At 40.6% G+C, this 127,020-nt stretch overlaps 2 protein-coding genes across 2 annotated transcripts; one reads left to right on the top strand and one right to left on the bottom strand.

The window, feature by feature from the left end:
* Window positions 1–8,792: 8,792 nt before the first annotated feature.
* On the top strand, window positions 8,793–21,398 carry DDIAS (DNA damage induced apoptosis suppressor). The gene is made up of 4 exons (XM_065883052.1): window positions 8,793–8,905; window positions 15,869–16,030; window positions 17,555–17,672; window positions 18,798–21,398. The coding sequence occupies exons 1-4, from the start codon at window positions 8,793–8,795 to the stop codon at window positions 21,396–21,398; spliced, it is 2,994 nt and encodes a 997-aa protein (XP_065739124.1).
* Window positions 21,399–48,220: 26,822 nt separating this feature from the next.
* On the bottom strand, window positions 48,221–124,525 carry RAB30 (RAB30, member RAS oncogene family). The gene is made up of 5 exons (XM_065882539.1): window positions 124,343–124,525; window positions 64,013–64,113; window positions 60,592–60,675; window positions 54,146–54,329; window positions 48,221–49,364 (listed from the first exon to the last, which is right to left on the bottom strand). Exons 2-5 carry the CDS (start codon window positions 64,103–64,105, stop codon window positions 49,114–49,116), a joined length of 612 nt encoding a protein of 203 aa, XP_065738611.1. The 5' UTR covers window positions 64,106–64,113; window positions 124,343–124,525; the 3' UTR covers window positions 48,221–49,113.
* Between the last annotated feature and the right edge of the window lie 2,495 nt (window positions 124,526–127,020).

The following is a 127,020-nucleotide window of genomic DNA, read 5'->3' as shown; positions in this document are numbered from 1 at the left end:
TCTAATTCCATTGCCACAGCCTTGTCCTCCACAAAGTCCATATAATAGTAATAATATCGATAATAGTATAGCCAACTAAAAATTGGTACTTGCCATCAGCCTCTACAAGGATTAAGTCACTAGCCACTGCAGCCTTGACCTTCAACACACCCTAAAAGGAGTTCAGAGTGATCAGGAATGAGGCACTCTGTGCTCTGGGAAAAACTGGCAGGACAGGCCTTTCAGATATAGTTTCAGGAGGTTTTATGAGCCCAAATTCTTGCATCTTCTCATATCTAGAAAAGCACTAAGATCATCAATGGTGACATCTGCTCCTTGTGACTAGCAGCTAACCTCTGCCAAAATGTGTGCTTGACTGTGCATACCCCCTTTCACTAAAATCATATGTAACACTGACCTTCCCCCCTACCTCTTTGGAGCAGCTCCGCAGAGCTATCTGAGATGCTGTCTCTCGGGCTCTAGTCCTCATTTTGTCCCCAATAAAAGTTAACTCACAACTCTCACTGTGTGCTTTTTCTTTTTTTCCCAGTGGGCAATTTATTGATGGTTCACTACAGCACTAGGCTTAGTGGCACACCATCTCATCTAACTCAACCATCCCACCTATTTTGTGGGTCCTGTATGATTGTTATTCCCATTTATAGCTGAGGAAACTGAGGCTCGAGAGGTGCCGGGACTTGCACTAGGTCACTCAGGAGGCGGTGGAGCACTGGCTTCGCAGACCGCTGGGTGTGGCTCCTTTGCACCCCACCTCCATGATATCAGCCTAACCACCTCCTATGGTACTCTGTCGGTGGGTCACCCCAAACCTCCGTGTAGCCCACACAGGCCATCCCTCACCGACAACGGAGGTCGCCCGGGAATCCCACTAGATCGCGGGCCCTTCTTCCACGTTACGCCTCCTTTCTTCTTCCCGCAACCCGCAACCGCTTCAAGCCCCGCCTTCCCCTCCCCCCCCCCCCCCCGGCAGTGCCATCCCCAGCCGGCAGAGGCCCCTTTTGTCTTCGCGGGTTCCCCAGCACCCACGTCCGCTTCTCCTTCCAGTCAGCCCGCTGAACCCCGGTCCAAGGGGCGCTCCCGCCCACCCCCACCCCTTCCTGGGGTCCCTACGCCCAGCTGGCTCAACACTACCCGAAAACCAACTTTACAGAGTGTACTACTGCTCCCCCAGTCGGTAAAGAACCTTCGTCAAACCCTGTCTGACAAAAACGGTCGTCCGCAAAGGCTCACAGGCTGTTGTACTAAATCTCCACCATCGGCGGCTCCTTCTTCTGATTGGCTGTGAGGAAGGACGGCCAAAGCGTCACTTCCGGCGGAAGGAAGCGCGGGAGATTCGATTGGAGGGCGCTCGTTTACCGCTGAGTCTTGCGGGTCTGCGTCACTGTGCTTCGCCCGGGCAAGGATCCCCGTCCTGTGCTTCAGGTGAGGAGCTGGGAGAGGAGGTTCTCGGGGAGCAAGGGCTGGAGACTCCTAACGAGACCCTTAACGTCGTTCTGAGTGGGACTCAGGGCATTCTATGTTGTTTTTTCAGGAGTCAGTCTCTTCTAGAAAAGAGCGGTTATGAGCGTAAAAGAGTAAGAAGGTCAATTATTTTAATTTGAGACAGTGCTGTTGCAGTCACTCAGCTAGCTTTTGTATGTGCCATCAGGTGGACACGGGTGAGCGTCTGGAACCGGACATACAGGGAGGAAAAGGTGCTACTTGCGACTTTTGAGGTGCTCGGAGATAAGTAGGCAGCTGGCTTTTCCAAACTGCTTTGACGACCCAGAGGGAAAGTGCTTAACTGAGCAGTGTGCTAAACCACAAACTTGAAAGTTTACTTTTGTTTTTTAAATTTTATTCAAGTATAGTTGATTTACAATGTTGTGTTGATTTCTTCTGTACAGCACAGTGACTCAGTTATACGCATATATTCTTTTTCATATTCTTTTCCATTATGGATTATCACAAGGTATTGAATATCGTTCCCTGTGCTGTACAGTAGGACCTTGTTGTTTATCCATTCTGTATATAATAGTTTGCCTCTGCTAATCCCAAACTCGCAATCCTTTTCTCCCCTATTCCCCCTCCCCCTTGAGAAACTTGAAAGTTTTCTAGGTGCCTTTCTTATCTCTCACATCCAGCCAGTCATATTAGCCTCTTGAATATCTCAGATCCATACACTTCTCGCCACTTTTACTGTCATTACTTTGGTTCAGCATGACTACTACATAACTATGCCAGTAGCCTCCCAGCTGGTTCTCCTTTCAATCTTGTTAACATTTCAATCCAGACACCACCTTGGAGGCTGATAAAGCACAAATCTGATCTGGGCATGCCCCATTAAAAACCTTTCCTTCAGCCCCTCCTATTTGCCCTCAGGTTTAAGTCTAAACTTAACATGGTTCACAGGGTCCTTGTTGTCTTTCTGAGTTCCTCAAATGCACCATTATCCCTCACCTCCAGACCTCTTCTAAATCCCATCACCAACACAGCTAATTCTTACTCATTCCTTAGGTCTCAGTTTATGAAGCATTCTAAGTTAAGAAGCCTTTCCTAACCCTGCAAGATTGGGTCACAAAGCACCCAGTAGTTAGTTACTCATTCTACACATAGTTTTTAAATGCCTCCCTTCTCGTTCCAAGAACTGCTAGGTACTAGGATTACAATTCCTGTTCTTTATTTTTATTTTATTTTATTTTAATTTATTTATTTTTGGTTGCATTGGGTCTTCGTTGCTGCGCGCAGGCTTTCTCCAGTTGTGGGGAGTGGGGGCTACTCTTCGTTGCAGTGCACGGGCTTATTGCGGTGGCTTCTCTTGTTGTGGAGCACAGGCTCTAGGTGCGCGGGCTCAGTAGTTGTGGCGCACGGGCTTAGTTGCTCTGAAGCATGTGGAATCTTCCCGGACCAGGGATCAAACCCATGTCCCCTTCATTGGCAGGCGGATTATTAACCACTATGCCACCAGGGAAGTCCAAGATTCCTGTTCTAATGGAACTTAAACCTTTTATGGGTGGACTTAAGAAGAGTAAAGCGGAATTTGTTTGATTTAGGTTGGTCTGAGAAGGCCTCTCTGAGGAGCTGACAGTTAAATTGAGGCCTAAAAGACAGCCATGCAACAGAAGAAAGGAAGAACATTCCAGAGTGAATAGGTTATGCCAAGACCTTAAAGCAGGAAAGAGCTTGGCATCTTAGTGTTCAAGAACCTAAAAAAAGACCAGTGTGGCTGGATCATGTTCAGAAAGAACAGTTTTATGAGATGAATCCGGAGAAATGGTCAGGGACCAGATCACACAGTTAGGATTCTAATACAGCAGCATAAGCAGGAGATGATGGTGGTTTGGATTAAGCTGGTGGTAGAATATATTAGGGGAAGAGTGAATGACGGTTCTTATTTATTTATTTATTTTTGCTGCGTTGGTTCTTCGTTGCTTCGCGTGGGCTTTCTCTAGTTGCGGCGAGCAGGGGCTACTCTTCGTTGCGGTGCGCGGGCTTCTCATTGCAGTGGCTTCTCTTGTTGAGGAGCATGGACCCAAGAACATGCGGGCCTCAGTAGTTGTGGCACGTGGGCTCAGCAGTTGCGGCACACGGGCTCTAGAGTGCAGGCTCAGTAGTTGTGGTGCACGGGCTTAGTTGCTCCGCAGCATGTGGGATCTTCCTGGGCCAGGGCTCGAACCCATGTCCCCTGCATTGGCAGGCGGATTCCTAACCACTGTGCCACCAGGGAAGTCCCAGAATGATGGTTTTTAGATGCGGAAATAGACTCAAGGGTATCAAAAAAGACTGATGAATGTGATGTGGGACTTGAGGGAAAGAAAGGAATGAAAGATGACTTGACTTCTGGGTATCTGGCTTGAATTACTAGTTGGAGAGTACTGCCATTTACTGAGATGGAGAAGATTACTATTAAAGAGGTTTGAAAGGAAACTAAGAATTCAGATTTTTTTTTTTTTAGCCTATTAAGCCCTGAGATGACTATGAGATATCCAAATACATTTGGCTGTCAGATAAGCAGTTGAGATATGGAAGTCTGGAACTTACACATAATTGTGTACCTTTGTGTCACTTCGTTGGTAGTTCTACATTGTCTGTCTTAGCCAATAGATTATAAATTCTTTGAACACAGAGCCTGTTTTTTCTATCTTTAACCCTGTTCCCTTCCCCATCCCTAGAATGGTACTTTACCTATCATAAATGCAGTGGACAAACTGTGCATTATACTCACTAAGATTTTCCTGGCTAATGTTTTTAAAATATTTTTCACCAGTATTTCTCCAAATAAAAGAGGTTTTGTCTGTTTTTTGCTTATTTAATTTTCTTATCTCCTGCCTGCCTCTCCCCTTTCCAGATTTTTCATGTTAACGTCAGAAAATCATTTCTCAGGGACTTGTTATGACTGCCTTTAGAAAATTAGACAAAGTATGTACCCTTCGAGGAGACCATTAGTTAGTTTTAATAAAGCAACTCAGAATACCCGCCCTTTCCATAGCTGAGGACTCTGTCCTGTAAAATGTGAAACGGGAAATCTGAGAGCAACAAAGTGACAAAGATTTTCTTGCAAAGCAAGAACAATTTGGGAAGGAATGAAGAAAGGGAGAAGAGTTAGTCATATCTCCTTTTCTGTATGCCATTAGAAGTGGGGAGTAGTTTTTTAAAGGAGTGATTTCATCCTTTGGTCACAGTCTTGAAACAAATACAAATAGTTTGTGTGAAGCTTGAGCAAACAATGTAATGGACTAGAAAGACTGGTGAGCTACTCATCAGAAGGCATGAATTCCAGACCTGATGCTACCTGCTTCTTGACCTTTAATTAGTTATTTAATTTCTCTGAGTGGATCAGATAACCGTATAAGAGAGAGAACTAAAGCATTCAGAAGAATTTATGAGCCCAACCAGGCTATAAACTTCATTAAAATAGAATCCACGTCTTAAACTTCTCTTCACCACCCTCCCCATAGGCTAATTCACATTAAATACTTAATTAAATTTTTTCTCCATGATCTAACACTTAAGAAGAATTATTCTAGATTCTCTGGTCTAGCCCAATTATTTTGGATTTTCTAATCTAGTCCAAAGGAGGAAAAAACTGTATCAGTGTGTGTGCATATATGAGCGTGATTTTTTATAGGCTATTAAGGTACCTTCTAAAAACTTGGTAATGAGGGAATTAAGCTGAAAAGCCTTAATAGTAGTTTTCACGTGTAGGCAACATAAGCCTTATTTGGAAACTTGTGACACGTGCAAATTCTCAGGCCCTCATTCCAGACTTAATGAAATCAGACTCTGACATTGGGGCCCATAAATCTGTGGTTTATCAGTCCCTCCAGGTCATTTTGATGCACACTAAAGTTTGAGAACCCAAAGCATCTCTAGTGTGAAAAGCGTGCATCACCTGTGTTAGCATGATTCCATTAAATATTTGCTTCACCTAATGCCCCTTCTTCAAGTAACTTTGTTTATAATTTAGCTTAATATGTTTTTTTTTTAACATCTAGTTTTATCCAAAAGAAGATATGGGCTTAAGATGAGTTCCTTCCTTGTGACAGTAATTTTTTGTGATAAATTAGTAAAGCATCTTGAATTATAGTTCATCTCCCATGGCTAGAAACAGAGAAAGCAAGTAGTCCAGAGTGTTCCATGTTAAATTAAAAATGCACTATAATATGTCCACCTGGACCCAGCATATTTTCATAAGCATAAGTCTATCAGAGTCTTCAGTCCTGGACATTGACTTGAGCAATCTCTGGCCGTCAAAACAAAAGCCAACTGAGGTCCTAATTAATTCCCTAACATTTATACTTTTCTCCCTCTCTCTCCATCTCATTCTCCTGTTTCTACTTCTATATGTGAGAGATTAAGAGGACCCAAGGTTTTTATTATATTTATTGATTTTTCTAATTTAAAAAGTAATACATTTATAAAATATTTTAATAAGAAATATTTAGAAAATATTTAAAATGGAAATAAAAATCACCTTTAATCTGACAACTCTGAGAGAAAGTACTTTTTAAAAGAAGGTTATCTGTGTGCCTATCTATTCTCTTTCTCCCCATCCCTGCCAAGCTAAGACTAGATCAGTCCCCTTGTTGTATTTTCTCATGGTATTCTGTACTTTTTCTTTATAGAATTTTCCACTATTTCAGTTTTTTGGTGTGATTATTGGTCACTATAAGTCTAGTGACCAGGTAGGGACCTTGTATATTTTGTCCATCTCTTATTCCCATCACCTGGTATTTATCAGCTGCACTATAAATGATTGATAAATAAGCAAATATATTGGACTTATTAAATTGGAATATGGTTTGTTGACTGTGATGGAACTGAAAGCAATGTAATGCAATATCACCATCCTTCCCAATAAAATCAAGAAGAAAGATAAATTGCAATAGATACCACATATGGAATTGTTCCTAAGTCTGTGATCATGTTTTCCTAACTTTAGTATTCGCTCATTCCTGATGCTTCATTCAGTTATCCATCGAACATTAATTCAACATACTTTAAGTCAGGCAGTAGAGAGAGAGGCAAAACAAACTAGATGACAAGAATCATAAGGAAATACTATGAAAATAACAAAAGGAATAACTAATAGTGACTGTCTAAAAGGATCTTATTGCATTTTTTTCACCAGCCAATGAATGGAAAGTCTTTTTGCCATTTGCTGGAATTTACCAAGTGAAACGCAAATAGTAAAAATACTTCAATGACCTTTTTCATTTCAGTTCTCAAATTTATTTATTTCTCCACTAGAGGGCAATAAACTCTTAAATAATGACAATTTAACCTTCCTTCCTTTAAAAATAACAGCAGTTAGTGCTTGCACAATTAATTTAGAAATTAATTCGCAAATATTTCTGCTTATATATGTTCTTCATTTATTGGTGACATGATAGACCAGGTCTCCATGAAACTTTAAGATTAATGGGGGTAGAACCAACAGAAACAAGTAAGCATGTATCATCTGATATATAATTTTCATGATTGCATATATCATGAGCACGATTAGTACCATGAAGGAGTAAAATGGGTGATATCATAGAAACCAAGAGGAAAGAAGTATTTACCTGAGATGAAATGGGGCTCTCTAAGGGGTAACATTAAAGATTGAAGGATGAGAATGAGCCAGCTGTTTGAAGTACTGAGGGAAGAGCATTTTAGACAAAGAGAAAGGTAAGCACAGAAGCCTAAGAAAGATTATTTGGTGTGTTTGAGGAGCAGAAAGAAGGCTAGCATGGCTTGAAGTGCAGTGATTAAGGGGGTGAGTGGTACAAGATGAGGTCAAGGAGGTGGGGCTAGATGAGCTAGGGCCTGACAGGCATTGTGAGGAACTGAGGCTTCATTCTAAACTGCAAGATTTTAATCAGGTAAAAGACGACATTTTCAGGAGGTAGTTTTGCCCTGTTTTATCTCTCCTAGCTCATAGGCAGGTGTACCACCTTGTTACACCCTACCCCAAACTGGATTTTAGAGGAAGTGTAGAGGGAGGATGCTGTTGCTGACATACATTCCATCATTTGTTGCATTGGCAAGAAGGAAGTTGAGGTAAGTAGCACTAAAAACAGCAGTGTTCTCTGGCCTTTTCTTTCTGCCTTTTCCTTGTATCCTGTATCACCTCCTCTACCTTGTCCTTAGAGATTGCCATGTAGCCTAACGTGACAGCCAAATCTAGGAAGACATACCTGCTTTTGGTAGAACCTTATTAGTCATGTATACCTAAGGGTTCAAAAACAAGGATAACAACAAGAATTAAGCAGAGTTAGATTTTTTTTTCTATGCCCACTTTAATAACATAGATCGGTGATTTATGTAAATCCATTTATCTATAATCTTTGTACATTTCCTTAGGTGGCAAGATTTTATTTTCACAGGAATATTTTGATTGGTCGACAGGATTAGTAACATTTTAAGATACCCATTCCATAATCACATTTCTAAATTTGTGATCATCCCCAGGAGGAGCTATACCTAAAAGATTCTTTTATGATTTTGAAACTGATGACTTACACTTTGTCAAAATTTGCTGATGCCAGTCTCAGAAACAGTTTCACCCATTTGCAGAAATTGAAAGTTTTTGCCATGTGTTTACAAATTTATTGGTATAGCTTTATCTTGAACATGTACAGAGATTTTTATTTCAGAGCATTTATATTATGCTATAAATAAGCTAATCAATTTTAAAAATGTTGATAAACCAACATTTGAGTTTTTAAAAGGAAAGTATAAAAGAGGCAAACTGCTATTTTATTGTTTTACTTCTCTGACGTGTTTTATACAAGGCTCATAAAGCACTTTGAACTCTCATTTGACCATGCAACATTTTAATTTTTCTATCTGTACACTCTAAATTGTCTTTTTTTTCCTCTTCAAGCTGTGTAGAAATGTACATACTGAAATCTAATGAAGTGATTTTTTTTCCAGCTGAAAAGAACTACTTTCCACCAATTTCGTTTCTTTTAAACATTCCTGTAAGTTCCTTTAAGTTCTTTTCTATTAATAGTGGAAACAAGTTCTATATAGCTCTTCTTATAAAGATGTTGAAAGAAATTAAATGATACCTTTCTTGAATTACTGGGGTGGAGCATTTATTCAAAAACAGAATATTTGCTTGAACTACTCTGTTTTAAATCTTATTTTCTTAATTAAACAAAAAAAAATTAGTTTTCCAATACACTAACATTTACTACAAAAAAAACATCTATTGACTTTGCAGTGAAGTTTAAGTGATTTTCCTAAGAAATGAATTACACACATGCAATTAAAGATTTGCCATTCATCCCATGGTTATTTTGTTTTGCAGACCACAGTGAGGACACATGAATAGAAGAAGAAAATTTCTTCTTGCCTCAGTTCTTGCTCTCCAGAATTCTAGTTTTATATATCCTTCATGTCAAAAGTGCTTCTCTCGGATACTCCTGGTCTCCAAAAGGTAAAAATAAAGCCTGAAAGTGTGAGAAAGAAAATGCAAGTGTACACTGTAGATTTCCTATGGCTCAAAGGCAAGTAAGGATTAAATTTGTATCAGGACTTAAGATTCTCTTGGATTGGTTCTTCTGTAAATCCTGGAATAGAATTGGCTGGTAATCCTCTATTACTAGAGGGATGTTTCAGATTATCTCCAAGTCTTTACTAAGTACCTGCTTCAGAGAAGAAAACTAATTTCTCAGAGAGGAAGTCACGAGCCTGATGCAAAAACTTAGTACACTTCTGGGATATCCCTGGAAATAGTGTAGGGGTTTTTTGTTTGTTCATTGTTTGCTTATTTTTGTATAATCTCCAGATTATTTTTTAATAAATGAATAAACTCCCTGAGAACAGGGACTTTGTTATTGTAATCTCTGTATCCTTCAGCACCTGTGCTTGGCACATAATACTTTATTATGGTGCCCAGATTCAGGCCAACTAGACCTGAGAGCCTGGGATTCTTCTCTGATCTTTATAGAGTACAGGTGAGAGGTTAGGGTTGGAGTTCCTTAAGAATACATTCTCTCTTCCTAGGGGTGAGAATAAGAATATCTAGTAAGTACCTAGTAGTATGTAAGTAGAGTAGTAGACCAGCAATATGCTTAACTAGTCTTTTTGTCTAGTTGGCATTGTATGGGGAGGAATTGACAGTTCCAACCCACACCTGGACTCTAAGTCATCCTTCCAGTAGTTTTCACTATTTCTTTATTAAGCTATTCTTTCAAGTACTCATTTGTAAACTGAGAGAAAGAACCTATTTGTGTTATTCATCATTAAATCCTCAGCATTCAGCCTATGGTTTAGTTCATAGAAAATACACAATAAATGTTAAATGAATGAATAAATAACAATGTGATAGTGTCTAGGTTGTCTTCGATCTAGACTTAGCTTCACTCATTTTCAGGTTCCTACCTATCTTCTGAAAAAACTAAAACCCAGGGACTGTTTTCCTTTAGGACCTATTCTTAGAAGCAGTGTGGTAAAATGGAACGATTTCAAGCTTCGGAAAACACAACAGCGTTGTAGATAGGCTCTGACGCTTGATAGTTGTATGATCTTGGGCAAGTATACTTTACCTATTGCATTATATCCTGGTGATTAAAAAGCACAGTTCTCTGGAGCCAGACTGCTTGGGTTCAACTCTCAACCCTGCCACTTAAAGCTGTGTAGCCTTGGGCAAGTCACTTAAATTATCTGGATCTCAAAATGGGGAAACTAATAATATCTGCTTCATAGGATTGTTGTGAATTAATAAATGCTTCAAACATTGTGTGATACATAATTAGTAATATATAAATGTGAAACATTTTTAAAACTGAGTTTTTTTCCCCCAAGTCATTTCTTTTAAAGATAATCTATAACAACCATTTAGGTTGAACAATACTGCCATTTTTACCTCTTTAGACTGGTAATAACAATAGATAACATTAATGAATGTTTACTATATGCTACACATGGTACTAGGAGCTTTGTAAGCATTATATCTTTTAATACAACAGCGCTGTGAGGCGATGCTACTGTTAATGCCACCTTTCAAAGGAGAAAACTAAAGCTTAGAAAAGTAAAATAACTTGCCCCAAATCACAAAGCCAGATAGTTAGTGGCAGAAACATATTCAAGCCTAAACAGTCTGACTGCTATCTAGATCCATAATTACTATATTACCTCTAAATTGGCAGTGAAATTTGTATCCAGAATGATACCTCCACCTCTCTTTCCCAGAGTTTAAGATGCCCCCAGAAAACTGAGCTCTAATTGGACCATTTAGTCACATAAAATCCACAGCACTTTGTCCTTGCCTGTGGAAATGTAGTCCACAAAAATAGCCTCTCCTCTACAGATATTACATTAACAGTGCTACACAAAGTCTATTCCCATAATTTCCAGTGCTTATCTTTTCTACTGTTATCTCTGCTTTCCTTTTTTCTTACCTGGAGTCAGTTGTAAGCCAGCACAGGAAACAGAAATTCCTCACTGCTGCAGCACAGCAAGTTTATGACAGAGGAATTCCACACTGTAGCCTTTGCAGAAGATTTTAGAGACAGTGAAGAGCAAAAAGACTGCTCCCTAAAGGTTTTTCATTGAACCCCAAATCCTTAGAGACAACCACCATAATACGTTTTGTGTTTATGGGATTAACTTTTTTCTCTTGTTAACCTCCAAGATTAGAGCAGTGGTGGTTTTCAAATTACTGTTCTGCAGAGCCTTAGGGTTCTATGCTTCTAGAAGGAGATAGGATTAGAGAAGTAATAGTGGATTGTGCTGACTATTAGGTAGGGCTTTAGGGCCCCACTTTAGTTTCAACAACAGCTCCATTCTCAGCCTTGAATTAGGGTTCCAAATTAGATTTCTTTTCAAAAAAGATTCCATGACATAGATAAAGATACAGATAAAGAAATAAAAATGGGGCTTCCCTGGTGGCGCAGTGGTTGAGAGTCCGCCTGCCGATGCAGGGGACATGGGTTCGTGCCCCGGTCTGGGAAGATCCCATATGCCGCAGAGCGGCTGGGCCCGTGAGCCATGGCCGCTGAGCCTGCGCGTCCGGAGCCTGTGCTCCGCAAGGGGAGAGGCTGCAACAGTGAGAGGCCCGCGTACCGCCAAAAAAAAAAAAAAAAAAGAAATAAAAATGTAAAAACTATATGTACAGTTGACCCTTGAACAACACGGGGCGCCAACCCTCTACACAGTATAACTTATAGTTGGCCCTCCATATGTGCAGTTCCTCCATTTATGCAGGTCCTCCATACCTGTGGTTCCTCCATATGCACAGTTCCACATCCAAGAATTCAACCAACCACAGAATATATAGTACTATATAGTATTTACTCTTGAAAAGATCCATGTATAAGTGAACCTGTTACAGTTCAGACCTGTGTTGTTCAAGGGTCAGCTGTATAAAAGTTATATCATATTCATATATATGTGAATATGTATATATACATATGTACACATTTGTATATGTGAATATGGTAATCTCATATGAAGGAATAAACATACATATATATGTATATATATATATATATGATTTTATATATGTATGGGGGAGGTGTATGTACTCCCAAAAATTATGAGCAAGAAAGGGGACTCATTTGTCCATGTAAGCAATCCGGCCAGCCCAAACATGTAAGTTGCCCTTCTGATTCACTTAATGGGACCCATTATCCCTTTGGTCTAGAAATCTGTCTCTGCACTAAGAGCTTTCTTTTCCTATGTTATTTTTAAATATTTTTCATTACCTTTACCTGTGAAATATGTAAAATATTGTGTGTTATGGTTATGTGTGCAGTTTTCTGGGAGAGAAGAGAGTCCATTGCTTTCATCAGATTTTCAAAGGGTTACTAATCTCATCAATTTTTCTACTTTTCTCATCAATTTTTCTACTTTTTTCTAAATATAAGTACACTAACCTAGAAAAATAAATGAATGAAAGAATGTTTTAACTGGTATCAAACAAAAAAGGTAGCAAATACAAGTATTATTTTAGATAGATCCTTTCAGAGGCTTCTTGGGGTCAAAACTTTTCATAATAATTCTAAGGCATAATTTGCCTTTTCACTCTCATTCTCGTAAAAGTGCATAGTGAAATTTTCCAGAGGCTCCATGACATGTGATATCACAGCAGAGTGAGCAGAGAAGGAGGTATGAGAATCCAGCTGTCTATTAAGACAGACATTAAACAGGTTTGCAAAATATAAAGCAATGCCACTCTCTTCTCACTGATTTATTTTGGAACACATAGTTATTTTTTGTAAAAATATGTTCTTTTTGTTTATGCAATGGATCTATTTTTTAAGGTATTAATAAATATTTTTTAGGATTCTCACTTGCATTTAACTTCTCATTTTCAATTGGAAATATAGATAGATATTACCCACATAAGCAAAAGCTCTTTGGTATTCTCAATAATTTTTAGGAGTATAAAGGGTCCCTGAGACCAAATATGTTTGAAAACTGCTATTCCATAACAAATGACATTTTGGAAATAGGGGTGCCTCTAGAAGTTAAATCAGAGGACTGTGATTTCAATGTGTTGTCTCTACCCTTGCTTCTCAAAATGTGGTCTGAGGAATGGCTGCATCAGCATCACCTGGGAGCTTGTTAGAAATGCAGAATCTTGGGCCTTGTTCCAGACTTAGTGAATCAGGATCTTCATTTTAAGAAGATCCCTAGGTGATTGGTATGCATACTGAAGTTTGAAAAGCTGTGATCTGTATTACTCCATACTAACATTTATTTCAATTCAGACTTATTCCCAAAAGGATTAAAGGAAACTACATAAATATCTTCATTTTATATATAACATAAAAGTATAAATAATTTAGTGTATATATGCATTAATGCTAATAATGCATTAATACTAGTCTTTCTTAGGCTATCATTGATACTCTGTATTTGTAAGATAGTTCATTATTAACCATACTGTTCTTATAGTTATACAAGAAAAAACTCCAGGCAAGGAATCCAAAGCCTTGGATTTGGTCATAAAAATCACTAACTTTGTCACATTGGGCAAAAATTCACCCAATTTCCCAGTTTGTGAATGGGAGTAAATGCCTTGTTTATGTATCAGAAGGAAATAATGTATGTTGAAAACATTTGTAAACTGTAAAACACTGATGCACATTAATTGTAAGATTTGCTAAGAATTTTACATTAGATCTGAATGCGTTATTAGTACATAATTTTTAAAGAAGTTCTAATATATATTTAAAACACTTAATTCATTTCACTAGAGCTTGGTACTAATGAGGTTTTATGCCCCGGTAAGTCGATTACCTTCACTTCCTTCTATGGCCAGACTACAACACAAACTCCAGCCAATTTGGTTAAGATTATATGAATGGATTGGCACAGAGCCATCATCAGTGTGGAAAAACAAATTAATAATTAGCACAGATGTAATGATGATGAATCAGTAACTTCTTTTTTTAATTTATTTATTGTTTTTATTTTTTTGGCTGCGTTGGGTCTTAATTGCTGCGCACGGGCTTTCTCTAGTTGCAGCAAGCAGGGGCTACACGGGCTTCTCATTGTGGTGGTTTCTCTTGTTGTGGAGCACAGACTCTAGGCGCGCAGGCTTCAGTAGTTGTGGCATGCGGGCTCAGTGGTTGTGGTTTGCAGGCTCTAGAGCACAGGCTCAGCAGTCGTGGCGCACGGGCTTAGTTGCTCTGTGGCATGTGGGATCTTCCCGGACCAGGGCTCGAACCCGTGTCCCCTGCATTGGCAGGCGGATTCTTAACCACTGCACCACCAGGGGAGCCCCAGTAACTTCTTATATGAAGGATCAACCTTTGTTCAAAAGAGTCACCTTGTGAGCCATGGAATTCAGGCTCCCCCTAGTGGCTGTCTGGCAGCAATCAAATTTATACAACTGTCTCTAACATTTTCTATTCACATTTTTAAGCCAGATCATTAGCGACATGAAGAAAAAACAGTTCTAGGATTAACCATTACCATAAGATGTTTTAAGGGGTCAATTTGTTAAATTAAGAATGTGAAAAATGGATAGCAGAGTTCTAAGATATTGCAAACAACTAGAAAAGAGGGGAAGCATAAGGAGAAGTGACGGTAACCATCACAATACTTAATATAATTATGAGGGAGAAGCAGACTAAACACATTAATTTGACAAGATCTGTACTAGATTCTTTTTTTACTTTCTTTTCTTATACTTTGTCTCATTTTATCCTTCTTCAACCCTGGATTTCACAGATGAGGAAATCTAAATTTAAGGGATTTAGTATTTATCCCAAGACCAGACTGCTAGTACATAACAGTAGTGTTATACTTGACACACAGCAGTTTTGTTTTGTTTTTTTATAAATTTATTTATTTATTTTTATTTTTGGCTGTGTTGGGTCTTCATTGCTGTGCGTGGGCTTTTCTCTAGTTGTGGCGAGCGGGGGCTACTCTTCATTGCAGTACACGGGCTTCTCATTGCGGTGGCTTCTCTTGTTGCAGAGCACAGCCTCTAGGCCTGCAGGCTTCAGTAGCTGTGGCTCGCAGGCTCTAGAGCACAGGCTCAGTAGTTGTGGCACACGAGCTTAGTTGCTCCACGGTAAAGGGATCTTCCCAGACCAGGTGTCGAACCCGTGTCCCCTGCATTGGCAGGCGGATTCTTAACCACCGTGCCACCAGGGAAGCCCATACACAGTAATTTTTGATGAGAAAGGCTTTGGCAAAAAAAAAAAAAAACAGTGTTTGATAGAATTCAAACTTGAAAAAAAGAAAATCAACTAATGTCTAAACATGACCTAGGCCATCTTCACTATTAAACATGAACCCCCCCCCCAAAAAAAGAATGCCTTTAGCCATAATTGCATAATTGCCTTACAAACAAGTTAAACAAGATGTTTTGTACCTAGTTTTTGTAATCTAATAAATTCTTAGCATATTTCAATGAACTAAATTAAAGAAAGTAAAGTTATTCTTATAATAGTGAGAAAAATATGACTAGGTACTTTGTGTATAAATATTTATTAAATGTTTTGAGATTATTCATTGTCCTTTTAACAGAAGATAGACTCAGGTCTTCTGTTGGTGTGGTGCTCACTTCATTATATCTAGTTTGCCCCCACTCCCAACCTCAGACTATAATATGCCTCATTTGTTAATGATGATTTAGCTACCCAGTAACAACCAACCAGCCACCCTCCCTCCCCACACCCCTCTCTCTCCCCATACACGCACACACAGTTTTCCTTCAATTTCTATCAATTTGGTGCTACTTAATTTAAATCAGTAAAGTAACTGTTATGAATAGAGAAAATTCAAAAGAGGTTGATCTGAAATCGTTTAAGAAGGATGTAACTTGTACATTTTGTACATAAAATATTATTTTTAATCTTTACTTTTCCAGATTTGTTTTACGTCATATTAAAAAAAAGTAAGTGAACGTCTCTATGCTTTTTTTCCTCCACTTTTCCAGGTCTAATTGTCCAAAATGTGGCTCTACTGGTGAAGCTGAAAATGCCAGTTACAGATATAAGCTTGCCTTAAAAGTTGCAGAATCAAACAAATTATTTGGTATTACTGTATTTGGAAGCTGCTTAGATGCATTTTTTGGTCTTACAGCCACTGGTTTGCACAGGTAAGAATATTTAAAGCATTCTTTTTCCTAGCTAGTACTTCAGTACATCAGTAGAATTTGAAGACATGTGGGGGTTTTTTGTTTTTTTTGTTTTATTTATTTTTGGCTGTGCGGGGTCTTTGTTGCTGCTCGTGGACTTTCTCTAGTTGTGGTGAGCGGGGGCTACTCTTCGTGGCAGCATGCAGGCTTCTCACTGTGGTGGCTTCTCTCTTGTTACGGAGCACAGGCTCTAGGCACACGGGATTCAGTAGTTGTGGCGCGCGGGCTTCAGTAGTTGTGGCTCGCGGGCTCTAGAGCGCAGGCTCAATAGTTGTGGCGCACGGGCTTAGTTGCTCCGCGGTAGAGGGATCTTCCCGGACCAGGTCTCGAACCCGTGTCCCCTGCATTGGCAGGCGGATTCTTAACCACTGCACCACCAGGGAAGCCCCCGAAGATATGTGTTTTTAAGGTAATATGCATTTAGTAAAAACAGATGATCGCTTGACCTTACATCATCAGTTCATTTAAAAGATAATCAAGTGAGAAATAGAAAGATGTTTATTTACTGAATACCTATTGTGATGATGTTAAACCATGCTCCAACCAAACTGTAATTAGACTATTAAATTACAAAACTCTAATGCAAGTTAGAGAAATATATAATAAGAAAGTAGGGCTTCCCTGGTGGCACAGTGGTTGGGAGTCCGCCTGCCGATGCGGGGGGTGCGGGTTCGTGCCCCGGTCTGGGAGGATCCCACATGCCGTGGAGCGGCTGGGCCTGTGGGCCATGGCCGCTGGGCCTGTGCGTCCGGAGCCTGTGCTCCGTGACGGGAGAGGCCACAGTGGTGAGAGGCCCGCGTACCGCAAAAAAGAAAAAAGAAAAAAAGAAAGTAAAATTGTTTCAAACTGAAGGATTTTTCAGATCAAGTGGCTAAGGTCTCTTGAGGTGGAAGAAGCTATTTGAAGGAATATTTGCATATCAGAAATTGAATTTTGTCATTTATTTCATTTACATTGCAAGTTCATCTGCATAGTTTGACCTGTTAAGATGTTCTGAGAATGTAAGGATATATGTAAGCAACTGAAGCTTTTTCTCCCCTTCAATCTTCTGCCCTCCCCGCCTAATACTTAACAGAGGAAATCTCTGTTCATCTCCTTATAGTTGAGAGCAAAGTGATTTGAAGAAAGGGAGGGCCAAGTGACCACAGCCAGGATTGCCAGCGACAAGGAAAGACTTCCCCCTCTGCTTTGAGGAGAAGGGTTAAAGATCCCAGCACTACTCCCACTGACACTTTTAGAATAATTGCTGGGCCTGATTACTAGGCAGGCATCTACTTTATTCACACTTGATCAGTTGTTTTTGTCTTTCTAGGCTATAAGAACCTAGAGGGAACAAAATGCGTAGCTCTTAAAGTCACTTTTTTTTCCCCCTATATGTAACTCAAAAGTTTCATGCTGTATTTTCAAACTAATTGTGTCTTCTTTGTGCAGAGTTAAAATTTCAAAGCTTATCTCTTCCCATTTTTTATTTTCTTTCCAATCAAGGTACATTCAAGATCGTAATGAAATTCCAGAAACACTGGACAGTGCTGCAACTCAGACCCTATTAACTAAAGCAGTTGAAACTTGCTTTGTTGGACAAAGCTTTATTTTTGGAGTGACGGTAATTGAGACTAGCTTTCTTTTTATTATTATGCTAACATTTCCATTGTAATGAAATGATTTTAATTTTCTAAATAGTTTTTAGGAGTCGTAAGTGTGAGAGCCTGTGGAAGCACTTTAAGCTTTGTAAAAATAGGCTATAGGTGATCTGTTAAAATACCATGTATGACAACTTCCTCTTTCAAAAGTTAGAAGAGCCCAATTCAAATGCATTCGGAACTTTAAAAATCTAAATTTATTATAAATTCACAAGTGTTAGATATTTTGTTTTGATATTTGGTATTTACTGTACCCTCTAAATTCAGTTCAGGTTCTGTAGTAAAACTTTCGTCAACTCTAGCTTTTTAATCTTATCTATAAAAGGAGAAAGAGGGAACTAGCCTTGAAGGCAAAGTAACTGAGTGTTGATCACTGTAAGAACAGGTTAGGAAGGATCATCTTAAATAATTATAAAAGTGACTATAGAAAAAGTCCAGAGAATGTGCTGACTGAAGGAGTAATCGTTTTCTGTCTCTTGTATGCTAAAGGGAACAAATCAGTATTTTGCCTACACTGCAGTCAGGGTTTTAAAAAGCAGAATATAGCACTTCACAGCTGAACAGTGAGAAAACCCAAAGGGAAGATGAAACCAGGAGCTACAGAGATTTTCTTTCTTAAAATCTCAGATGGCTCTTTTTCTTCTTCTTTTTTTTTTAAAGTGAGAACATTCCTTTAAACACTGGAAGCTTATGGAAGCTAATGAGAAATATAATAGTAGTTACCATTTATTGAGCAACTACTATTTGCTAAGCACTATAGTTTTTTGTGTGTTATTGCTAATACAGTAATCCTGCATTTTTATCCTTATTTTATAAATGAGAAAACTAAGACTCCTAATAACTTGTCCGAAGTCCCAACACTAGGAAATTTTAGAACCAAAATTTAAAGACAAGTCTCTTTACTCCAAGGTTTACTTCCCCATAATTTCAATTCCTCTAGCGTTAAACCCTATAACACTAGAGGAATTGAAATTACAGGGGTGGGGGTTATAGTTGCATCTGTTTTTAACCTTTTAAATCCCTGTTTCACATTTGAGTCAAAGGAAGAAAATATTATTCTGATTTAAATTCATTTACTTCTTTCACAGAATTTTGAAAGCCAACATCGACAAGGTTCAGGTTCCAGTAACCTCTTAGAGCAGTGTTCAGACCACAAGAGAGAAGTTAAAGCGCTAGTAGCTTGCCAGATTGTTCTACCAGACCCAGGTGTCGTAGGCTTCACTGTCATTGACTATTTCCATCGGCTTTTGCAGCTTTCTGATATCAGGAAACTTCACTGTGGCTCCCAGGCACCTAATAGCCACCTACTTGCTTTAGAAAATTCAAATAGCGATGTCAGCAGCATATGTGGCCCTGACAGCAGTTCTTGTTGTTTTGAGTCCCATGGCAGCGATGATTTTTCAGGATTCTGGCAGCTGTCACTTGAACTCACTTCCGTTGTTTCACAACTAACAGATGATGATGATCTTTCAGCTTCAGAACAAAGCGAGGCCATTGATACTCTTCACCAGAACAGAATGTGCATCTCCTCTACAGAGGCCACTGGTTCCAATAGCTGCCGTGATACCATTCAGGGTTTATGGAGCCCTGTTTCTTATATGGATCAAAAGAGTGCAGCACAAAAGCTGGGTGAAGAGCTTGGCTTACAAGCTAATCAGCCAAGTGCGGTTCATAGCAATCATCATGAAATTGGAGTTCCTGGTTCTAATTTATTCCCTTTGAAAGTGCAAGAGCCCCTTGAGCCAAGTAATACAAAATCCTTCCACAGTGCAGTGGAAGTTAAAAATATATATTCCCAGCGTGAGCTAACATGTCACCAGTATCATGATGTAGATACCCCCGCTAGCTTTCAGGAGAGATCTATGTGTTGTCTACCTTCATCACTCAGACTTGAAGAGATAGCTGGGGGTTCTCAGGACTGTGACCCTGAGATCTGGGCTGACCTTCCACTCTCTGAAAGCCTAAACAAATTTCTGGCAGCTATCGAAAGTGAGATTGCTATAACCCAGACAGATGGCAGTAGCAGGAAATGTCATCTAGATAATGACGTCAGTAAATTACATGCAGACCACAGCAGGTTATCCGTGACTCCACAGAGAACTACTAGATCCTTGCATGCACCACCTATAGGCTTAAGATCACCACAAGCAACAGTCAAAGCAAACTCCAGCAAAAATAACTTCCTTTCCAACTGTGAAGCAAATCCAAGTCCTAGCGTTCATAAAGAGTCACAACCAGAGAACACAGCAGAGACTATCTCAAGTAGTAGTGAAAGAGGCATTTCTGAAAATCTTCTACCAAATGTTTATCTCTCAGTTCTGTTTCCATCTTCAAAAGGCTCAGGCACAACAGTTACTCTTAAGTCTACCAGAATTCCACCACCACATGAGGCTGAAATTTCACTTAAGCACGATACTTCAGAGACTGACCATTCTTGTCTCAATAGCAAATATTTTAATGGATGTGGAGAAAAATCACTATCCAAAATGAGTGAAAAGTTGACAACTTTGAGTTCTAGGAGGTATAATGATGTTTCCAACCTTCACAACTTAGAAAATAAACAATACTGTAGGCGGCCAAAGAACCAGGGTGACAGTTCGACAATTTGCAGGAAACTCACATATCCTTTAGAAGCTCTTTGCAGTATGCCAAATAGAAGTACGAATGCATTGAAAGAAATGTCTTATGAGCACACTGGTAATAACCTAACAGCAAACTGTTCTGCTGGTCATGAAGGTGGCTACAATGCTTCTGCTGATCTCTTTGATGATAGTCCTAAAGAAATGGACATGGCAACAGAAGTGACCAAAAAGTCACAGGATATTTTGTTACAGTGGGGAAAGTCTTTGGCAGAAAGTCATCATACAGAATCTGATTTTTCACTGAGATCATTCTCTGAAAACTCCAGCCAGTCTTCACAAAAATTATCCTTGCAAAACACATCTGCCTCTCTGTATCTAAAAACATGTCCCTCTCCACCTCATTTTCAGTCAGATTCAGAATATGATTTTGAAGATAGCCAAGACTTTGTTCCATGTTCACAGTCAACTCCAGTTATAGGATTCCACCAAACTAGAATTCATGGAATGACAGGAGCTTTCAAAAAATTGCCTGCCTTTTATTTGGACCTTGATGCTAACTATAAAAAGACAAGGATTTCCACTGTAAATGATGCACAGCAAACCACCCCAAGCTGTCCAAAAAATATAAAGACAACCAGCCAGAAATCCAGAAGCCCTACTATATCTAGTATTATACAACCAGAGATCTCCAACAACTGTCCTGTTACTAAGTACCTTGAAACTGATGTTGATGAATGGGTCCCTCCTACCACACAAAAAGTATTTCCTTCAGAAATGCTTGGATTCCAGGCCATGGGTCTAAGGAAATGCCCAGCTGCTTATAATTCTCCTGATCAAAAAGAGTTACCAAGAAAAAAACTGAAATATGTCAAACAAAGAACTGATAAATGCTTAATTAAGAAAAAGTTAAATTTGAAGAATATGCTTACAGCAGCAGAACAGAAATCTCCTGACTATAACAGTACAGGGTTAGGCTGGATTTTCAAGGAGTCGGTTTTGGGACTTGCTTCCCATTCAGAAGTCAAATGTTGCCTTCCATTTTCAGAAGGTTGGTCACCTTCAGTGCCTGAAACTAAAAGTGCTTGGTCTCCTGAATTGTTCTCATAAAATGTCACCTGAACCCAATTTCTGAGCTTTTAAAGGTAAGTCTGTTTGGAAACTCTTGCATCCAGTGTCATGGAAAACATTCTTACCATTTTGAACACTTGAAGAGAAGCAAATAGAAAAGAGGTGCTGTTGTGCCTTTTTATATGGGGGGAAGCCATTGTTCTTCCCAGTGATTTATCCAGAGTACTCTGATTTCAGATAATTTGGCACTTTATCTTATAGATTGTACTTATGTAATATTGTCAGTTTTGCTTATTGAAAGTATTTGTTAAAATCACACATACATTCAGAAATAAAGCCTTTGCAAACCAAAACTTAAAGTCTTTCTTAATTGTTCAGCTTAGATCAGAAAATGTCTACCATGTATTAAGCCAACTACTGTTCTGAGTTTGTGATACAAAGCTACAACGCCACTGATCTTAAAAGATTTTAGTCTACTGGGTAAGACAGAAATACAACGGACAATTTCAATACAATGCAGTAAATGCGATGATAGAAGTTTTTAACGGATATTAAATTTATGTTGCTCTGGGAGCATGGCAGAGAATCAGTTAACCCAGCAGCATCTATGGGCTGGGGATAAGAAGAAAGGTCAATAAAAACTTACAGTTTAGAGGTAAATGTGTAACTGTCACTATTTTATCCAGTAATTATTTGTTGAATGCTTACTACATGCCAGGCACTATGCTAGGTGCTGGGAATTCAAAAATGAAAGTCAAGCTCTTACCTCAGAAACTCATGGTCTAGAAGAGTAAACAGGTCTCTGATAGGGAGATAAGCTCGAAGGGCTAATAAGGAGCAAAAATGAAGAATAGTTTCTAGACATTCACGTCCTTAGCAGCACCGCAGCTGCACCCTGTAAAATCTTTGTGCGTCTCTGGTCAGCTCCCTTTGCCATTCCCCACAGCAACTATTCCAAATCTTCACCATTCTTCGTGCCACCGACCTACCTACTCTTGCCTCATACTTCATGGAGATCACCTGTATTCCCTTACCTTCCCACACCCATACTTACCCACTTGTCTCTATCGACTCACCCACAACTCTTCTTCCTCTAACCTCAGAAATAATGCACACCTCCTATTTAGTGCTCATCTTTCTTTTTGGGCTGTTGATCCATTATACCCATCTTTATCGTCTTGCTCTACTGGCTCTCTCCCCTTCCCCCACTTTTAATTTTGAAAACTTGCAAAAAAAAATGTTGAAAGAATGACACAATGATACAGCATCTATACATACGACCTAGATTCAATCATTTAACATTTTGCCTTTTGTGTATGGGTGTATTTTTTCCATTGTATCTATAGATATATATAGTTGTTTCTGCTGAACCTTTTTTTTTTTTAATTAGCTTATTTATTTTTGGCTGCATTCGGTCTTCATTGCTGTACACGAGCTTTCTCTAGTTGCGGCGAGCGGGGGCTTCTCTCCATTGCAGTGCACGGGCTTCTCATTGTGGTGGCTTCTCTTTTTGCGGAGCACAGGCTCTAGGCATGTGGGCTTCAGTAGTTGTGGCACACGGGCTCAGTAGTTGTGGCTCACGGGCTCTAGAGCTCAGGCTCAGTAGTTGTGGCATGTGGCTTAGTTGCTCCGTGGCATGTGGGATCTTCCCGGACCAGGGCTCGAACCTGTTACCCCTGCATTGGCAGGAAGATTCTTAACCACTGCGCCACCAGGGAAGTCCCTTTGCTGAACCTTTTTTTTTTTTTTTTTTTTTTTGCTGAACCTTTTTAAGGTAAGCTGCAGATATGACATTTTACCTTGAAATACTTCAACATGAGTTTTCTTAAGGTAAGGACTTTCTTCTACATAATTATTGATACAATATCATTATCACACTAAAAACTATAACAGTAGTTCTACAACATTGTCTAATGTTTAGCCCATATTTAAGGTTTTCTACTTGTCCCTAAGTTGTAATTGTTGTCAATGTTGTTTAACCAGGATTTCATTAAAGTGACTCCATGGTGTTTGGTTATGTCTCCTGTGTCTTTTTCTAGAAGTTCACCTCTTTTTTTGTACAACATTGGGTTTATGAAAATATCAGACCATTGTTTTGTAGAATGTCCCACATACAGATTTTTGTATTTCCTTCTTTGTAGTATCACTACCTTGTCTCTCTGTCTCCAGTATTTCCTGTAAATAAGGTCTAAAGACTTGATTAGGTTTAGGGTTTGGGCAGAAATATTTCATGGATTTATGTTGTGCACTTCATATTGTATCAACGGAGACACAGTATCAAGTTATCCCACTATTAATGATGCTAAGTGAGATCGCTTGCTTAAGATGTTGCCCACCAGATCTCTCTAGTCTACAGGTACTTTTTTTCTTTTTTTTCCTTTTTTTAAGAGTAAAGAGTTAGTGTTATAGTTGCCTACCAGTGGTGTTAATGAGTTTCCATTTCCTGCTCTCTATCACTATGTACTCAAGAATTTTTACTTACTCAGTGATGTACAGTCGGTTTCACTCATTCTTTTTGATACTCCATGTAATACTTGCTCCCTCACTTCTAGCTACTGTTGTTTATAGCCAGTCTCCATCAAAAAATAGTCACTGTCAGCTTTCACATCACTCACTATTCAACCTGCTGCAATCTATTCTCTCCCCCACCTCCAGTGGCTATGGTGTTGGTAGTTTTCTAACCCTCAAATCCAATGGATTTGTCATTCCTTATTTTATTTGATCTTTTTGCATTCTATATACAGGTAACATTTTCATGGTTTCTGGTTTCTCCTAGTCTCTGATCAGGTATGCCTGCAGGGCAATTTTTTTTTTTTTTTTTTTTTTTGCTGGGCCCTATATAAACAATTTGATTTTAAGATGTATTACAAAATTCATGGTCCCATGTAAGGTAGAGTTCATCAATGAAGATTTAGAATAATGGATAAGAAAAAGATGTGCATTTATTGACCAGTCAGTGCATGTGAAGATTCTTTATAGTATACAGGCAGCACCCCTTTCTCAGGCCAAGGATATAGTCTTTTCATGTTCTTTATTGTCAAATGTGCCATTCCTGGCTAATTTCATATCTCTCCCACTGTGATTAAAGAGTAGTAATGTAAAAAAAAAAAAAAAACAGTAGTAATGTAGTTACTATTGTATTGAACTATGTAGATCTTACCTCTACAGCTCCCTAATGTCATTTATTTAATGCTGGTTACATCTTTACTCATAATGCTGCATCCATTGTGCCACTGTGAGTACTGGCTTCCAGTAACTCTCTCAAATGTTGTTACTCTGCTTCACTGATGATTACCAAAAATGCAGATCTTACACAGAGTATGCAGGAAAATGTGAATAATAATTCATTTTCTGGTTATATTTAGCATTTGGACTTTTCTAGCATAAACGTAGAGCACATATTCTAACTGTGTCTTCTCTTGAACTTTTTAGGCTGTAATTACTGCATTCCCAAACTGTGATCTCTTAGCCACACCCAGGAAGAATAGTCAAGAGGCCCACGGATGGAGCAAGAAGAATAGTTTCATTTGTGCAAGGAATGCCCATTCCTCCCATCAGCATGGCTTAAGCCCATACCTAGAGAGCACAAGGTCGCTGTCAATTGGAAATGAGAGGACATTGATTGGAAGAGCCAGTTGGCATAGCAGAGCAGCAGTCTTAAAAGGCCTCAGATTAGATGGGCCTGTCCTGACACACAGTGAAGAACCTGCAGAGAGGGTAAGGGGACCTCCCTGGTGCCAGTGGTGGGAGGTGGACAGAATTTAAGAACAATGTCACCATCCTCACAAACTTGGTAGTCTACAGACCAAAGACAGTCCCATAGTTGGATCACAGACCAGTGGGAGCCAATGCACAGACCCACACATACAACTCAATCTCAAGGGTCAATAGTTTGGTAACCCAAAACCCTGAATTCATTCTGTGTCCAATATGAGAAGTCACCTAAAAGCACCATTCTGGCAGCTCAGTTTCATACTATTGTGTGAAGGAAATATTGCTTCGGCCAGTAGAAATGGTCCACTCTTCAGACCCAGGGAAATTCCATAGGCATAAGACCCAGAGCTCCTTAGAGCATTTGTTCCGCATGAAGAGTGGGTGAGTGGGTTAGAGGGTCAGAGAGTACCTCAGATGGGAGAAATGGCACGTGTCCCAGCACCAAAGTGGGACTTGAAAATCTCAAGAGAGGCATTCTGGCGACCAAGTCTACGTGGGGACCAGATCCAGGCTCAGGGTGCCTTCCTTAGTCCCAGGACCTGGAGGTGAATTTAAAAAATCTTGAGGAAGACACTCCAAAGCATCAGTCTCCCTGAAGCGTGGGGCTGGGCAGGGTCCTTTCTTACTCAGCTCTTAGAGGTACTGTCTGATCATCCCGTCTTATTATCCTTGACTGCTTCATTTGCCTGCCTTTTAAAAGATGGTGCCTCTTAGTGTTCTGTTATTGGCCCTTCTGTTGAAAACCCGAATGAACTTTTTGGCCAACGCAATACAGGTACTCTTTGGTTGAATTTATCCACTCATCTGTAGTTACCACCCATAAGCTGTTTAATTCAAAGTCTGTCTTTTATCTAGACTCTCCTGAGACCAAACTTTTATGTTAGTGTTTTATTATTCAGCTCAAAATGTTTTATAATTTCCATGTGGGTTCTTTGACCCCTGAATTTTTTACAAATGTATTTCTTCATTTCTAAACAGAAAGGATTCTTTCCCTAGCTATCTCTTTATGAATGATTTCTACCTGAATTACACTGTGGTCAGAAAAATTATTCTATATTATTTCAGTCCTTTGAAATTTGTTGAGACATTTTCTGGCCCAATCTATAGCCAGATTGTAAATGTTCTAGGTGTGCTTGAAAAGAACATATATTCTGCAGTTACCGGGCACAGAATTTTACATGTGTATATTAAATATATTAATCATGTTCAAATTATCTATATCTGTACCGACTTTTCCCTTGTTTTATTAATTATTAAAAGAGGGATTTTTAAATCTCCCTCTATGATTATGAATATGTATATTTCTCCTTTTAGTTCTGTCAATTTTTATTTCATTTTGAGGCTATGTTATTAGACATAAATTCAATCTTGTGTCTTCCTGATGGACATGGGGAAAGTCCCGTTTCATTGCTATTAATGCTTTTTGTCCTAAAATCTAATTGTTATTACTGTACTACATTAGTTTTGTCTTGGTTAGTGGATTTTGTTTTTCATTTCTCTTTTATTTGTTTGTTTATTTATTATTTATTGGCTGCATTGGGTCTTAGTTGTGCACAGGCTTTTCTCTAGTTGTGGCAAGCAGGGCTACTCTTCATTGTGGTGTGCGGGCTTCTCACTGCAGTGGCTTCTCTTGTTGCGGAGCATGGCCTCTAGGGCGTGCAGGTTTCAGTAGTTGTAGCTCGTGGGCTCTAGAGAGCAGGCTCAGTAGTTGTGGCCCACAGGCTTAGTTGCTCCGTGGCATGTGGGATCTTCCTGGACAAGGGATCGAACCCATGTCCCCTGCATTGGCAGGCAGATTCTTAACCACTGTGCTACCAGGGAAGTCCCTCATTTCTCTTTTAAATCTTGTATCTTTACATCTTAGAAATGTTTCCTATAAACCTCATATAGTTTGGTTTTGTTTTATTGTCCAGTTTGACAATCTTTGTCCTCTAGCTGGAATATTTCATCCATTAACAATTAATGTAATAATTTAAATATATTTGAGTTTATCATATTTCATGCTTCCTATTTATCCTGTCTATTCAATGTTTTGTGACTTCTCCTTTCTTTTTCTTATAATCCTTTCCCAAAGACCTTAAATCTTTTTAATCCATTTACTATTTCTTTTAATTATGTTTGTTATAAGTCTTAATTCTATATTTTTAACTCCACAAGGTATAGTTTCTATAGTCAGTTTTTTATATTTGTTTTTTTGTTTTTGTTTTAGATTTACCCACATATTTACCATTCTCTTTGCTCTTCAATTTATGTTTTATCCTAGATCTTATATCACTTTCCTTTGGTCTGAAATAAACCCTTCAGAATTTTTTTTTTTAACTTTTATCTATGTAGTTTTTTCTTTTAATACAGAGTTGTTTTTTGAGTTTTGAGTGTCCCAGTTTTGGCAGTTTACTATTTATTTATTTATTTGGTTGCACCAGGTCTTTAGTTGGGGCAGGCGGGCTCCTTAGTTGTGTGCGGTATGCGTGGGATCACCAGCAATCAAACCCAGGCCCCCTGCATCAGGAGCATAGAGTCTTAATGACTGTGCCACCAGGGAAGTCCCCAGAATTATTTCTTCTGTTGAGATTTTCTTGATGGAAAACTCAGGTTTTTTGAATTTGCATATTTATTTTTTTGTTTGAAGATGTCTTTATTTTCATTCTCAATCTTTTTTTTTTTTGGCCACTCCATACAGCTTGCAGGATCTTAGTTCCCCAACCAGGGACTGAACCTAGGACACAGCAGTGAAAGCACCAAGTCCTCACCACTGGATCACCAGGGAATTCCCAATTTTTCACTCTCAATCTTGAAAGATATTTTCTCTGAGTGTAGAATTCTAGGGTAGGAGTTATTCTCTTTCCACTCACAATGCCATTCAACTGTCCCTGGCTCTCATTGCTGTTGAGAAATCAGCTAACTGCCTTTTTTTTTTTTTTTTAAGTAATCTGATATTTTTCTTTCTGGATATTTTTATTCTGCCTTTAGTGTTCCTCAGTTCTGTTAATGATGTGTTGAGATATGGATTTCTTTTTTTAATTCTTCTTGAGATTCATTAAGTTTACTGAATCTGTGCATTAGTGCCTTTCAACAGTTCTAAAGATTTCTCAGCCATAATCTTAAAATATTGCCTCTACTCCATTCACTCTCATTTGAGAATTCCAATTAAACGTGTTAATGCATTCTCACTCTATCTTTCATTTCTCTTAACCTTTCCTTGATTGTTTTCCTCTTTATATCTGTTTGTGCTGCATTCTATACAATTTCTTCTGACCTCTTCATCTGTGTCTAATATACTTTTCTACTTACCCATTGAGTTTTTCTTTCAAAAATTATTTATTTTCTGAAAGCTGGATTTTTTTTTTTTTTCAAATTTGCTAGATCACATTTTAAAGTCTTTTTCCTCTAGACATTTTCAGGTTTGTCTGTTACTACTTTAGACACAGTAAGCATAGTTGTTTTATATTCTGTGTTTGACAGTTTCAGTAACTAAAGTCTTGATAGGTCCCTATTGTCATATTTTTTTTCTGCTGGTCCTCACTCATAGTGCCATGGTTCCTTGAGGCCTAGTTTAGCTGGAGCTACTTGTTTTCTTTGGAAAATTATTTATCAGAATTCTGAGGCCTAAGAAAATGTTTTCTGGGGAAGGATTTCCATTTGCTTCTGCCAAGTGCCTGGAATCACTACTAGTATAAAACAACTTAAACTAAATTCATATTTAAGGGCTTTTTATTTTTTTAATTTACTTTATGAAGTATAATTGATTTATAATGTGTTAATTTCTACTGTGAGAGTTTTTTAGATCCGCCAAATGAGCTGAATTTGGGTTGCTAAATCATACAGGGGTCAGATTATGACTATAACTTCTTAGGGACTGTTTCCTTCCTCCACTGCTGAGAGTTTATATCTGATTCCCCCTACACTAAAGACCTTCTGAGGTCCTGCCTTAATGGGCAATTCCTAATCCTATTAGATTCCTTACCATGAGCAAGTTATCTTCTGTCCCCCATACCTCACACAACAATGAAAACTGAGTTAAGATTGTCCCCTAAGCATTTTGTCCATCTTTTATGGCTGAATTATTTGTGACTATATTACAGTATTTGACCTGCCATGAATTATCGTTTAATAATAAATGTCCCAGGATTTTTACTCCTTTTAGATGATAAAAAAAAACTACTCTCAAAGTTGCAGCTACCTTATTAGACTGTTAAACAGTTATTAAATTTCTAAATATTGGATCTCATCAGTTCTTAGCATTTTAGACCTGGAGGGGACCTTAGAAAACATCTGAGTCAGTGGTTCTCATCCATAGGCTTCTCATTTAAATCACTTGGGACCTTTTAAAACCATATTGATGCCTAGATCTCATCCCAGACCACATTTATCAGAATTTGTGAGGGTAAATCTCACATATCAGTAGTTTTTTTTAACTCTCCAGGTGATTCTAATGTGAATCCAGGGTTAAAAAGCACTGGTCTAAACCTCATAGATGAGGAAACTGAGACCCAAAGATGCTAAAAGTCTTCACAAAATTCACATTTACATAAGGTAGATGTTAGAACGTGAAGTACCCTAACTCTTACTCCAGGACTCTATTGCCCCATTCTGCCTCCTGTATTATTGAATACTAAATAAAGATTGGCAACAACATTTCTTTTAACTCAAGAATTCATACAACAAACATCATGTGTTTTCTGGGTACTTGGCACTAATGATAGGATTATTAAATAGAAAAACACTCTGGAAACTTAAGGTTAGAGAAAAGCTGATGGAAAACTAGAAGGATTATCTAGTTAGCATTTGTTCTTTAAAGTCACTGCCTAGTCTGGATCTTCTACCTAAGGTGCAACGAAATGTTTTGGTTATAATTTAATACCAGGGGCAAAAGAACCTGTCTTCCCATTAAAACTGATATGTTTAATTATTTTCTAATAATGAGAACTGCATCCTTGACTGTTTTTCCTTTTTCTTGTAAAGAATTCCAAACCAAACATGATGCTCAGTTATAGCCACTGTACTGGGTCTTATGGTTTGCTCCCTCCTTTTAAGTGATCTGAATTTTATTTCCATTTTTATTAACATTATGGCATAAGTGCCCTTTATTATAAAAATGCCTTTATTAGTTTTGAAAGGAAGTGGTGAAGTAAATTTTTATATTTAAATTTAAAAACCAACCTCAATTCATTAATAGATTGTTACCATTTAATGAGTAAAGTATATGTAAACTGCTGTTTTTTACTTCCCTAGAGTGTTTACCAAGGGAAACATAAAATATAGACTCCTAAATTTATCTAAGAGAGAAATTTTAGATATACAGTTTTCTCAATCAGCATTATTCATTTTATAGATTTCTTTGATAATTATCAGTTGTGAAAGTCATACCTATACCTATTAGATGACTGATTATGTATGCATACGTACCAGAATCTAATGTGGTACCACGGCCAGCCAGACTTTTCTTTTAGCTGCTGGTCTTTAAAGAGTCGATAACCATTTCTTGATAGCCATAACTTATGTGGCAGACCTTTGTTAGGTTCTATCATTCATTAAAAGTATTCAGCAAATTGTTTGTTGCGTTCCAGAATGTACCTGGCACTGTGCTAGGTTTAAGATAACTGCTATCAAGAAGCTCACACTCTAATACATGATGTCACATACATTATATCATTTAGCTTTCATTCAATCTTGTAAAATATTGTTATCCCCATAGCCTCTACTATCTTATCTGTAAAATAGAAATAATACCTCTTAAAGCTACTGTGAGAGTTAAATAAGACAATAAGTGTGGAACATGTTCCTGCCATCAAATTCAGTGTTCTTTCTACACCACCACACCTTCCAATACCAGAATTTTCTGTTTGCTTTCACCTACCCCTTTATTCTTCAGACACCATTTTGAATTAGCATCTGCTCTATGGTTGTAATACCTTTAACCAATTCCAATTCCTCACCTCCACCATGGCTTCTTCCCATCTTTCTTCCTCTATTAAAATCCAATCCTTTTCTGACCCCTTGCTTCCCCCTTGCAACTCAAAGTATTTTTGGAAATGATCCCTTATCACTGATTCATTGTTGATGGCAATGTAATTGGTATGAATTCTGTGTAAGATAATTTGGCATTATCTATGAAAATTATAAAAGCATTTCCACTTGTAGGAAGTTATCCCACAATTATATTCATATATAAAGAAGTATTAAAGAAAGATATTCCATATTGCATTGTTTTTAATAGCAAAATAGTGAAACAAATAATCATCAACATTTATAAATGGTTTTATATGTGTAGAATATTACGGGAAGGATACAAAAGAAACCAGTGAAAATTTTTTTAAAAAGTGAAAATCAGAGTATATGGCATTATATGTATACACGTACACATATATACACATATAGACATATATATGTATATATCTTTCATGAGTATAATGATACTTTAAACACTAGGTGCCTTCAAATGATGATAGAGAGCCAGTTCATTGTCTTGAAAACTTATGAAAACAAAGGGAAAGAATTAAACATTTATCTTAATTTTCTTATATAAACTGTACCATTGGATAATCAAATAGCTGTAGGGAAATTCTCCTTATAAAGACTCCAACTAATACATTTCATAAATGATAGAAATGGAATATCACCATTTTGCAATCCCCAATGAATAATGGATGCGCTCATTGAGTATCAATGGCTGCTAATATTCCAAAAAGAGACAAGGAGCACCTGTCTATTTACTAGATGACTTGTTGCCTGATTCATGAATCATTCAATGAAGTCAATTAGATCTTCAAAAAAACCAAAAAGACAAGATATTATATGCTTCCAGATGAAAGAATATATCACTTCCTTTAATCTTGCCAAAAGTATTGAACCTGAGTCTAATCTCGCCTCTGTATCTAGCTGTCAATCTGCAAAATACACAACTGACAAAAGAACATGCAGACCTACACCAATAAAAATGAAATCAGCAAAATCCAGACCAGGAAACTGCATATCAGACAATGCATGTTCTTCAACAGATGATTTTAAGGAAAAGAAAAAGATGGTGGAGGAGCCTGTAAATCATTTAAAAGACGCATGAAATTTTTTTTAATGGGCAAGACTAAACTCCAGTGCCTTGAGATGCACACTTGTGTATGTCAATTCCTTGATCACTATGAAGTCAAGATAGTTTCTTTGAGAAGGAGTGGAGATTCAGGAATGGTTGGCAAAGTTCTATTTCTTGACTCAAATACAGGTGTGTTTACCTTATAATAGTTTACTAAATGATACACTTGTTTTCCTGCATTTATGTTTTAGTTTATATTTTTTAATGTTTTAAAAATAATTGAATGCAAGTAGGTGCATTGTAACGAGGGAAACAAAAGGCACAGACAGGTGGAGCATCTCTCTTTGGGCCAGTCCTCATAGTTATTTTACATACTTTGTCATTTACAGAAGTCAGGTAACTCACTCAAGGCCAAGGCCACATCACTAAGTGGCAGAGCCAAAGCTCTGATTTTTCCAGTGCACTGCACCACCTCTCAGGCCTTAGGGGGAATGCTGCAAGAGCCCTCACCTCTTAGGCCAGGCATTTCTCTGTGAGACAACTTCTGCCTTCTTGTTGACCAGTGGCTGCAGCCACTTGAATAATTTAAGGTTGAAGGCAGGTGAAGTGTTCTGCACTGTTTTTATCTGATCCATCACTTGCACTTTCAGCCTAAATTAATTTGTGATGTGATAAGAGAAAATTATCTCCATGGGAGAGAAATGAACTCACCTATAAAAATATTGCCTTTTCCCTAATAGGATTCAATCTGTTTCCTGCAGTTCCCTTTAGGTGCCAAGCTGAAGTGTATGACCGCTTGGCCTATCTCCCTTCATCACAATTCCTTCACCGGCTGAAGAGTTTTCTGCTAACTAGAGCTACCAGCTCTGCCAAGAGCCAAGTGTTTGTCCATCCCTTGCCTGCCTTGGGTGGGAAATGATAACTCATGACATTGCAAAACCCAGGGCTGACCAGCGGCTTTCTCATTTTGTATACAGCAAATACAGGGGCTCAGGGCCTGGGTTGATAGACACAATAGCACCTGTAATTAGATCCAGATGCTGTATACACTGGCCATTGACTATGACTCCAATAATTACAAAGTCAACCAACCAAAATAGATGTTATCAAAGACGGCTAAAACAGAGACCTAAAAATCAGCAGGAGCTGGAGAAGCATTTTCCCACTCTTTGAAGATCTAAGCTTAAGATACATGTGTTTGGTAAAACAGGCATTTTTTCAGCAGGCCTTAACCAGATTACTTGTCTCAGGGCTTGCAGCTTGGCTGGTATCAGATAAAGGGATTCATTGAAAGCATAAGCTTAAGGGACATGATTAAGTTAACTGGAGTCAATAAATGCCATTGACAGTATGTTACAACTCTCCTAGATCTTGGGGTATTTCTTATGTAACAAAGGGGAAGTGGATATAGTAACTCTCATATTGAACCTGTAACTAAGCAGCCAATCAGCCCAATTAACTAATACAATCTGCTGTAGATTGAATGTTTGTGTCCCCCCCATCCCCAAAATTCCTATGTTGAAACCTAATCCCCAAAGTGATGATGTTTGGAGGTAGGGTCTTTGGGAGGTGATTAGGTCATGAGGGAAAAGCCCTTATTAAAGAGGTCACAGAGAGCTCCCTCACCCCTTGTACCATGTGAGAACACAGTGAAAAGATGGCCATCTATGAACCAGGAAACACCCTCACCAGATACCAAATCTGCAGGCACCTTGATCTTGGACTTCCCAGCTTCCAGAACTGTGAGAAGTAAATTTCTGATGTTTATAAGCCATCCAATCTATGGAATTTTGGTATAGCAGCCTGAAGAGACTAAGACACCATCTCTCAATGGCCTGCTAGATGACTAATTTTTATTTCATATATGTAGTGTTATTTATTATGTGCCTATTATATGCCAGACACAATGGCACTTTACTTGTATTATTTCATTTAATCCTCAGAGTAGCACTAGTACTCTGAGCACTAGTATTAGCTCAATTTTAAAGAAGAGAAAATTGAGGCACAGAGATAAAATAACTTGTTCAAGGCCACAACCAGTATATGGTAGAGCTAGGGTTCAAACATAGGTCTTTTGTCCATGCTCTTCCCACAAATACTAAGGCAAAGATTGCTAATAGCCTACCCTAATATCCATTCTCTGCTTCTTCCTTTGTAATAAAACCCCTATTTTATTCAGGAGAGAAATATGCCCTATTGAAAGACTGTATTTCCCCGCCTCCCTGGCAGGTCAAGTTCTGGCCAGAAAGATATAAATGGAAACGTTGCGTGGAACTTCCAAGAAGTTTCCTTAGAATGAAGGGATCAAGCCCTTCTTCCTCCTTCCTTTCTCTTTCTTCCTTCCTGCTGTGGAGACTGGGACATGATGGCTAGGCCTCTAGCAGCTATCTTGGACAGGAAGGTGATCTTGAAAATAGAGGCCAGAATGAGAGAGAGCCCAAGTCACTGATAACACCATGAAACCCCAGTACTACCCATTCCAGGCTTCCAACCTCTAGACTTCTTTCACATGAGAAAAAGAAACCCTGCCTTGTTTTCTCGGGTTTATTATTATATGTAACCAAATATGCCACATATATCTGTATTTCACCCACATTTTGCCTTGCACAATTATCTAAAGCTAAATAATTCTGCTCTCGATGCCCACTAATTAGTAAAATAGCTGTCTGTGGCTCCAGGTTGTTTAACTCTTTATTAAAAAGGCCCAAAGAGAAAAGAACTACCATTTGTATGCCTTCTATGTGTTAGGTACCCATATATATTATTTAACATTCTCACTGTCTCATTCCATGATCATTCCCATCAGTGCTAATGTATCCTGCTTTAAAAACAAAACTTTTTTTTTTTTTTCTTTTTTTTTTTTTGCGGTACGCGGGCCTCTCACTGTTGTGGCCTCTCCCGTTGCAGAGCACAGGCTCCGGACGCGCAGGCTCAGTGGCCATGGCTCACGGGCCCAGCCGCTTCGCGGCATGTGGAATCTTCCTGGACCGGGGCACGAACCCGTGTCCCCTGCATCGGCAGATGGACTCTCAACCACTGTGCCACCAGGGAAGCCCCCAAAACTCTTTTTTGACTTCATAATCCTCTCAACACCCCTTATCAGCAAAAACTCCTTAAAAGATTTATATTATAGCCACTGTTCATCTCTCTTCTGATTCTCCTGAACCCAAGCAAGGCATTTTCTCATCCCCGTCACCCTGATAAAATAACTCTTTCAGCATCATCCATGACCTTCACCCTTGCTAACTCCATGGTCATCTCTTAGTCCTTGCCTCTCAATATATTAGCAGCATTTGACACAGGTGATTGCATCCTCCTTGAAATACTTTCTTCACTAGGCTTTCAGAATACCACTCTGTTTTCTTCCTGTTTCACTGGTCATGTATTCTGTCCCTTGCTGGTTCTTTCTTATCCCTGACTAAGTGTTGGGAGTGCTCCAGGGTTCAGTCCTCAGTCCTCTTTTCCATTTACATTCACTTCTTTGGTGACATCAAACAGTTTTATGACTTTCAGTACCATCATTGTGGTATCAGCTCCCAAATTTCTGCCTCCAGCCTGATCTTCCCAAATTTCAGAAACATACATGTAGCTGCCAACTCAATATCTCTATTTGGATATCGAATAGACATCTCAAACTGGACAGGTCCTAAACCAAACTCCTGGTTCACCCTGCCAGCCATAACTACTCCAACAGTGTTTTCCTTATAAATGTCAGTAAAACACTACCAATTGCTCAAGCCAAAAACTTCAGTGTCATCCTTGGCTCCTCTTTCTCTACATCTAAACCATGAGCAATGGGAATTCCCTGGTGGTCCAGCAGTTAGGACTCAGTGTTTTCACTGCCAAGGGCCCGGGTTCAATCCCTGGTCAGGGAACTAAGATCCCACAAACTGCTGTGCAGGGCAACCAAAAAAATAAAACAAATAAACCATTAGCAAGACCTGTGGGCTCTATCTTTAAAATATATACAGAATCCATGTTTGAGGGCATTAAAAATTATTTAAAACTTTTTAGATATGATTATAATATTGTTGTCTTTTAAATTCTTTTAGTGATACATTCTGAAGTATTTTTAGATGAAATTACATGATATGTGGGCCTTGCTGCAAAACTACAGAATGGAGAAAATGGGAATATAGAAGAAACAAGATTGATCATGAGTTGGTAATTGTTGAAGGTGAGTGATGTGTACATGGAGGTTCATTATATCAATACTAGTCTACTATGTTTTACCTATGTTTGACATTTTCTATAATAAAAAGTTAAATAGTTCTCATCACACACAAAAAATTGTTTCTGTGTGTGGTGATGGATGTTAACTAGCATTATTGTAGCAATCATTTTGCAATATATACATATGTCAAATCATTATGTTGCACACCTGAAACTAATACAATGTTATATGTCAATTATAGCTCAATTTTTAAAAAATATGAGTAGCTCTATTTTTTAGTATTTTATTTTTAATTTTTTTAAAAAATTTATTTTTTTTAATTTATTTTATTTTTGGCTGTGTTGGGTCTTCAGTGCTGCGCACGGGCGTTGCAGTGAGCGGGGGATGCTCTTCGTTGAGTGCACGGGGCTTCTCGTTGCAGTGGCTTCTCTTGTTGCGGAGCACGGGCTCTAGGCGTACAGGCTTCAGCAGTTGTGGCATGTGGACTCGGTAGTTGTGGCTTGCAGGCTCTAGAGCACAGGCTCAGTAGTTGTGGTGCACTGGCTTAGTTGCTTCGCAGCATGTGGGATCTTCCCGGACCAGGGCTCGAACCCATGTCCCCTGCATTGGCAGGTGGATTCTTAACCACTGTGCCACCAGGGAAGCCCCAGCTCAATTTTAAAAAATTTTAAAAATTTAAAAAGGTAAATAAAATAGAGCCAGAATAGGAGCACTTCCCACAATCTCCACACCTACTCCCATGTCCCAAGTCACTTACTTTCACCTGGATTATAGCCGTGTCTCCTTAAATAGTCTCCCTGGTACTGTCTTTGCCTGTTTATAATCTACCCTCAACAGGGCATCAGGGTGATCTTGTTAAAATGTAAGTAAAGTCACTCCTCTACTCAAAACCCTCCAAAGGCTCCAGCTCACTCTAAGTCTAAAAACCAAAGTCTTTGCAGTGGACTCCAAGGTGCAATGATCCATGCCACCACTCCCATCAAACCTTTGCCCCTCACTTTTTCATTTTGTTTTAGCCTTGTTGGCATGCCTTTGCCTTGAGGCCTTTGTACATTCTGTTCCCTCTGCCTAGAACACTTTTCACCAAAATGCATACACCATTCACTCTGTCACTTCTTTCAGGTCTACTATTAAATGACATATTATCAATGAGGGCCTCCCTTAACCACCTTATATGACATATCAATACTCTACCATCACTGCTTCTCTCCTTGCCCAGGTTCATATTTTCTACCCCTCCCATGCTAAATCAATTCCATGAAATTAAGTTGTGTTTGTTTTGTTTTTTTGAACTTTGTTGACTGCTATAGTTTCTGTGACTAGAACACTACTTGGGACACACTAGGTGCTTGATAAATAAATGAATACCAGTGTTGAGACCCTCATTTTATAATGAGGAAACGGAGGTAAGAAGAGGTTAAATAACTTGCCTAGAATGCTTTCCATGTTCAAAGCAGGGTCTTAATCTTTGTCTTCTATACCAGTGCGCTTTTTTTTTTTTTGGCCACACAGCATTCAGGGTCTTAGTTCCCTGACCAGGGATCGAACCCGTGCCCCCCGCAGTGGAAGCACAGAGTCTTAACCACTGGACCACCAGGGAAGTCCCTACCTGTGCACTTTCTACTCCAAAAGTGCTGAAAGTATTTCACAAGTTTACAATCAGGATTAAATGTAAATATGAACATCAGTAAACTTTATAGAATTTTAGGCCACATGCAAGTTGTTAGTTCTTGTGGTTTCATCTTTAAGATCAAAGTCAGAAAGACTAGCCCGTTTCCTCAAGCTTATTTTTATCTAGATGTGAAAATACAACTATTCTCTGGGAAGCCTGAATAAATTCCAAGTATTAAAATTTAGATAGTCTGTCTTATGTTACTAATATGTGGTTTCCTGCAAGTAATGGAAATAAGATATTTTGATTCTTGAAATCTTCAGAGGTGAGCACCTGGCCAAAAGCACAGCCACATGATTGTGGTTTAAAAATAGCTCCAGGTTTCATCTCTCAGCTGCAGATGTGTTTGGGAGTATATAGATAGCATATAGCAGGTATATTCTGCCAGTCAGAAGATGTGAAATAATTGAGTAAATTAATGACAGTGATCCTCAAGTTTTTTCAAAACACTGATTTCCAATTTGCCAAAGAATTATGTATCTGAATCATTACATTGCCCAAATGAGAAACACAGTGACCTAAACATTTAGATATGTGGGGAATAAACCACATTTATAATTTTCTTCCAGTGATCTGTACTGATTTGTATGTGAGTAAGCATTTAAAAATTCTATTTGAGTTTGCAATTTGTTCCATTTAACTAATGGAAAAAACCAATGCACAAGTTGAAATAAACTTGTCAAAATTCCCTTAATGGCAAAAAACCCCCCCACAACAACAGAATGAAAACACTTAAGAGTCAAAGTTTCTCCTCCAACTGGTGGTATTTGCCTCCCAGTCTTTGCTGCTTACGACTAACTAGGTCATATTAGAATCATATGAAATTGCCAATATCTGACTGATTTTGACCTAAAAAACACAATTTCACATGGTTCAAATTAATATTAATAACAGAACACTTAAAAGCACAGGATATATAAATTCAGAAGAGAAATTCCTGCAAATACATCTTTTTAATAAACGTGTTAAAAGAGCAAAATTGAGTCTCATGCCAACTGCTGAGAAGCTATCATTGGACAAAAACAAAATTATAGTAAGTGATTTTGCAAAGCCCAATATTTATGAATGTTAAAATGTTAATGTCAAATAAGGTTACAGATTGCCTATGCTCAGTTAACTGAAGAACACCATGCCAGGGAGCCCAAAGTCATAGTGCGATTCCTTTTTATCCTGTTAACTCTACCATGCTCCATGACCCACTGTACTCAGTCTTAATCCAGGACATTTGTCTCTCAAATGCATATCGCAAGGCAGAGTGAGAGGCAAGAGATGAAGTGGGGATGAGTTTCAAGAAAAGGTGCAAATCCGTGACTCCTGCAGTGGAGGTGAGAGACATCTAAAAGCAGATTCCTGCACCTACCCTATAGTATATGGTCAATAAATGGTGAATGAATGAATGGGTGAATGAGTGCCTTATTAGTAATGCATAAGTAGTCTCATTCCTAATTATGAAGGATAATATTTTAAATGATATCTCTAGAAAAAATAGAACCATATAATGTGCTTTAGCTGGAAGGTATCTTAAAGATATCTAATCTAGTGCCCATATTTTACAGTTGGGAAAATTAAGGCTTGAAATTAAATGATTACCCCGAAGTCACACAGCTTCTCAGTATCAGCTGGGACTAGAATTTGACTCATGCTTCTCAGTGTAATACTCCTTCCAATATATGATAGGATAAAACATTTTTCTCACCATTAGAAATAATTAGCGTATAATTTTCACATCCTGAATATAGCAGAGGAATCTTATTTACTGTTATAATTGGAGGAGGCCTTACTCAATGTAGCCCCATATTTTATAGGGAAGAAATCCATGGTGCAAAATGTTAAACAATTTGTCTAAGGTTAGCCAGTTAAGAGAATTGACATTCAAACTCAAGCCTCCAGATCCCCAAATCCAGAGCACATTTCATGCTGAAGGACATTAGTGTACTTAAAGCTTGTATGCTTTTTACATAGTTTGATGGCATATGATTGTCCAAATGTGGGCAACAGGAAATGTTTATTTATTTACAAGTACATGGGAAAGCAATTTCTATTCACATTTTTAAAAAATTCTGTTACAAATAAAAAGTTGTTAATACATTCATCCTTTGCACACAAAATACATTCTTTTTACTTTTACTCTCAGTATGAATTATTTCTTAATAACAACCGAAGCTACAATGGACAGTCAAGTGGTTTGGCAATTTGACAATGTTTTTTCAAGAAGGAAAACCCAAACTTTAAAAGACAGTCGATATATGTAAAGGAAATTGTATATTAAAAGTGCTCCTAGGGCTTCCCTGGTGGCGCAGTGGTTGAGAGTCCACCTGCCGATGCAGGGGACACGGGTTCGTGCCCCGGTCCGGGAAGATCCCACATGCCACGGAGCGGCTGGGCCCGTGAGCCATGGCCGCTGAGCTTGCGCGTCCAGAGCCTGTGCTCCGCAACGGGAGAGGCCACGGCAGTGAGAGGCCCGCGTACCGCAAAAAAAAAAAAAAAGTGCTCCTTCATTGAATCCTAGAAGATTGAGTACTGCTCTCCAGCATGATTTATAGCCGCCCTTTCAAAAAATGTGGAGGACTTGGAAATTCTCTATGTGGTAACAATTCAATTTCTACAAGACTGAAGCAGTCTTCATGAAATTGACTATCTAAATGATAGGCTCATAGCAAAATTCTTATAGCCATATTAGGGTGTTAGCCATTATTCAAGAATCTCCTAATTGACCAGTTGATCTAAGATTATAAGTTGCATTCTCTAAGTAGGATTTTAAGAGGCCTTGCTTAAATGAACCCAAGTGACTTTGATTTGCTAGACTAATTAAAAGATGTGAAAACATATGCCCACACAGAAAACGTGTACACAGATATTTATAGCAGCATTATTTATAATAGCCAAAAAGTGAAAATAACCCAAATGTCCATCAACTGATGAATGGACAGGTAACATCTGGTACATATATACATACAATGGAATATTATTTAGCCAATATTATTTAGCCATAAAAAGAATGTATTGATTCATGCTATAACATGAAACATGGTATAACATGAAACTTGAAAACATTATGCAAAGTGAAAGAAGCCAGACACAAAAGAGCACATATTATATGATTCTTTTTATATGAAATGTCCAGGATAGGCAAATCTATAATGAGAAAATAGATTAGTGGTTGCTAGATGATGGTGGGGAAGCAGGAGAGTGATTGCCAATGGGTACAGAATTTCATTGGGAGATGATGAAAATGTTCTGGAGTTAGATAATGGTGATGGTTGCACAACTTTGTAAAAATACTAAAAAAAACACTGAATTGTACACTTTAAAGGGGTGAATTGAATCGTGTATGAATTATATCTTAATTTTAAAAAGAGAAATGCAACTTCATTTTAAAATATTTTGCTCAGATTCCTGCTCCCTCATCCCCCTTTTTAATGTTGAGTGAAGTTTTCACACAATCACCTTTCTATACAATGTTTGCAGCTAATTGCACTCAGGTCATCATCAGCTTATATTTCTAACAGGCATTTTATTAAAAAAATACATGAACACATAAGACATGATACAGCATCCTGTTAATATCTGCATATTAACATTTAAAATCAAGTATTTTGGTTGTGTTGAAATAGATTTTATATTCAGATGTATTCAGATATTACTGAGAGCCTATGCTTGAAACCAACAACCAATTAAGAGTTGAGTTCATATGATTCCATGATGAACATGTTTGTGAAAGCTATGTTTACATTTTGATCGAAAGAGATAGGAAAAGGGAAATCAGGGATTCTCTAAGTCTTCATAAAACAGCTTCTCTAAATATTTTAACTAGCTGCTGAGAAGACCTCCAGAATTATATATTTTGTATTTTATTTCATCCCTATACTAAAAGTCATGCATTAAAATGTATGCAACAATATATATGGGCACACTTTTTCCCTTTAGATGATCTAAAAAAAACTCAACCCTTTATTATCTGAAATTTTTTTTATCTGAAATTTTAAGCAAAGGTTTTTGTGGGTTTTTTTTGCTGAAAATAGCAATTTTACTCACACACTTACATTTATGTAAGTGTATTTAAGTAGCTCCCTTACATATCAACAAAGAAGCCCCAACCTTCTGGTATGTCTAGAGGACACTTCAGTGAGCAGAAATTACGAGTCAGCATTCCAGTCATTTGAAATTTTCTACAACAGGAACATGAAAGCCCCAACATACCTTAAAGGGATAAAAGGGTTCACACACAAAAGATTTTTTTAATAAATCAATTGACATTCATTGTCAGGGAGCCTACAAGAAAGTTCTACTAACATTCTGCAACTGAACAAGAGAATATATATTCTTAATGATTACTTTCCAGAAAGCAGTATGTTTAGCAGCTGTTTTTCAGAGGGCTTATCAAGTTTTGCTGTTGTTATTTAATCCAGGCATAGCTGTGTAACCTTAAACAAAAGCTCTGTACCATTCAACCAACTAGCGACAAATTATCCTAGCAGACCAGATTCGTATCTTTTGATATTCTGTGCAGGAATTTTTGCTTTATTAGGCATTTGGTATTCCAATTTTTATTTCAGAACTTAGTGCACATGTAGAAAGGGAAAGAAACCCTGCTAAATTTAGGTGTTGGTAATTACGTCCATCAAATAATGTCATGTATGAAATTACATCCTAAAAGCAGTTGACAAAACTGGGATTCATGACTCCATTTTTACCAAGAGGAGAAAACAAGAGCCACATAACCAGAATAATTCTTCAGAAGCATACTTGGTTATCAATTATATGTTAACTAAAGAAGAAAATACATGGATAACTGAAGAGTTAATCAACAGTAAGATTGTGATCTAAATCTGATATCAATAAGAAGCTAAGAATTTATAAATACCTATCCTGACATTCCCCAAGGGAATAATAATTATCACCTTAATGAGCTTTTTTCTGTCAATTAAAAAAAAATTGAGGCAGAAGGGCTATAATAAATGGCAAACATGGCCCTTTAAAAAAACAGGATCAACGCATTTATCTTCTAATGGAGAATGGGATCAAGAAGAGAGAGGTTCAAATTGCACTGTGAGGTATCTCGGTAATAAGGTTAAGTTTCCTGATAATGAGTTTACGACCCTGGAATTGCCCACTGGGTAGAGAGAGAGAATACCTTTCTTGAAGTAGGTAAAGAAGTAGAGTCTCTTGGGTAACAGTTATGCCCTAAGGCAGAAGAATGGACCAAATGAGTGATTTTCTTTTAAGGCCCTTTCAGAAATGGAGTTTTTTTTTTTTTAAGTCAGGAGGATTCCTTGTTTTGTTCTAAGGATCTATAGTTGTATCAGACCATCCAAAGTCTGCTCTTAATCAAGGAGAAAACTAATATTTGAGTGTTTACTGTTTACCAAGCATTTTCAATTTATCTAATTTTTACAATAATTCTGACAGGTATTATTACTATTAGTCTATCTTGTGGAGGAGGAAACTGCAAGAGATTGTGCTTTGCATAATGTTTTAGCTGATTCATGGGAATATTAGGACCCCTCACACCTAGCCTAGTGTTCCCCCCTTCTAAATACCTCCCTACATCACTCCCTGGAATGTCAAAGTCACAACCCGCCAAGGGAACTAGAACACAATACCTCTGAAAATTCTGCTTTAACTCAGTGGGAAAGTAAAATTTTGACTCTTGCATGTCACAAAGTCAGTTAAAGAAGAGGGTAGCTTTTGTGCTCTGACTTCTTATCCAAAGGAGTCAAAGAAATTCTTACCCAAACTGAAGTGTTTCTTACCATACTGATGCAAGACCAATGACTTTTTTAGAAAGACCAATGAAGAGCCATCTACCAGCCTTCCAAGGATGCAAGTTACCTTGCAGCTTGAGGAATCACTTGAGTAATGGGCTTTATTAGCAAACGTTGCTTATAGTTATCTCTGATTTTCAAATCAAAGACCTATATTTTGTTACTTTCTACATAGAGCAATTTGGCCTCCATTCTTTTAAAATTATTTTCAGATCATGCTTTTTCAAGAGAATCAAACCGACTAACCAAATGTCATTTGAGACTTTTCCAAAATAGATTTGGGGGCCTGCTTTTTGCCAGTGACCATCAGCCCATCTGTGACAGAAGCTGCAAAACTTTACGTTGGTAATTTATGGGATTTTAACTGAAGATTCCGCTCTGCTAAAGAGGCCTATCCTGAAATCCTGAAGAAATACCAACTACTCACTAACACTGAGCTTGGCCTATGTTTGGCAAGTGACAAATACATAATTTCCGTGATTTCATGTAGATTTCAACTTCTACTAAAACAATACCTTTTTAATCTTTAACTCAAGAATCAGTTTGTGATTTCAACAGGACATCAATGAATGGACTTGGAAAGCAATCCCAGCCTAGGGCATAACAGCAAGCCAGTCTCAACCTAATGACATGTAACCACCCTCCTTCCTGGAGAGTAGGATGCACTTTGGGCAGAAGCGCAAAGCCTTAAAAAAAAAAAAAAAAAAAGCTGTGGGTCAACAGATATTTAACTGAACATGTTACGAGAAGCGAAGTACTACAACATAGAATTTTAATAGGTCATCTGGGCCACCCCAACAAATGCTGGGATCTTCTCCACATCATCTTTGCCAAGTTCTTATCTAGCCTTTGCTTGACAGAGGCAGCCCTTTCCATGGTGAACCAACTTTTTGAGAAAGTTCTCCCTGACGCGAAGTTCAAATCTGTGGCCCTATGACCTCTATTCAGTGGGCCTTGTTCCACCCCTTTGAACAACAGAGTCTTGCTCTAATGTACTGTGTTCCTCTCTCTTTCCCAAGCTATATTTCCCTAAATCCTTCAAATATTCTTCAGATGTCTTACATTTTAAACTCCTTCACCATCTTTGTTATGCCTCAATTTGTTTTTAAACTATGGCTCCCCAAAATGATTGCAATGTTCCTATGGGTTTAGGAAAGGAGATGAAGTATCATCTCCCTTGCTCTAACATTATTAATGAGCTGTTGGAAGGAATGATAATTTCTTAATTCAGTATGCTTTCTCCCCAGTGTGAGAATGTAAGGGAAGCCAGTTTTCCCTCCAAACACAAGTAGGCTCATGTCACAGATATGAAATCCAAAAAGAAGAAAAACAAAAAAACACATCCCTCTCTTATCCCCAAATTAGTGTTCAGCCACACACTGCTTACATGGAGTACATTTTGTCAGAAGGATGAGATAACACATGTTTTTTCACTGCTTTTCATTTTCAAGTTAAGTCTCAAGAGAATTATAGTTGCACTGAAACACATCTGTCAGGGCCATGGTTGAGGAGAATAACCAGTTGAAGTTAAAAAAAAAAACTCTAGAAAAAAAGGGTAAACCCTAGAAGAGCTCTTCTAGAGGCTAATAGGGCAGTAGTCCCTAAAGTACTTATGATTATGAAATACAGAGTTCTGCAGGATTAAGAAATAGAAAATGTCTATCTTGAAAGCTATTGGTTTGATACATGGGGCAAAAAATTAAATAGTTTTTTCCTTATTATAATATGATCTCATTCATGTAGCTTAGTTTATTATAAAAAAAAGAAGTTTCCATTTTAGTCAGAGGACCAATTCAAAATCACTTGCAACTGGTATTTTTTCAGAAAGATTCATTAACTGAAACTTGATGCTGGATCTGGAAGAATTATGGGATAGCTTAAAGGGCAAATGAGGCAAATCATGATCTAACACTGGACATCACCAGTGTCCTCCAAAGGCATAAATTCATAAACAGAAGAAGAAAGAAGAATCCAGCCTTTGGTTAAATTCTGCCTCCCCTCTCCAGCAAGTCTAAATTGTTTACAGGAAATAGCCCTAATCCAAGTGTCTTATTTTGGCCAGTGGTTTTTACCTTTCTTACCAAACTCTAACTCAGAAATTGACACATTGTCAAATCAATCCATTTCACTTTCATTTTTAGTTATTTTCTTTCCTCTTTACTCAGGTAGAGGTGCTAACATGAAATGACTAAAAAAAAACAGAAGGAAAAAATGGCCAGGAAAAACTAATGGCCTACTCTAAGTAATCCACAGAAAGGATAACTGGCCCCATATAATCAAATTTAAATGTTAATATAATTCAATAGATCTAACACAAGCACATAAAGGACTAAAAAGCCTTGCATAGGTAAAGGACAAAGCATAAAATCCTTTGAGGATACAGTCTAGACAAAGCCATAATATCATTAATATAAGCAAACTACATGATTTCACAGATTCCCCAAATCTGACTATATGACATGAATACAATGTGTTGTAAATTGAAGAAAAGTTCGCCATATATTTAGTAACATTATTTAAAAAAAGAAAAAGATCACACCAAAATGGAGGCAGACATGGACTCTGGTAGTCTTATGAGTCAGATCAAGGCATACTGAATTATGAGAAAGCAACCCTCTTTTTCATCCACCATCAAATGAGAATTCATTTTTATTTAAGAAGGTTCATCTTAGCAAATATTGCCAAGACAATAAGGACTAGTAGGCAAACCAGTAAGTTTAGGTCCTGTCCTGTGTTAAGATGGCCACATTTAATTAGTGTCCTTTCTCAAGTTCTGTTTGATAAATTTCTGTTTAACTGAAAAAGCTCCTCTTGGCACTAAGTCGTTTATTCAACTAATATTTATTGAGCACCTACAATATTGTCAGGGCTTGTTCTCAAACTTGAGATACATCAGTGAACAGGTGTCCATAAGGCCTAATCTAGAATTCATACAACTAAGAGAAAAAAAGAAACAAAGCCCTACATTCTCATGTGTCCCTGCTGATGTGCCATAGATGGGTGACTGTAAGTACAGAAAGGCTGGGAAGGGTAACAGGGAAGAAAGGGACCAAGAGCAGAGCTTTCTAATACCCTTCTGAGTTTGGCCAAGAGTAGATGAAGGAGACTGAGCCCTAGGAAATAATCTCAGAATGCAAGAGTGGCCCTACAACCTATTTTACAACTAAATTTGTCCAATCTAACAATGTTCTATTCTCTGAGTTCATAAAGCAACTTTATTTTCAACACACTTGCTGCTGTGAGACAAAGTTGAGTCATGATATGCTGGGGACTTTGGATTTTTGCCCTAAATGACAGACAGTAAACCTAAACTTAGGGACATTTCCTCAACATTTAAAAAGAGTTCTTCTGCCCACTTTGATGAACTTTTCTGAACACCTTTACTTGCTGGCTTGGTGGGGAAAATGGGGAGGGAAAGGCAACCATGATAAATTATTTTGTTTGGTGTTTATTAAAATGATTTTTCTTTCCTATAGAGATAGGTTCTAAAATAAAAGCATTTCAAACTTCTGGGTTCTCTTTCTCTTACCCATAAGATCAGGACAAGCATGGTGAGGCCAACCGTAAGTATCAGTCCCTTAAACAATATGTACAGTCCCCATGTGCAGATACGTCGCTCTGAAACCTACTAAAGAAATGCTAGAAAGGCTTCACCAATATTGCGTCTCCACATGACTCATTGCTTTAAAACTCAGTAGCTTTCACACATCAATATATCAGGACCAAGACTGCCACCATCTACAGCAACAGTGGAATTATGTATCATATCCTTATCCCATTACTCATCCCTCAATTATACTAAGCAGCAAGCTACAGAAACATCTGACAGCATCAACAGCAAATACGTTTAATTATTTTCCCAATTTGCATTTATATCAGTGAACAAATTGGAAGGTATCAAAGTATGGCACTGAAGAAACAGTAACACATATTCAGCAGCATGGCTTCCATTTTGAGTTCTGTTTTTAAATTGGCTAAGTAAAGGCATATATACCTCCATTTGAATTGGAGATTTGCAGTAACACATGTATATAAGGAAGGGAGGGAAGGAGGGGGATAAGGAGGAGAGGAGGTAAAAAGGGAAGACCAGGAAAGAAAGAGAAGAAAAGAAAAAGAAACAGGAAAGAATGAATGGTCATGAGTCAGAGAGTAATATTACTACAAGGAGATGACAAATGACTACTCAATCTGCTTCTAGAAGCAGAAGTTTTCTAAGGTTATCATTGCAGATACAAAAATTGTGAGACTTTTCATCTGTTGCTATTCTCACTTACCGTACTAAAAACTTCTACAAAATCCTAAGCCTTGGTCTGTCCAAGATGGATAGTACCAGGAAGTAAAAGATGTGACCTGCTATCAAGGACTGTGCTCTGCTTGGAACTCTGCACAGCAGTCCATTAATCCACAGTATTTTGGTCAGACCGGGTCTGTTTTCTCACACTACTCATAATGTTTTAGAGCTAATCTTTTATATTAGGGTATCTACCATTCTCTCTCTTTTTTTTTTTCCATTTTTCAAACTTTTTCATTTACTTAAAGGGCAGGAAAGTTGGGAGAATTGAAGAAGAAAGTGGTAGAGATTTAGAGGGGAATAGGAAAGGAAAAGTATTCTCTTTCCCAACAAATCTACCCTAGAAAAGGTGATAATGAGACTTTGAGAAAGACAGCTGATTAATGGACTTCCCTTTTTCCTTTTTTTTTGTTTTGTTTTGTTTTTATTTCTATGAAATGTATTTAAGGACATCAATGTACTAAAATGTTTGGTCTGTGAAAGAGTGGAATCATTAGCACCAAAAGGAGTCATGGAGCTTGTATACATTAATAAAACAATGATTGCTACTGTTGTCACGGGTAAAGGTTTCATTTCATTTTTACATCCCAAAGTTCTTGAAAGTGCCCATGGAAAAGAGAAATAACACTTTTCAAAATCTCCATGGAGCTATCAACACGCACCAGAGACAGGACTTGGCGTTCCCAGTTTTGGTTTACCTGGTAGACAAGAAAACCAGGGCCCCCAGAAGCCCTAAAGAGCAGCCCCCACATGCACCCACTGACGTGCAGGAGGGATCCCTACAGTACGTCTCCCCCTGGACTGTGTTCAGGAATGCGTTTTACTTGCTTTTTAAAAAAAAACAAAAGCAACATGCTCTGCAGATCATGGAGCGCCTAGTGCAATTTTCTCCTTGATCCGACTCCAGACTGCAAAAGGGTGAAACCATTATATGTTCTGCTAATGCTGGCCTGTGGACGAGGCCCTTGGCCTGCCATGCTTTGTAAGCTCAGGAGCCCACAGGAGTCAGAAGGTCCTAGAGCGGGACCCATAGTCATCGCCAGATCTCCCCAGCAATTGGTGGCCCATCAGGGCAACTGCTGATTCCTCTTGCTTCTCCTTGCCTCAGCCTTTAGTTGAAATTACAACAAGTCAAATAGCTGATACTTTTCCCTTCTCCAGGTAAGGGTGAGGATACATTGTTCACAAGTGTGTTCTGCCTGGCTTCACTGATGAGGCGGCACGCCAAGTCAAGGAAGAGTTTCTCCACGTTATCGGATTCCTTGGCTGAGGTCTCCAGATAATACATGTCCTGAGCTTCTGAGAATTCTTCAGCTCTCTGCTGGGAGACCTCTCTCCTTTCAGCCAGATCAATCTTGTTGCCTAAAATCGTGGTAAAATCAAAGAAGGAATCGTCATTTGACTTTTTTGCAAGTTTGGAAACATCAAAATTCAACTCCGTATCTGAAGTCAAACCAGAGAGATGGGCAAGTAAAGCAAAACAAATGTGACTGTGATTCCTGGATTGTTTATTTTAAAATACCAGTGCCATTTGTAATGGCAAAGAACTGGAAACAACCCAAAAGCCCATCAGTTGGGCACTGGCTGAATAAACTATGTCACATCCATAGTTATTTGGAGCTACTTAGCACCATAAAAAGCAATGAGGAATATCTCTGTAGGCTGCCATGGAATGAGACATTAGGATATATTGTTAAGCAAATAAAGCAAAGTTGAAAGAAGTGTATATAATATACAATTCTCTAAGAAAAATGGATGAAAAAATACACTTTATTCTTATTTTTTTAATGGGAGACTAAAAATTTTAATTTTAAAGATAATGGTTACCTATGAAAGGAACAAGCTTGAGGGATGAAAACCAGCCCTTTCTAAATATACTTCACTTTATAGATTTGACTTCAGAATCTTAGCAATGTTTTATACGATTACACAATTAATATGAAATTAAATTTAAAAAGCAATTCCTAAAGTTGAAAGCAAAATTAAACAAATGAACCTGTTTGTCATGAAGTGGCATAACCACACAAAGAGGAGCTATTTCAGGTGAGTTGAAGATAATTTAACCAGTAATTTAACCATGTATCCCCAGTGGCACATACCCTAAGGACAAAAAGAATTGAAGGAAAAAATCTTGAACTGTCCAGTAATTGTCTTGTCGGTGGTAGTGTTGGCATCATTTATCTGGGGCTACTATACATGTTTTAAGGGATAAAGCAAATGAGTAATTATGCCAGTGGCATTAGGACAGGGATTTTTAGCATGGGAGAAAGGAAATACGGATATAAGATTAATGAGGTTAAGTAAAATTTCTGTAGTCCTGAATTACAAATGGAAGTATCAGTGTGAATAATTCATGGTGTTATTTTATCTTTAAAAAATTTTCAACTTCTGTTTTGGAAATCTGACAAAGGTGATATGCCAACTGTGTTACTTCCCAACATTGCTCATGGTAAAAGTGACCCTTGATTGATAAATTCCATCTGGCCTGGGAATTCTATGTATGAATTATAAATACCTAATGGAAAGCCTTAACTTTAGGCTTCCCTGAGTGTGATGATTCTTCATCTGAAGAGACCCTGAAAGTTAGGCCTGTCGGGTTGTTACAAGAGAGATGGGCTCCTATGGGGCATTGAGGCTTCTAGCCAGGGCAGATCCTGCACTTGCCTGAAGTGAGCCTTTTCCCTTCACATCTGAACTGTCCCGGGAGGTCCTGGACAGCTCTGTGGACTGCTATGAAGGCTGCTTCCACTGAAGAGGAATGCTTGATGCTGGCTTACTACTAAGCTGTGTTTCCTGTCCTGTATCCTTCTAAGTGACTGTGATACCATGTGGTCTATGGTAGTCTTGTCAGTCAAAACGTTTCACAGAGCCTAATGAGACAACCCCCTGTGGATGCCACAGAATTCACCACATATGCACACACACACCAGCTCTATCCACTGAAAAGCCTAAAAGCCATCACCTAGTAAAGATGATTCCTATCACCTTGGTTGTAGCCTCTAAATACAACTTCCCATTGAAAAGAAACAGTGCTTCCTGAAGAAATGCCTAATTCCAGGTCTGGGGCAGGAAATGCACTGGATGTGCCTCGAGCACTTGTCATCCCAGATATAAAGAAAATTATCAAAGATTCCTGGGTCATGTCAAAAGGACTCAGGAGCCCACTTGAAGAAGCTCCCACTGTCAAAAGTTGGAACAACTGAAGCATCAATAATAATAATTGCAAGAGGCTAGAATACATCAAATATATTTAAATCTATAGCAATATTCAAAATATAAACAAACTTCAACAGTTGCCTTTGGAAGACTAGGGAACCAACTCATTACTTTGGAAAGTAATAAATGGAAAAGAATGAATCAAGCATTTTTCTTGACTGTCCTATGAGAACAGTATCTTGGAATACCAACTGTAAAGTATATCTGTTAAAATGAAAAACAAAACCTAAATCTGACCAGGCTCTAGATTTACCTACAAATCTGCCACAAATTTAGGTGATAGAGGAACATATCAAATGATACCACCAGGGTGAAATAACAAAATTCAGACTTGAAAACTCCAAGTTTTCAAATGCTTTAACAAAGCATTGGACAAACAAATGCTTTAACAAATAAATTCCCAGGGAGCAAAAATGGAGGGATAAGCTATAGCTAAAAGGAGAATCAAAAGACATAAAAATTAATTACAACATACAGACCTTATTTGGATCTTGATTTGAATAAATTTCTGATGGATGAGTCAATCAAGGACTCATTAATATTTTTTAGGTGTGAAAATGGCATTGTGGTTAGGTTCTCTTTTTTAAAAAATTTTATATCTTTTATAGAGATACACACTGAAATAATATAAATTGAATTAGTATGACATCTGGGATTTGCTTCAAAATAATCTGAAGGGGAAGGCAGATAGAAGAGATGGGGAAAAGATAAAATAAGATGGGCTATGAGTTGTTAATTGTCAAATCTGAGAAATGAGTATATGGGTGTTCATTATACTGTTTTCTCTATTTTGCTTATATTTAAAATTTTCCATAATAAAAAAATTTTTTAAAGCCAGTGCTGGAGCCGCATAGCACAGGGAGATCACCCCTCTTTGTGACCACCTAGAGGGGTGGGATAGGGAGGGCGGGAGGGAGACACAAGAGTGAGGAGATATGGGGATATATGTATATGTATAGCTGATTCACTTTGTTATAAAGCAGAAACTAACACACCATTGTAAACAAATTGTACTCCAATAAAGATGTTAAAAAAAAAAAAAAAAAAAAAGGCCAGTGCTGGGACTTTCCTGGTGGTCCGGTGGTTAAGAATCTGCCTTCCAATGCAGGGGAAGCAGGTTCAATCCCTGGTTGGGGAACTAAGATCCCACATGCCACGGGGCAACTAAGCCCTTGTGTTGCAACTACTGAGCCCATGTACCATAACTACAGAGCCCACGTGCTCTGGAGCCCACACACAACTAGAGAGAAGCCCACGCACCGAAACGAAAGATCCTGCGTGCTAAGATCTGATGCAGCCATAAATAAATAAATAAACTTTTTTTTAAATAAAAAATAAATAAAAAGGTAGTGCCGGGCGTCCCTGGTGGCGCAGTGCTTGAGAGTCCGCCTGCCGATGCAGTGGACACGGATTCGTGCCCCGGTCCGGGAAGATCCCACATGCCGTGGAGCGGCTGGGCCCGTGAGCCATGGCCGCTGAGCCTGCGCGTCTGGAGCCTGTGCTCCGCAACAGGACAGGCCACAGCAGTGAGAAGCCCGTGTACCGTGGAAAAAAAAAAAAAAAAAAGGTAGTGCCTCTTTCATACTGAGCTGACTGATCATGTCCCCTCATATATTCATTTAACTTCCTTTATATAGAATCCCAAGTAGTAATGCTTTGACTCATGTTCTCAAGAACTTTATGTCCAAAGTGGAGGTCTTTCAAGCTCTTCACAGCAAAGGTTCTTCAGTGTGTAGGAGGGTTTTCAGGACCGAGCATGGAGCATTAGCTCATAGAGAGGCAGATACTTAACCCAGCAGCCTGAAGGAAAAGTCCAGCAATCTGTTACAAGGCAGCACGTTACAGCTGGATAAACACAGGCTTTGAAGTCAGTCTTACATGCTGAGTGACCTTGGGGAAAGAACTTCACCTGTCTGAGCCTTGCTTTCCTCATCTGTAAATTTGGGATCATGATACATAATATTCCTAATATGATTCCTGGCACATATACACTAGCTATAATGCTTTCTATAAAGTGTTTAACTTACTGTTAACCATGGTTTTTAACTTAATGTTTCTGAGGTTCTCTATTGGATTTCCAAAATTCAGGTCTTTCTAGAATATACAACAATGTTCCTTCTTAGGAAGAAAACTTTGTTTTTTTTTGGCCACACAGCACAGCATGCAGGATCTTAGTTCCCTGACCAGGGATCAAAACTGTGCCCCCTGCAGTAGAAGCTCGGAGTCCCAACCACTGGACTGACAGGGAATTCTCGGGAAGAAAACATTTTAACAACCAAATATTATTAACATTTTTCCATCACCAGTAGAGGATTTTTCACAATCTAATCTGTTTCGCTGCAATTTCATTTTTAATGGGTGCATTTGTCACCACAAAAAAAAACATGGGTTATTTTCTGCTTTCCCCCCATACTAAATAGAGGTTCTACCCTCCTACAAGAGGAAACAAACTGCAGAATTTCCCTTATTCTTTCTGAAAATTAGAATTTTTCAAATCAGTATAAATGTAAGAAGGGAAAAAATTAACCAAAGTCCATTTTTTAGGCAAAAAATAATTGCTTCAATAATGAATTCCTTATCAACGTAGTATATTTTACTTCTAGACCAGCAGTTTCCACGGCCTAGATTTTTTTGTATTGTTTAGCAGCCCACATAACTTTCATGGCAATCCACCTTCTTCCCTAGAGCCTGCACTGATAGGAAAATCAATCAGCAACATTTTCTACTTTACTTTTCTAAACCATCACCATGGGATAGGATCTATTTCATTTTCTCTTCAATTTCATTCAGAAGAACTGAATGTTGACCACATGAATTATACAGCTGTAGACTATACTCTTGGAAGGTACCAAGGCATGTGGCCTTATGTGATTCTAAATTCTCTGATGCTCACAAATCAATGTCCCTCCTCATTAGTCCTTACTTACCCACTAGCACAGTGATGACCTTGTTGCTAGCATATTGTTCTATCTCCCGCAGCCACTCAGGAAGGCAACGGAAGGATTCCTCACAGGTTATGTCATAGGTGAGGATCAAGGCATTGGCGCTTCGGTAATAACTCTGGGTGATGGACCGAAATCTCTCCTGACCTGCTGTGTCCCAGATCTGGAGCTGTAAAGGCATAAGAGAAGGATCAGGTTGATGAAGCAAAAAAGAAAGACAGCACTGCCTTGCTTTAGTTTAGAAACAGAAGCACCTTCACCCAAATAATTTCATGGTTATTTTTTGCCCTAAGAAAAAGGCACCTACAATTTTTTTAAAGATTTGTTGGGTGAGCCTGGTTAAAGATAGGGATTCACTTTCATTTTTGTTTTTTTCTTTGTTAAATTATTTTGAGTTTCCCCTTTATTCTTTTTTTTTTAAAGGCATTTAGATTATTTTTGTATAACTTCATTTAAAAGGTAAAATTAGGGTATTTATAATCTACTTAATTTTTATTATAAGCCTATTTCCCATAAGCATTGCTTTTTTTATCTGTAGACTCTTCATTGCTCATATCTTTAATTTTCCATTTTGTTTATTTTCTAAATCAGAAAGTATATCCCTATGTCTTATTAAAGCTTTGCATTCATATAATTCATATATTTCAAACGTTCTCCTTTTGGTCATAAGCAATCCCTTCTATTCTTTATAAAAAAATCTTAAAAAAGACAACCAAACTATTGAGCACTTACTTGCCAAGCTCTATTCTAAACACTTACATAGAATAACTCACTTAACCCTCACAACAACTCTATGAGGTAAGTACTATTCCTATATCCATTTCTTACATGAGGAAACTGAGGCACAGAGAGATTAATTAACTTGCTCAATGTCTCACAGCCAGTGTGTCCTAGAGCTGATTCAACCAGGCAGTGTGGTCCCAGAGTCCCTGCTCTTAATCATAATGCATGCCCAATTACAAAAGTCGGGATCCAGGGCAAGCTGTCACTGTGACTGTTGGCATTTCAGTCAGCAACTGGAGAGGGGGAAAAAAATCCATTCAAATGAATATATTAAGGTATTATCTTTGTTAATGAAAACAGGAACAATGCCATGGCAGGCAAGGAAATTAATTTCTCTCCACCACTTGTAAGCTCTGTGACCTTGGGCAAGTCATTTAATCTCTTTGGGCTTCGGTGGCTTCTTTATAAAAAGAGGTTAATAATATGCAAACCTGCTGAAGTCATTTACCTGATGGTTCTAATAACAAAGAAGGCAAAACACTTCTCACTTCAACCTGAATTTCCCTGCACAGAGCAGACCTCTGAAAGAGAACTCTTCCCCAGAGCGACTGCTGAGTGCAGAACAAATCCGAGACCTTGAAAAATCACACCAACAGCAATCTTCCCTTCTAACTGCATCAATTTCACATGTCACAAAATGCCTTCACCCCCATTAACAGAACATCATTTCCTCAGGGGAGACCTTCTGGAACCTTCAGATTAGGCCAGATTCCCCATCCCCACCCCCAAATAATCTCTCCTGCAACCTACCCTGCAATTCTCCCTCACAGCACCTGACACACTTGAATCACTTAGTTACTTGTAATAACTTGTTTCAGAACCGTCTTCCTCACTAGACTGAAAGCTTCATGAGGGGGAAGCTGGGGTCCATTTTGGCACTCTCCCTTATCCCCTATACCAAATCCAGTGTCTGGCAAAGAGTAAATGTTCAAATATTTATTCACGGTCTCATTTCATCCTTACAACAACCCAGTGAGGTAGGCAAGTTTATGCCTCTCTTTCATTAACAGGTTGCTCGCAAGGCTGGGACGCAGACTTCAGGCCTTCTGACTCCCAGGAGAGGACTCAGTCCATACACCGTGCTGCTTTGCTGCCAGAGACTGATTTAAATGTACATCTGCATCCAAAGAGGATGAGGCAGTTGGTATCACCCTCTGCTCAGACCAGTTTTAGCTGAGGAGACTGATGAGTGACCGGTGGTCCCTGCCACCAATCAGTGGCACACAGGCTCTCCTTTGATTTCGAGTCACAGCTGCCCTTTGATGATGTACATGAAAGCCTGTGTATGCTGAAGGCAACCATACAGATGTTACAGCTTTTGCCAGGACAAAAGCTACTTCTCTTCTCTGCCTCAAACCTAGGGACATGGTTCCCCTCTGCCAGGCTGTGTCTTAGAACAAGAGACTATTATTTCAATGCCGCATGGAGCCTCGAGAAACACTTGTGATTGGATTTAGTACTGCCAATCATTAGAAATCAGTATGTTCTCATGACTGGCACATCTTGAGAACAGCTCTGAGAATGAAAACCACTGAGATATTTTCTAGAATAGTGATTGTATGTCTTGGCTGAGATGTAGGCTGTTTTCCCAAAGAGGCTGCCTGTTTCTAGCCTTATGGTTAATTCCTGAGGAGATCCATATTCCACTGCCTTTATTATTCAACTTGGTTTCACGATTCTCTCTGCAATTCATTTGCTCTTTTTCAGCATTTATAGATCATGAACAGATGCAGAACACTGTGCTAAGCACAGATAGGATGCAAAGATAAATAAAACACAATCCCTGATCTCAAAAAGCTCCGAGTACAGGGAGGATGAATACATAGTTGACTAACCATGGTAAGATACGAGATGTTTTATTAAAGAGGGGCCAGCAGGAGAGTGTCTCCTGGTGTTAGTCTTATGTCCATGAATATGTTCTCAATACCACTGCCCTGGGCTTCCTAACCACTCTCACCTCCAGTATGGGGCTGCACCGTTGTCTACTCTCTTCTTTGTACCACCACTTACACCTCTATTGCCTCACTGCTACAAGAACATACTGCAATCATTGGTTTACTACTATGTCCCCTTGTTAGACTAGGTTCTCTAAGGGTAAGGGCTGCCTTTTATTTAACCTTATACCCCTACTGCCTTCCTAAAACAGGCCGTGGTATGTGGTGGACACACTGGAATGATGGCTAACTGAATGAACAAAGGATGGTGGAATCACAAAGGAAGGATGGATTCATTCTGCTTAAATGATTAGCAGAGTATTAAAGAAGATTTCACAGATGAGACGTTTCAGCAAGATGACAGTAAGTTACTAGTTACAAAGATGCTTTACCTAACACAGTGCCTGGCACAAAGCATCCACCCTAACACAGGATGGCTGGATAAATGAAAGGATGGACAGATGGCTGAGAGAGGAAATACATATGCATACTTTCAAGACTTTCCTATCTATGCAGTATATACCTGATGAGAGAAAAATCCAGCAAATTTTCTATTATAATTAATCTCCTAAGGTTAAAATGTCATAGACTGAGCTTAGGGTTTTGCTTATTACTCATTAATTTATGATAGGCTAAAAAAATAAGTGGTTAGGAGAAAATTCTATATAAGTTTTAATTATATTTTCTACCCAAGGTCACCTTCATAATACAGACCACTTTAAGAGAAGGGCCTCCTCCTCAACTTTGCCTCTACTGATTGGGCACTAAGACTTAATAGCTATGAGAATCTTTCTAACACCTTTGCTTAGCTGCCTGTGATGTTGGGAGTCATCCTAGAAAGAATGGGACTTGTAGGAGAGGCTGAGGGTGGATGATGAGCAGTCAGGAGAGAAACTGGGGTTCTGGTCCTGCCCTGCCACTTGCCAGGTGGGTGATCCTGTACAAACCACGGGTGGATTCTCTTTCCATTGTCTCTATGGGGCCCTGAGAAAGCCTGCAAACGACTAGCAAAAAGACACTTAACTCTCACCAAGAAGAGGTATTCAGTAAATGTTAAAGAACACCAACAATAATAAGACAACAACCGCTTCCTTAGTGAAGCCTGGGCTGCTCTCCTCACGTGTCCAAGTGTTAATGAGACCCTTGGACTAATGTGGTTGAAGAGGGTCATCTTCTATCTTGACTCTACATATACGGCTAGAAAAAATCCCAGGCAAATTAATTAGGACTGGATTTCGGAGATGAACCAACTCTCACTTCTCATAGACGAAGGTCCAGAGGCCTAAAGTGATGATGGGAACGGGCAGTGCTGTGATACAAAGATGAGTAAGATATAAACCTTGTTCTTGGGGAGCCTGTGGTCTCGTGGTAGAGTTAGATGCTATAAAAAGATGGATTTTAGCTGAGTATAATAAGTACTTCAAAATGAGGTTATGGTTCACGGAAAGTGGCATAAATGTAATACCTAAATCTGGGGATTCAGGAAGGAAAAATCAGCCTGTTCTTTAACAATGGGGACCATTTCTTATTCACTGCTATCTATTCCCAGGGCCTGGCATATGGCAGGCATGAACCTTTCTGGTCAAAGAAATTAACTCATACATATATATGTATATAAATGGGAAACCCAAACATCTGGAAATACAATGCCTAAAACAGAAGTTATCTTAACCCAGCTCCTTGGGATGGCACCACCTGCCTCTGCTGGAACAGGAGAGAACTACAAGTGGCTCTTCCTGCCGCCGCCTCTTGAGTGCACACGCCTGGCTCCCTTCTCTCCCCACCCAGCTCCTTCTCACCACCCCAATGCACAGTTTTTCTGACCTTTCCAGTTGGCATTTATGTGGATTCCACACCCTGCTTTTATTTTCCAGAGCCCCCAGCTCTCCATCACTATTGTATTTGGTGTAGATGTCTTTGCAGTAAAAAAAAAAAAAAAAACCCTTTGAAGAGTGAGGGCTGGAAGAGGCACTAGGAAAGATACTGTCCCCCACTCAGGAGCCTCATCCTAAACATAGCTCTGTATGTCTGTGACATGCTGTAAGAGCACCCCGGAGCTTCTCTGCCCCTCCTGAGGCATCTGAAGGTGGGAGTGCAGGTACCTATGGGAGAAGGATGCAAGTGACATGGACTCAAACTTGGGATGCTGAGGTTGGGATCTGGCTGGAACTCTGATGTCATGGTTCTCACTGTGCTGCTGATGCCAGGGTCACCCCTTCTTTCCATGGGACTCAGCTCTGAAAGATCTGACCGTGGAATTTCACTAACTCTGAGGGGCACAGTGCCAAAGATCAGTATCTCTACCCTCCTTCCAAGTAATTTAGTCTTTTTTTTCTTCTTTTTTGGCCACACCACGTGGCGTGTGAGATCTTAGTTCCCTGACCAGGGATCGAACCCATGCCCCCTGCTGTGGAAGCATAGAGACTTAACCACTGGACCGCCAGGGAAGTCCCCCAAGTAATTACTGCACACTTCTTTCCATCACCTGCCGCTTTCCTTGCTCCGTGATAATGGGCTTACTATGCCTTCATTCTCCCCTGCTCTCAGAGCAGTAGAGACCCCTGCCAGGGAGGCAGTGGGGTGCACTGGCCCACACAAAACCGGTTCAGATCCTGCCTACCTCTCTTGCTAAACTCTGTAGCCGTGGATAAATAAGTCACTCAACCTCTCTGAAAACTATAAAATGAAGACAATTTACCACTTACCTCACAGAGTTTACAATAAAGATTGAGTTAAATGTAAAAACAGGTAGCAGGGGGATTGATGCATATTAGGCACTAGAAAAATACTACCTCCCTTCTCCTGTTACTGAACTCAGACACCATAGCTCATACAGGTACCAAACCATCCAGAGGCCACAAAGGGGACGGGGCAGATCATGGACCCTTCCTGGACCCCTCATTTAGTATTTCTCCCTTACTAGGGACAGGGGTAGGGTGGCAGACAGAATAATTCTAATACATGATTCATACAACAGAATGACCCATAATGAATGTAGGAATCGGGAGGCTCTTTCATGAAGCTGCTCTTAAGAAGAAACAGGGAGCTCAGGTCCGTGCTCTGTGATGACCTAGATGGGTGGGATGGGGGTGGGGGAAGGCAGGTCCAAGAAGGAAAGGATATATGTATACACATAGCTGATTCACTTTATTGTACAGCAGAAACTAACACAACATTGTAAAGCAACTATACTCCAATTTTAAAAAAAAAAAGAAGAAGAAGAAATAGCTCTGCATAATGGCCCAACTCAAGAGATCCCCAAAAGAAATTTCTTCCTTGTTTTTTTTTTTTTTTTGGCCATGCCACACAGCATGCAGGATCTTAGTCCCCTGACCAGGGATCGAACCCATGCCCCCTGCAGTGGAACCACGGAGTCTTAACCACTGGACCACCAGGGAAGTCTGACATGACAAGAGACAGGACAAACTTGCCTTAGCTCTTCTCTCTCTGTCTTCCCATTTGTAAACACATCACGCATAACCCCTTCCTGCCCCTATAAACGGAAGAGAGGAACTCTGTTTGGAAATAAGCTGCCATGGCTGAGTATGTTATTTTCAGTGTGGGTTTCCATTAGGTGATTTAATAAGTGTTATGAAAATACTATTTCCTCTCACACAACACAATGAAACCCTTATTGAACACTTAGTATCTTACCTTTACTTTTTCACCATTAATCTCCACTGTCTTAATTATAAAATACACTTAGTATCTTACCTTTACTTTTTCACCATTAATCTCCACTGTCTTAATCATAAAATCAACTCCAATTGTGGCTCCTTGTCCTGGGGGGAAAAGACCCTAAAGCACAAATGATAGAAAATAACAATAAGCAAATCTTTCAATTAAATGAGATTCTCCCCCCACCCCACCCCATTACTACCCATCACCAGCTCCTTCCTTTGGCTGAGTTAACTGGTAGAAGAGAGAACTCTGGTTAGTGTCATGGGAACCCTGTTTAATTTAACTTTGTGTGTATGTTTTGAGGGGAGGAGAAAGGAGGGTGAATGGGGGAGAGAGAATGCTGAAAGAAGAAGGAAGGGGAAAGGGGGACAAAGAAAGGAGGAAGCAGACAGAGAGGGTAAAAGAAGAGAACTGGGAAAGGATGGGGGACCTGACTTCAAAGAATGAAACAGAAAAATCAGACACAAGGATAAGACACGGAGCTGCAGGGATGAGATCAGGATGGTCTGGGTGGGGGCAAAATGGGCAGGTGCTCTAAAAGGTAAGATCAAGGAAGATTAAAACTGGCTATTAGTCTAGGGCATGGACAGCCATGGGGGTGAACAACCAAGATGAAAAAACAAACAAGAACTCAACACAAGAAACATGAATGAGACAGTGATCCTTTGAATTTCCGTCTGCCCTGAGAGTGATAACTATTTCTGTACCATACAGATATGACTATGTGAGATCAGGGCCAATGACCCTGGGAAGATAACTGAAGAAAAGCAGTCATCCAGGGAGACAGTATAGTAGAAATAGCACCAAACCAGGAGGCAGCAGCCTAAGGACCTCTGAGTGACCTTAGGCAAACCAGTCCTTCTCTCTGGTCTGATGTAAGTATTTCAAAACAAAGCTTTACATCAAATTGGAAGCTGAACTAGAAAGGTATGATTTTAGTAAAATTACACGTATAACGTAATTTACTGTCACATAATATTTCCCGTAAGCTTAGGGAGGGAGTTGAAGTGGGAAGGAATTCTATCAAGAAAGAACCCTTCACCTAGTTTCTCTTCCCTCTTCACATTCATACTCCAGAATTTCCAGAAATTAAAGTTAAATGGACTGTATTAGCTCTGGGAGCTAAGACTGGGGCATCTTTAATTAAGTCCATTCCCTAACAAGAGGGTTCTTTAATTAAAGTATGAACTTAAAAGACTGAGCATCAGACCAACAGAAACTGTTCCACTGCACGTCTGCAAAAGATGTAAATATAAACATTCATAACTTTGCTTACAAATATTGAATCAATTTTCTTCTATTTTGATTTGGCTCAAACACAAGGCTGCCAAGCTTCAAGTTTACAGCTCCAGCTGTTTTGCAGTATAACAAATGCCAAAAAATAAAACAAATCCTTCCCAGTGTCTCCCTCATCACTTTGTTCCCCAATTCCTCATGCCTCAAAAACAACTGAATCCAATTCATTTTAACTGTCTACTAAATAACAAAACTAAACATAATCCTGTCTATGAAATATGAACTTTGGGTGGAGTTGAGGGACTGGGAGGGGTAAAAAGTAAACAGAAAAGAAAAATAAGGGGTGGTGTGCTTATTGGTAAAAATTACTGTTTAAAAATCAAAGTATTTTTACCCCTAATGACAAGAATTATGCTTTTAAAAACAAAAGCCAGACTCCTATGGTCTCAGAAGTTAGAACATGCAAAAGATAAAAAATATCACGCTGTGAACCGGAAGATCTGGATTCTAATCCTAGCCTTGCCACTAACATGATATGAGATGCTAATAAGTCATTTCATCCCTCTAAGACCTGAGTTTTTTACCTATAAAATGAGAAGAGCGGGCTGAAAAGTCTCTAAGGGAACTTTCAGTCATTAGACAAGGTCAAGGGAACTTCTGACAAAGGGACTGAAAACTTTACGTCTCTGCAGTCTTGTCCTCCTGCCAAAAGCAGAAAGGTTACTAATGGTAGGGGGAAGTAAAACCAGTTGGAGTTTCCAATATTACGCCATGGCGGTTGACTGAGCCCAGATGCCTGTCAGCTTGTTACTTTTGATTTCACCAGGCCATGGCTTAGTAAAAAGTCCTATTCTGCCCTTCATTATCATGGGAAAAACCTTGACATTTCCAAAGGTGACTCTCTGCCCTCAAGCTATTTGTGTTAACCAATCTGTCTCTCCAGTTTTCCAGAGAACCACAGACTGTCAGAGCTAGAAGGGGCCTTGGAGATCACAGGGAGGCAGGAAGGCTCGGCAAGGGGGCGGAATTTCCCCAGGCTCACGGGGCAAGAGCTGCGATGAGGGCCCGTGTCTCCACTCTCGAGCCAGTGTTCTCTCCTGGGCACCAGGTTGCCCTGTGCCTTAGACAGAAGAGCTATTCTCAACCTTCCCCATTAGCACTTTATGAAAATGCAAGATGCATGCATGATAAATCCTGAAAAGGATGCCATTCATAATTTTCCAGGAAAACACAGAAGAAGGTCAACCTCAGAATGATTTCCCACCCATTTCTGTGTGAAATCAGGTATATAATCTCTGGCAGTAATTCTCAAAAGGGCAGCCCCAAAGGGAACTTGTACTTAGAACAAACGATAAGGACTCAACCCAGAGGGAACATTTAATTTAGTTCAAATAGTCCTTCACTGTTCTCATTTCATTCCCGTGGAATAGATTAGAAAAATCAGCGTATTTGGTTCTAAACCAAAACGATTTGATCCGTTTTCTGGGAGGAACTGAGAGGGCATCAGCAGGGAGCTTGAGGGGTTTAATTTGAACTTGAGTTTTTTACAAGTTAACATTTAGGTTTAACTTGACATCCAGGTTCATTTGTTTCCACCTTTGGATTATTATTAACGAGTAATCTTTTTCTTTTTTAATCTGATAAGCTATTTTTGATTCTGCGGACTGAAAGCAAAACCACTCACCCCTTTTACTAAAAGAAGCCATGAGAGGCGTGGGAGGGCTGGTGGAGACCCACTGAGCCGTGCTCCCTGGAAATGGTTCAGAAACTCTAGTCTATACGAACTCTTACGTATAAAATAAATAAGCTGTGAGGATATATTATACAACACTGGGAATCCAGCCAACATCTTATAATAACTATAAATGGAGTCTAACCTTTAAAAATGGTGAATCACTATGTTGTACACCTATAATATAATACTGTACATCAACTATACTTCAATTTTTTAAAAAGTCAAAAGAAAAGAGAGAGCAGAGGATATTTCACAGAGAAAATAGTGGTCATGTTCACCGTTGCTGAGACTTCAAATAAGATGAAAAATTTTAAATGTCGAAAAAGAACCCTCCAGACTAGGCTACGGAGCTGGTACACTTGCAAAGGGCTCGTTAAGCATTGGCATCTTGGCTGGCATAGGTACCACTCACCCATCCTGTCAGGATCCCCTAACCCCGAAGGCCAGATGGAAAAACCCGACCCCAGACTTCAGACTTCTTACCTGAGTGAACCGTCGGACTAGGCACGTCTTCCCCACACCAGCATTGCCGATTAAAACAATTTTAAACAGGAAATCATAATCTTCCATACTCATTTACACAGCTGCAAGGCAAACACAGGCACGAGTGAGATGGGCCTGGTCAGACTTGCCCACAGAGCTCAAGCTGCGCCAGCCCGTCTCCTCGGGGACAGCAGGGCTGACTCATTTGAGGAGCAATTTAACACTCCCCTCTAGTGACCCTGCCAGCGAGAGAGGAACACAGGTGTTTGGTCACAGACGGACTTTATTCCTTCCCAGTCACCTCACGCCACAAAGAGCAAATGACACAGAGGTCATTTCACCTGGTAAACTTTATTCTTCCAAGCAGTCAGGTCGCAGGTCTCTCATGTGATAAGATGTTTTCTTTTAGCATCAAAAGGAGATTGCAAATCTCTATGCAGACAAGCTGGGGGTGCAAGGAAGCAGAGCAAAGGGGAGCCCATCCAAAGCTGAAAGGTGGTTTATGTACATGCTGTGAGTGCCTCTGGGAGGAAGGGCTAGAAACTGGGAGACTGCACAAAGGGAGGAAGCTTCCAGTCTCCTGCAAGCCCTGGGGGTCTTGGGGTCTTACCAGTGGGAGTTACCGCCATCTTCCCGTCTATCACCACCCCGTTGCTATACACCTCCTGCCAGCCTTGCTGATGCTGCAGTATCTCCCAAGGTGCTGGTCTTTTCATTCCCATAGGCTGTGTACATGGTATTTCCTCTACCTGGGATGCCCTCCTGCCCACCCTTTCTGTGTTGTGAAGTCAACCCTTTAAGGACCAGTGCAAGCATCTCTTTCTCTCAATTTTTCGCTGATCTTCCCCCAATAAACACGTTAATTGTTCCTCTGTCCTGAAACTTCAACAATTATTTGTTCAAACGTCTGCCTCATCCTTGAGGAAAGGGATGATGTCTTTCAGCTCTATTTTCCTAGCCCATGGGACAGAGTTACACTCAGTAAATATCTTCTCTGTAGAATTAAATAATCAATGGACCTATGGCTGAAGTGTAGACCTTAGTTTCTTAATTGTGCTAAAAAGAATACTACCTGCTCTGTCTACTTCAGAGGACTATGGTGCAGATTTGAAAGAAAAAAAAAAAAACTATACAAAAGAGCCTTGGTTAACCATAAAGCCCTATCCGGGTAAAAACAATTATTGTCTGTTGAGTACCTACTATAGCACTGTGCTAGTCACCATAGGAAATACAGAGATGAGACAGTCTCTGCCCTTGAAACCAACATGAGAAAAGTTAGAAAACAATAACAGGGCTTCCCTGGTGGCGCAGTGGTTAAGAATCCACCTGCCAATGGGTTCCAGCCCTGGTTCGGGAAGATCCCACATGCCGTGAAGCAACTAAGCCGGTGCACCACAACTACTGAGCCTGCGCTCTAAAGCCTGCAAGCCACAACTACTGAGCCCATGTGCCACAACTACTGAAGCCCGCACGCCTGGAGCCCATGCTCTGCAACAAGAGAAGCCACCGCAATGAGAAGCCCGTGCACCACAACGAAGAGTAGCCCCCACTCGCCGCAGCTAGAGAGAAAGCCTGCGGGCAGCAACGAAGACTCAACATAGCCAAAAATAAATAAATTAAATAAATAAATTTAAAAAAAACAATAACAAAGTTAAATAAAATTGAGAAAACCAGAAAAAACCTCATTTCATAAGGTGAAGGCAGAACAAGCCCAAGGGACTCTGGAGGAAGAGGAAAAGGATGATCGGCGAGCCCAAGACGGTAAGGGTGCCTGGGAGGCTAGAGCAGCCCGGGGTCACTTCTACCAGCCAGCTGAAGCTCAAAGGGCTGAGGGCTGCAGGGTGGAAGGACGGAAGGGGAGTCCACTGCACTGAGACTTGTGAAGGAGCCAGGGGAGTAGATTCCCTGTGTGCAAAGGTGGTTTCTATGCGGATTCCAATGATCCTTGGAAAGATGACTGACGGCCAAGCCAACGTGCAGGTTGCAGCCCAGGGGGTTCTGTCTCTGTTCACCGGGACTGTGAAGGAAAAATATCTCTCTGTCAAGAATCTGGGTCCAGGGCTTCCCTGGTGGTGCAGTGGTTGAGAATCTGCCTGCCGATGCAGGGGACACGGGTTCGAGCCCTGGTCTGGGAGGATCCCACATGCCGCGAAGCAACTAGGCCCATGAGCCACAACTACTGAGCCTGCGCGTCTGGAGCCTGTGCTCCGCAACAAGAGAGGCCGAGACAGTGAGAGGCCTGCGCACCGCGATGAAGAGTGGCCCCCGCTTGCCACAACTAGAGATAGCCCTCTCACAGAAACGAAGACCCAACACAGCAAAAATAAATAAATTAATAAACTCCTACCCCCAATATCTTCTTTAAAAAAAAAAAAAAAGAATCTGGGTCCATAAACAGTCACTGAACTCGCTATATGCCAGGCACTATACTTGGCACTTTATGTCTATTTCCATTTGTTTTTACAAGTTTATGAGGCTGGTATTTTATGTTACCTGTTTTGCAGGTGAGTAAATTGAGGGTCACCCAAAGTCATAAAGCTAACAGCCAGACCTCAAGTTCAGAAGGTATACATGCCATCAAAAGAAGCCTCACTGCCATATGCTCCCACAGTCCCCTCCCCTGCCCTATAGTAACTCATCAAGTTTTACTGTACTTAATTATTTATATCTGTCTCACACTCCAAGTCCATCCCTCAGCATGCACGTGCATGCACACACAGCTGTGAGCAGCATGAGAGCAGTGAAATCTCTGTCTGATTGAGCCCTGACCCCAGCCCCTCCCTATCATCACCATTGTCACCGTCATCATCATCATCACCTCATTCTTTATTATTAACTCATTGATCCTCACGACACTCCTATCAGGCAGACACCATGAGCATTCTAACTTGACAGCTGGGGAGACTGAGGCACAGGAGAAGTTAAATAAGTCATGAAGGTCCTACTTAACAGTGGGTCCCACTTCACTGATGGAAGTGAAATTCAAACCCCGATAGCCTGGGTCCAGCTCCCACATCCCCGAAGCACTGCCCTACGGCGCCTTTCACAGTGCCTGGCTTATAATAGCATCTTAAGAAAGATATGAAGAAATGGAATGATGAAGGGTAAGACTCAATAAACGTGATTTCCTTTTTCTCCTCCCCTCTGGCTTCAAATCCAGAACTCTTTCTACCACACTGTAGCAGTTTAAATGAGAACCAAGGTCAGACTCTGGCTAAAAACGCAGGGATTAAAACTCAATAAAGCTGTTAAAAGTGAAAAGGAAATATATCTCAGGGCTAGGTGCAAGGAGAGCAGGAAGATGTGAGGCTCTGTGGCTCATATGCAGACCACAACTCACTGCTTCCTAAGTCAACAAAAAGAGAACACAGTACTGGGCCACATTCTTTTTCTGTGCTTAGATCGTTTGCAACACATTTATTTCTCCATCTTTGGCAGAGGTCAAAGAAACAAAGCAGAGAATCGAGAGAAGAATGTCCAAAACCAAAGACCTGAGAAACAGGGCTCCTAAGAGAAGGTCAACAGTGCCCAAATTATGCACCTTCAGAGAAGGAAGGCAAAGAGTTACGTGGCCAGAGTCACGTTCATAGTCAAGTCTCGGGTAGAGACCACCTGGAGCAAGCCACAGACTAAAAGTGAAGGCCCGGGCTTCCCTGGTGGCGCAGTGGTTGAGAGTCCGCCTGCCGATGCAGGGGACACGGGTTCGTGCCCCGGTCTGGGAAGATCCCACATGCCGCGGAGCGGCTGGGCCCGTGAGCCATGGCCGCTGAGCCTGCGCATCCGGAGCCTGTGCCCTGCAACGGGAGAGGCCACAACAGTGAGAGGCCCGCATACCGCAAAAAAAAAAAAAAAAAAGTGAAGGCCCTTCTCCTTTCTATAAGAAATTATTTTAATGCTCCGTTAAATGTTTTTTTAAATAAACTTCTGGGAGAAAAAGTGTCTGGTCTCTTTAGAAATGCAGGCTGCCTGTGGCTAAGGCTGGACTGTAAACTCCAGGTCACTGGCTGTGGTTACTGTTCTGTTTCTAATAGAAAACACATTGCTGGATGAAAAGCTCAAAAGAATCTCCGGAAACTATGCTCTGAGGAAGCCTTTCTGTTTGGGAAGTAATGTAACAGCTCAGGCATCACCAATCACCAAGTGATGAGACAGCATCCAAGGAGGGGGATCCCACTCAGTAGCAGTTAGTTACACGCAGCCCTAAAACTGACAACAAAAGTTGCACCTTGTCTGGGGAGCAAACATGTCACAAGATATGCTACTGGCCAAGCACAATTCTAAGAACTGTATATTCTATTATTGTTAATAATAGCTGACACTTAATTCAACGTTTATTATGTGCCAGGTATTCTTCTACATGTATTCACTCATTTAATCCTCACAACAACCGTATGAGGTAGGGTACTATGATTACCATCCGTAATCATAGCAGAGGAAACAGGCACAAAGAGTTTATCCTAAAGTCACGCAGCTAGTTAGTCTTAGGACCAGGGCCCAAAGACAGATCCATCTGACTCCAGAGTCCTGCTCCTACTGAAATAGGATGCTGCGGCCCCCTGCCTCGTGGCTGACAGCGTTGCTGTAACTGTCATGAGGGCTGCAGGGTCAGTTGAATGTGCCCTGAGGTCCCTTGGAGCTGCAGTGTTCTGGAACCTCCCTGGTCTAGGAGCAATGCACCCACATTGAAAGGACCACACACTGATTCTAGGTCATTCAAGCACAGCTCCTCGTGATGCCCTCCAAGCCCAGGTCTCTTTTAGGAGCTGGACCCAGACTTTTCCTTGAAAACCACATCCACAATTCAGTCACCATTCGTCCCTGTAACCAAGTATCGGCACAAGGAATATAAACAGTGAGAATCCCATAACAGGGATATAAACAGGGATGGCAAACACCCACCTGTGCCATGGCTGCTCCTCATTCATCAGGCCATAATCTCCAGCATTTTCATAGGGCCCTTTACAGTTTACCAAATGCTTTCACAGACATGATCTAATCTGGACCTGCCAACAAGAACTGGTTCTTATCATTCATTAGGCAGGTGAGGAAACCAAGGGTTTAGGTGATGACGTGATTCATCCTAAGTCACACACTGGTGAGTTGCAAGGTGACCTCTGTATCCTACGCACCTAGAACTTCTCCCCGTTGCATGAACACACTGTTTTCCCAGGTTCCTGGGTATTTGGAACATGATTTGAACACTTACTATGTGCCATGAACTGTGCTGTTTCCATATATAATCTTATTTAACTTTTTCAACAACCTCATTAGGTAGGCTAATTTTTAACATCTTTATTGGAGTATAATTGCTTTACAATGGTGTGTTAGTTTCTGCTTTATAACAAAGTGAATCAGCTATACATATACATATATCCCCATATCTCCTCCTTCTAGGTAGGCTTATTATTCTTATATATAGATAAGGAAACTGAGGTTCAGAGAAGTTAACCTATTTGTTCAAAATTACACAGCTAATGAGTAAAAGTATCAGGATTCAAAATCCAAGTTTTTCTGTGACAAAATTAAGTTGGAACTCTGTGAGAGTTATACTAAAATAAATTCCATATGGATTAAAGATTTGGATTTTTAAAAATGAAAACATGAAAGTGCTAGAAGAAAGCAGGATATACATAAATATATAAATCTTAAAGTGGGGCAGGCTTTCTAAGAATTGCTCAAAATCAAAGCCATAAAATAAAGATAGTGACCCATTTGACTAATTTTTTTTAAATTCTGCATTGCAAAAGAGTAAAAGATAAACTGACTAAAGTACCTGAAATGCATATAACTAAGGGCTAATTTCCTTAAATGCATAAAGAGTTCCTACAAATCAATAAGAAAAAATGAATAACCGAATAGAAAAATAGGGCAAAGGACATGAGCAGATAGTTTACAAGAAGGAAATTAAAATGGTACTTACATTTAAAAAAAAGAAAAGATCAGCCTCACTCATATAGTTTGAGTAAATTCAAACTAAATGATTTATAATTATAAATAATAATTTATAATGAAAACTGTAATCAATTTGTAATCAGAGGCCATTTTTCATATCAGATTGGCAACATTCACTCTGTATTGGACAGAGTGTAGAGAAATGGGGCATTGAATACTGCTGGTAGGAGGCAAATCAATGCAACTTCTATGGAGGGCAATAGTGAGTTAAAACTAAAAGGGCTATTATAACCCCCCCAACCCAGCAATTTCACTCCTAGGAATCTGTCCTACACTTATACTGATACACATGTGCAAAAACACATGGAGTAGGATATTCATTACAACAATGTTTGTAATAGCAAATAAGAAATCAGCCTAAATCCATCAGCAGGAAAATAGTTGTACAGATGGTGAAAACCAAGCAGCCCACTATGGATATCTGTAAGATACATTAAGTGAAAGAAGCAAGGTGGAGAATGGTGTGTATAGTATGAAAAGAGGGGCATATAATTATTTATCTGCATATGCATAAAATATCTCCAAAAAATACAAAAGAAAACTAGCAACAGTGTTTGCTTCTGGAGAGGCTGTAGTATGTAGCTCTTTCTGGGAAAGAAGACAACCTCTAACTCGTAATAGACTCTGCCCTTTCATTCAGTCTACAATAGAGCTTAAAAGGCAAGGTAGGGCTTCCCTGGTGGCGCAGTGGTTGAGAGTCCGCCTGCCAATGCAGGGGACACAGGTTCGTGCCCCGGTCCGGGAAGATCCCACATGCTGCAGAGCAGCTGGGCCCGTGAGCCATGGCCGCTGAGCCTGCGCATCCGGAGTCTGTGCTCCGCAACGGGAGAGACCATAACAGTGAGAGGCCCGCGTACCGAAAAAAAAATAATAAAAATAAATAAATAAATAAAAAGGCAAGGTAGTTGTCCTAATACAGAGAAAGGGGCCCTTTTAAAAATATGTTTGGGGTGCTTCATCTCTATTTGTTTTTGTCTGCCCTGCTGCACCCCTTCCTGTGACAGAGATTCAGGAAGGAATGTTCCATCCGAGTTCTGCAATTGCTTTTTCTAGTTCATGGTATATATTAAAACATGTCTCAGAGCAGCAAGACTCGACATGGTAGGCTCATTCTTTCACATCAACTTCCCTTAAAACCAAGTACCCATCGTATGACAGCCAAATCCAATGGACAGAAAAATAGTCTATTTGTGTCACTAATAAAAACAAAACTCTCGCCCATGTAAATCATGTATTACCACTCAGAAATTACTCTCACTGTACCCTGACACAGAATCTTCCTGAGGAAGCAGGAGAAGCCTGTCCTTTTCTCCCCATTTCACAGAAATGGCATTTGAAAGTAGGAGAGTGACTCACCTCAGGCCACTCAGCATGCAAGCAACAGAGTCAGAAGAGACACGTGGGTCCCCTGACTCTAAATCAGAGCTGCCGCCAGGACAAATAAAGTCTGCAAATATAAATCCCTACTGGGCGAGGCCACGGGCCTAACCACCAATGGAAGCTGGCATGGACCCATGGATGGGAGGCAGGTCAAAAGCAGCCCTTGGCTTGCTTGCATTGGGAGGGATATTACATCCAATAAAAGGAATCTCGAAGAGAGGAAAAAGAAAAAAAAAAGCAGCCCTTGGAAATAGTTTTTAAGACATGCAAAAAAAATAAAGTAGGCCTGAGATCTCCACAATATTATTTTCAAAACCAAGACAATAAAATATTTTACCTTCTTCTTTGTACATATTGTCTTTTATATTTTCCTATTTCCTCGAAATACAAAATGGATTTGGGATACCCGACAAAGAAGAAAAATGCAAAGTAATCCAAGAAACAGCATTTCATCAGAACTTTAACCAAAGCACACGTCCAAATGATCTTGTTTAAGTAAACAATGCTCTTTCACCTTCCACAGTGAGAAGGTGTCACTGCCCTGAGACCAAATGTGTTTTCCCACATATAAGTGAGAGGAGGAGGGAGGGCCATTGCTGAGGACCCAGTTGGGCCCCCATTCAGTTCATTCCCCAGGCAGAGCTAATTTGTTTTGTACCACAGCACCTGAGGGGCAGGTGCTTGACCAAGAGCCTTGGATGCACTTGGTAGTATTGGCACCTTGATCTCCAGGGGAAAAGGAAGATACCCTTCCCACTCATTAATCCCTTTCCAAGATTGGGAGCCTCAGTCTGCAAAACACGTTTGTTGCACTGATCTAAAAAAGGCCTTCCCCAGACCCAACTTGCTGTTTCCAGCTTCTGCACAAGCCCAGGCCAGGCTCCCTCTATTGTTCTCCTCCAACAATAAACAATACCACCCACAAAGAGCTGAGGCGGGGGGAGGTTTGTCCGTCCGTCCCCACCCCCCGCCATCGTGTTCTCTAAAGCGGGGATTGTGTCTAATCTTTCCTCTGCAGAAGCTTTCCTGCGCCTGTTTGGCTGCACCGGAAGGGCCTCATTATCAGCATCTTTAGGCTCCTCCCCCAGGGTGAGCGCACAATGTGGCCCAGCCAGGAGACTAGAGGTCACGCCTGCAGCCCCAAGCACTTCCCTCTGCCTTAGGGACCCAAGGCAGACCAAGCATGGAGGTATCTCCTTCCCTGTCACTCCAGGCTGGACCCTACCCTCAGCTGTTTAAGTTGATTCCCTCCTCACTGGAAGCAGGAGACAAAGGAAAAGGAAAGCAAGTGTCCACGTGCTCTATGACTCAAACGGATAAGGATAAAATGTAGCAATTCTCCCAAGTTTATCTCCCAAGATTGTGCCAGGTCACAGGAGAATGACTATTTGCCTAGAGCTTAGAGGCTTCATACACACCAGCCCATTCCATCCTTGAAACAGCCTTTTGGGTGGGATTTCGTAGTTACTATCAATAAGCTTTTACATCTATAGAGCACCTCAAGTTTGCTAGGTGCTGTCCTGTAAATTATCTTATCTGCATCCTGGCAAATCCTATCTGGAAGATGGGGTAGAAATTCTCCCCCAGCCTGGTCCCCCAACACACACACAACACACGCGCAAGCACACAGCCTGCCATAAGCCATTTGTTGCCAAGGCCTGCAGATGTGCTGTCAGAAATGTATTTTGAATACCCCTCTCTGCACTACCTTTGTCTCTACCGCACCAACCTGGCTCAGGCCCATGCCACCTCTCACCCAGCCAGTGCTGTCTAAGCAGGTGAAGTATAAAGTGGCACAACTTTCCTCACTAGCAAGTTTTCAATATTTATCAAAAGCCTTAACAACATCCACACTCTTTGATCTAGCAATTTTGCTTCTGGGAATTTTCCTAAGGAATGATTCCAAGATGTGCACAAACGTTTATTCACAGTAGCACACATAGAAAGTTCATTCCAGTATTACTTAGAATAGACCCCCAAAATGGATCGAGGAAAGCCTGTATCCAACAATGGAGAAATGGTTACACTTTTACTGAGAAACATGATATAACACTATGAAATATATACGTGGAAGAAAATACAGTTTTTAATAGATCTGGAGTATAATTGCTTCACAATAATGTGTTAGGTTCTGTTGTACAACAAAGTGAACCAGCCATATGCATACATATACCCCCATATCCCCTCCCTCTTGAGCCTCCCTCCCACCCTCCCTATCCCACCCCTCTAGGTGGTCACAAAGCACCGAGATGATTTCCCTGTGCTATGTGGCTGCTTCCCACTAGCTATCGGTTTTACATTTGGTAGTGTATATGTACATACCACTCTCTCACTTCTTCCCAGCTTACCCTTCCCCCTCCCCGTGTCCTCAAGTCCATTCTCTAGTAGGTCTGCATCTTTATTCCCCTCCTGCCCCTAGGTTCTTCATGACCTTTTTTTTTTTTTTTAGATTCCATATATATGTGTTAGCATACAGTACTTGTTTTTCCCTTTCTGACTTACTTCACTCTGTATGACAGACTCTAGGTCCATCCACCTCACTACAAATAACTCAATTTTGTTTCTTTTTATGGCTGAGTAATAGTCTATTGTATATATGTACCACATCTTCTTTATCCATTCATCTGTCAATGGACACTTAGGTTGCTTCCATGTCCTGGCTATTGTAAATAGAGCTGCAATGAACATTGTGGTATATGACTCTTTGAATTATGGTTTTCTCAGAGTATATGCCCAGTAGTGGGATTGCTGGGTCGTATGGTAGTTCTATTTTTAGTTTTTTAAGGAACCTCCATACTGTTCTCCATAGTGGCTGTATCAATTTACATTCCCACCAACAGTGCAAGAGGGTTCCCTTTTCTCCACACCCTCTCCAGCATTTATTGTTTGTAGATTTTTTGATGATGGCCATTCTGACTGGTGTGAGGTGATACCTCATTGTAGTTTTGATTTGCATTTCTCTAATGATTAATGATGTTGAGCATTCTTTCATGTGTTTGTTGGCAATCTATATATCTTCTTTGGAGAAATGTCTGTTTAGGTCTTCATTTTTGGATTGGGTTGTTTGTTTTTTTGATATTGAGCTGCATGAGCTGCTTGTAAATTTTGGAAGTTAATTCTTTGTCAGTTGCTTCGTTTGCAAATATTTTCTTCCATTCTGAGGGTTGCCTTTTCATCTTGTTTATGGTTTCCTTTGCTGTGCAAAAACTTTTAAGTTTAATAGGTCCCATTTGTTTATTTTTGTTTTTATTTTCATTACTCTAGGAGGTGGGTCAAAAAAGATCTTGCTGTGGTTTATGTCAAAGAGTGTTTTTCCTATGTTTTCCTCTAAGAGTTTTATAGTGTCTGGCCTTACACTTAGGTCTTTAATCCATTTTGAGTTTATTTTTGTGTATGGTGTTAGGAGTGTTCTAATTTCATTCTTTTACATGTAGCTGTCCAGTTTTCCCAGCACCACTTATTGAAGAGGCTGTCTTTTCTCCATTGTATGTTCTTACCTCCTTTGTCATAAATTAGGTGACTATATATGCATGGTTTACCTCTGGGTTTTCTATCCTGTACCATTAATGTATATTTCTGTTTTTCTGCCAGTACCATACTGTCTTGATTACTGTAGCTTTGTAGTATAGTTTGAAGTTGGGGAGCCTGATTCCTCCAGCTCCGTTTTACTTTCTCAAGATTTCTTTGGCTATTTGGGGTCTTTTGTGTTTCCATACAAATTGTAAAATTTTTTGTTTTAATTCTGTGAAGAATGCCATTGGTAGTTTGATAGGGATTGCATTGAATCTGTAGATTGCTTTGGGTAGTACAGTCATTTTCAATATTGATTCTTCCAATCCAAGAACATGGTATATTTCTCCATCTGTTTATGTCATATTTAATTTCTTTAATCAGTGTTTTATAGTCTTCTGAGTACAAGTCCTTCACCTCCTTAGGCAGGTTTATTCCTAGGTATTTTATTCTTTTTGTTGCGATGGTAAATGGGATTGTTTCCTTAATTTCTCTTTTTGATGTTAGTGTATAGGAATGCCAGAGATTTCTGTACATTTTGTATCCTGCAACCTTACCAAATTCATTGATTAGTTCTAGTAGTTTTCTGATGGCATCTTTGGGATTTTCTATGTACAGTATCATATCATCTGCAAACAGTGACAGTTTTATTTCTTCTTTTCCAATTTGTATTCTTTTTATTTCTTTTTCTTCTCTGATTGCCATGGGTAGGACTTCCAAAACAATGTTGAATAACAGTGGCGAGAGTGGACATCCTTGTCTTGTTCCTGATCTTAGTGGAAATGCTTTCAGTTAGAAAATACATTTTAAAAATGCTTAGTCTAGGTGGTGGGATTATAGATTTTCTTCTTTATATATTTATATCTTTTCTAAATTTTCATCAATAAACGTGACTCCTTTAGAAACAATACACTTTATTAAAATACACGGACTCAATACTGGTGAGTGAAACAGGAGACAGGTACACATAAACCCAGCTAGTGTCCATCCACATTTTCAACTGGCTCTTCTAGAAAGCAGCATCTTCCTTGGTACAGACCAAAATCCATAACAGAGTTCAAACCTTCCATGCCCAGAGCTCACTACTGGGAATTCGCTTTAAGAAAAGAACTGAACAAACTCAAAAAGCAACATGATCAAAAATTCTCATTACGTCTTATCTAAAAGAACTGGAAACAATCCAAATGTCCAACTTGGGATAGTTCTGTATGGAACATCAACACTATGGAATGCAGGGCAGCCATAATCATGCCAGTTATGAAAACTATGTAGAAATATGAAATAATGTTGAAAATAGGCTGTAAAATTAAAAGAAGACACAAAGCTGCATTTGTCAGAACTGCAGCTATAAAAAATAAGCATGTATGTGAACAAGGGCATTTCAAAAGCAAGAACATATACTGTGTTTGGATTATGAGATCACAGGGAGCTTTTTGTTTTTTAAGTTTCATTCCCCCCCACACCAGCTTTTTAAACAAGCTTTTAACATTTTGCATGTACCACAGACACACTTTTTTTAAAACGTAGAGAACGTAGAAAAAGGGAAAATGAATTACCAAAAGGAACACAATCACTGCCAGCATTTTGATGTGTTCTTCCCTCTCTTTTTCCTGTGCACTAGATGGTTTGGTTTGGTTTTGATCACTGGAATCATGACAACATTTTCTTTAAAGTAGTCACAAAATCATTTCAATTTTTAAAAACTGGAGAACATAACATAAGACCTGTAGGAACATACAGCGACGGGTTTTTTGAAATACTATCAAGAGAAATGACCTCATACAATGTCTGCCTGTAAGCAAAGAACAGCAATATCGCACCATTGTGACAGAACAGATGGAATGATCAAAGTTCCTAACACCTGCGGAAGACTCGCAGGCCAGTATCAGTAACCATAAGTAGGGAGCATGGAGAGTGCTGTGCTACTAAAGCTGACATCATTGGAAATTAGAAGGAATTTTCTCAGACTTGGAAAAGATAATAGATATGACAATGGACTAAGTTTTCAGATCAGAAAAAGCTTGAAGGAATCAAATCCAATTGGTCAGCTGACCCAGAATAGTTAACCTCCTTGATATCTACTGATATCCAAGCCAGCATGGACCCCTTCAGCGAGAGAAACAGCAACAGGGAAAATCACTATGTAAGCAATGCCTGGGCTCTGCTGCCCATTGAATGTGGTCCCTGGAGAGAGTGAGGGGAGGCTGAGTATGCTGTCGTCACGGAGGGGCTCGGTTTCTGCCGGAGTGTGACACTTTGGGGTTTTTCAAACAACTGACAAAGGATTAATCTCCAAAATATACATGCCGCTCATGCAGCTCCATATCAATAAAACAAACAACCCAATCCCAAAATGGGTGGAAGACCTAAATAGACATTTCCCCAAAGAAGAGATACAGATTGCCAACAAACACATGAAAGGATGCTCAGAGTCACTAATCATTAACAGAAATGCAAATCAAAACCACAACGAGATATCACCTCACACCGGTCAGAATGGCCATCATCAAAAAAACTACAAACAATAAATGCTGGAGAGGGTGTGGAGAAAAGGGAACCTCTTGTACTGTTGCTGGGAATGTAAATTGATATAGCCACTATGGAGAACAGTATGGAGGTTCCTTAAAAAACTAAAAATAGAACTACCATATGACCCAGCAATCCCACTACTGGCATATACCCTGAGAAAACCATAAGTCAAAAAGATACATGCACCCCAATGTTCATTGTAGCACTATTTACAATAGCCAGGTCATAGAAGCAACCTAAATGCCCATCAACAGACAAATGTATAAAGAAGATGTGGTACCTATACACAATGGAATATTACTCAGCCATAAAAAGGAACAAAATTGGGTCATTTGTAGAGATGTGGATGGACCTAGAGACTGTTATACAGAGTGAAGTAAGTCAGAAAGAGAAAAACAAATATCGTATATTAACACATATATATGGAATCTACAAAAATGGTATAGAGGAACTGGTTTGCAAGGCAGAAAAAAGAGACACAGATGTAGAGAACAAATGTATGGACACCAAGGGGGGAAAGCGGGGTTGCAGTGGGGGGGGGGGTGGTATGAATTGGGAGATTGGTGTTGATGTATATACACTACTATATATAAAATAGATAAGTAATAAGAACCTGCTGTATAAAATAAATACATAAAATTCAAAAAAAATTCTAGAAATGGCTCAATCTATACATTCTCAGTAAAATTTGATCCATAGTTCAACCAAATTCATGGTAAAATAGAGTTTTTAATTGTAAGATTTTTAAAAAAGACATGTACCACAATGTTCATTGCAGCACTATTTACAAGAGCCAGGACATGGAAGCAACCTAAGTGTCCACCGACAGATGAATGGATAAAGAAGATGTGGCACATATATACAATGGAATATTACTCAGCCATAAAAAGAAACAAAATTGAGCTATCTGTAGTGAGGTGGATGGACCTAGAGTCTGTCATACAGAGTGAAGTAAGTCAGAAAGAGAAAAACAAATACTGTATGCTAACACATATATATGGAATCTAAAAAAAAAAAAATGGTTCTGATGAACCTAGGGGCAGGACAGGAACAAAGACGCAGACATAGAGAATGGACTTGAGGATGTGGGGAGGGGGAAGGGTAAGCTGGGACGAAGTGAGAGAGTGGCATGGACATATATACACTACCAAATGTAAAACCGATAGCTAGTGGGAAGCAGCTGCATAGCACAGGGAGTTCAGCTCAGTGCTTTGTGACGACCTAGAAGGGTGGGATAGGGAGGGTGCGAGGGAGGCTCAAGAGGGAGGGGAAATGGGGATATATGTATATGTATGGCTGATTCATTTTGTTATAAAGCATAAACTAACACACCATTGTAAAGCAATTATACTCCAATAAAGATGTTAAAAAAAAACAAAACAAAACAGGGCCCCTCAATACAAACTGACTATTCATCTCTTACATGCGTATCTAGCAAAGCCTCTGCCTTCTGTTGCAAGGTTGGGGGAAAGCTGCTGGGCTGATTGAGACAATGAGATGCCACCGCTAACATAACAAACCTTACTCAGATACTCCCCACTTCAAGGAAAAATGTCATGCTGCATTCTTTGCTTTAGAGGCTTTTAGACACTAACCCCTGGACAAGGTGCAGTGTGACTCCACTACATTTCCAAAGAACTAATCTGACCATGTCACTCCCACACTTCAGTCTCCTCAGGGCTCCCAGCTGCCTACACAAGCCCTCTGTGAGAGGAAGGACAGGACCCTGGTGAAGAGGGCGAACGTAGGAGCCAAACTGCCTGAGTCTGAGTCCTGCCTCTGCCCTTCATGAGTTGGTTGACCTTGGGCAAGTTCCCTATCCTCTTGGTGCCTACATTTCTTTATTTGTAAATAGGGATAATAACTGTACCTACCTCATAGGGTGACTGTATGGCTGAAAAGAATTAATACAACAAAGCACAAAGAAGAGAGCCTGGCATACAGGAAGGACCCAATAAATCTTAGGTGTTGCTCTTATTATTGTCACTGTTGGAGAAAGTTCAAATTCCCTAGCAGGGCATACAGAGCCACCCATGACCCAGCCCCTGCTCATATCTCTGGCTTCATTTCTCGTGACCTTTGAGTTACCATCACCACGATGATCACATAGCTATGCCCAGCTCCCAGAGTGTGGCCCCCAAGGCAGGTTCATCCACAGCTTTACTCACATGGGGCCATTCTCTCCTTGTTGCTGGCAAGGAACCACATAGCTCTGGAACCTTCCTCCCCTCCCCCCATGTGAATTAGCCGCTCTCTCCTTTACGCCTCCACTGTGTTCTGTGGAGACTCTCTTCATAGATACTTCACTATCCTCATTGGTTTAGGTATCCTGCTTCCCCCACTAGACCTTAAGGACAGAGGCCCTTATGAATTCCTATCTCTATCCCCATTGCCTGGCACTCAGTAGATCCTGAATAAATATAAATGCAAAAGAAATATTGATCAGAACATGCAAAAGCTAGGAATACTTTTCAGAGAACCTAAACAAAAGGATGAAGAAAGCAAACCCCAAAACACTTTGATCCTAAGGAGAGTTAATTGGCAAAGATCATATAACCAAAGAAAAGAAAATTATAATTTCCCAGGGGAAAGCCAAACCTTGTTATAATGAAGTGTCTCTGTGTGTACTGGAAGAGGGGGAGGGAGAAGTGACATTAATAATGGTTCTAAACTTACTGATGTTGACTAGTCATTGAACAGCACTTTTTAAACCTTTTCTTTAGGGGAAAAAAAAAGCTGATTGGGAAGTATTTTTTAACCTTGTTCAGAGTGCAGGTTATTTCAATATAAAATATTGCAGGGGACCCAGACTGCAAGAAAAAGAGAGAATTAATCTTTGCTCAATGTCTATAATGAGCTAGATACTTTAAAAATAATATGGTTTCTATTTATTAAGCAGAAGGTGCCAGACACAGAACCGTTCAGTTTAGACGCATTATCAAATTTGATAACACAAGTCCTCAACAACTCTGAGACATAAGTATTAGCCTCTGCATTCTACAGATGAGATAAACATATTCACTCATTCCATACACTTGTAGTGAGCACGTACTATGTGCAAGTCACTGACCCACGAGCAGAGGATACAGTGATGAACAGGCAGACAAGTTCTCCCGCCACACACCTTCATAGAGTATACATTCTAGCTAGGCAGAAGAGAGAGCAATGAATGAATGAGGAAATGAGCACATACATAAATAAACAAGGAAAATACCTGATAGTAGCAAGCGCTAATGGGAACATATGTATATATATAACTGATTCATTTTGTTGTAAAGCAGAAACTAACACATTGTAAAGCAATTATACTCCAATAAAGATGTTAAAAAAAAAAAAAAAAAAAAGTAAAGGAAGGGACAGAGTGTACCCAGACAGCAATTTTAGAGTGAGTTGTCACAGAAAGCCTCTCTGAGGCAACTCTATTTAAGATGAGATTTGAAAAAGAAAAGGACAAGCACATGAAGACTGGAAGAGCATTTTAGGCTGAAGGAATAAATATGCAAAGTGCGCTAAAACAAGAATGGAGTTGGCATGTGCAAGGAGCCAAAAATAGAACAATGAGGCTGGGTGCATGGTCAAGGAGAAGAGGGCTGAAACTGACATGGGGCAGGTCACATAGAGCTTGGTCAGCCAGGACAAGGAGTTTAGACTTCATTCTGAGTGCAACAGGAGGCCACCTGGAGGGAGAGGGGTCGTTAGGAATGTGACATAAACCAATTAACACTTTTCAAAGATTTCTCTGGTCCCTGCAATGGAGGGTATTTCGGTATAGATACCAGTTGAAGCAGGGCAACTAGTTAGGAGGTTACTGCAAGTAGTCTAGGTGAGAGATGATGTGGCTTGGACTAGGGTGCTGGTAATGAAGATGGAGGGAAGGAGATAAATTTGGGAATGTTTCTGAAGATAGAGAAGACAGAACTTGCTGAAGGATTGGATGATGATGGTGAAGAAAGAAAGAAATCAAAAGTAATGCCTAGACATTTTGGCTTGAGCACTTGAGGGGAATACTAGCACCACTTACTGAGGTGGGGAAGATTGAAAGAAGAACAAGTTTAGGGTAGAGACTAAATCAAGAGTTCTCTTCCGGCCACGTTAAATTTGCAATGTCTCTTAGAGATCTACCTGGACATGAATCTGGAGTTCCAGGAAAAGTTTGAGGATGAAGCTACAGATTTGAGGGTCATTAGCAAATGGATGTTAGGGAAAGCCATTGGATTAGAAGAGGACATCTGTGGAGGGTGAATAAATAGAGAAGAGAAGGGGGCCATTTCAGAACATGGGGCACATCTCCATTTAGAGGCTGAGGAGAGGAGGAGACTTAAGGAGAGACCAGAGTGGTAGGAAGAGACCCAGGAAAGTAGAGTGTCGGAGAAAACAGAGATCTACTTTGTCACATGCTGCTGAGAGAATAAGTAAAACTAAAACAAAGCAGTGGCCTTCGACTTGGCAACATCAAGGTCACTGGCAGACACAGACAGGAATAGTCCCTGTGGAACGATGAGAAGAGATTAGAGTCAGGGGAAGCAGTCAACGCCAAAACAATGGACAACTTTTAGGTTTTACTGAGAAAGGGAACAAAGAAATTAGAAGATAGCTAGAGGGGGGGTATAAGGTCAACAGAGTTTTAAACTAAATAACGAATTTATTTTATAACATTTGAGAGACAAAATTAGAAAACATTTTGGATTGTTTTGGGGGGGGTTGTTTTCAGGTAAGAAATACTAGAGAATGCTTATTTGCTATTGAGAATTATCCTGTGATGAGGGTAAATTTCATGATGGCAGAGAGAGGGGGCATAATTAGAAGATCAAGGATCTACAAGACTTGGTCTTAACACAGTTAATAATGTGCCCAAGGCAAAAGAAATGGTAGGCAGGGAGATGGGATACTAATCCAGGTCTGTTTTGACTCATACATGCATCCTTTTTCCACCACACCAATGACTGTAATCTAATAGAGTAGCATTTGCAAAAGATCACAACTCCAGGCTCTGAAGATAATCAGAACAGAGTTAGAAGGGATCTTAAGAGAACCTGGGAGAGCTAACACAAACACACCGCTTCTTGTATGTAACCAAGCTCTGTTCATCATACAGAATTCTATTACTGCATCTTCACTCAAATGTCATTCATGAGTGCACATCTAGCTGTAGTCCTACTAGTGGCAGAACCCTCCAGCACTGCCCTTTAATGTAAAGAGTGGGTTTGAGGAGGGGAAGGGGACACTGAGATAAATCACAGAGCAGAGTAAGGGGGAACACTGCAGGGAATAAACTCTCTAGTGACTGTAATAAGGTAGTTAAAAATACTTTTAGAAGGTTAGTTGTGTATTTATATTCAGCAAAGTGAAGACGGAAATTATTATATGATCGTTTTGTTTCTTTCCTATTTACATAGCGACCTCAGGAAGCAAGTGACTATGGCTGTGCCAGGATGTGGCCTCTTGTCATCTGTTTCCCATGCCCACTCCTGCTCTACCACATGGGTACAGCATCACCCCTTCAGCCTCATCTTTCTCTCACCTGCTTTCTCACTATCTGTTCTAGTTTACTTCTTCCTTCAGGGCAACATACATGCCATCTCCCCCATGACGTCCTCCCTGATTTCTCCCTCTCTGAAACTTTATAGCACTAAGTACTAGTACCATGTAAATTTAGCTCTTGCTCACATTAAGCCTTTTTTTTTGTTTTTTTGTGGGGAGGGGAACAGAGAAAGGTTTACTGCAAGGTCCAAGCAAGGAGAACGGGTAGCTCATGCTCAAAAGACTCGAACTCCTTGATCACGTTATGTCTTAAAACTATTCTCTGAGTCAAATATCAGAATGAGAGTACTTTTCAGTAGGAAATTCCATGCAATTGATGGCCACTGTTACTTTGAGAAGAAAGATCCAGATTGAGTTGAAATTGTGGCTCTGTTCCATGTCTGATACACTGAGTGATCTTGGGCAAGTCACTTTCTGAGCTTCAGTTCCCCCACCTAGAAAACAGGAATACTACTACCTACCACCCACCACCTGGGTAGGTATCCAAAATGTGCTGGACAGACCACTCTTCTGCTAAAAACCCTATGATGGCTTCCCATGGTTTTCAAAATCAAGTCCCAAACTCTTCAACCTGTTTATTACATCCTATCAACTTCTCCAGCCTTATTTCTCACCTACCTCACATCCTGTACTCTAGTAACAATGAATTCCTCATGATATTTCTCACCCCCATGCTTTTGTTTTTTTGGTCTCTGCTGTCCCTGCACTCTTAACTCACCTTGCTCAGGCATTGCTCTCCTCCTGGGAGCCTTCCTGGATTTGTCAGCTTCCACCCTTTCCCCACATACACAGGTTAGGTTCTCCCGTTTGGTTCTCCCCTATGACCCTGACCACAGCTTAATCTCTGTAGTTACCCCACTGTTTATAATTATTTATTTACAGGCCCACCTACTCCATAAAACAAGGGTTCCTTGGGGAAAAGGACTGGGCTTTATTCATCTTTGTATCCCCAGCACAGGCACTGACTTTTGCTTCACCTTTTTGATGCTCCATTTCTGCACCTAGGAAACAGAAAGAATTTCACCTACTTGAAAGGTCAGGATTAAGTTTAAATATTCAAAGTTTACTGCAGGGTGTCAGGCACACAACTGGCCTTCAGTACATTTGATTTATATTCTCAGCATCTCCAGATTTTTCTCTTTTTCTGTCCTTCATGCCCAGGCTCTTACACTGGCCCTGTGCCTTCGCTGTGAGCCCTCTCCTTGGTCCATAGCCCTGGTTCCTACCCCTGACAGTGCCCTTTGAACTCTGAGGATGACTCAGTTAAGGCACTAAAGCAGTACTGCAACCACCTCTTGAGTACCTCTGTGCAAGACAATGTCCCAGATGCAGTGAAATTGTTACAACATGTACAAGGAATTTATGACCTACTAGGAGGTAGAGAAGAGGTAGGGAGACAATTAGACAAATGAAGCCTGGGCAATTCAAAGAAGGAAAAGTTTAGATGTCTCTAGGGGAAGATGGGAAGGCTTTAGAGGAAGTGGCATTTCAAGTGGACCTCAAAGGATAAACTTAAGTTGAGGGGCTGTTTCTAGAGTTACATGTGTTCCACAAAACACGTTACTAAAATGCTCTTGGCCCCTCAGATGAAAAGTAAACTAAACTTAGGAAATGCTGCCTACTGCATACCCCTCTAGGAGATTCACAATACACAGCAGCAAGGCTCTGGGAGGTCTGGAAGGGACCCTGTTTAACTTTGCTTAACGTAGCATCCCATATTTTTTCAGCCACTAGTTCTCCATTTCTTTCCCCCCTGGAAGGTATCTATAGCATCTTGAGGATCATACGTTAAGAAACAAGTTAAATGGTACCCTTTCAAAGTTATATATTTGCATTTTAACAGGACCTCTCCAAAATAATATCTTAACACCATATTTCTTTAACAACATCATCATCAATTTAAAAAATTCTCCTGGCATCATGTCCAAAAGGAAGAAGACCCTGCAGGGCTGAGTGAGTAGCTGAGACAGAATGAATTCCCTCCCTTCTCTAGTGAGAGGCAGAGTGTAGACTACAAGCCTTTCAATCAAGGGAGGGAAAATGAGCCCTCTTCTGAGTGAGTCCATTCCTTCTTTGGTAGGATGTTTACAGCCACCCTCCCACCCTTTCCAACCTGCTGACTGGGTAAAAAAACACCAGACTTGAAAGCGAAGGGCACAATGTTGCATAACAACAAGCCGACAAGGTATGTTTTGCTCCTTAATATTTATCACAGTCATGACCTGTGAGAGGCAAGAAGAAAAGGGGCATTGTCTGCTTGCCTGTCCCCACCCTGGAAGCATGGTCCTCAATTACCCAGTCTGGGGGTTAACAAATGTTTACTGGGAGCAAGGTACGGTACAAGCTTTACTGTGCTCATGGTACAGAGAAAAACAAGATATAGTCCTAGGCACAAGTCCTGCTTCCCAGACCAACAGGGAAGATAGGTAAAAACCAACTGCAGCGTAGCACACGGAGCTCAGGCAAACAGTGCTAGAATCAGAGGTAAGGACAAAATGCCAGCAAGGCATAAATGCAGGGACTCCTTAACTTTGCCTGGGCATAAGGTCAGAAGAGAGGCGTGTTAAAACAAGGACATTCCTCTTACTCCTCAGACGATCGGGAAGGAGTTTTCCAGGCAAATAAATCAATCATCTGTAAATAAATAAAAGAGGGTTCTAGGTTTGATTAGAATAGGGATGGACATAGCAAAACTGAAAAAAAAAAAAAGCAGCCAGTCTTCCTGAGAAGGGGGCACACTGAACAGATGCATCTAATTTCACCGACCCCTGCTTTTTTTCTTAATAACAAAACCGTTCAGGCCAGGGAGACAGGAGAGATGATGGTGTCAAATTTGGGAAGCCTGGGAAACAGATGAATAAGTAGTTAACAGACTTAGCAGACTCAAGAAGTCTGAATCCTAAACCAGATGCAAGGAAAGCTGAGAATTTGGCTGATTTAAACCACAGAATCTTTACCAGGCCCAGGACTGGCGGTACCAGGTATCCCTAGAGCAGGCGTATAGGATGCTTATATAGAGACCACAGTGAAAGCTGCCTGAAAAGAAGTTAGAGTCCCAGACACCACCTCCACCTCCCACCCCCGCCGACTGACGAAATTCTGGAGGCTCAGTCTCTAGAAAGCATAAAACAGAAATGTCTAGTATGTGCTTTAAAATAATCTGAGGAAGGGGATGGGGGATACAGATGAAAGGAAAATGTTCATGAAGCGATCATTTGTGAACCTAGGTAATAGGAACGTAGGGGATTATTGCACTATCCTCTCAACTTTTTGTAAATCTTTCAAATTTCCCATAATAAAAAGTAAGAGTGTCTCTGGCCCAGGAATGCCCAGCACAGTTGAAGGTGAACAGAAAAAGACAGGGCGCTGTGTCTACTGAAGGTGAAATGTAACAGGTTTTCATATGCCCTCTCCTCTTGACTGCCAGAACGTTGTCAAGTGGACCACACTCTGCTAGGAGGATGGAAGAGTCCTCCTGGGTGAACAGAACCAAGGGAAAACCTGAAGATGCTGTCCCAGGGGCTCCCAGCAAACAGCCCACCCAGATCAAGCTACAGGGAGGCCCAGAGATAATGATCTCCATCCTATATTTGGTTTCTTGAAAGCTTTTTTTTTAATACAGCAGATTCTTATTAGTTATCCGTTTTATACATATTAGTGTATAAACGTCAATCCCAATCTCCCAATTCATCACACCACCGAAAGCTTTTTTTTTTTTTTTGAGAGTTTTATTAAGGTATAACTCACAACTCATTTCACCCTTTTAAAAAGTGTACAATTTAATGGTGTTTAATATATTCACAGTTGTATAACCATCACCACTGGGGTGGTTTATTAAGCTATAATATTAAGCTTTATTAACACGTAACTTACATACTCGATTCAGTTTTTTAAAGTGTACAATTCAGCGGTGTTTAGTATATTCAGAGTTGTACAACCATCACCACAGTCGATTTTAGAACATTTTCATCACCGCAAAGAAAACCCTATAACGTTAGCAGTCACCCTACTCTCCAGCCTCAGGCAACTACTAATCTATTTTCTGTCTCTATGGATTTGCCTATTCTGGACATTTCGTATAAATGAAATCATACACTACGTGGTATTTTGTGAGTGGCTTCTTTCACTTACCAAAATGTCAAGGTCTCAACAGCTTTTTTTTTTTAGTATATGTGCTGCCAAAGTGAGCATTCAACAGCTTTTTTTATCGAACCACCCTGCCCTTAATTAGAAGCAACACAACCAAGGATCACATTCAGAGTAACATATTGGGGAGGTCTCTAATGAAGATACAGACCACAGCAAACACATAAAAGCAACTGGAAGGAAACAGCTACTATGTGGAGAGGAGTGGGGTTTGGGGCAGGGAATACCATTAATAGTCTCACAAAAATGAAATAAAACTGTACCCATGAAACAAAAATAGGACACTATAAAAAAAGACACACTAAGAGAACAACAACAAAACTTTTAGAAATTGACAACTTAATAGCAGAAATTTTAAAAATTCAACAAAAAGATTGAAAGGCAAAACTGAGGAAATCTCCTTGAGAGTAAAATCGAAAGATAAAGACATGAAAAAAAAAAAAAGATAAAGACATGGAAAACAGGGAAGAAAAGTTAGGCATATTCTAGAGGACCAGTACAGGGGGCCCAATATCTGAATAGGAGAACTTTCTAAGAAAGAGAAAACAGAAAAAAGAAAAATTATAACAAGATAGTAATTCTCAACAGCATCAATAAAAACAAGACGACGATGAGCAATGCCTTTAAAATTCTGAAGAAAAATGATTTGCAACTTAGAATGAAATCTAAGAACCCAGTCAAACTATCGACCAAGTATGAGAATAGAACAAAGACATTTTCAGGTATATAAGATCTCAGAAATTCACATTCCATGAACCTTTTCTTAAGAAGCTTGTGTAGGAGGTCCTTCACCAAACTGTATAAAAGAAACAGTGGATCTAGTAGAGACAGGCAACAGAGGACCCCAAGAGGATCACATAAAGAAGTCAACCAGACTGGAGAAGTACAGCTCAAAGGGCATGGTGAAGACGGTCATCACCAACAACCCCACTGCCATTAAACCCTCTTTGCTATTGTTGACCTAAATATTTAAAATATATGAGTATAAAATTTTCAAACATACTCAAAAGTAAGCCCCTGATACCCATCACCCAGATTCAACAATTATGAACGTTTTGGCCTATTAATTAATCTATCCCCTTTTTTTCTATTTTTTTCTTTGTTTAAATATTTTAAAACAAATTCCACATCATAGCATTTCACCTCTGCATACTTCAGGATCCATCTCTACATTACTATTTTCTAACACCACATTACTATTATCGTGCCTAGAAAAATTAATGATAATTCCTTTTTATCAGTCCATAACAAAATTTCCCCACCATCTCAAAAATGCCTTTTTATACTTAGGCTGTTGTGGGCTGAACTGTATCCACCCTCCCCCACAAAAAATTTATATGTTGAATCCCTATGTGCTGGTATACTTCAGAATGTGACTATAATTGGAGACAGGGGTTTGAAAAAGGTAACTAAGATAAAATAAGGCCTTTAGGGTGGGTCCTAATCTAACCTGACTGATGTCCTTACAAGAAGAAAGGAGATCAATGGAAAAGAATACGAAAAAGTACATATATACGTATAACTGACTCACTTAGCTATATAGCAGAAATTAACAACATTGTAAAACAACTATACCTCAATAAAATAAATTTTTTAAAAAGAAGAAGAAAAAAGGAGATTAGAAAATACAGAGAGACACCAGGGCCACCTGTGTGCAGAGGGATGACCATGTGAAGAGGCAGGAAGAGGGTGGCCATCTGCCAGCCAAGGAGAGAGGGCTCAGAGGAAACTAGCCCTGCCAGCACCTTGATCTTGGGCATCTAGCTGCCAGAACACTGAGAAAATAAATTTCTGTTATTTAAGCTACCCAGTCTGTGATATTTTGTTATGACAGTTGTAGCAAACTAATACACAGACTATCTGAATCAAGATAAGGTTCATGCGTTACATATGGCTACGATTCTTAAGTCACGTTATTATTTTTTTCAGATTCTTAAGTCACATTACTATTTTTTTCATGCTGTTGACTTGTTGCAGAAGCCAAGTCAGTTGTCCAACACTCTGAATTCATCTGTTTGCTTCCTTAGAGTGTAATTTAATTTGTCACCCTTTCCCCTCTCTAATAAATCAAAGTTGGCACCATAAAAGAGTAAACCCTAAGAGCTCTCATCACAAGAAAAAAAAATTCTTTTTTTTTTTTGGCCACGCCATGCAGCATGCAGGATCTCAGTTCCCTGACCAGGGATCAAACCTGCATCCCCTGCAGGGAAAGCACAGAGTCTTAACCACTGGACTGCCAAGGAAGTCCAAAAAATTCTTTTTCTATTTCTTTAGTGTTGTATCTATACGAGATGATGGATGTTACAAAACTTATTATGATAATCACTTCATGGGATGTGTAAATCAAATCAGTATGCTGTATACATTAAACTTATAGAGTGCTGTATGTCAGTTACATCTCAATAAAACTGGAAGAAAAAAAGAAATTTGCAGAAATGTAAACAAGGCATTCTTGCTAATTTCTTTTTGTTTTGGCAAACAGAGTTTTTATTTATGTTACCATACGATTCAATTTGTTATTGTTATTTTAAAATAAAGTAGTAAATTTGAAAAAAGTTAGCTCTAGAGTCTTGATTGATTTAGGGGTCAACTTTTAGGTAAGAATATTCCATAGGTGGTACTGCATACTCTCTTTTTAATCTGACAAGAATGACGGGTAAACTTGGTCCAGACTCTTTCTGGCACTATTGACCTTGACCATATGCTAATGAAGCCTCTGCTCATCCCCTCCATGCTGTCCATCTGGATTAGCTGAGGGCATTCACTTCATCCCACAGAAGAGATGGCCTGCTTTGGCCTACTTGCTGAGAGCTGGAGGTGGGCCACAAAGAAAGCAGAAGTAGAAAAGACGTAGCAGTCCATTCTCCGTGCCCATATCCTACCGGATGTCCAGTGTCTGGCCCACACTGAGCCCCGCCAGATGCCCCAGGAGTTGTGAGCCTTGTATTTCCAAGGATTCACTCACAGCCTTGCCCTCTGACTTCCCCAACAGGATCCTCTGCAACCCCCAGGGAGGCTACTGCCAGACTATGAACCTGAGTCCGTTCGGTTTATTTTTAGATCTAATAGTGGCAATGTTGCCCTTTTTCAACGGGTTTGTTAGATTTGCACTTGATCCTTTGTTTTAAAAAAACTAAACAATGTATAGTTTAGTAATACAAACATGGGTGGTTAAACCATAGAGAAAAGTAAGGGGATGCTCAACACAAGAGTCAGGATAACCATTGCCTTGATGAGAAGAAGAAAAAATTAAAATTAAAAAAAAAAGCAGGGGGAGATGTGATTTTGGGATAGAGGGTACACAAGCAGTTTCTAAGGAATCAGTAATGTTCAATTTGGTAAATTAGATGGTGGATATACAATTTTCACCATATTGTTCTTTACTTGTAAATATATATTTAAAGCATTCTTTGGTATGTATGATAGTTTTCATTTGAATTACTTTTTTGTGAGCAGTCCACTGTGGCTAGAACATAGGATTTGAAGAGTGACAGGAGAAAAGACTGGAAAAGACTGGAAACTCTGAAGGCAAATGGGAGCCTCCATGATGGTCTCTTGGGAGGATCATCAAGGACATGTATACCCGAGATCAATTAAAATGGCTTTCTCACAACCTATCCATCGAGAAGGATAGGAAAAATTCTTTTTTTTTTCTACTAAGTTACCTGAAGATGAAATATCCAACACTGTAAGCCTCTCATGGGGAAACATCATATGGTTTTGACGTATTTTTCCAGTGAAAGGAGATTCAGCTTGCCCTAGGGAACACATTTGCCTCAACTTCTTAAAAGACACAAAGCTGAGACGGACATGGAACAAATGTTTTAGATGACAGAATTGGCATATGTCTTGGTGAGCTGGAGTGACAGGTCTAATCTAGCCCAATTTATCTCAACATCTACCATCTACTGTGAACATATGATATGCCAAGAGTTTAACAGAGTTTATCTCATTTAATCCTTACAACCCCACTGGGAAGCTGAGACCCAGGGAAGTCACTTGCCCAGGGTCACAGAGCAAGTCAACAGCAAAGTCATGATTTTGAACCTAGATTTTCAGATTCAAGTTCCAATCTCAAGTGAGATTTCTTCAGCTACCACAAATTAACATTTAAAAACAGAATCTTCTTTACTCTAATACCGTCTGTCACCCTCAGAGAAGTGACGTGCAACCCCAATCCCTTGGGCATATGAGAGTATCAGCACCTTAGAAAAATGATTCAACCAGACTGATTTCATTCATTAAACATTTGGGGATCCTCTGACAGCTGCCAAGAAACCTTTATCTGCTCTCAAGAGCAAGTCTGTCATTAGGAGTAAGCTCTAAGAGGATTCTCTCTGCTACCAATTCCCAGCTCAGCTTTGTCTATCTCCACATCGGTACTTAAGAATCTGCGAAACTCAAGCTCTGCAGTTGTAGATGGGGGTCCCTTGTCACAAAGACTGCTGAGCAAGACCCCTCAGCCAGCCTGTTCCCCACCTTCAATTTTCTCTCATCCTCAGGGCCACTGTGGTTTGATGGGCCTGTGTAGCTGAGAGAACAGCACAACTGGCTCTGTTGCAGAGTCACAGCCAATGACTATGGAGCAATCCCAAAAGACAGCCAGAGAATTTTAATGAAAACCAGAAAACTCCTGGCCACTAAGTCCAACTGCAGTCCAGGCCCACCAGCCCCTCCCCCTGCTGCTAGGAATCCCTGAGCCAGCTTCACCCCAAAGAGCAGGGAGGAAGATCCATTTTGTATTCAGCAATGCTTTCCATAGCAGCCACCTTCCAGGGTCATTTAGGTGAGAGGCTAAGGCACATGCTAATTGCAGCAGGACCAAGGGACCCTGAGAAGCACAGGGTGTGGCAGCAGCAGGTCTGAGCCAACAGATTATGAAACAGTCATTAAAAAAAAAAAAAAAAAAAAAGGGCCTCTTTCCTTCTGCCAAAGCTGTCTGAACACAGCTGCATACGAGGCTAGTGAGGAATCTTAACAAGCTTAAAGGGACAGTATTTCAGACACTCAAGAACCAAAAGGGAGGAAATGAATATTTTGATCACTTACTACGTGTCAGGCGCTCTGGTCTCATTCCACCTTGACTATGAGGTGGGAAGTATAAACTGCATTGAACAGATAAAGACCCTAACTCAGAGAAGTTAGATAGCTTGTCCAAGGCACACAGCTGGCAAGTGGGGAACCGAGACTCAAAGTTCAATATGGGTGAGGCTCATCATAAATAAACTCAAAATCCTGACCTGTCCTGTTTAATAAAAAAAATTATGTGCCTGGAAGTAAGCTAAGATTTCTGTACACACTATATCATCTACTCCTCACAGCAACCAGACAAGATAGGGGTCATTATTATCCCCATTTTCGATGAGGAAACTAAGGCTAGATGCTAAGTAACTTGGCCAAGGTCATGACGCCACCAGGATTTGAACCCAGGTCTATCTAATTCTAGAGCCCACCCCCATGTGAAACCATTCACCCTACAGCCTACAGATGGGAATCACAGAGGCCAGTCATGCCAAGCGAGCAAGTTGCATAGAGACTTCTGCCAGCTTCTCAGCAGGTAATTCACATTATGGGGTTACCTTTCAATTCCTCCAAGCAATCCACAGAATCATGGCTCTGGGAAGGCTGACAGGGTTGTTTCCCATGGGCTCTGTTGACACTGCAAGTATGAAGGAGAAGGCCACCACCGTGACGGTGTAGCTTGTGATACCTGTTTATGTAGAAGCCGACAGCTCCTTTCTGCAGGCTCTGCTCCATAAGCCCACACACCTCACAGCAACCCCCCTCCCTCTCCCATCAATAGCTCACAGGCCTATTTCGTATTCCTAACGGGAGACCATGTGCCTTCTCTTAGAGCAACTGTGATTTCCCAAGGGAGACTACTGTCTAGACAGAGCATCCCAATCCATCCTGGCAAGAGATGGGCCACACAATGTCATGTTTGCTCATTGAGTTTTTTGGGAGTCTGTGTTCAGCAGCCCAGTGAAGGCCCTGGGCTTGGCACCTCTGAGTTATCTGACTCAGCAACACTCTGTACCACAGCCAATATGCAGGGTTGGAACTGTCTTCCCAGGCAGGCAAGTGTTACCTGAGGGGAGTCACAGGCATCTTACACCCAGGCTACGGGGTCACGCACACACAGGCACACCATACAAACAGTTCCATTAATCAGGCTGAAACTTGATAGAACTCTTCTCCACATGTTTAGAATTAAGCACCAGGCTTGGAGGAGGACTGAACCCTTAATACTGCCAGGTGCTGTGGCAGGTACCTTCACAGCCGCTATCTTAATTAATCTTCATAACATGCTGTGAGGTAGATAAGATGGCTATTGTACAGATGAGGCACCTGAAGCCCAGAGAGGTAACATAATTTGCCAAAAGTCACACAGAAAGTGGCAAAGCTCAGATTCAAATGCGTTTTTAATAGGACTCCAACATTCAGTCATGAGGCCATGCATTTATTCCTCAGATATCTATTGAGCACCTTCTCTGGGAAGCTATTGTGCCACTTGTAGAAGATCCGACTGCTAACGTGTTATGTAGGTCCAGTTACCCAAGAACTTAACGTTCTCATGAGGAGATAAGACAAGGCGATCTGAAAGAGAGGCGCAGGTGATGAGATTAGGACCTCAACTGGGTGATCAGGGCAGGCCGCTCTAAAGAAGTGGCATTTTAGCTGAGATCTGAAGGAAGAGAAGGAACCGGGCATTTGCAAAACTAGAAGAAGAGTGCGGGCAGAAGGAATATGTTAGAAGGGCAAGTACCGCCTGCAGAAGAAGACTTGGGACGTCTGAAGAACATAAAGGACACCAGGGACCAAGGCTGGGTGAGCAACAGGGAAGAAAGAACATTTGAGATAAGGCAGGGCCTTGCTGACCAGAGAAGAGTGTTTGGATTTTGTCAAGAGGTCCATGGGAAATCAAAGAAGAGTTTTAATTAAAGCAGTGACACGATCTGATCTGTGCTTTAAGGAGATGATTCTGGCTGCTGTGTGGAGGACAGAGAGCAGGGAGGGGGCAAGAGTTAGGAATCAGGGGAGAGATGATGGTGGCTTGGCCCAGGATGATGGCAGTAGAGGTGGGTTTTACATTTGGAGATAGGTCTGAATAGACTCGATGATGAACTGTATGTGAATGGGGAAGGAAACAAACTCCTGGGTTTCTAGGTTGAACAAACGGGTAGATGAGAGTACCATGTATTATGAGAAAGACTAGAGAAAAAGCAAAATGCTCATGAGATAGCATGCTTCTTATTCTTATCACATCAAGAAGAAAAAAAAAAGTAGACCCAGTTGTTTGTTCAGGGAAAGCTGTGAATTAAAGGCTTGAAGCTACTTAACGGTGAAGAAAAGGTGTTGGGGGTGAAAATGGAGAATAAATGCCTTAGGAAACAGGGGTTCCACTTACTTCATGGGCCATCCATCACTGCCACACCGGGACCAACGGATGGAAGGGAGATTTAAGAACAGAATTCAGTTATATATAAGAAAGGGCTGTCTCGTGGTCAGAGCTGTGGGAAGTGGAATGAGGTGCCCTGGGGTGATGACGACTTCCCTGTCACTGGAAGAGTTAAAGAATAAACCAGATGACCCCTTGGCTAGATGAATTCAATATTTGGGTGGGCAAATCCTTTGAAACCTAAAATCCTTCTAAACCCTAGAATTCTATGGTTTTCTGATAAAGTGTTATTAACCTGACCTTCAGGACTGGAGTTTGCCCAACAGGGCAGAGCTCTCCTACCCTCTAGAAGGTAAATGAGAACAATATTAGCTTATTTCATTCACTGTAAAGTGACTCCTAGTTTACTTCTAAGTGTCATATAAGATGATGAAAGGCTTTTTGTATAAGCAAAAGGTACAAGCTATGGAATCAGATATCCTAGATCTGCAATTTATTAATTCTATGACATCTGGCAACATATTTAAATCCTCTAAGTTTCAGTTTCTCTCTTTGAACAATGAGAAAAACAATACCTAATTTAGGATGTTTGTTGTGTGGACCCAAGTCCAGCATCTGACACATTATAGTGAGAATAATAATGATAGCCAATATTTATTGAGCTATTACTACATGCTAGGCATATGCTGTGTGTTCTCAGTGCATTTTTTCCATCTAATCCTTACAACAACCCGGAAGGTAGGCACTTATTATCCCTGTATTAAAAATTAGAAAACAGACTCTAGAGCTTAAATAACTTATCCAAGAGTCATATAGCTAGTAATTATTCAAATTAGGAAAAAAAACAAGCAAATAAACAAACTTCAATAAAGGTTGAAAGAAAAAGACAAAGAAGCCATATTTCAATAATTTGAAAAAAAGTAACTTACTGTTAAATTTCACAAACAATTCAATCCATTTAGTAAATATTTTTGAACATATAAATGAATAATTGAATGAATAAATGATTCCAACAAACATTTATTGATTTCCTACCAGGCACAGCATCAAGAAACTAAGGTTATAGAGAATTTACATCGATTTAATTGAGAATTTGCTTTTAGAACCACAATCTTCAAACTGCAGATAACTATAACCCATAGTCCATGAAAAAAGGTACTAAGAAATGTCATTCTCATACGGACCGAAAGAAGCTGGAATTACTGTTGTTCTTAAGTCAAAACTGTTAGAGGGACACTCAGAGCAGTAGGCAGATGACCAAGAGCACACGATAAATGGAAGCTGAGGGAAGAGAGTCTCAAAGAAAAGATGAGTAAGACTTCCAAAGGAAGCAGAAATCTAAGAGAACAAAGGCTAACTTAGTAACTCGGAGTTTGCTGATGAACTTCACTAGAATGGCGAGGAAAGAAACCAAGTCGCATAAGGCGTTTGGATGAATGGGTTAAAGAGGAAGAGAAGGCAGTCTGTTAAGAAGTTTGGGGGGCTTCCCTGGTGGCGCAGTGGTTGAGAGTCCGCCTGCTGATGCAGAGGACACGGGTTCGTGCCCGGGTCCGGGAAGATCCCACATGCCGCGGAGCGGCTGGGCCCGTGGAGCCATGGCCGCTGAGCCTGCGCGTCCGGAGCCTGTGCTCCGCAACAAGAGAGGCCGCGACAGTGAGAGGCCCGCGCGCCGCGATGAAGAGTGGCTCCCGCTCGCCGCAACTAGAGAAAGCCCTCGCACAGAAACGAAGGCCCAACACAGCAAAAATAAATAAATTAATTAATAAACTCCTACCCCCAACATCTTCTTTTAAAAAAAAAAAGATAACCATCATTTTGATACAAGTTCTCTATGGTTAAAAATCAGACTTCCCGAGATATGCTTATATTCTGTTTCTTAACCTGGGTACCGTAACTCTGGTATGTTCAGTTTGAAAACTCCATCAAGCTATATGCTTATACATGCACTTTTCTGTACGTACATTATACTTCAATAAAGTTTTTATAAACCAATCATTAACTTAGAATCACCACTCCTGTACTCTGTTCAGTTTTTAAAAGAGTAACTCAAACTCAAACTATATATTCCTTCCGACAGTCAACATTCCTTACCATTCTTTTAGATTTTCCATAGCACTAAATTCAAGATTAGATACACAGTAGTTATCTAATAAATACATGTTGATGTGATTGAAAAAACTTTAGCACCCAATGTTCAGATTTAATACAAATCTATCTATAGGAAATGGCACCTTCAGGATTGCAAAATCTTGCAGACCCTACCTTAGCCAAGTGATTACACAGAATATCACCAATAATGGGGTAAACTAACATTATGTGCCTCCCCTTGTGAAGCAGTGGGAAGTAAATAACATCAGCTATTTAGAATTCTTGCCAAAAATGGCTAACCTGAATATAATCATGGAGAAATAATTAGACAAATTCGGATTGTGAGATATTCTTAAGAAAACAGGCCTGGGATCTTAAAAATACCAGTGTCATAAAACACAAAAAAGAGGAAGGGAGAATCATAGATTAAAAGAGACTTAAAGGGGACTTCACTGGTGGCGCAATGGTTAAGAATCCGCCTGCCAATGCAGGGCACACGGGTTCGAGCCCTGGTCCGGGAAGATCCCACATGCCGCCAAGCAACTAAGCCCGAGCGCCACAACTACTGAAGCCCATGCACCTAGAGCCCGCGCACCACAACGAAGAGTAGCCCCCTCTCACCGCAACTAGAGAAAGCCCGTGCGCAGCAACAAAGACCCAACGCAGCCAAAAAATAAATAAATAAATTTTAAAAATAAAAAAATAAGAGAGACTTACAGAGAGAGACACAGAGAGAGAAAAACTAAAGATACATACCTAAATTTAATGCATAGTCCTTGATTAGCTCTTGGATTAAAAACAATTAACTGTTATCAGCATTATAAAATTAACAATATTATTCCTATTATTTGGACAATAGGGGTGTGACAGATTGCTTGCAAAAATGCCTGCACTTGTTGTTCCCCTGTATCCATGCCCTTGAGCAATATGACTTTGCAGCACCTCCCTTCAAAAGGAGCTTGTGCCTTGCTTTGGCAAAAAGACTGCAACAGAAGTTATGCTGTGCCAGCTCCAAGCCTAAGCCTCAAAAGGCTTTGCACACTTCCACTCTCTCTCAGAATCTGCCTGTGTGCCATGGATAAGTCTGGGCTGTACTGCTGGAGGCTGAGAGACACTCTAGAGTAGAGACCAGCCATCCAAACTGAGGCAACATAGACCAGCCAGCCCCTAGCGGATCCAGCACAGATTCCAGATTTTGAGGGGGCCCAGCCAAGGTCAGCTGAGCCTGATCCACATTAGAAGAACCACCCCGTTGACCCACAGAATTGTGAGCATTAATTAATAGTAGTTGTTTTAAGCCACAAAGTTTTGGCAGGATTTATTATGCAGTGAAAGGTAACTGATCAAAACTGAGATTTAAATATAGACTGTATATTAGACAATATTAGGGAATCAATGTAAGTTTCTAGGGCATGATAATGGTATTGTGGTTACGCAGAAGGATATCCTTATACTTAGGTGATAAATACTGACAATATTTAGAGACCAAATATGACGATGTCTGCCCCCCCAAAACATAAATCTGCATATAGAGAGAAAGCAAAGGTGGCAAAATGTTAACAATTAGTAAATCTAAGAGTTTTTGAATGTTCTTTGCACTAATCTGTTCATTTGAAATTTTTCAAAACAAAAAGTTAGAAAGAAAAATTACCACCTGTCTCCAGAACATGGTGACATTAAATATTTATCTGGTAACCCAGCACACCACTATGTAGTGAATAGATCCTTATCCTTTTTTTGCCATCCTCTGCCTCCCATCCCTTTAAACAGATAGAGACTACTGTTGTTGAAGGGGGAGATAGAACAGATAGAAACTGCAGTAAACCAGGGGTACTGTAGTTTAAAAGTAGCAAGCAATCCCTAAGTGAGGTTTTCTCCCTGATATAATCAGAAAAAAACTGTGGCAAGGGCTTCCCTGGTGGTGCAGTGGTTAAGAGTCACCTGCTGATGCAGAGGACACGGGTTCGTGCCCCGGTCCAGGAAGATCCCACATGCCGCGGAGCGGCTGGGCCCGTGAGCCATGGCCGCTGAGCCTGCGCGTCTGGAGCCTGTGCTCCACAACGGGAGAGGCCACAAGAGTGAGAGGCCCGCGTACCGCAAAAAAAAAAAAAAAAAAAATTGTGGCAAGTTGGCTAAAGCATGAAAAGAAAAAAAGCTTTGGCAAAAACCATGGGCAGGTCTTTGAATTATTTTGTGTTAGAAACAAATATCAAATGTTTCTCTATTTTAAGGGATTTCTCAAATGCCTACAAATGAGAAAAGTATCTTGTATTACATCTCTTCCCCCTGAAAATCCCTCAAGATTCTTATCAATATAATGGAAATGTGTTTTTTCACAACCAGATGAAAGCCTCCTTTATTTAATTTGAATTTCCCCCAAGTGATATGCAGCAATTATTAATGCTGTGTATTGACTTATATGAACCAACCCAGGGGCCTAGGTTCAAAGGATATGGTTTTCTGAGATGAAGTCCAAGGACCTCGGCTTTCCTGTGCCATATAGAGGACGTCTGCCTACAATGAACAGCAAACAAAGCCCACACTGTTCTTTACATAAAAACAGTAATCTAGGTAGAGTGATTAATTTTTTAGAACCATCTCTACAAATCTATTAAAATGTCTTCGACTTCAGAAAACTCCATTCAAGCATTCCCATGTGTTACCATTGTCAGGTAAGAAAAACATTCAATTTATATAAGAAAGGAAAGAAAATGTCTCAAGGTACTGTAATTTTAATGAGTTGTTGTTCTCATCCATCAAAACTGAAAGTTTAATGCAGCAAAAATATTTGTTTTAGGCATTATTTGACTCAAAGCCAAATCCATGCCCACTTCTTCTTATAGAATCCCTCAGTTCTCTAACCCACAAACCCCAGGATGTCTCAGACTATAGTTTGAAACTAGAACTTTAAATTAAAATGGTTGTGCAAAAGGAAGAAGGTACCACGTACAGACAGCATCTTCCAGTGGCTCTACAAACTTCATCCGAATTAGAGAAAACAACCAGGCTGTCATGTCTTCAAGGGACCTTTGATGTTCAACGAGAATTCTGTGCACATTAATTCTCAAAACTGTCCACTGACACTGTAAAGACAGCTGCAGAATGATGGGCTTTCCTGGCCCACATTTGCATATTAGCATATGTGTCTGGTAGAAGGACTAGACATCAGCAGACCTGGGCATGGGTCTGGCTCAGCCAGAGTCCCCATTTACTTGTTACTGGAAGTGTTAACTGCTTAAAGCATGTGTTGATTGATAGACTCATTGATTCATTCATTGAGAAAACATCTGTTGAGGAAATTTTACATGCCAAACCCAGAATGGGGAAACAGAGATGAAGGAGACATGGCCCCTGCCCACAAGGAGCTCATAAGCTAATGGAGAAGCACAGTCCAAACACTTAGACAAGCTGGAGTGAAGGGCTCTGAGCAGGTTAAGCACTTGAGCCTGGACTTGAATCCTGGCTCTACAACTTGGCTGGGTGAATGTGGGCAAATTTATTTAATCTCTTCAAGCTTAGTTCCCTGAGCTGTAAAGTGGGGACAGTAATCATATCTCTTACATTGAGTTACTGTCAGAATTAAGTGAGATAATATATATTCCTATACATGTCAGTAAACTTTCAGTAAATGTTGGCTATGATTATTATTATTTATTATTATCTGGGTGGTTATACTAGATATCTTTTTAGGTCCTTTATAACCCTGAGATTCTATTAATTAGCTGTGACCCAGAGTAAGAAACTTAACATCTCTGGGCCTCACACTCTTTATCTGTTAAATGAAAGGGTATAGCTAAGGGACCTCTAAAATTGCTTCCAGCACTAGAATATTAAAAGGCTCTATGACTGTTCTTATATGATTTCATATGTGTCTCAGTAACACTGCTTAGATAAACTGGTACAACAAATAAACCATCTTTCTCTGAGTCGTTTTTCACTTTTGTTCCTTTAATCTCATAACCTACCTCTGCATATATAGGATGTGCACAAGGTATCAGTCCCCAGAGAGAAAAATAGGCAAGTGCAGGGGAAGCCAGGTCCCTGTCCCCTTCCTTCAGGTTGGGTAGTGGTTTCCAAAATACAAGTGTGGGAGAAGCATTGAATGGGTTCATTCATTCATCCACACAAGCATCCCACATACTGAGGGAAGAGAGCCTTCCTGTGCTCCCGTGGCACCCACAACTTGTCCCCATATGCTACTCTCCACACTGCCATCTTATCTGCCTGCAACAGCAACTAAATTGATTGAGGGCTGGGACTTTGTCATGCTAACTTCGCATCCTCAGTCCCAAACACAGTGCCTAGAAAGTGGCAGACACCTAATGACTTAATTAACTAAAATTCAAACTTCCCTCAAAACCAAAACTATACATTTGCAAAGTTACCTAGGCATTTTGAGATGTGGGCCTGAACCTCTGGGGATTCTTTACAAAGGGTCACCAATCTAGTAGTGTCAAGAAATAGCTGTGTGACCCTGGGTGGGAGGGGGAGGGGGGAGGCACGCAGTGGGAGGATCATTTCAGTTTCCTCTTTGATAAAATGAGGGAAATGGATTAGATCAGAGGTTGGCAAACTATGACTCCTGGGCCAAATCCAGCCTATGGTCCCCCCCAGTTTAGAGTGATTTTTACATTTGTAAAGGGTTATGAAGCAAATAAAGAATAATATGCATCAGAGACCCCCCTAAGCCAACGCGGTTCTCTAAACAAAACATATTTACTTTCTGGCCCTTTAAAGCTTGCTGACCCTGGATTAGATGAGCTCTAAAGTCCCTTTAAACCCAGAAATGTTAGCATTCTAATTCTGCTCAATCAATCCCATTCTGGCTCTGCACACAGAGCATTCCCAAGTCTGAATCATTACGCACAGCAGGCGCTCAATTGTTATTTGTCTAATTGAATAAATGGATTCTGCAGCAGTAACCCTAAGAACTAAATCCCCCACCAGGAGGGTACACTGGGTCAATGTGTATCAAATGATACAACACGGGGACCATGCAGCAGTTCTACTGGCCCTTTGGATGACAGCGGCACCAAAAATGGCCCAGAGCTCAGATAACCAGGATTAAGATTCACCTTGCTCCACCAAATCAAAAATACACTTAGCCATCCCCTGAACAGACGCCTTGGGCAAATTGTAAAGCTGTCTAGAAGTAACTATCAGAAACACAGATCATCTAAACAGATAATCTTTTTTTTTTTTTTTTTTTTTTTTTGCAGTATGCGCGGGCCTCTCACTGTTGTGGCCTCTCCCGTTGTGGAGCACAGGCTCTGGACGGATGGACGGATGCGCAGGCTCAGCGGCCATGGCTTACGGGCCTAGCCGCTCTGCGGCATGTGGGATCTTCCCGGATCGGGGCACGAACCCGTGTCCCCTGCATCAGCAGGCGGACTCTCAACCACTGCGCCACCAGGGAAGCCCCTAAACAGATAATCTTAATAGCCATGGGCCCAAGAGAATAAATCCCATCCAAAATAAGGCATATAGGATAATTTAGCTCCCAACATTCTGTTTCTCTTTTCCTCTCTTGTTAAGAATACACAATACCGGGACTTCCTTGGTGGTCCAGTGGGTAAGATTCCACGCTCCCACTGCAGGGGGCCGGGGTTCGATCCCTCGTCGGGGAACTAGATCCCGCATGCCGCAACTAAGAGTTTGCATGCCACAACTAAGAAGTCTGCATGCTGCAACTAAGACCCGGCGCAGCCAAAAATAAATAAATAAGAATACACAATACCAAAACAAGGAATTAAAACATTTATGTTAGGGCAGCCAGCCAAGGAGAGTCTAGAATATATGATCCTATTATCACTAATGGAAGTTGGAGCAAGGTAACGAGACAATAAGGCCTACCTCCACTCTCACTACACATACTTTTCCAAAATAAACAGCTAGCAGTTATTCTTTTAATGTTCCTTCTCTGTACACCCATAAATCACTCCTGGGCATATACCTTTTGCTGGTTTCAAAGAGAGGGTTTCTGGTTTTTCTTTTTTTTTTTTTCTTCCTTACCTTCACTCTTCCTCTTTCTGGATGCTACCAAGGAGTCCTGAATGGACCTGGCGGTGCTTGTCTACAATCCCTTAGTTGAGCATCTCCAGTCCACGTGCAACACACACAAACCCAACCTCCCTTGTCAGACTGTTCCTTAGGAAAACCAAGTTGATCTGGAGATTCTGCCCTCTACATTCTCTGCTAAAGAAGCTACTTGGAGCTCTCTCTTCTCCCAGATGACCAGAGAAGTCTGAAGGTGCCCACACCCAATGACAAGGTAGATTCATACATCTCACTCCTTTTCCCACCCCCAGGCACCATGCTCCAAATATACTGGCCCAGAAGGTTAAAACAACAACAACCTGTATATCTCAATCCTTAATTCCAGGCTTTTCAGAAACCTGAGGAGAGAAGAATAGTTTATTTGGATTCTCGTCCTGACACATTAGGTAAGCTTTTTCCAATAGCCAGAACAGAAAGACAGACACTGACCCTCTGCTGACCTCTGCATGAGCTTCAAAAAATTTTTTTAAAAATCCCATTCCGGGTTTCCCTGGTGGCGCAGCGGTTAAGCATCCACCTGCCAATGCAGGGAACATGGTTCGATCCCTGGTCCAGAAAGATCCCACATGCTGCGGAGCAACTAAGCCCATGTGCCACAACTACTGAGCCTGCGCTCTAGAGCCCGCGAGCCACAACTACTGAGCCCACACACCACAACTACTGAAGCCCGCTCACCTAGAGCCCGTGCTCCGCAACAGGAGAAGACACCAAAATGAGAAACCCGTGCACTGCAACAAAGAGTAGCCCCCACTCACCACAACAAGAGCACAGCAATGAAGACCCAACGCAGACAAAATAAATAAATAAAATCAATTTATTTAAAAAAAAAAAGAATCCAACACTTGGATTATATTATCGGAGCTCTAAGACCCTCCGCCCCCCGCAATGATCCCAGGGCCAAATAGCCTCACCCACATTTTCTCCAAATTCCATCACTGTAACCCCTGCTGCGGGACCCAGCACAGCCCTGAGCACCTGTTCCTGGCTCTTCTCCCTGCTGGAGCATGTGATTCAGAACTGCTAGGGCCAAAAAAAAAAAAAAAAAAAAAAAATCATCCCGTGGTTTTTTAAAAAACCCTGGAAGGAGTCTAGGTAATTAACGTACAGAAATGCAGACTGCAGACTGGGGCTTCCCTGGTGGCGCAGTGGTTGAGAGTTCGCCTACTGATGCAGGAGGCACGGGTTCAGGCACGGGTTCGCGCCCCGGTCCGAGAGGATCCCACATGCCGAGGAGCGGCTAGGCCCGTGAGCCATAGCCATGGCCGCTGAGCCTGCGCATCCGGAGCCTCTGCTCTGCAACGAGAGAGGCCACAACAGTGAGAGGCCCGCATACTGCAAAAAAAAAAAAAAAAAAAAAGAAATGCAGACTAGGGCTTCCCTGGTGGCGCAGTGCTTGAGAGTCCGCCTGCCAATGCAGGGGACGCAGGTTCGTGCCCCGGTCCGGGAAGATCCCACGTGCCGCGGAGCGGCTGGGCCCGTGAGCCATGGCCAATGAGCCTGCGCGTCCGGAGCCTGTGCTCCGCAACGGGAGAGGCCACAGCAGGGAGAGGCCCGCGTACTGAAAAAAAAAAAAAAAAAAAAAAAGAAATGCAGACTGACTGCCTCCACCATAAGATAAATCTGATATCTACTCACTCTGTCTCTATAAAAGGTTTCGCAGACTATTCATTATCATTTGAACAAAGAAAAGAGACCCACACGTGCCTTTTGAATGTAAAGTTTCATAGGAAGCTTGAGGTGATTCAAATAGGTGTTGGAAGATACATTGGACTACTCAGACATTATCATCAAGTATATATGAGAAAACTACATATTAATACTCAAAATACACTACCGCTTATTCTTTTAACAGTGCACAGTCATCTTAGTAAACATGGTACAACCATTCTCACTCCTCAAGGCAGAAATGACCATTTCCTCTACTTTGTGGGCCCACTGGACCCTGTAAGGATGTTAATAACAGGAACTGTGACCCTTTATTTACTTGTTTGTTTGTATGATCATCTCCCCACACCCCACTGCTTCCACTACCCCAGGCTGTAAGTCCCTTGAGGACAAGGACCCCAACATATTCTTTTTGTTTTAATATTTATTTATTTATTTGGCTGCATCAGCTCTTAGTTGCGGCATGGGGTACCTTTCATTGCGGTGCACGGGCTTCTCTCTAATTGTGGCGCATGGGCTATAGAGTGTGCGGGCTTAGAGCATGTGGGCTCTTAGTTCCCCAACCAGGGATCGAACCCGTGTCCCCTGCACTGGAAGGCGGATTCTTAACCACTGGACCACCAGAGAAGTCCCCCATATTCTTTCTTGAGTCCTCAGTGCCCAATAGACTGCCTAGCACCCAGCAGGTACTTCATAACACCAGGATGAAAAGCAGGAGATGCAGTAGGTACTAAGAGAGCAGAAACTGAATCTGTCTTATTCGTTGTTACTTGGCCTATACATATTTTTTGAATGAATGGATGTACCGAAGAAATAAAAGACCAGTGGTACTAGGGCATGAAAGTATAGAGCTTGGTTGTGGAGTAATAAATATCATCTTTCCTCAATTCTAAAAACATGTTTTCTTACATTTTGACAGCTTAGAAATTAGGATACATTTTACAATGGATGGCATCTTGGCATTGTGTCATAGTTTATTTGGAACCTTCTCTTTCTTTCTCAGTGGTACATAGAACAGTCTTACACGTTCAAAAATAAGTGTCATAGATTCAGTGAAATACAATCATTTGATGTGGCTGCAGTAAGAAGGGTTGGAAAGATGAGTGTAAAGTTGCACTGAATTTTCCACAGGAGTAGAAACAAAAAGAGAGCTTGGGACTTTTTAGTGGCTGGCAAGTGGAGTGGCTATTTCTTTCAGAATGACTGCCCCTTCTCTAAAAGCAGCCCAATGGCCAGTCTATGCTAAATAACCCTGTCCTTCTGCCTATCACTGATTGGTCCAGGGGTGGTCACATGATCCAAAGTGAGCCAATCATTATTACTCTGAGATTTTTTTACTTGAAGCCAATGAGACTATAGGTCAGTTTGTCTCTGATGTTAGCAACAGTGAGATTTAGTGTTCAGGAGCAATCCCTGGCCATGCTCCCTGCCATGTAGGAGAGAAGCAAAGGCAAGAGACAGAGTCTTGATATAATTTGAGTGCCTGTGTGGCTCAAACTAGCTACATGCTCACCAAACCCATTTCTTTTTCTTCTTAGGCCATATTTCTCGGCCTCCTTCACCATTAGGTGGGGTCATGTACTGAGTAATAACTGATGGAATGAGGACAGAACTAATATAAGCCACTTCCAGACCTGGCTCATGAAAACCTCACACGTGAGATCCTTCCATCTTCTTCTCCATCTTCAGGTTAAAAGGAGAGAACTCTGAGATACCTAAAAGAGATGGGAGCCACAAGATGGCAGGAGCCTGGGTCCCTGAAACATAGAAGGTAGCCTAACCAGAAAAAAACTATGTTGAACTGTTGTATGAATGAGAAATAAACTTCATTTGTGTTAAGCACTGAAATTTGGGGGGACTGTTAAGGCAATTGCCTGCTCTAATATTTCCTGGTTCCAGCTGCACCCAACGTTCACATGGTTACATGAAACATGCCAGGATTCTTCCCATAAATTCGCTCTTTGCCCAAGCTAGTTTGAGTTGGGTGTCTTTCATTTACAACTCGAAGAATTCTGAAGAACACAGCCAAGAAAAATGAACTGCAGTCATTTGAAGTGGCAAGAAGATAAAAGTAAGCAACAATCCCTAAGTGTCAAGGGAACACCTAGAAAATTTCTCAGAACAGAGTAGTAATTCCAACAAACTGATGACAAATCATAAAAGATTCTTTTCAGTTTCTAAGGGCTTCTAGCTCTGAACTCATAAGCCACTTACAGTAAGATACTCTCTCCATTCTCATTTTATTAACGGAAGCATGTATGAAGTTGTAATATCCCTGCCTTAAGGTATACCCTCATGAGTTCTCACCCATCTAGAATCCTAGCAAGATAAACGTCACTTACCATACATAGTCAGCCCTGCTGTCCCAGGATTTATTGGGAAATGGATCCACATGTAACTCCAGAAAGTCAGATAATTACTCTGGGGCACAGAGCTCTGGGTATGAGTACACAAGCCGGACCAGAATTTTCAAAAATAAATACTCAGGAAACACCAAAGCTTAAGGGAGCATTTATAAGACTATAAATGAAAAGATTACAAAAATAAACAGAAGAGTGACGCCATGAATGCCTACGTGAGCAATGAAAAGTTTTGCCTGAACTGGGAGCCAGAGATGACAGAGCATGTATCCTGCTCAGTTTCCAGAAATGTCTCTCAATGAGCCGAAGTTTGTTTTAAAGCAAGCACCGACATCTATAATACTTTCTAGGGGCTCGTTACAGAGCACTTCTACACTATACATTGAGTAATCTGACTCTCACAATGACAGTAGGAAGCTGGGATTGTCGTCAGTTCTCCATTTACAGCTAAAAACACAGGCTCAGACAGGTCAAGTGCTCACAGCCCCAGGATTTGTGGTTTGAGCCAAGACTTGAGCTCCAATTTCCTGACCCCGTATCCTCTGTCCATTTCGTTGTCACCCAAACTATGGAATGCCAGGGCCGAGAAAGCTGGAGAAGACTTTTCCCCACTGCCATAATTCATCAACCCATTTGGAGAGTAGTTTTCTATGTTTCATGCAGTCATATGTGGGAACTTTCCCGGGGGGTTGCGGTGGAGCGTTAAAGGGCCTGGCATAAATGCCTGGTCTGCCTGCAAACCCAGCTGGGAAAACACTCCCTGACAAGACACCACAGCTTGTGCCCACAGGGAGGCCTTGACAGAGGAGAAAGGAGCCTGAAGCAGGGGGTTAGGAGTGCTGAGACCCTCATGTAATCCTGGCAGAACCTCATGGTTGGAAGCCTCTGAGAATCAGGCAGCAAGGTCTCTCAGGACCCCAAAAATAGAATCTGGAGCAAATGAACTGAAGTTACTCTTTGCTGGGGAGGGAGAGGGGATCAAATGCGTAAACTTAGCTGGCCTCAAAAAGCATTCTCCGGGCTTCCCTGGTGGCGCAGTGGTTGAGAGTCTGCCTGCTGAGGCAGGGGACACGGGTTCATGTCCCGGTCCGGGAAGATCCCACATGCCGCGGAGCGGCTAGGCCCATGAGCCATGGCCGCTGAGCCTGTGCTCTGCAACGGGAGAGGCCACAACAGTGAGAGGCCCACGTACCGCCAAAAAAAAAGCATTCTCCCAGATGATTTTCATGAGCCGCTTCTGACAGACAAATTGCCGATATCAAACACACACATATTACCTGGGAAAGACGAAAAAGGAAAAAAAAGAAAAAGTGCTTTAGTAAAAGCCATTTATCCCTGGCAGCTGGTGATCCACCACCTCGGAAAGAAGACATAGGAAATTGGGGGAGCTGCCCTTTGGGGTGCTGGGAAAACTGAGGAGTGGGCCTCTCCTGAATATCACTATTTCCCAGGCTCCAAGGATGAGAGGGAGGTCCTGTACCCTGGTACAGTTCCCCCAGAAACAGAAAAATCCAGGATCCTGAAGAAACACGGGATAGTGGAAGGAGCAAAGGTCTTGATTTGAACAACTTGGGCTTGAGCCACTGCTCAGTCTCTTGGTAGCTGGGACTTTAAGCAAGTCACAACCTCTTTGAGCCCCAGCTTCAATATCTGTAAAGGATACAACACTGACCTTACAGGATTGTGGGGAGGATAAAGCAAACTTATTAATGTAAAGGGCATAGCACAGTGTCTGATATATAAGAGCTGCTCAGTAAATATTAGTTCTTTTCCCCCTCAATCCTCACTTCAATTCCTTAGTATTAGAATTCTAATTCTTGGTCATTCTAATTCTTAGTAATTCACCAGTCCTTAGTAGTCTTGAGAGGATCATGTATATTATCCAATATCTTGGCCATTTCACTTGCCTCTTTGAAATATAAGCATCTGCGACTTTAGCTGTGAACATCTCAAATAACTCCAGGCCCTTGGGCCTCCTATTAGTCTACTTCATGCTTACTAAATTCCCTTAGACAAACAAACAAACAACTGCAACCTTATAATCTTTCTCCAGTCTGAAAGAGAATCCAAACCTTATGGATATTTGGCACATAGCTGCACTTAACAACTGGCAAATTCGACTAAACTTTCCACAAGGCTTAAAATAAAAGAGTTTTGAGTTCACCAAAGCTTTACTGAATTTAATCAATATGTAGTGTGCCTATGAACATAGGGACAACAGGAATGATGAGGATCTTGTGGTCTTCTTCATTACCTTCCTGGTCTTTGGGACCATTTCCTCTTGACATCCACCTATCCAAGACAGGGCCATGCCCCTCCTCTAGGTCTTCTGTATATACCACTACCAGTGCTTTGACTGTACTACACAATAGTCATCTATTTTATGCCTCCTTCACTAGTCTACAATCTCCTTTCAGGCAAGAACAGTGTTCTACCAAATCTCAATTACCAGAACCTGCCAACACAGTACCTGGTGCGTAACAGATACTGAATTAACATTGGCTCGATGGATGGATGGATGGATGAATAAACAAATAGGGTTTTTAGATCTGGGAGAAACCTTAGAAATAATCTAGTCTAATACAAGGGCTTCATTTCACAGATAAGGAAGCTGAGGCTCCGAGCCGTAAGATGACTCAGCCAAGGTAGCCTCAAAGGCAGCAAGAAGATGACAAGTGGTGGCAGTCACATGCCATTTTGACTGTGAGTTCAAAGGCAGACATCACTTCACACTCACCCCCAAGGGGAGGCCATGTAGCTTGGTGGACACAGCATGGGCTCCCCGGTGACGTATTCTGCAACCTATCAGTCATGTGATTTTTGATAAATTGCTACATCTCTCTGAGTCACAGTGGCTGCATCTGTTAATTGGGGCTATTAATAACTCCAGGGTTGTTGGGGGTATTAAATCTGCCAACATACATAAAGTGCCTCGCATAGCATCAGCACTATGTGCTAAACAAATGTTTACTGAATGAATCATGAATGAGTCCCTGTCTAGCATACCACGACTTCATGATCCTGGCTTAGACTATATACTTAAATCTCTGCCCACGTGGAAGGTGGTTGGGACACCCATAATTATAGAGCCATGTACTTGGAGTTTGTTTCTTGCTGGAATTGGATTTTAAAGCCAAGTAGCCTCTGTAATGTTGTTCACTGTTCCTTTCACCTGGGTTGCCCTTCCTACCTTCCTCATTGCCACACAATTGTTACCCATCTTCCATTACCCAGCTATATATGCCCTGTCTAGAAAGCCCTCTCTCGTTCCTATGACGTCTTCAGTCCTTCCTGTCTCACTAATTACTTTCCACCCTAGAGTAGAGGGGTGTATCTGTTTTGTTTTTTAAATTGTGGCAAAATACATATAATGTAAAATTTACCATCTTAACCATTTTTAAGTGTACAGTTCAGTACTGTTAAGTATATTCACATTGCTGTGCAGCCAATCTCCAGAACTTTTTCATTTTGCAAAACCAAAACTCTATACCCATTAAACAACGACTCCCCTATTGCTTCCTCCTCCCATACCCTGGCAACCACCATTCTACTTTCTGTCTCTAGGAGTTTAATGACTCTAGGTACTTCATATAAGTAGAATCATACAATATTTGTCCACTTGTGTCTGGTTTATATCACATAGCGTAATGTCCTCAAGGTTCATCCATGTTGTAGCATGTGTCATAATTTCCTTCCTTTTCGAGGCTATTCAGCTTTGAACTACATTCAAGGCTGAATACATTGAATGAGTATTCAATATTCCATTGCATGTACACTCTACATTTTGCTTATCCATATATCTGTCGATGGACACTTGGGTTTGCTTCCACTTTTTGGCTATTGTGAATAATGCTACTATGAACATGGGTGTATAGAGGTATATCTGTTTTATCTCCTCTACTTAAGTGTGAATTTTTCAATGACAAAGAGTGGGTCTCAGTCACCTCTATAGTTCTCAAGGTATCTGACACATGATGAGCACTCAATAAATACCTATCAAATAAATAAGACAGTAATCTGCTCCAAAGATGAAGTAAAAAAGTAATGATCTTCCACACACAAATTTTCAAAATGGCAGAATTACACAGCAGAAAAGCACAGTCTTTGCAGTAAGACAGTCTTGATTTCTGGTCTTGGATCTGCTTCTTCTTAGTCATGTGATCTTAGACATGTTGCTTAAGCTCTTCAGTTTCTTTATGTGGTTTTTGCCACAATTAAATACTATAACTTATGTAAAGCAGTTAGCACAGCACTTGGCACACCGTAAACTCAAAAAATGTTTGCCAATATTACTGTTATAAAATTATATAATAAAAGTAACTTATCGCACATACAAACATGCCATTTAGCTTCCTGGCCAAGATGACTTTAAAAGCAAAGAACGTACAGAATTCTGAAACCAAACAATTATGACAGGTCATAGTCAAAACAGAAAGAAACTATACAGCAGTTACAATGAATCCAGATTGGTATCACTAAACATGGAATCTTGAGCTATACAGTTGCAGTTCTGGGAGCTGGAAACTTTGTCACATCAAAGGGACAGAATTAAATGTTGTACTAAGAATCATCTCACTCAGCAAAGCAGCCTAAGATCTCATAAACGTTTTTTGTGTTTGTTTTTAATTTTCTTTTTTTAAAAGTAAATGTATTTATTTATTTATTTTTGGCTGTGTTGGGTCTTCGTTGCTGTGCGTGGGTTTTCTCTAGTTGCGGAGAGTGGGGGCTACTCTTCGTTGCAGTGCGTGGGCTTCTCATTGCAGTGGCTTCTCTTGTTGCGGAGCACGAGCTCTAGGTACGTGGGCTTCAGTAGCTGTGGCACGCGGGCTCAGTAGTTGTGGTTCACAGGCTCTAGAGCGCAGGCTCAGTAGTTGTGGCGCACGGGCTTTGTTGCTCTGTAGCATGTGGGGTCTTCCCAGACCAGGGCTCGAACCCGTGTCCCCTGCATTGGCAGGCGGATTCTTAACCACTGTGCCACCAGGGAAGTCCCTCATAAACGTTTTTTTAATCAGGATGACTTGAGAGTTTTTTTGGTGCCTGGGCTAAATCTATTTTGAATTTGATCATTCATGTTTTGAACATTTTAACAAAACGATGAAAGAAATAAATAGATCTTTATTACTATTTCAGACAGAAGTATTTATTTCGATCTGTCTCAAAGGAAATTGAGTGTCCCCACCCCACTCCCAGATCTTCTTGGACATTAATTCCTTTTGAGGTTGCTATCCAAATTTTCCAGACCAGAAACATTCCTTCCAAAGTTAGCTCTTAGAAAGTAGAGTTCTTAAATCTTAGAAGGAAAAGCTTATTCGAGTTTCTTTTTGTCTGCCAAAACAATTAACACTGCCATGGCTAATTTAAATGGCTGTCTGAGACAAAATCTGAAACTCAGTTGTGTGGTGGAGGAGAGGGAAGGGAAGAAAAAGAGAAGGTTAAGACAGAGTTGCCTGAATGCTAATATTGGCCCAAATGTGACCCTAAGGGACCATAACTCCTAACTTTCCTAGGACAATCATGACTTCATGTAAATTTAACTCTATACTGAGATGATCTGTTAAATGGATGACTAAATGTGACGATATCCATATATTTTATAAGACCTTGCAATTAATTTATAAATAAGGGTAAAAATTCTTTGTCAGACCATACGTTCCAATTTTGAAATCAGAACAATACTTTCCCCATATGCTACGTGTCAATTTTAATTTGGCTCCCAAACAACCACTAAGGGCTACTGCTGCCTTACCCACCCAGGATACCCAAATGACGTCGAGGCCTATTAGGTGAAGGGCACCAGGGTGAGACTTGAAAGGCAGGGCCCTGTTTAATCTTCACAACAACACTATGCTCTAAGTATTGATTTTAGTGATGACTGCACAACTCTGTGAATATACTAAAAAACTACTGAGTTGTATGTACAGTTTAAATGGGTGAATTGTGTGATGTGTGAATTATATCTCAATAAAGCTATTTTAAAAGTCAGCATGATAGGGCTTCCCTGGTGGCGCAGTGGTTAAGAATCCACCTGTCAATGCAGGGGACAGGGGTTCCAGCCCCGGTCTGGGAAGATCCCCATGCGGCGGAGCAACTAAGCCCGTGCACCACAACTACTGAGCCTGTGCTCTAGAGCCTGCGAGCCACAACCACTGAAGCCCGTGCGCTTAGAGCCCGTGCTCTGCAACGAGAGAAGCCTCTGCAATGAGAAGCCCAATGGAGAGTAGCCCCAGCTCACCACAACTAAAGAAAGCCCGCGTGCAGCAACAAAGACCCAACGCAGCCAAAAATAAAATAAATAATTTTTTTAAAAAATTTAAAAGGCAGCGTTATATAAAATAGTAAATCTTAAGAAAGCTCACTATGTACACACACACCCCACTCACTCCTACTGCCCTGTACCTATAATCATTCTGTCATTCTGTTATCTTATATCCTTCCAATTTCAAATGTATTTTCTTTTCTTTTTTTTTTTTTTTTTTTTTGGTACGCGGGCCTCTCACTGCTGTGGCCCCTCCCGTTGCAAAACACAGGCTCCGGACACGCAGGCTCAGCGGCCATGGCTCACGCGCCCAGCCGCACCGCAGCATGTGGGATCTTCCCGGACCGGGGCACGAACCTGTGTCCCCTGCATCGGCAGGCGGACTCTCAACCAGTGCGCCACCAGGGAAGCCCTAAAATGTATTTTCTTATCCCCACTTCTTTCACAAAGTATGCACTCTTCTACATCAGCGTTCTTCTTTTCTTCTTCTTTTTGGATCATCCTTCTTTCACTTAAAATATGCTTGGAGATCTTCGCATATCAGTACTTAGAGAAACCCTCATTTTTGTTTGTAGTTTAATAGCTTTCCCTTTTGTGAACATACCCATTTAATTAACCAGTTTCCCACTGATGCACACTTAAGGTTGTTTCCAATCATTTGCTATTAGCAACAATGATACAGTGCTTGTGGTTTTTTTTTTTTTTAATTTTTGCTGTGTTGGGTCTTCGTTTCTGTGCGAGGGCTTTCTCTAGTTGTGGCAAGCGGGGGCCACTCTTCATCGCGGTGCGCGGGCCTCTCACTATCACGGCCTCTCTTGTTGCAGAGCATAGGCTCCAGACGCGCAGGCTCAGTAGTTGTGGCTCACGGGCCTATTGCTCTGCGGCATGTGGGATCCTCCCAGACCAGGGCTCGAACCCGTGTCCCCTGCATTGGCAGGCAGATTCTCAACCACGGCGCCACCAGGGTGTGCCTTCTTTTTAACTTGGTTTTATCAGGTAACATTCTGCTCCTGGACTGTCAGGAGACAGCACCAATAGCAGGAACCACTTTAGAGTTAGTTGGAACCAGGTCTGCATCTAACCTCCTCTGCTAACTAACTACTAGCTACATGCCTCTAGGAAAGTTGCTTGTATTTTCCGAGCCCTAATTTCCTCACTTCATAAAGTGGGCAAAATTCCACCTACTTTATCAGTTTGTTTTTAGGGCTCAATGAGATAAGACTGGCTCCCACTGGCCAAACTTGGGACAATTTTTGTATCAAAAAGCATAAATATTGGGGGAGGGGAGGCAGAAGATTGGTAATGGACTATAACACATTGGGGGGAAAAGAATCCAGGAATCCAAGTGATACTAAAAAATAAAATAAAAATACAAAAATAAAAGAGGAGGGGAGCTGAAAGCTAACCTATCAGAAAAATGCCAGGAAACAAATACAGAAAAAATTCACTGCCTAAATTTTTTTTTAATAAAATAAATAAAATTTATTTATTTTATTTAAAAAAAAAGAAAAATGTCAGACTCTGACAAGTACAGGCTTCTGGTAACTGACTATACTGCTGAACTGAATGAATAAGCATTTTCAGAACTCTAATGGAAAACTGATGAATTCATAAAAGTTTTAACAAAAGATCAAGATGAAACAAAAATTAATTACATGGGACTGAGTGAACTGATGAGGATGATTATAATTTTTGTGACTTTCTGTTTGAATAATAATAAAAAAAAATCCCACAAGGACTCAGAGGCAAAAAAAAAAAACAAATCAATTTTCACTGCAAAGTAAAGGAGCTGTTACGGTGGAGGATTACTGGACTGAATGTCAATATTATGACATAGTATGAGTGTGTTTCGTGTTTGGTAATTGCAATCATTGTTGCTTTTGTTGTGGTCATCCATTTACAATGCTTGGTGTCAGTTTATTTATCTCTTGTAAAAATAAAATACAGTGTGTGTGTGTGGAAAAAGAAAAATGTCAGGAAACAAATACAGAACAGAAGAGCAAATTAGAAAATCATCCTTTAATAGATGTTAATTAACCTAGGCCAGGATTATCAATAGATGTTTAAACCACTGAATGAAAGTTTTTGAGAAACAGGATATCCAAACAATCTCAAAGTATCACCCCACAATTTTATTAATTACAAAGAGAAAAGGGTTCCTTTACAATGCAGATATCAGGCAATGTCACCTCATCCAAAATACAAACCTCACATCACCAGTGACATGACAAACTGACAGAATGTGTCACCTAATGTGATGCAAGGGGAGGGATGCAGCATCGCCTCCAGGGAATTCTTACCACGAATGTTTAATCTGAGTCTAAGAATGAGAAAACAATTAGACAAATCCAATCTACAGTCTACAAAGCAGCTGAGATCAAAATGTCAACATTATGAAAGACAAAAAAGGCAGGGAAACTTTGCTACATTAAAAGAAACTAAAGAGACACGACTACATTGTGTAAGTAATCCTTATTAGATCCTGGGTTCCCCTCCCCGCAAAACGTTATAAACGACATTGGAACAACTGGGGAAATCTGAAGAATATTATTGTTTCAATATAATGATATTGTGGTTACAGGGGAGAATGTCCTTGTTCTTTAGACATACATGCTCCCGTGCTTAGAGCTAAAGTGTGGTGTCTGCAACTCACTTTCAAATGGTTTAGAAAAAAAAAGTGTGTGTGTGAGTATGTGTGCGTGTGTGTGTGCGTAGAATGGTACAGCAAACAAATCTAGATGAAGGGTGTAAAAGTGTTCACTGTAATACTTTTGCAATTTTTCTATATGTTTGAAAATTTTCAAAATAAGTTGGGGGAAAAAAATCAAACCAAACATGTAAATCACTTGACACCCGGTAGGTGCTATGATTGTTCCCATCATGGCTTCAACTAACTCAATACATCTACAAAAAGCTCCTCCCCTGTGCCCATGGCTAAAATAAACCAAATCAGAGTAAACACCACCAGCCAGCCAGTCCTGCCTTCAGAATGCTTACACTTTTGATCAGATGGCAAGGCAAAAACAGGAAGCAGCTGGAGATGAAGTAAGGTTTCGGTTCCAGAAAATCTACCTGGGGCCTACAACTGCAAATTTTTTTTAAATTAGGTAGCTTTAAAAAACAGAACAGAACCAGTTACTTAACGTCACTAAGAATTGTTTCCTCATTTACATGGAAAAGTGAAGCTAAAATCTACCACCCAGATTGACAGAATAAGACAGCATACATAATACACCTTTGTAAAGCATATATTATTGAAGACTCTCATTAAAAGATATTAGTCTCCTAGAATAAAAGCAGAGAAGGAAAGCTCCTGGATGGTTCCACCTTTGTTTTCCTATCAGAACACCCAGCAGAAGAATTTGCATTTAGCTTATGCTCACAAATATTAGATGAAGACGTAATAATAAGATATTATGAGACAGAATGCCTAAAGAAAGTCTTTTGGGTAACAGATGCCACTGGAATTAGAGGAAAGATTAATATGAGCTGGCCCAGCCAGAGACAGCAACACCTTAACAAAAGCACATATTTATGTGCACATAAATTTGCCAAAGCCCTATTACACACATGATCTCATCTGAGCCTCACAATAATCCCCATTTTGGAGATGAATAAACTGAGGCTTGAAAAGACAAATTACCCACCTAGCACACAACTCAAATTTGTGTTTGGTCAACCCAGCCACAGAAGAACAAAAATAACTGGCTAAAAGAATGGAAATAATTCACAGCTCAGCGATCCCAGGGTCTCTGCTGGGACAGTGAGTCACTGATGGCTACTCCTAAACTCAGACCTTTTCTACAAAAAAAATGCCAAAAATCTGCCTTGGGATTGCTTCTATGGATATTCAGAAAGATGAAAAATCAGGCCTTTTTACCATGTGCTTCAGATATTAAAACAGTGGACCTTAAATTCCCCTTTCTTGTGTGGTTATGTGACGGAGATGGAGAGGAAGTGAGCAGAAGAGGTTATTTTCACTTCAAGGTTGATGGTGTCCGCATTTTAGTGAAGTTAACCTTAACTCAAAGATAAAATTTTTCTGCAGAATTTTCTGGGGTAAAACTCTTGGCTGCTTTACTATTTCAGATCACTTTTTAAACATCCTGCTGTGTTGCAGACTGGGAAATATATTTTATTTCTCTCTTCCAGAGGTTTCCATGTTATTTACATATCAACTTTTACTACAGCCATCACAAAAACCAGCAGGAACTCTTAATTCCATTTTTCCCCACTTTCTGTCCACCCATCACAAATTCCTTCCCTTAGTAAGAGAGGGTAGCCCAAGTGGCTAATGGACTTGACAAATGGCAGTGTCAAAGACTGCAATAAGAATTTTTTTTAATACTTATTTTATTTATTCTGGCTGCACCAGTCTTCGTTACGGCATGCGGGATCTAGTTCCCTGACCAGGGATTGAACCTGGGCCCCCTGCATTGGGATCTCGGAGTCCTACCCACTGGACCACCAAGGAAGTCCCTGCGATAAGAATTTAAATCAGGGGGCAATTAAAGGGAAACTGTCTGTGCCCTTTGACCCAGCATTTCTATCCCAGAAATGAATCCTACAGAAATATTCCCACAAGTTCATTACAAGAGGATGCATGCTCAAATGCTCACTGCAGCAGTGTCCAACAGCCACTGAAAAGGGCAAGTTAGAGGGACATGCAAATACATGGGGCAAATGCCTGAAATATATTAAGTAAAAGAGCAAGCAGAATACGTATTATAATAATATCATTAGCATATGTGTGGGACAAAATGACAGCCATACACATCAAAATCGCAACAGTTGACTATGGGGGGGTGGAATCAAGGGAATTTTCCCTTTGTACAGTAGTTCGTTGTATATTTCTGTAATGAATTTTGCTTAATCTTACGTTGTGTCTAGAATCAAAAAACTAATTTAAGATATATATTTATGTGCTCTTTCATGGCCTTTCCTCTTTGCAGTCAAATGCTCTACTCCTGAGTCATAGCCCTGCTTATCTTCGCTCTTCACTTTGGAAACAGCTAGCGTCCTACCTGCATTACTACCTCTAGAAATAAAGAGTGCTGGCTGTAGAAGTTTGCACTCTTAGGGAATGACAGAATCATGGTTAGAAAGGACAGAAAAGGTCACCTACAATATCTGCCAACAAATGGTATTCCAGCCCATAGGCTAATTAAATATGTGCTGTTATCAAGAAAATCACTATTTTCTGAAGCAGGCCTTGATGTCTTCTAGCTTTGCTGTGACATTCCTAAACATGACATTCAGGAACGGGCAACTGACCTGGACACCAGTATCCACAATGTGGCAGGCTAAGCAGACAGAATCATTATCACATCCAAGAAAACTAACATTGTTACACTGTCATCTCCTATGCAGCTCCCATTCAAATTTCCCCAACTGTCCCCACAATGTCCTTTATAGCTTTTTTTTTTAAGTCCAGGATCCAATCAAGGGTTGCATGTGGCATTTGGTTGTCACAGCACTTTAGTCTCTTTTAATCTAGATTAGTCCCCCACTCATTTTGTTTTGTTTTGTTTCTCTTTCATGACATTGACATTTTCGAAGATCGCAGGCCAGCTGTTTTGCAGTATGTCCCACAATCTGGACTTGCCTGATTATTTCCTCATGATTAGATTTAGGTTAAACATTTCTGGCAAGAATTCTACCTTGGCGATGTTGTGTACTTCCCATTGCATCAAGTTGTTTAGTTACACTGAGTTATCTTTTTCTTCATTGTGTCACTGTGGGTACCAAGAAAGCATCAGCCAATAAATAAAATATGTAAAATAATGTCAAAAACAGCTTCAATGAGCACCAGCTATTCCAGGCACAGTGCCAGACATTTCAAAATGTATTATCTCATTTAAACCTCATGACAATCATGCAAAGAAAGAGGCTCAAAGAGGTTAAGTCACTTGCCCAAGGACACACATGTAGTGATAGAAAAATGCACAATGCACATGTGAACTCACACACACACACACACACACACACACACACAAATGATCTCTGGGGTTCATGGTCTCCCTGAGGATCTTCCAGGGACAAGTTAAGAAGCCCTACCTTAGGGCTTCCCTGGTGGCGCAGTGGTTGAGAGCCCGCCTGCCAATGCAGGGGACACGCATCCATGCCCCAGTCCGGGAAGATCCCATGTGCCGCGGAGCGGCTGGGCCCGTGAGCCATGGCTGCTGAGCCTGCGCGTCCGGAGCCTCTGCTCGGCAACAGGAGAGGCCACAACAGTGAGAGGCCTGTGTACCGCAAAAAAAGCCCTACTACCTTAAACTAATCTTGAAGAGTCCTACCTAGCTTTCAAGGGTTGAATTCCTGTGAAGAATAAACTGAAAATAAATGATCTGTGGTCCATACAAAATTCTTCCACACTTGGAAATGTTTGGAGATGGGCCACCTTTCCACCATAGCCAAGAAAATAGGGCAATGGTTCCATAAATTATTTTAACATTCTGGTATTTGTTTGTCTTGTTTTTTTCTATTCTGCAATAAAATGAAAAAAATAGAGAATGTTTCACAAAGCTAAATATATTTTTAATTTTAAAATTATGCTCTTTCTACAACTTTTGATATAAAATGTCCTTTATTTCATGAGATAAAGCGAAGGAGGACATATTTTTTAAATATCTTTACTACAGAAAAATAACCATTGGCAACAACTCACCCAATTTTATCTTATTTTTTGTATTTTTACTTATCTATAAAATTCAAACGTCTGAAACCCATTGATCTAGGGAATTCTATACAATCAAAATTATTTTTGAGAAACTAACTGGAATAAATGAAGTTCAGCCCAAAAAGAAACCAGATCTGAAATATTTCTGAAATTTCCCTTTAAGTCAACCAAAAAACATTTCAGAAGCTTGGGTGTCCTCATTTTAATGCATTTGTTAAAACCATTTTACATTTTATATTTGCATTACTCATTGCCATCTTCCGATATGTTGCTATTTCCTGCTTTTGAATGGGCCCTTATGACTTAGATTAGTTTATTCAGTCTACAAACATTCACAGAGTCCCCAGTTTGTGCAAGGCACTCTATTAGGTGCCTGGGAACCCAGATTGGTGAGTTTTTTCTTGCCTCCATGTCTCAGGTCAAAGGTCACCAACAACTTTGTGAACACTGCTCCTCCCCCGCCAAGGAAGCACGAAAGTCCCCCTTGGGGCTGTGCTCTCCTAGCACTGCCTACAAACCTCTCTGTGTGTGATTATATGTTTATGTTCCGCTCCCTCACCTGAGCAATTTTTCCAAAGCAAATACTATCTTATTCAATGCTGTATTCCTAGCACAGTGCACGTATACCTGGTGATCAGTATAAATTAGTGGAATAAATATATCTTATGATGAGGAAACTAAAGCTCACCAAAAAAATATGACGTGTCCAAAATCATACAGCTAATAAATAAGTAGTACTCAGTCTTAGAAAGCCTCACCAGAGCTCTCTTCCATTCCACCATGCTGCATCCTACACACAGACAGGGTGAGTGAAAGATCTTAGATGTCTTCCTGGAACCTGAAACTCAATATGACCAAAAGTCCCTCCTCCTTGAAAAAACAAACAAAAATCTGGTCCCCAGCTAATGTTACCTTTCTCTTGTAAGCGGCATCTCCAGTGGCTCAAGGAAAAACTCAAGTCATCTCGACTCCCTCTTTTCCCTATACCCACATCCAATCAGTCTACAGTCTTATCACTTATAATCTTCAAACTTAGTGTCTCTCCAATCTCTTCCCTTCTGTCCTAGCCCCTGCCACCACCTTAGATCCAAGCCACCACCATCCCACACGTAGACTACAAAAATGACGTGCTACCTCATCTCACGTTCACTTTGGCTAATTCTTTCCAGTCTCTTTTCCACTTAACAGCCACCGTGATGGTTTTAACATCATTCTACCTGCATATGTAATTCATCTAGCTAAGTAAAGCCATTCACTTAAGATAAAGACCAAATTCACCTGTGGCTCAGAAAACTGCCCACTCTTTAGACTCTGTCCACCTCTCCAGCCTCATCCGTCTTCATTCTGGTCTCTCTCCCTTGCTCTGTCCCCATATACTAACCTTTTAAATCCTCATATTTATCGCTTTCCTCTGTACTTTGAACATGCAGTTGCCCTTTGTCCCCATTCTCAGCACCTCCCATTGCCATCCTAAATTACTTACACTCACCCTCCAAGTCTCTTGAAATGTCACTTCCTACAGGAAGCCTTCCCTGATTCTCCCAGACAAGGGAAGCACACCACATTAGGCACTTCTATCCCACCTTGTAGTACATCCCCCTTTGGCAGGAGCATTCATCACACCTGCAATTACTTCTCCAATGATTATCTCCCCTATTAGAACATAAGCTCCATGATGGCAGTGGAAGCGTCTCTTTTCACTGAGGTATCCAGTCCTTAGAATATAGTAGCTGCTCACCATATCTGCTGACAGAAGGACAGGCTGAGGCCATAACATCAGGCCAAGTAAACCAAGGGGAAAGGATTCTTATCCCTTTGCAAAGGATTTAAACTAAGGGAGAGGACTTCCCTGGTGGAGCAGTGGTTGAGAATCCGCCTGCCAATGCAGGGGACACAGGTTCAAGCCCTAGTCCGGGAAGATCCCACATACCGCAGAGCAACTAAGCCCATGCACAACTACTGAGCCTGCACTCTAGAGCCTGCGTGCCACAACTACTGAAGGCTGCGTGCCTAGAGCCAGTGCTCCACAACAAGAGAAGCCACTGCAATGAGAATACGTGCACTGCCACAAAGAGTAGCCCCCGCTCACCACAACTAGAGAAAGCCCGCGTGCAGCAACGAAGACCCAATGCAGCCAAAAACAAATAAATGTTTAAATAAAATAAGCGAGAAAGGAATGCACAGTTTTTCAAGGTCACAGGGATAGCAGTGATAGGGCCAAAACTAACCTTCCATTCTGCTCATTCCTCCTCCCTAAAACACTAAAAAGCCTGGGTAGGAGAGGGCACAGCTTAGAAGAAGGGATAAAAAGATGGTGAGTGAGAGGTCCAAGATGACAGCTTCTGAATCTGCCTGTCACACTAATTGCCTTCAGATGGGCAGCAGTTAGACTTTTCATGCCTAGAGAAGCACTGCCTTACACAAACATAACCACTACCACATCCTTCTCCTTAATAGGAAGTTTATAAAATAACAAACTTCTTTCTTCCACAAAGGAGAAGAAATAACAGGAGGAAAAGCTGTTGCTGCTCCAATCACCTTAAGAAAAAAAAGAAAAACCCAAATGGCTAGTTTGGCTCCTCAGCAATCAACAGGGAAGGGAGGGGAAAAGACAGCCTTCCTACCACATACTAAAGCAGGGAAAGGAAAAAAAAAAAGTATTAAATGAGGCAGAAGCCATTCGAAGTCTACTTATTCTTTGGGAATTATGAGAACATTTTGTGTAGAGCATTTAAAAGCCTTGCTAATGCATTGGCAGCTCTTAATACAGGTACCAAGGAAAGGAAAAGTGACATGAGCTCAACTGCAACAGTTAACTGTCCACGTGCTGCTGAGGCCAAACTATGTCTGTCACAGAAGCCACAAACCAGGCCAAGGGGTCAGATTCGTTGCTGTTCATCCCGCCAAGCACCAACTGCAAGAAAAAGAAAAGGCAAGGCCTCTTCAATGAGGACTCTGTAGAATAACTATTAGCACAGTCTCATTCACCCTGGAGTTTCTGGGTGAAGAAGAGAAGGGATGAGAGGGTATTCAGAGACTGGAAAGTGACTCAGAGAAAGAGATGTCATCTACTGGTGATAAGAGGGAGATATTGAAACACAGAGGAAAAATGAGAATTGCAAATGGAGAGGCAGGGAAATAAACTGGAAGAACTTCAAGAGACACAGAGGGGTGGGGAAAGGAAGGTACAGCGGGAGGGATGCTCAGCAAAGCAGACAGTAAGCAACAGAAAAACAGAGAGAGAAGCAAAGCCAAGCAGTCCATCTTTTCCCAAATCCCAAAGCTGCTCATTGCATCCCAATAAATCACTCTACCACAAAGCCCATACAATGAATTGTCCTTTGCATCCAGTAACAAGCAGCATTTAACGAAGCTTCGCCCAGCTGCAACTTTAGACACCTAAGGGTCTGAATTTAAAATGTACAAAATTGGTTCAGCAACAGAAGACAACCAGTAATGACTTTCCCCCAATGCCTGCCTTGGCTATGAAAGGTTTAGCATTTTGAAGTTAAGCATAAAACACTCTGGCATTTCTCCTTTTGACATTCCAAGAGGGGGTGTGGTTGACCCCAGGTCCATTCATTTCCAAGGTTGTAGATCTCTCAGCTAAGACTGGCCCCATCTGTTCTGGAGTCAGCCAGCTGTTTATTTCAAAATAACATATTTATTGTACTAATCATCCTACTAACTCTTACAAGAAGAGAGCCAATATCATACGGGTCGAAGTGCTCTCTGTCTTGTTAAACATGTCAGTTTGTTTAAAAACCAAAACCAAAAAGCAAAAAAACCTCTACTATCCTCCTCGGTTTCCACCTCCAAGATCACTCTTCCATGCGTACCTTTCAGTAACGGCAAATGAAGGTTAATGGCGCTTCTAACTTTTCCTTTCCCTAATGCTTTAAAATGAACCGGAGTGTACCTAATGATCCCTTCTCCAAACCGTTATTTGTGACTGGTGACTGTGCCTCAGGAAACGGCAGCTCATTATGGTACCATTGTCAGTGGTAAGGAGCCTATTGCACTGTAATTTAAAACACTAACACAAGCACAAATCTGTCGGCTCCACTTCCAAACAATCCTGAAATCCTGCAGTTAGGAGAAGAAAAACACTTAACAAAAATGCTGCATCTAGAAGCCCAAGAGAACCTTCACCAGACACGTGAAATGTTTCTGACAGGCACAGAGTGCACCATTAAAGGACACTGTCACCTCAGATCAGCAGAAAAAGCGAGACAAACGACGTAGACACACATACACATAAAATAAAGCCCCACAAAACTTAACCTACTCAGAAGCACGCTCATCTTAAAAATGAATAGTGTGTGCTCGCCCAAGTGACATGAAATGTTCCAAAGTAGTGCGACCACATTAAATCACTGTCTCCATTTCTCCCCACGCATCACCCCTTCCCACTCAAATCTCAGCATTCGGGCCGTGTGTGACAGGACTGCAGTCCCCCAACCTCTGCCTTCCTCTGATTTTCCAAGAGCACTTCCCAACGTCCTCCGCAGCCCAGCCCCCTCTCCCAGACTCCAAAAAGGTTGAGGGGAGTTGCGACTAGGGAACTGGCAGGCATAGGTCCTCCGGCGGGGGAAGGTTGCTGGAGTTGTTCTTTGCAGTGACCCAAATTGCACAGAGCTTTTCGCTTAGCAGCGTTTGCGAGCACCTCCCCAATCCTCCCGCCCCCATCTTCCCAAAAGAAAGCCTTGAGAACTAAGCGGGAGGAATAACTTGGTAAGAATCATTTGAATAAATCACTTCAACTCACCTGGTTTGGGATTTTTCTCCCCACCCCAGGCATAAACAGAAAGGATGTGCGAATGAGTCACGCACGCAAGGGAAGGTGTTGCGATGTCCTAAGTCCAAGGGCTGAAGTCAGTCCCTGCCCTGGTGCTGCTGCTACTCTTAGCTCAGCTGGAGCGAGCGGCAATCGCAAGCCTAGCAGCAGCAGGGGGGTGGATAGACCTTAGCACAATGAATGCAGTGGGGTTTTTGCAATGACATCATCCCTCTGTCCAAAAGGCCCCAATAGCCATGCTCAGGGTGCGGTGCATTCTGGGAATTGTAGTCTTCTCAAGGGCTGGCGGGGACACCGAGGCTGTTGCCGGAACTACAAAGCCCAAAATGCGCCAAGGTCGGACGCGCCCAGAGCGGGCAAAGGGAGCGAAGGGGACTCGGCCGCCATGTTAGGAGTGCTAGGACGTTTCTGCGGAGCTGGCCGAGGTTTTAGGGAACGCGGGAGCCGAGTGGTGGTGCAGAGGGGACGGTGAGGAGGAGGACAACGTGGTCGGAGAGCCTGGGTTCCAAACCTGGGCACCGGGGGATGGAGGCGGCATCTGGGGACTGAGTAGGACGCGTCTGGCTGGTGGCGGCATGAGAGACCGAGTGGGCCTTGACCTCACGGTCTTGCAGGGGTTGCGGAGGCCCTCTACTCCTCTTGCTCCATTTTATAACTAAGGAATTGAGGGAGTCAGTTTACTCCTGGTCTCAGAGCATCATTGAGACTCGCTAACAGGATAGTCGGAGGGGTTGTGAATTTTGGGGAGTGCGGAGACCCCGGGTGGCGATTCTGTCGCCTTTGGTCGGAGAAGCTTTCACCTAACGGAGTTGGGCTCTCCCTCCCAAATTTATTTTTATCTTCTTGTCATTCATTTTTCAACCATCCTTACCCTTTCCCAGGGTGTCGTACTCTCATTGGTTTTTCATACAGCAATGATTTGCAAAAGGTTCCAAAGAAATCGATGTTGGAAGGGAGCTAAGGTGGAAGGGAACGGTGCTTTGGCCCCGAAATAAAGAAAAGACAAGAAGAGTCCTACAGGACTAACACACCCGGTTTAAAACGACATCTTCATACCTGCCAACGAAAGCAGGGAGATGTTGAAAGGGAATATTGATGATAGACCGATTGGCGGCTGGCTATTGGTTCCGGAGTAACTGGGATTCTTGAATAAACCTAGAGCGTTATGCTAAAAATACTGCGGAGACGGGATCTTCAGTAGCATGGATCACGGACTTATTTAAAAAATACATTTAGTGTTTAATTTGTGGAACTCCATATATACGACCACTTTAGGAACTAATTTTCTCTTAAACTAGGTAGCTGAAACCGAAGTCATTGGTCTTTAAGTTGTTTTGCCCAGTATTTCAAATGGACTGTTTTTTTCCCGATTGTGTTACTAAAACAATGCTGTGTGTTTTTTCTTTTTCAGAGTCTGTCTACACTATGAAAAGATGGGAAATTTATTTCTTCCTGAGGGTGTCCGAAGGGCTAAAAATGCCGATATATTTATGCTGTTTTTCTCCTTTCCTTTTGTGTATTATCCTGAAAAACAAAATTAACTGACACTTTGGGTCATTAAGGGTATGCACTTCACTTGTTAGGAGTTAAAATTATAGCTGATAAATGGATTATCGTATCAAGGAAAGACTAGGCAGAGTGATTATAAACGACAAAATGATGGTCCAAAAACATGTCTCAAATGTATGCAGATGATAACTACAAAAACAGTTTTATAAAGAATCATCTTATATATGTCATGTTTCTGGGAACAAGGCAGATGAGTGGCTTTGTTTCATTTTTAAACAAAGGTAGTATGTATTGGCCTCACTTATCCATGGATACAACAATGGGAAGAGCTTATGAAATTGTTCAGAAATACCTTCTTTGCAAATAATGTTGGTAAGTATAGGAAAAGGTACAGAATGTTTACTGTTTTCTTTCTGATCATCAGTATAACTATAGATGTGTTTTAAGCATAATAGAGATGAAATAGACTGAACAGGTTTACATTTAGGCTTAGTTTCAAACTCTTACAAATTATTCTTAGGGCTTGGTGATTCAGGGGTGGTATTGTGTCTTATATGAACTTATGTTGTTCATTTTATAATACTTCTTTATGTAAGCAATAACCTCAATTTGAGTTACTATGGAAGACAAATGGCGGGGGGTTGGGGGGAGAGGGACCCAGCAGATTTCACAGAAATACCGTATGTGAGAAATGAGACCTGTATAATGTAGTGATTTCTATAATTTATCATGTGATTGGGTAGTTAGAAATTTTTCCAGCCTTATATCCAATGGACATCTAACCATAAAGAAATGAAACAAGTCAAGTTACTATCTCAAAAAACAACTCCATGACCCTTAACTTTTAGAAAAAAAAATTATGTACTCTGTGTAGAAATTTCATTTAAAAAATTAGTATTAGAGGAATTGATGATGCCAGCTTCTGAAAGAATAACCTCAGTGTCCCAGAGGAAAAACTGGGTTAGAAAGCTGAAAAGTGGAATTAGGAATGCCTTAAGTAAATAAAGACATCTACCTTCTTTTTCTGTCAAAAGGGAATTAGGACATTGATTTATATTATAATTATAGGTAGTTCATTAAAGAGTATTGAGTTAGTTGCTATTATATCAAGGGTTTTTTCAACAGGGTCAAGTGTCTGG

This window comes from Phocoena phocoena, chromosome 8 (assembly GCF_963924675.1).
Source record: "Phocoena phocoena chromosome 8, mPhoPho1.1, whole genome shotgun sequence".
Classification (NCBI taxonomy): domain Eukaryota; kingdom Metazoa; phylum Chordata; class Mammalia; order Artiodactyla; family Phocoenidae; genus Phocoena; species Phocoena phocoena.
Note: the sequence above shows the minus strand (reverse complement) of the source record. Positions and strands in the feature narration are given on the sequence as shown.

Coding starts and splice junctions, on each gene's coding strand:
- RAB30 (XM_065882539.1), bottom strand. CDS start 64,105: ATGAGTATGGAAGATTATGATTTCCTGTTTAAAATTGTTTTAATCGGC. Junction 60,676..64,012: donor TAGTCCGACGGTTCACTCAG/GTAAGAAGTCTG, acceptor TTTGTGCTTTAG/GGTCTTTTCCCCCCAGGACA. Junction 54,330..60,591: donor TTAATGGTGAAAAAGTAAAG/GTAAGATACTAA, acceptor ATGCCTTTACAG/CTCCAGATCTGGGACACAGC.
- DDIAS (XM_065883052.1), top strand. CDS start 8,793: ATGAATAGAAGAAGAAAATTTCTTCTTGCCTCAGTTCTTGCTCTCCAG. Junction 8,906..15,868: donor ATACTCCTGGTCTCCAAAAG/GTAAAAATAAAG, acceptor CCACTTTTCCAG/GTCTAATTGTCCAAAATGTG. Junction 17,673..18,797: donor GCTTTATTTTTGGAGTGACG/GTAATTGAGACT, acceptor CTTCTTTCACAG/AATTTTGAAAGCCAACATCG.